We start from the raw sequence: 144,179 nt of genomic DNA on the forward strand, positions 1-144,179 counted from the left end.
ACTTAAAATATACATACACTTTTCATTAATAAAAACTAAACTTATGAATACAAATTTGTTGTAAAAGCCGGTCCACATTCTTTCGTTTTCCATATTCCCTGTTCACCTCTCGTTCGTTACAAAAATAAAAAAATATGAATATAATAAAACCGCATGACAGCGCACAGCCCAAGGAAATGTAATATAATATTAAAAAGAATTAAAGAAGTTTCGAAAATCGATTTTGTTGCAAGCTGATATAATCTCATAATTGGGAATTCTAGCCATAAAAATTGAAAATTTCCCAATTGCTATACAAGTTTCTTAAATTTTGTTGCTTTATTTTATAGTATAGTATGGTGCTCTACTTGGAAGTGGTGCAAGCTTAGGACTAGATATCATTATGTGTGTGTAGATTTATGTGTATATGCATATACTCGTATGTGTTTATGTTGCGCAGATTATCGTATTAAGATTCTTAGTTTCTAGCAATCAGTTATCTTTGTGTCATTTGGGGGGAGAATCGATTTAATATGTGGAGAATCAACTGAATTGAAATTTATATTTTATTTATTTTTATTTACGATAGTTATTTCAGATGAATCAGCACTGTTCGGATGATTACGATCTAGATTTACTATAAATTTGTTGAGATCAATTTGAATATGTTGTTAAGTTACATAGCTCAGCCCAGCAATGAATTATGCATTATGCTAACTATATTTGTTTATTTCAAAGCTTTGCTATTTATAATTGAAAAAAAAATAGAAAAAATAAAATACCATCTTCGCATATAATTTGTAAATTGTTTCCACTGTTCCTTTTGCAGATTCACTTCAATGATATACACAACATATGTATAGATAGAGACATTCGTAGGCTCCAGGATAGCATCTTTAGTATGGTGCAGAGTTTTAATTATCGCTACATCGAAATGGAGAAAAGAGAATTATATATTTTATATAAGTTCGAGTGATAAATGGAGATTATTAATCTCATTGTACTAAAATTGATTCTGGCCTGCCTATTAATTAGTTTGAAATTCAATATGCTATTGGTAATCATTTTAAGCACAAATGCGGGCATAAAACTGCTTTAATGGCAACGACCGTTGGCAATAATCCCAGCGTGCCCATATGGGTGCAATGTCTCAGCCATAAAAAGCATTAAAATCATTGTAATGCCAGTCAAAAGGCACCGAAGACAGTCCTGCGCCTGGCTCTGGGCTTGCTTACCTGCCGCCTGGCCAGCCAGGTAACCAGCTAACCCAAAGGATGAGAGAACTCTTCGCTCGTAAAACCAAATTTTATAGCAACATCGACGACCACGACAGTGGGTGCCAGTTGCGATTCCCTTAGCCGATGGCTGCCCAGCTTGAGAGTGGATGCCTGATTCCTTTTGCCGTTTAGGACGCAGCTGCATTCCCAACTCGACTCGACTTTATTTTTTATTTTATAATGCCAAATGTGATTTTTATGATGCAATTTAAGATAATGCAGCAGCAGCATCTCTCAACTTTGTTATGGCTGCTTTTCAATTGTCTTGCTCGAACTAATTGCAAATGAACTGAAAAACATTGAAAATCACTTTGATACATCTTAGAGAATGTGCTCTAAAAGCATCTCAAGCAGTCCCCAGTAAATAACCCAATAAGTAAGTACCTTTTCATATTGGCAACTATTTCGAACAATGTGTACACAAGATTGTGAAGAAATAATAAATAATCTTAGGCATATCAAATGTCTTCATTATTTCGACAGCTGATAAAGTTTATTTAGATCTAAATATTATTTTATAGGGCATTCTGCATTCGTTGTAGATCAGATTAAGCAACGAACTCTCATTTTGTTTATTTGCTCAACTCAACTTTTTATGATAACCACAAAATTTTCCAGTGAAAAATGAGTAGCTGAAAAAGTGCTACAGGCAGGAGCGCTTCATTCAATTCGTTTCAATTCGACTCGACGAGTTGAGTTTAGGTTCTCTGTATGTTATGCATACTCGAACATACTCATTCGCACAGCACAGCATACAATACATATTGTTTATTTTTTAATAATGCGTGTCCACTAAAAAAACGGCGTAACGTGGCACCATAAAAACCGGAGAGCGCTCAACACGCAAACCGAACGAACAATAATAAACAATCCAGCCGAATTATAGACGGGGTCCAGAGAGAAACCGAAACTCGAGTAGAGCAGGCAAACTAAGGCTGAAGCTGAAACTGAAACTGAAACTCTTAAACTCCGAAACTCGCTCGCCAAAACTATAATATTTTCCCCCCTCCTCATGGTCTTTTTTATTTTTATGGCAAGCGTTGCATTTATTATGGCTCGCCTCGACCTCGAAAACGAGAACGAGAACGAGAATGGAAACGTAAACGAGCACGAGAATGGATGGAGCATATGAGGCTGTCGTCGTTGGGTGATGATGACTGCGAAGAAGCAGAAGAGGACCATTAAATGTGAGGGATTTGCTGTTTGTATTTTTTAATGACGACTCAACGGAAATTAGAAATCAACGGAAATTGTGCGACAACACAAATACATTGAATATATTGTATATTTTTGATTGTTAAGTGTTCAAACACGAACGTGAAGTTTTTGTATGATATGTTTGTTTAGAAATTGCTTAAGTGATCATTCAAGTGGTGTAAAGGGAAGTCGATTAGCTATGGAAGAAGCATAAACAGTTTTCTATTGTTCATCAAAGGTTTCAAATTGTGTCGAAAGTATTACAATGAAAAACTTAACACATCCAAAAGTTAATTATTTCAAAGTCAAAATCAATTTTGTTGTCTTTTATAAATTCATTCGTTTTGGGTCAGTCACAAATTTATGTTAAACATTTTATTCTTGTTTTAATTATAGACTTCTATAATTCGAAATAAAATAATGAAATAAGTCGAAAATTCATTCTAAATTTGATTTAATGAGCTCTGAAACGATATTTGTCACTTTGTTAACATCTGCCAATAGATTTGCAAGAAAACGTTTTCAACAATTTAACATTGAAATTGGCTGGGAAACTTGACAAGCCATTTTGATATTTATACTCATTCAGATAGGAAAACGCTTGTAAAAATGAAAAACGAAAGTCTGAGAGAAATGAAATGAAAAGCATTTTATTTCTGGCGCTTTTTACAGTCAAAAGGTGTGCAAAATTTGATGATATTTGCACGAAAAATGGAAACAAAATATCGTTAAATGGAAACTTATGCATTTATTGCTGTCGACAGTCGACAGTCGCGAGTCGCCAGTTGGCAGTCAAGAAGAAAAGGTCAGGGAATTGAAGTGCCATTGGCAAACTTATATTGTTTTGTGTGAGTGTGTGTGTGTGTGAGTGTGTGTGTTAGCGCGAAATGAAACAAATGAAATGCATTTCGGGAGCTGCTGCTCCTGCCCCAGGAGCCTGAGAGGCTCGTAAAAGTTTCGCATTGTTTGGCACTTTTTATGGGCGCTGCATTTGCAGTTGAATAATTGTTGCTGTTGATTTCTGCTTGCTTTGCTGATAAGTTTGATTTCAACCTTCTTTCGCTCCCCTCCCACAAAAGCTGATGGAGTTAAACGAACTCTGCGATAGTTTTATGTGCCCCCGACCAGACAGCCTGACTGACTGACTGACAGTCACAGGCAAGCAGGCATCATCAGCATCTTCTTTCCTTTCGTTGTCTTTGACTTTGTAGTCACTCTCTGGCAATTTAATTGCACTCTTGCCTAGGCTTAGAGCGCATCCAGAAATATTTATACACTAGTAGACCAAAAAAAAAAAAAAAAAACAAGGAAAAATCAAAATAATTTTTTTTTTTCTTTCTTTTTTTCACGTTCCACTTTTATGATGCACTCGTAAAAACTCACGACGCGCCTTTGATGCGGAATGCCACAGGAGATGAGGAGAGTCAAGTAGAGTTGAGTGGAGTTGAGTTGAGGTTTTAATGTGCCGAAAGGGCGCACAAACAATCGAAGGATAGCGCGGAAAGAGCACAATTCTAGACAAGATTTAGATGGCGTAGTTGTTGCAAAATGCGTATATTTTATTACCTTGCGAGCAGACAAACAGACAGAGACACATTGAAATATGCATTCTAAAGTGTTGTCCGGGCATCTCATAAATTGTGGCAAGCAGGCGAAAGTTTTGATGTGCGTTTCGAGGGCAAAACATTATATGATATTTGCGATATTTGTGGCGAGCCACATAAAAATGCCAATGCAATAGCAAATAGTAAATTGCAAATACTCGTAGGACGAGCCCTTCTCCCCCTCCTCTTCCTTAGACGTATCACAGAAACCTGAGTCTCACGCTGAGATCCATGCTGACGCCACTTGAGTTTTTAATTAAAGCAAACGCAACGCACACACAAAAGGCAACAAAATGTTGAAGCATCAGTTCAGTGAGGAAGGAGCGGAGAATATAAACTAAAATGCCAGCCAGACAGCCAGCATCAGCATGGAAATTTAACACTTGCCTCTAAATTAAGCAACGACGACAACAAATGGCCAAAAGACGAATGCTTCAATTGTCAGCACAAAAGCACAAGCTTTGGCATTGGCAACCCAGAAAAAGGAATTGTTTTTCATCTGTGCGTGTGGCACAAGCGGGTGCAGCAGCCAGCAGAACTGGATGAGAAGCTTTTGTTGCCACGTTGCAGCCATCAAGGCAAATGATGAAAAAGCCATTGCATACTTTCGTGCGCAGCCCGGAAATGCAACACCAACGGCAACAGCAATGGCGAAAGAATGGCAGAAGCCGCCGGAAATGGAAATGAAGGAATGAAAGCTGCAACTGGCAAACGGCAAGTGATGCGGGGGCAAAGTGGCATGAGGCATGTGGCAAGTGGCAAGTGGCGAGCATTGCTACAGCAGCAAAGAGGCAACCAACTTAAATTGTAAACATAAAACTATGCTGCGAAATTGATTTGATTAAACGCAATGCGCCTGGTCCTGCATGCCAAATAAGTTGAAATCTTCAACACAACTGCAATTGTTGCGAGTTGTGCCCGAATACCCTTTAAGTTTTTGTGTTGCAGAGTTAAACAATACAACTAATGCTTGCCACATTTGTTCTTTAGTTTGCTGAAAACTTTAATACATTTAATTGTACAAAGTTTTGTATTTTTCTTGATTCAAGACCGGTTGAAATAAAGTACAATTTAAATGTGACAATTATTAAAGCAACTTTTTCTTAGAACTTACAAAATAAAAAAACGAGCACAAAAAGAAGTATCAAATATTTTGATAGACGCAATATTTTTAGAAAGCTTAATAGCTCATGAGAAAGATCTCAAAAACAACTTGACTTCACTTCATTAAAAATTTTAAGGTTTTATTTAGTACTTTATCAGTATATATATCTGTATACTTTTAGTACTTTTGCGGTATATTGATTTAGTATATTTTATAAATAATAAAACATTTTTTTTTGCTATTATCCAAAATAGGTAGCGCGTATCTCAGAGTTCGGCACACTCGACTATAAATTTCTTATTTGTTTAATGTTTATTTTAAATGGTGCTGATATCTAAGAATTAAAATATATATTATTGCCAAAATAGTGAATCCAAATGCCTTTTGAACAATGTAATTTTACATATTTTAATATAAATGCTTAAAAGTTTATGGTCAATTTTTGGTTAGTTTATTGTGATCCCTAACTTAGACTGTTGCCCCAGTGGGTATTATCAGAGTATTTAAGGGCAGGTATTTAAGTTTGGCAATGCCAATCTATTTTATGTTGTTAGATTAAATGGGCTATTGACTTTGAATAATCAACGCGAGCGTTGCAACTTACACAAAGAGCGCAGCTGCGGCGGCTGCTGCAGCAGCGGCAGCAACATTGCGATACTGCTACGTGGCTGCTGCTGCCGCCGCAACAGCCGCAGCGGATGTCGAGCTGACCAAATGCTGCCCATGATGATGGTGATGATGATGATAGGCGCCATTGCTGCTGCTGTGCGCCGGCGGCGGCGTTGTTGGCGTCGTGGAACGTGATCGCAGCTGCTGATGTTGGTGCTGTTGTTGTTGCTGTGGCTGTTGTTGATGCTGCTGATGTTGCTGATGCTGATGATGATAGAGGCCGGGTGTGGACATCGTTGCCACTGTGGTGGTGGTGGCCAGGGTGGGCGAGGCAGCGGAGTGTGCGGTGCCGTTGCTGCTCGTGGGTCTCGAGTGTTTCTGATGAGAATTGGATGTCGTCAGAGCGGTTGCTGTCGGACTGGTAGGAGAGCGGCTCAAGGCGAGCGGCTCCGGAGTAGGCGGGCGAATATGCGTCAGCGGCAGATGCGTGAAGTGGGTGCCGCACTCGATGCTGGTCAGGTACATGGCATGGGCACCCATGGGCACCCCGGTCAGATGCAGATCGATTGCCATGGCCTTGTAGTAGTTGAGGTTGATTTGTGCTATAATTCGGTTAATTTCTACACGCGCTGTGGAGAACGAAGAGTGGAGAACAATTAGATTAGCTTTGTTTTACCCTTGTTGATGTAATTTTGATGAAGTAGTTCACAAGTTCAACTTGAACTAAACGAACTATTCGTTCCTATAGTTTATTAAGTTTGTTTAGTTTCACGAGTCCCAATCTAGTCCGTCAGGTCTTTTCACTTCTAGTCCGTTCTGTTCTTTTCAAACCTAATTGAAATTAATTAAAAAGCAATACAATTCGTTCTAATGAATGAATGAACTTTTAAATTTTCTTACTTTTAGAACGAAATGTTCTTAAAAGTATAAACGCTAGTTATAAATTTGAAAATGAGAACAAACTTAAATCAATAATTTCGTATTTTAAATTAGGAATACTCGATCTTTAATGCATTCAGCTGAAGTTGCAGTTTTGACACCGCAAATACTTGATTGAAGATTCAAAGTATTTCATTTGTTGCTCAGTGCTTCTATTACTCGTATTAAAGATTCTTAATTTTATGTTCACTTTCAATATTTAAATTCTTTAATTTCAACAACAACCAATTGTTGTAATTTCGGACTAAAAATATATAGAATATACCATTGAACCAGAATGGGACTCAAGTCAACTAAACTATAGGAACGCCAATCAAGGACCAAGTTCGCTTGTTCAGTTAAGTGAATCGTTCGATCGATCTAGTTGAGAACGATACATTTTTATGTGACTATGGCGCCAAAAATGCAAAAACGTATTCAAAGTGTTCATGTAACTGGTTTGAATGCGTTCTACCTTGACATTAAGTGAGCCATAAACGAGCTGGAGATTTATGTCTTTCATATTTATATGGTTAGACAAAGCTTGCTTATGCAAATGAGAATGAAACAGAATAATAATAATAATAATAATATCTGAGCGAGCGAGTGTGTGTGTGGGTTGCGAATATCGCGGAATCTCGTATTTGGTATCTCATTTCTCATTTCTCATTTCTCGTCTCTTGTTGTCCGTTTCAATCGCGCCGCCTTCGCACGTTTCCGAGTTTATTACTTATATCGTTAAATTGCTGCGTTTCACACTTTTTTGCCACATAACTTATAAACTATTGAAGCCATAATATTAACTATGCCCGGCACTAAAAAGTCTATGTCCCCGGCCCAGGACATGCGCCATTGTGAAATCCACACACACACACAAATACACACATGCACACAGATACACACACCCGTGTGGAGTCTCATGTGGGCGCCTTGGCATGCACTTTATGTGCAACCTTCGCCTGAACCTCATGTCAGAGTTTTGAAGCCCAACCTTACTCCCATATCCCATCTGCCTCCCAGGCAGAACCTTTGTCTACTGCTTCTCCTGACTACCGACTCCCGACTCCACCTTACAAAACTCTTTCACTTTGCTGCCCCGCCTTTCGTCTTATCTGCGTGGCAAAAACTTTTCAAAATTTTACTGCTTGGTGCAACATCAAAATGCCAAGTTTTTACGATTACGTTGCCGCTGCTTCTGCTGTTGCTTCTGCTGCTGCTGCTGCTGCTGCTGCTTGTGCAATTTTACTTAATTTTAATGGGATTTTTTTCTTCCGCCAACTGCAGAATGCATTAAACAGAGCCAAGCACACCGGAGAATTACGCATGAGTGTGCCAAAGGCATACGAGAACCTCTTTCTCTAGTAAAGTATATATCCATGTGTGTGCCTAACTAACAACGAAGCGAGTCGAGTCCATTGCTATAGTATTTGGTTAAGGCAAACTTAATGCCAGCCAAACGTGGTCGCAACTAATACTAACGCAGGTCTCCACAAGTCGTAAAGTTTTTGGTCAAACCCAGCATTAATTTCGGGTTCGGGTTCGGCTAGGGATGGGATGGGATCAATTAACTGAGTGCATCTATAAAAAGCAGGTCAAAGTTTATGTGCTCCAACTGAGAGCTGCCTAATTGCACTGCAAAAACTTTTGCCTGATCTCAACGCATTAACATTTGCAGTATTATAATAACATTCAAAATCTGCTAGCCAAATGTAATGGTTAGAAACGGAGCTGCGAAAATGTTCAACAATCATTTTAATTTGGAACATTACAAATTATGTTTAAATAAACTAAAAGTCTATTTAATTTTGTAATCTTGGTTTCTTTCTATACTAACTTTTATAGTTTTATAAGATAATCAGACGGTGTTAAAAAAATACAATATTCGTTTTATAGAACATACCTAAAAATTTGGGATACGATATATGAATTGGTCAATTATGTTTTCGTACAATGGATATCTTTTTTTAAATTGAAAAAATTTGGCTATATAGGAATCACAATAAAAATTACATTTTTTGTTATAGTTGGCTATAAAATATTAAAAAAGTGATTGCTGATTTTATAGGAAATTAATCATCAAATGTATTTCATACTGTTCATTTTTTTGATAAGTATTTTTATGGTATTCATCGTTTTGTTAATCACGTTTTGTTAAACAAAAATGAACAATATCATATCACTATTTAAATATTATTTTCATCACGCTCTTTTTGAGAATTGTACAATTTTGCCAGACAATTGCAAAATAATATTTTATTGAAGATTAAGAAAACTATATGCAATTTAGAGTGTAGTAGAATTATATTAAAATGTTAATTATATAAGCTTTAGAATAATAGATGCATGCATTTTAAAGATCGACTGCAAATTAGTCTTAGGCAATTAAACAATAATTGTTAATCAAATACAGGTCAATAAATTAATGTTAAATTTTATGAAATGCAGGCATTAAATTGAGCTTCTTTTTCCTTCCACTCAGACTTGGAATGCTTTTTTAATCTGCCCGTTTGCAGGCCACAAAACCTTGGACAATAACTTTACACTTGACTGGGTTAGCAGACGATGACGACAACACCAGATGACAGCGACAATCAGCTCGAAAGCTCGCTCAATTTAATGGCAACATCGCCATGACCAGGCCACATTCTGGCCATTTATGACAAACTAGGGCCAACAGGAGTTGGGCAAGAACTCTAATACATCATATTCTGTCTCCTCTATATAGTATAGTCAATATATATTGGCAGTAAGTATATATTTGTATATCTGATGTCTGGCAGAAGTGGCAGCTAGTTCCGGCATGTATGTTACTTCTAGAGCAGTAAAATGTCAGTAGTATTTGTCGTCGCAGTTGACGCTGCACATTTTTTACGACCCGCCCACAATATGAAGTCGTAAAGTTGCAATTTTTTGCTTCCTGCTGTTGTTGCATTTACTTCTGCTTCTGCTTCAGCTTCTTCTTTGGTAACGTTTTTCTATAGCATTTAATAAGCATTGGCAAAATGTTGAGCTACAGGAATTTCTAGTTAGGGTTAAAAGACATTCACATCCTGATGAGCTATGAGCTCGAAGACTATTTATGTATTTGCCGACGAGAAATTACTATGACTCAAATAACCCTCATGGAATGTGCAATAAAAGCTGTTGTAAGTTGACTCATTTGCCTAAATGGGCGTAGAAGCTCATAAAGTGTGATAGCCAGACCATAAACAATAATCAATAGGCTGCTTATTCGATAACATTGACTGACCGCTGATCTGTACGAGCTTTCAATTATTTGACGAGCTTTTCCATGTATACATTTGTACAGTGATGCGTAAGTTAATTAGCAGCATATAATATCCTCAGGCACGTAGAATCTGACAAGCTTTCAATGCGAGAGGATTATGATTATTAATTTACGTTCATTAAAAACAACGAATTGCGGAAGCTTTAACATGCTTAGGTATAAAGCTTTTCACAGGAAATGTGCTTTTGGTCTTTGTGATGTTTATACTACTTTTCAATGAACTTTAAGTTGTTGCTTTAACAGCCTTAATGATAGCAGTTTGCACCTTATAAAAATTACAATAAAAGTGAAACTAAAAACAAACAAACAAGTATTTTTGTAATCTAGTTTAGATTTATGGCGGTTTCGTGAACCTTCTCAAAATGTACTTATTATAATTTGTTCTGAAAACTGATTTCGTGAAGTATTATTATTTATTTAATCTGTTTTAGTAGAAATTTAAATATTTTCATACTAAGTAATCTATTAATTAACAAATAAATTTTAAAATATTTTTGATTTTTTTAAAACTTCAATTATTCCTTACAAATAATAAATTATATTGCGTTAAGCTTATAGGCAAATGTGAATTGCGAGTGCGCTTTTTATCTGAACTACTTTATAGGCTTAGAATGAATGCACTTGAGTATTCTACAACTTATAGCTTTTAAATCGCTTCGCGCAGTTTCCAATCATGTCACCACTCTTTTCTCTCTCACTTATTGTAATGCCTTCGCCTCACTCTCTCTCTGTGCCCTTCGTCTATCGCCTTGAACAATTGATGCATAAACACTTTTAAGCTTTATAGCGCACACATTCACACGTCGCATTGCCTAGGTAAGTATAACCAGGTTTCACACCCACCAAGTATATTCATAGCCCTTGCTGCAGTTCCTCCCCCAATCCCCCTGCATCGCTTGGTTCCTGGACGTGTTTAATGCCGGCGAACGATGCTGGATATTATTGTAGCTACTACCTGGCAGCCTTTCCCTTGGATGAGCTGAAGTCGCAGTCGAAGATAGGTTGAGGAGAAGAGGAGCTGAAGTTGACGGTGTACGGTGTTGGCAATGTCGTAAATTTTTCGCATGCATTTTTCGGTTTAATGATGCATTTACGATGCCAGCACCGGCGACAACAACACAACTCCAGCTCCAACTCCAACTCAACCTTAGCTCCTTCTCGAACTCCAGCTTCAGATTCAGCTTCGATGCTGGGAAGTGAAATACTGGGACGTGTAACGGTTCCAGCGAAATGGCAACAACTTGAGAAAGCAATCGTTACAGTTTTTAATGTCATCTACGAAAACAAACAGCAGCTGATGCCTGGTGTTGAATGCAACTCAGTGAGGCAATTTCCCGTTTTCCCGTTTTTTCGTTGTTCGGTTTTTCGGTTTTATGGACCACCCAGAATTATATGTGATTTCTGCTCCCAGCTTTAAGTAAACCCACAAATCAAGCCAGCGGTGCCTGAGGATCGATTGTCGACCGAACCAATTTGTTTTGAGGAAAATATTTTATTTTTTTACACTTAATTCGTTTTGTTGTTTTTATAGTATTTTCGTGTTTGTTGTAACTTGGCATATGAATTATGAACTTCTTAAATCGATAACAATATTTATACATTCTCATTCTTAAGTAATTTAATATGATGTTATATTTATGTTAAATTTCGCGAGATTGAATAATCTTAAGTATTATAAGTATTCTGCATTTTTACACAGTACACAAGTAGATTGATACAGTTTATTTTTAATTTCAGACCTGCTTAATGGTTGCAGCTATTCACAACAAGAACCTGACTAAAAAACATTTTTGAGAACAACTAGAAAGTGGAAGAGTTTTATTCTTTGTCTAATTTCGATACGGTTTTTTTTATCTTATCTGAAAAGGTTGAGAGTTAGGTTTTAAGAAACGAATGTTTCGCAACAGTGTGAGATTAACTTGTGATTTTGTTTCATTCCTAGTTAAATTTGCGATCTGACCAAATTCTTAATTCCCGAAATCACGCTACGATACCTAAATTAAAAAGTATGAACCATGACCTATTTATAAATAAGTATGAACCATGAATCTGCCATTGTGACCTATTTATAAATAAAACTAAGATGCTATCGAATTAAATAAATTATACGTATTGTATTTATAACTATCCTCTTCAAAGTTCAGCTGCAGTTTTGGATATAAGAAGTAGTAGATTTCCCAACCTCAGTAAATTGCTGATGTATCATCTTAACATAAAGTTTGCTTAGTCAATGATAAGGATTAAGATGTAACTAAAGCTAAACAACCGATTGGTAGACCTCAAGCACGTGAGAGTTGATTGATGATACTCGTAAGGATCCAATAACCGAAATTTTAGATAAGGAGTTTGTAGTAAAGTGTGTTGATTGATGAGTAGAAATCATTGAAAGCAGGACATCGTGTTGATTGTTGATTGAAGATAGTCGAGATTGAGTTGTCATTGATTGATTGAAGATAGTCGAGATTGAGTTGTCGTCTGGGAGGGTTGATTGAAGAAGTGTGTTTAATAGTGGTCGTCATCTTTAGGGTTTGTTGATTGAAGAAGTAGAGGACATCCACATAGATATTTGGTTTGTTGATTGAAGAAGTAGAGGACATCCACATAGATATTTGGTTTGTTGATTGAAGATACGTGTATTTTCAAGTTTGAGGAAGAGTAAGTGTTGCGTGCTTACGATAAATTCGATATATTTACAGAGGCTTTCTCTTATTAGTTTAGTTTAACTCGCGCGCGATTTCGTGAAGCTTTAAGCTAAGTATTAGGTTTTAAGTTTAATTATTTAACTGTAATTTGTAGATCGTAGACGTAAAACAATAAATATATAACTAAGCAAAATTTGTTTCAAATTCTTTTCGGTTTTTTTTTGTGTGCTTTTGTTTTATCTTTTTTTTTAGCGATTCTCTCAATGCGATTAATAGAAAAATTATCATCCACATTGCCGCGTTGTGTTGCGCAGTTCACCCCCGTCATAGATGTTCAAATTGTTTTGACGGGAGTATTCATTCACAACATATTGGCCTGGTGTGATCAGATCGAAAGATTTGTAGTATATATAGAGTATAGATATATAGAGTGTACAAAGTGATCGATTGTTTGCTTACGACTATTAATTTGATTATTTGGCTTACCCTCTTCGATGCGACGCGAAGCCTCATCAATGTCAGTGCCAGCATCTTTTAATATCACATACATAAGCGGCATCAGTTCCCATGGATAACGAAATTTTTCTAACAGCTTTTGACAATAGTCTAGGAAAACATCTTGGCCTGAAAGAGAATACGAAATCAAATTCATGACATTAGACACTTGTCTACATTTGAATAAGTCTTATATCATTAATAAGTTTTCCCTTCGCAATTCAAATACAAAGTTCGTTTCATTGACGCAGCCGATCATCATAAACAGCAGCTGATAAAATTGAATATAAATAAATACGATTCGAATGAAACTTTAAACAATTACCGTCCATTATGTCGTATACGCAATTTCCCACTGATAATGATATTTCCCCTTTCAGCAGCGTACGTGATTTTTACGCTTCGTCAACAGCGGCCATTGAAGAAAAAACAAACGCACACCAAACAATGAGGGGAATGTACAATGAGAAACCACCAATTAAAATGCAATGGATACGCAGCTCGGAGTGATCTAAGTGTAAACATGACGGTAAATACGTCGACAGAATTTGAAATACAATACGACGAAAAAAAATGTCTGGAGCCAAACAAATGGCAGATACAGTTGAGACCAGCAAAGCGGAAAAGGTTGACAGCCCGTGTGAATAATCGAATATAAATCTAGCAGCTAGGGATGTTGAGATATAATAGACGTTTGTTATTATTATATGATGAATTTTTACGTTCTTGATTTGATGCTAATACCCAGTTTGATTGCAAACCACTCTATTAATATTTTTGCTATTATCTTTGTAGTCGCTAAATTAATTTAAATACTAATACAAAGTGAGTTGGCGCTGAAAATTATAAATCGATATGCATAAAGATAAAGTTATATACATACTTTATAGTTAGACATTTCTCGACTTTTCTTTGAAATTTTGCAGTTTTAAGAAAGTATATTGTAATAGAAAATGAATGACATCTACAATTAAATGCCCAGGTTATTTGTGTAACTTTTCATAGATCTCTACAATTGAATTTCACGATAATTTTAGCTATATACAACTTCTATATTCTACATAAAAACATTTCAAAATATTCAATAATATAGTTGTAATTTATAAAATTTATGCTATATTTAAGCGATGTGTTTCCAATTTGATTATTTCTCAGTTACCTCCTTCAGCAAACACATAAAACATAAATCGGGTTTTTTAAAAAGAAATATAACTATATTTTTATATGTACACTATTACAATGCACAAATAAGTGTACTTCCCATAATTATAGTTGATACTTTATGTATGGACTGGTTATATTTCTCTATATTTGATATAAAAACATTTCAAAGTATTCAAAAATATATTTGTGATTTATAAAATACATGCTTCAATCGGTATCCTATGTTATATTTAAGCGATATTTTTTCCTCTTTAAATATTTCTCAGTTTCTTCCTTCAGGAAACACATAAAACATAAATCGGTACTGTAAAAAGAATTGAAGCTATATCTTTTTATGTACTCTATCACATTATACACATGCATGTACTTCCTATAATTATAGATGATACTTTATGTATGGACTGGTTATATTTTGGACATAGCATAAGCTATGTATATAAAGTATAACATATGCAGAATTGTACATATTTTGAATTCATCTCAAAGTATTCAGTTTAATCTTCTGGTCGATTTAGTTGTTATTGTTCTTCTGCTATGTTCGTTATGCCAATTATGCAGTGTTTGGTTCTTCTCTTCATCTGACGTTTTTTTTTCGCTCGTTTCTTTTTACCTATACAACAACAACAATAACAGCAAGAACAACAAGAGACGAGCAGCAGCTGCGTTGCCGTCGCGACGTCGTCATCGTCGTCATCCGTCGGTAGTTTCCGTAGTAGGCGGAGCTTCATAGTCATTGGTCGTTTTATTATGTTTCTCTCTGTTCTTCTCTTCTCCTCACTTCTCCTTTTCGTGTTTGATGTTGCTCTGTTGCTGTTGCATGCAACTGTTGTGCTGTGCTGTGGTAGTGGAAGTGGTTGTAGTTGGCGCTGCGAGGCTTGTGGAGCACGTTTTGCATTGGCGAGCGCTGCGTTCGAGTCTCTCACTCACACACCCGAAACACTGTATGTGTGTGTGTGTGTGTGCATGTGAAACATGTTTTGTGCTTTGCGTGTGTAGCTGTTATGTTTGTTGCTGTTGTTGGCGAGCTTATTGCAGTTGTTACTGTTGCTGTTGTTTAGTTTACATGATCTACGCTGTATACATGTATGTAGTTGTATATGCTTGTATTGGTTGGCTGCATATATGTTATATTATGTCACTGTCATCATGGCTGTTGTTGTGGTTGCTGTTCTTCATGCTTCTTTGCTGCTTTAATTTAGTAATTAAGCCATTTGTAAATGTGTGTGCAGTTTTATTGGCTCTGCGGTTTTTGCATTTTATGCATAAAAATTATTTTATTAACCGCATATAAATTTTATAAATTGATTTATTATTCGCTCAACAACATCAATGCAAGCCAATTAATTGGCCAATTAGAAAGATCGCACGTTTATTGCACACACAATTCAAATGTCGCATGTTCGTTGCTGGTGTTGTTTTGTTGTTGCATAGAACAAGAGTTTATATTAGTTTCGCATTGCGGTTTAGCGGACAGTTTAATTCTCATGATTTCACCTCATACATTATTCGTATTTATCGCTGGTCAATCCAATCAATTTCATTTGCAATTACTTATTAATTATTCTAATAGATTATGCAAATGAGTTAAACTAATATTTCATGACCTAAATAACAAAAATTAAACTTCAATTATCTTGGAACAAACACTTTGAATTCTAAATTTTAATCATCTCTTATGGAGATTTGAATTTTAAATGCAGAGAATACTATCAGTGAATTCATATTATTATTATATGCCAAGAATACTTTCAATGGATTCGTATATGCATCTATAACACAAAAAAATTAAATAAAGCACCAAACTATTTCATTTGGCATTATATGAATATCTTATTAGTGAGAGTTTACTACCACGGCAGATAAAGAATACAAATAAACAAATTATGTTTACGACTGTACAACAATTAATATTGTAAGTATGTATCTGCAAAATTCTTTATTGGCAAAAAGCCAAAGAATAAAGAATTCAAAATGTATCTGTTAAAACGTTAAAACCACAATTTAATAAATGTACTTTAGAAGCCCTTAAGATATGAAGATTCTAAGCTAAATTAAGAAAAAAATTTTGAGCTAAAATGTGCACCAATTTTAGGTATTTTAAATATATAGTCTAAGAACATACTAAATACATCAAAATATATTATATATGATATATTCATCAGGCTATATTCATATGTAATCGTTATTCGATTCAATATTGAATACTATATTGAGTTCTGACCCCATTAAGAACTTGTTTCTTATAAATTGAAATATTCCTTATTAATATTGTTAAAGAATAAATATATATAGATAATTTATATAAGAAATCACTTATATAGATACAAGTTTTTATTAAAATACAAGTTTTCGTACAATATAAGGCTTTCTCTTCTTCACATTATTTATAAGATTGAACACATAATGTGTGTCTTACAATATATCTTTTTGTTAATATTCGAATTATTTGCAAAAGTGACGCTAATATTTGGCGTCATCTTAAGTTTTATGATAATTGGTAGAATGACTATTTGGCAACGCCCACCTCATTGATGGCTAGTGCATTGATGCCACAACGAGTGGCAGTTGCAGTTGCAGTTGCAACAACATCGTGCAGCGAATAGCGCCACTCCCATTTAGAAGCACATTTGCAGTTAGCCAGTAAACGATGCCATTAACGCGCATAAACGGGATCCAACTGCGACTCTCTGCGCACGACAAAGACAGCTCTAGCTCTATGTACAGTAAGTTATATATGTATATGTATATGGATAGTAAGGAATACTCCTATGTATCGGTGTATACATGGTATATGTGGTTATATAGTTGGATTGGTGTTGGTATTATTACTTTTATTACTGTGCAAAGTGCAGCTAGCGCCCATTCGAATCTCTCTCGCTCTCACACTCTCTCTCTCTCTATCTCTCACACACACTCTTTCTGTTCGTTCTCACTGCAGCATCCGAAGTCTTTATATATGTATTTTTTTTTGTAGGTTTTGTGCTCACAGGACTTCGTCCTCGTTTTACGTCCTCGCTTAAGTCGTTAGCAAAGTTTTCCATCGTCGTTTTTTGCGCCTTTTTACGAGTTTGCATGCTACACGAAGTGCCAAGTGCCTCGTGTTGTTGTTGCCTCAACTGGGGCGGTTGTGGCTGCTGCAACTCATTCTCAAGCGCATCACTGGAGAAGCCTTTATATGTCTATATATATGTATGTATATAGACTTGTTTGTATATGCATGAAGAGCACATACAACCTTGTACCAATTGCAGCCATTGCTCAGCCTTTATTTAGAGAGCCGCCTTGCTTCTGACTTTAACAGATGCGATTGCTTCAATGACCGAGCTTATCTAACATACAGCTGTGAACTTTGAAATAGCAGTGCAAGCGACTTTATCGTTTAAACTGCTATTCCAAAGTGCAGCCCAAAAGTGGTACACTTATGTAAAAATATCATTATTTCAGAAAAACTGAAGAGATCTAACTGGGTTTTGGGTTGTTTCCTTTCTCTATGTTCCATTTTACAAAAATAAGTGCCAGTGATCAAGTAACAAAAAGGAAAAAGGCAAAAATTCATTATTTAGCTTTTTTTCTGTCGCACTGCTATTTCAAAGTTCACAGCTGTATGTACATAAGCACTTTTACTTCGTTTCTATTATTCATATTTTTATTTTAGATTCACTAAAATTAAATAAAACCAAACATATATTGAATTGAAGCGAATCAAATTTTTTGTTTAGTTTATAAATACAATTAAATGAAATATGAATAAAAACCTTAAATTTGAGAACTTTTCAATCTTAAAACAAAATGTTTTTATCTCAAAAAAAATGATTATAGTCCGAAATCTTTCCTCAAGTTTATATTTTTAATATCGAAAAGTTATTAAACACAATTTAATTTTTCCACGTCGGTTTTTCATTCTGTGTATCGTTATATAACAAAATATCTTAAAAACATTTATGAGTTTTTTAAATTGACCTTGAGCATGGAAAAATCTAAATTCAACATTTGAACTATTGTATTCTTAAAGCTTACATATTGTTTTCTAAAGGATGGAATACAGCACATTACATTAAATTTAAAAAATAATAAATTAAGTACATGAATATTATTTAATTTTTTAAGCAAAATGGTTTTAAGTTAATTGTGCAGACATTTTTAATTATTTTGAATTTAACATAAATGCAAAGCATATATTTTAATCTTCAACCATTATTCAGAAATTCAGCATTGACGTCGACTAAAACTTGTAAAATTAATTTAAGCAAAAAAAAAATCCATTGGCTAGGAATTTGTGTGATGACTGAAAAACTACAGTCAGTCATAGGATTGTAGGACAGTTGTGAGTATGAGTTTGAGAATGAGAACGAACAAAAAGGGCCGTAAAACAACGGAGTGGCAATATCTTTAGAATATCTGTTGGATTGATGCAGCATCCGGTGGAGAGAATGAGAATTCTGGCAGCCGGAAAAGTCGTAAAACGTAACAACAATAAAAAATAATAAATCGAAATATCCACAAAATGGCTGTTGAAAATGTGCAGCATGCAAAAACGAAGCTCTGACGAACTCGAACTCGAAGACGAAGACGATTGTGTGGAACTAAGAGGAAGGAGTTTTAAGGAGCAAAGTAGCATATGAGGCATGCAGCAGCAAATTGTCTAACGTATTGTGGAACGTTGCAAATAAGACAAATGGAAGATGCAAGCAAATTGTCCAAAAATTGTTAGTAAGAGGGAGAGAACAGAAAAATCTTTCAAATGAGGCAAGACACAGGCGGCATGCAGCAGACCGCAAAGGAATACAACGTTAAATTTGTTGAGAATCTGGGAAATCTTCTTTGATCTTGAATGCCCCGAGTCTTAAATCGGCAAATATGGAGTATCACGACACTAAAATCAATTATTCAGTTGTCGTCGTGGCCCTTTTCCATTTCCAACTCCAAGCCGGTTTGATTACCGCATTCGTATTCGCATTCGTATTCGCATTCACATTCACATTCACATTTGGTATTCATTGGCTTGCACTAAATCTTGCAGCCCACTAACGCTTAGCGTAGCTTAGTTTACCTTTACGTTTATGCCACCTTCTTTTTTTTTTATTCGAGCTTTGTTTTCTTTTAGCTTTAGCTCATTTACAGAAAAGCACTGACTCGATACTCTATCCAGGGAACATTCGTCAAGAAATGCAGTAAACGCTAATAAAAGTGCATGTCGCATGGCAAAAGTTTTATGAGGGAACCTTGGCATGGGAATCGTGATGAAGATGAGGATGGGAATGAGGATGGGAATGCATCCTTGACACAGCCGCGGAAGGCGGAAGTTAGCTGCGCTTATCCCTTAGCTGCTTTTAGCCAAGTTAAGCTTGTTAAGCTTGGCACGAAAGCAGTTTTAATCTCAAAATTAAAACGTTTGTCATTTACCAGCAACTTTACGACTTATATACTCTTATACATGAAGAACAAGTCTCGCTTTTGTTGTTCTCTTCGTCTTCGTCATTGTTAACATCTCAACCACGCTGCTGGCCTTCATCATCGTCATTTTCGTAATCGTCGTCGTTGTCGTTCTCAGTCTCGTTCTTACCGTCGTCGTCATCTCCTTGTAGTCGTAATTCACTTGAACTTGTGTAATGTTTTTGGGTTAAACTCGTGCGACACTCCAACATATCCACATAGCACTTGCACAATTTCCCCAGCCACCAACCCCCAACGCCCAACCCCCTTTAAGCGTAATTTTTGCATGCATTTATACAGTTTTTTATTTTTATTATGGAAAATAACAAGCTTGCGCTGTCGATTTGTTTTTACGATCGCAAATATACATATACTTCTCTCTCTATATATATAATATTATTTAGCTGTACAACTAACATTTCGACTGGAAGTCATTCTTCAAAACTTTATGGTGGGATACAAATGAGCTAAGATTAGATACGGCTTTGTTCATGGAGACAAGTTGCAAGCTCCAGCTGATTAACTTTTGTTAGGGTAGCAAATTTTTAATTTATTTAGTTATTGTTCATTTCTCTGGCCTGGCCCATTGTTCTCTTATCAATTTGTTCCCTTGGCTTTGGGCTTATCATCACAGCACTGTTACGAGTCTGTCTCCCGATGTGTCGGGTCTCAGGTCTCGGGTGTTGGGTTACAGCAAACAAGTGTAATTATTTGCCGACACTCTACGTAAGTACAATTTAGAACAACTTTTCAAACACACAATTTTCAACATTGTACGTCGAACTTGATGCTTATGTAAATGGCAATCAACATGGAATTTGCGCAGATAGTAATTACAATAATAATAAATTTAAATTTATGAAAAAATATGGGAAAGAACCAATTATTCGGAATACATATTTTATTTTATTTCTTAACTTCCCGAATTTCAATGCCATATATCTACGAAGCATATATATTGTTTACAACTAAAAGTTGGTCTCTGCTAATTTTCTTTAGTTATTCGTTAAATTATTTTAAAATTGTTTTTGGCGTGTCTTGTCTTCTGTCTGCCTATAAACGTCACTTTAATATCCCCATATATTTATAGAATTTTTTCTTTAATAGTTTTGCATTCCTTGTGATTATTTAGCTGGCACTTTTTCAATTGATTGCGGCTGCCATATGCAAAGAATTTAAGCAAAAATAATATACTGCAAGTATAAGTAAACGTTTCTGTAATGTTTGTCAAATTATGGCAACATTGTCTGCTGATTTTAAGTGTTATTTGAAATTTTATTAGTTGCTGGTTCTAATAATATATGAATCATTAAAGTTGTTTTTAAAAATAGTTGAAATTGTCTGAAGTTTACTTTATTACTTTGACATTTTTTATCAGAGTTCAAAATGCTTCTATTTAAAATTAAATCGCTTATGTGTAATTGAATATCAAGGTTGAACCTTTGCTGCAATCGAAACTGAACAAACAAAACTCACACGCCCAACTTGCTAACAGGGAAAGGGGGGAGGCAAAACTAAAATAGCTATTACCATCACATACCGCTTTCTATATTATTTTTATCGAGAGTACACTTAAAAAATAAGTAGTGAAAAAAATGTTAAAACTCAGAAAACAAAAAGAATATTTAAACGCGAAAATACTTAGGGTTTTAATATCTTTGAACCCTAAGTATTTTCGCGTTTAAATATTTTCACTACTTATTTTTTAAGTTTAAATTTCCATGTGGAGGAGAACTACAATATTTATGATTTCTGAAAATTTAGAAACATTTTTGTATGTCAAAAAACGTCTACAGTAAACGGGTCTGAGTTGTTTTAGTTGATAATTTGGTATATTTCGTATTCTATGGTATATTTGTAATGTAGAATGTATCGATATTTCAAATTTCGACTTCGGTTTGATTTTTGTTGAAAATCGGGTGCGGGTATCTCACAGTCTAACACACTCGACTGTAGCTTTCTAACTTGTTTTTAAATAGATTTTCTACAAGAAATTTAAATATAGACTTTTCAGTATTGAATAATAATAGACTCCATAGTTCATTCTTTTCAACTCTTGAAAAATGCAAATCGCTTTTGTCAGTGTAATCAACTGGAAAAGGGGCGTCACTTTCCACCCAATCCAGCCCAATTCTGATTCTCATTCCCCTCTCCAGCCACAGCTCAAGCACTGCTGGTGTTATTTTATATTTTTTTTTAGCACGCGTGGATACTAAGTATGTAAACTGTTTATGGATTACACGTGCCAAGCATACCAACTACTTAAGTATCAGGTTTTCATTGAAAACGTTTCATGCATTCACACGTCGCTATGTCGATGTCGCTTGTCGGCGCCTTGTGGAAATTTCAAAGGCTTCCTGTGACTGTTCAATAACTTAATAACAATTAGCCAAATTCCGTAGTGTGACAGTAATTCATAGAAAATACGTTTACAAATAGTTGTATAAATTATTTAAGTTGCAGTATTAATGTATATATTTATTATAGTCGCTTGGCCTTAAACCCTTTTTTTTTAATTTGCTTCGATGTCAACTATGTCAAGTGCTCATTTATTATATATCATTTTACTTTTACTTATTTATAAATTGTGAACAATTTGTAATTCCATATTAAGTAATTAGTACTGGATCAAAAGTTCAATGTTTTAAAACAGTTCAGCTTCAATTCAAGTACAGAATTTATTTCATCTTTAAATAATCTGTTGACGCCTTTACAGTGTTGAGACTAAATGAAGTGTTATTTTTTCTGAAATCTCCCGCCTAAAATTCGCCATAAATAACACCGCAAATTGGAGGAAAACTTTTCCGATGACTATCAGGCCCAGTCGCAATTTTATTTTTAGTCGCGTGTGCATGATTCTCTCCTGGTCTTGCTCTATACTATATTTTCTTTTACAATTTTAGAAAATATAATACTTCTAGACACCTCTACTGCCAAGTTGATGGTATCAGTGTAATTTTAAAGGCGAGCGCAAATGAGTTGTCATTAATAATAAGCTACGATAAAAACATCAACAAAATGCAAGAAATTCTGTCAACAACTTAGCATCTTACATAGTCACTGAAATCATTCCACCCATTTTTAATTTGTCACTAAAATCATTTTGATTATTCTATAGATGTATATACTTTTTATTATGTGTTTGTTTCTCTATGATTGAAAATTCAATTGTGGTAAATTAAAACACTTTTAAAAGAGTTGTTTATATTAAAATTGATCAAAATTTGATATATTCTGCCTTTTATGGTTTATCACTATTTGTATTTTCCGGCATCATTTGACACTTTTTTGCTCACGCGTTTATATTATATATTTCTTCCATGCTTTAAATATAAGAAATACAATGCATGCGATCAAAAAAATAGCGACCGAAAAAATTGGTCTATGAAAAATAAGTGTTTTTTCTTACAAAAAATTCTCTAACATTTCGAATGATGAAATATTCAATGAATTCGTTTGCCCAATAAATTAGTTATATTTGCAGTCAACAGTTTTTGAATTTGATGCCTTGAAGCATTATTTTTAAGTCTGTCAACTGGTTATAGTCACATCAAAGCAAATTTGGTATGGTGTGTAGATTTGAATGCAAATGGTTGTTTCATTTTATTTTTATTTTATCATTTTACTTGCGGCATGGAAGTTTGTTAAATCACTTTTATAAACATATTCTGAGATTATTTTTGAAATTTCTTGAAGTTTAAAATATAATAATAAAAATTCTATTTTAATCATTGTTTTAAGCTAAGCCGAAATATAAATCATAGAAATCCATGTGATTTAAGAACTAAAGAACGGATTATTTTGAAATTTTGTTCAACAAACACTAATAAAACAAGTAAGAAAGCTCGACTGTGAAATATCCGCTACCCATTTTGAATAAAAGCAAAATATTGCGGTATTATTTTTAAAATATACCGAAAATACTACAAAAATACTACAAATATACCAAATGATGTATTTGGTATATCGATATTACCACATTCAAAAAATACCATAGACAGCACAATATACCAGATTGTCGGCCAAAGCAACTCAGAGCCCAAGTAAGTAGGTTTTTTTGCCCATACAAAAGTATTCGTTTAATAACTTCGACCATTTTTATCTGATCGCAACCAAGGAATCATAAATACTATTGTTGTTAATGTATACACCGAAATTCGCAGCTCTAGCTTTAAAATTACGCTATTTATTCGAATTTTTTTGATTTGTGGGGGCGGAAGTGGGCGTAGCAAAAATTTAAAACAAACTTGATCTGCGTGCAAACATAACAAATGCTGTCGAAAAAATTATAGTTCTATCTTTTATAGTCCCTGAGATCTAGGTGTTCAAACGGACAGACGGACGGACGGACAGACGGACATGGCTAGATCGTCTCGGCTGTTGACGCTGATCAAGAATATATATAATATATACTTTATAAGGTCGGTGATGCTTTCTTCTGGCTGTCACATACATTTCCTGCCGGCACAAAGTTATAATACCCTTCTACCCTATGGGTAGCGGGTAAAAAAAGTAAATTTGTGGAATTTAATGAATTGTTTTGAATGCGTAAAATGCAGTGACATTGTCAGTGGCCCTAGTCAAGTATCTACATAGTACTTTGAAGTCTCGTCCCCACTGTGTCGCTATGTTTGTAATACAACGTCGATAACAAGGGCAGCTCACGTTGCTTGGTAAATTTCACTTTCAAATGCACATGTGCGCTTATCACTTATCGGCGGCATTGATAATCAGCTCTGTCACTGCGTTGCACAAGCTGGCAAACAGAATGCCCTTCTCTACTTTGATAAGCCTTCGGTGCTTAGTGGTGGTTGGCTTATCAGTTAAGCGGACCGTTTGTCAGTATTGCAAACGTGACGTGTCGTCGTGAGTGCAACTTGCGAATAAGTCGAACCTGTGACACATGCTTCTCTTCCATATTAGTTCTTTGCCACTGACACTGCCTGACATTAACGTCAATTGGCAATTGGCTTCGGCATTACCTTTAGCTTCACCTTCAGCTTCAGCTTTGGTGTTGGCTTCAGTTTCGGCTTAAGTAGTCAGCAGGCCATTTCAAAGTCTGGCTACTGTTCACTCACTAATTTCATACCCGATTCAGATAGTCGCCTGATGGAGTTGAAGTTGCCAGCTGTTCTTCCTCACTCTATCTCTACCTTTCTCCCCTCTCTGTCTCTCTCCATCTCTATCTCTCTCTCTCTCTGTTTTAGCGGTAATTCGTCTTATAGACAGACGCCAAATGCTTGCTAGACTGTGGCATCGTAAAATGTTCCTTTGCGCTTTTTTACGAGCGCCCCAAATCGTTGACGTTGATGACGACGTTCAACTTGTACAGCAACAGCAACAACAACAACAACAACAAGAAATAGCAACTAGACAACTGGAAGTACAACTCGAACTCCAACAAACATATTTATTTGGCAGAAAGGTTTTCTTTTCTACATTTTGGCATCGCATGAGTTTGACGCTCGTAAAATTAGGAATGAAAAGCACCAAAAATATCGCAGCTAGCGTTGATTTTTTCTCTTTCATTTCATTGCTTTTGGCTTGGCTTCGTTTTGTCTTTGCTTTGTTGTTGTTTGGTTCCGTTTCCCGGTTTTTATTGCCGCCCTTTACATTCGCGTTAATTGCTGTGACTCTGATATAAATCAGTTGATATGACGCCCGTGTCCTTTAAACAACACTCTGCCAATTGATTTCTTTTTTTTTCGGATTTGCTGGTGACCAACCCTTGGCATATGCATCAATTTCTGATTCAATTTTAAATATCATTACCGCAACACTTTGATCTGCTCCGAACATGCATATTTATGCCACATCACACCACATTTTATCGCCGTGGTTAATGTGTTAAGTGTCCAAAACACGGGGAAGTTTCACAGCAAAAAATATATTGTATATGATTTAAGCAAAGTGCAATGGGATTTACCTATACGAATATACGCAAAAAATAACAAGTTAGTCAAGTATTCCTTTTATATAATTAATATTATATTTATTTGTTTAATTATTCATTTAAAGAATGGCTCCCGACAGCTCAACTAACTGAGCTATCAACGAAAATATTCCAATCTAGATGAAAACTTAACAAGTAAGAAAGCTACAGTCGAGTGTGCTCGACTGTAAGATACCCGCTACCCATTTTGAATGAAAGCAAAATATTGCGCTATTATTTTCAAAATATAACAAAATACTAAAAATATACTAAGTGGTATATTTGGTGTATCGATATAGTACCGCATTCAAAATATACCGTAGACGGAACAATATACCAGATTGTCAGCCAAAGCAAGTAAGAGCCCTAGTAAGTAGGCGTTTTTGCCCATACAAAAGTATTTCTTTAATAACTTCGAGAATTTTTATCTGATCGCAACCAAATTTCATAATCATAACTACTGTAGTTATTATTGTATATACCAAAATTCGTAACTCTAGTTTTAAAATAACGCTTCGATTTTTTTGATTTGCGGGGTGGAAGTGGGCGTGTCAAAAATTTGAAACAAACTTGATCTGCGTGCAAACATAACAAATGCTGTCGAAAAAAAATATAGCTCAATCTCTTATAGTCTCTGAGATCTAGGTGTTCATACGGACAGACGGACAGACACACAGACGGACAGACGGACATGGCTAGATCGTCTCGGCTGTTGATGCTGATCAAGAATATAGGAGATGCCTCCTTCTACCTGTTACATACATTTCCTGCCGGCACAAAGTTATAATACCCTTCTACCCTATGGGTAGCGGGTATAAAAAGAATTTCGATGGATTTGACAAATATAGAATTATTGGTATTATTTTGAGAATTTAGTTTTAACAATTTGTGCTGGTTTTATTTTAAGAATATAATTCTTAAAGTGAATGTTCTTGATTTTAGAAATGAATTTCGTTTTCTGAATGTATTTTAAAATATTTTGGTATTAAGGTAACTACAGCAACAAGTTTTCGAAATATAAGTATGTATTTTGTTTTGACATTTTTTTTTTAAATTACATGGATCTTACAAGTTTACCTTGCAGGACGGTATCATGGATCAACTTATGAGATACATAATAAATATCTTTATCTGTCATTTAAATTGCATTTGAGCTTATTTAGCCAAAAACTGGTAATTCCTGCACAACGCGTCAATGAATCAATTAAGCTGAACACACATAAAAAATTATTGAAAACTTTACATTACCGAATATTAAATACTCTTTCGATATTTCTATTTATAGCAGATGTTTGAGACTCTGAGTTATTCAACTACCAGACTATGTAAATCAAATCAACGAAAGTCCAGACAAGTGGGCAGACTTTGACTTTGAAATCAAGTGGCACCCTTTCGAGACGTGAAAAGTCACGTTTTGCTCAATGCGTTACACTTGCTGTGACCGAGTTTCAATACCCTGAAAGGCATATATTTGTAGTAGTAACAGAAAAACCTGATCTGCTTAGATAACTGTGGGCTATAAAGATACAATTTATGATAGGCGACACGTTATGAGAATTAAAATGTGTCTCTAATTGGTCTGAGCTTGCAAGAGCTGAAACTTGATTGCAATGTTGCTAAACGATTCTTATTAAAGAGTATTTAAGCAATGAATGGATTATAGAATTATATAAAAGAATTAAAGCATCAGTTCAGCATACTTAAATCGCAATGACAAGTGGAAGCTGATACAGCCGCAGGTGACACATAAATATTAGCCAAAATGAAGGCAATTAACTCAGAAATTATCTGCATAATGTGTCAATTTAGTGCGCTTCCCAGAAACAGGCCCAAGGCTTATTAACGGCTGGCTACTGCTAATAAATTATTCAAAAGTGTGCCTTGTAGACACCTCACACTATTGGTTAAGGTTCTTTGCGGAAACATGCTTGCACACGCCGCGTATGCTTAATATGAAAATCATTGCCCCTTTCCTTGGCCGAAGCGAGCATAAATTAAATTACGACCAAAGAGCATTTTGTGCGCAGTATTGTTTAGTTTTTTTTTTTTCTATTTTTCTGCTGCGTTACACTTGTTGCCAAGGCAAGGCAGCACAGCAATAGCGAAAAGTCTTAATTGACAGAGAGCATTCAAATGCCTCAGTACATTAGTCAACTGAGAGCGGCAGATACCAAGAGAGAGTGTCAGAGCGAATAGAGCCAACGCAACGTAAGAGAGCGCACTGCAAATATTGCATTTCTTGTCGAGTATAGCAGAAAATTGCTTACACGTGCCATTGCTTGTGGGCAAAGCGCGGACGGGGGAATAATAGAGGGAGGCGATGCATCGCCCATGCCAAGAAGAGAGTGGGAGAGTAAGGGGACTAAGCACACCCCAGACAGCTGTTGTTTGTTGTCAGTATGAGTGTGAGTGTGATTGTGAGTGACTGATAGGGTGTGAGTTTGTGCTATAAACAAATGCCAGCCAACTTTTGTACCCGACTTTAGTGTTTGGTTTAAACACCCTGTTTTATCAAGGGCTTCTGTGCAAACATTTATGTATCCAATTAAATTGTTGATTTCCGATTTGAATACAAAATGTACTCTAACTTACAAACATTTATTAAATTGGCCGAAAGTTTCCACGAAATATACCAGCGTAAATTATTGTGGGTAAAATATAATGTTTGAAATAATGCTAAAGAACTATTTTTGTTATGAATACACCAAAAAAAGGAAGTGTGGTTGAATCAATTATGTTAAACAAGAGGTAGAATACATAAAATGAATGCTTGCATTTAATCTGAAAACCATTTCACATTCTTAAGTTGTTAGTGCCTCTGCAAAATTCAGACAGAAAGCTCTTATACATTATTCGACTCTTAATGCTGATCGAAAATAATTATATTTTTATTTCTAAATTTAGCAATTTTTATACCCGCTACCCATAGGGTAGAAGGGTAATATAACTTTGTGCCGGCAGGAAATGTATGTAACAGGTAGAGGGAGGCAACTCCGACCCTATAAAGTACATATATATTCTTGGTCAGCATCAATAGCCGAGACGATCTAGCCATGTCCGTCTGTCTGTCCGTCTGTCCGTAAGAAACACTGGATCTCAGAGACTATAAGAGATAGAGCTATAATTTTTTTCGACAGCATTTGTTATGTTTGCACGCAGATCAAGTTTGTTTCAAATTTTTGCAACGCCCACTTCCGCCCACGAAAAAATCGAATAACAAGCGTAAAAATAATAAATAAAAATAAAATTTATGTTGTTCTTTTTAATTTTAATGTTAAAGGCAAAACACTGCGGAAAATATACCAAAGTCTATTTTTGGTAGAGTACAAAATATTCCAAATTGTCAGCTAAGGAAGCAGTTGTTGATCTAGAATATTTAGTAAACTAAATGGACCATTAAATCATATTCAAATTTTTAATGTAAAATTATAATAATCAGAATTGCAAACCATGTACTTATTTGTGTAAAAAAAGTAAATGCTCGAACTTTACTAATTAAAAAAAAATAACATAGATTCCCTAATCTATTTTTTGGTATACATATTAAGTAAATGTCTGCTACTAAGTTCCGCATGTATCAAGACCCTTTGCATAAAAAAAATAAAGTACTTCTGCCATGTTGTCAATTTGTGTTTTTATTGAGTGTCGAGTGTGTGAAAATTAATTTTCCATTGGTCAGACATGTTTGAGTATCTGGCGAAAAGCCAGAGGAAGCTTCAAGTCCTTTGCAGCTGGACCAGACCAGCTGGCCGGAACTAAATAGTGAACAGACACCCGGTGCTACGTGCTTTATTGTCTTATAATGTGGCGTGTAATTTGTGTTGTATTGAACGGAGTCGAGAAAGTCTCGGGATACAAATTGACAAGCTGATAAAAAAGCTCATGAAAAAGCAATGAAAATCAATGTGTGTGCGTTGCTTCATGTGTTCGATATTTTTTATTTATTTCTTTTTTTTTGGGTGGGGGAAGGGGAAGGCGACACTCGGAGCGTGGCAAAATTGTGGTGCACTAAACTTTGCAAAAACTTGGCAATGCTCTTGAAATGCCTTCAATCAAAATGGCACCGCCAATTTGTCTGTACAAACTTAAACTGTTGTGTATTGCATATACTTGTATTTTTTGTCTTTTGCCAATTTTTGGCTAGCATCCCACACGAATTGTGGGCGGCATTTTAACACCCATAAAATAGCAGCCAATTGTTTGCAACGCTTACGTCTATTTTGCATAGGGGGCAACTAACTTAAGAATCGAGTCCAATTAATAGTTAATATTAAATAAACATTTAATTTCTATAAAAAATACTTGGTATTAAGTGTAAATCATTCGTATAATGCCCAGACGTTTATCACTAACGAGGAATTATTGCAAATGATTTGTGCATGAAGAATTTAAGTATCTACAATTACTCAGTTGCAAATTTTTCTCTTCATATGCATTTTTCGTTGCGCTTGTGTAGCCTCTGGGGCCACCCTTAGATATATTCATATATATATTCGTATACAAACATGTGTAAATGTAAATTACGACAGACACACACATACAAATGTAAATATAGATATGGAAAAGCAGTGCAATGGAAAGCAGTTCAAGTTCAAGGTGAATAATGCCAATGCTGCACAGTGGAACTTTGCACTAGAAACACAAAAAATTAATGAAAATTGCAATCTCAACGCAACCAAGTGTCGGTCATTAAAATGAAAATGTCAGTTAACGCTACTATTATTTTTAATAGTGCTATATCGATTAGACTTGCGTTATATCCCACTGTGCCGTGCGTTATCGTTGAACAGTCAATGCAAACACTTGCAGCTGAAAGGAAGACATTGACACGATAATGACTACGACGATGATGATGTTGAGCATTTCCATAGTTGTAAATCGAGTCGTGAATGAGAGTGCAAATGTTATGCAATAAGTGGAAGCACATAAGCAACAACATTTGTAAACATATGCGTGCCCTCCTCTTGTCATACATATTTTCACTTAATACTTTCGCTTTCCTCTCTGCTTTTGTTGTTCTCACACTGACCGACTTCTTGTACACTCAACTGACACAATTCGTGACTGAGTCTGAATAGATTTGCAATTCAAAACTCACAGCGTTCATTAAATTGTTAATCGTATTTTAATTGCTCTCACACTTCTCTAATCAATGTTGCTAATTAAGTAAATACTTACTACAATTATTTCAAAATAAAGCCAATTAAAATATTTACCAATTAAAATTAATCTTTACAAGGAGAATCACAAAAACACTGACTGATTACAAGGTCAGTATGATATCTTATGGCAAGCTATTAATCAAGCTACATGCTGCAGGATTATAATTTTTCGATTTATTTAACACTTTAGCATTAAGGCAACAACGAAGTGTGCTTAAATTAAAAATGAATGCGGCAATCTGCAGAAAAGCCACAGGCAGAGATAATTAAATTATTGCTGCCCTACAAGCCGTGCATTGAACCTTGCGAAACGTGTCCCTGGCCAGGGCTTTGGATTTGCAACTCTGCAACTCTTCAACTCTCTCTCTCTTGTCGTCTACGCTTTCAGCTGTGCGCTGTAAAAAATCAACTTAAAAAGACTTCATGTTGTTTTATGTTTTGACGGCACAGCCACAAAACAAGAACCTACAAAAAAAAAATATACACAAACAAAGTTGTAAATTATAATTTTATGTTTGAAATCTCAAACCAAAATGTGGTTTTCGAAAGAGAGCCTAGCTTCTAGTTTCCCAGCTCAAGTCAAGCCAATTGAGTCAGCTCGCCAAATGGATGCATAAAACGGTCGATGATCTTTGACACAGCATAATAAATTCGATAGATAACAAGACATCATGCTAAACATAGAAATATTAGCAAAGCCCAATCGAAGTTTAATAATAACTGCAGTACAGTGAAACCCACACTTATTTTTTAGAATATATTTATATGAAGAAAAAATGCTTAGCCACTTTCCGCACATATTTTTAACTTATTCACTAATTGTAGGATTAAAAAAGAACATAAAGTTTGCCGAGTTTCATTTATTTTAACTGTAATTAAGTATGACTGCATCTTTTGCAGTAAAATTGGCTAAAATATTAAAATGAATAATGTGCATTATACAAAAATACTTAATTCAAGAAACTGTTAAACATATTGTGTATGTATGTTATATGTCTAAAAAAAAACATTCGGTTATTTGCATAATAAAACTTACTAATTGTAGGATTATAAAATACTATAAAATTGTCAGAGTTTCTTGTATGTTCTTTGTAGCCATATATGGCTGCATTGGGTAAAATCAAACAAAAATAAAGTATGAAAGCTAAAGTCGAGTGTGCTCGACTGTGAGATACCTTTTACGCATTTTGAAGAAGGGCAAAACAAAAAGGTTTTATTTTTAAAATATACCAAATTAATACATATATGTATATTTGATATATTGATAACTAAATTGGACAAGGCTATATCATATCGCCTGTTGACGCAGATCAAGAATATGTACATATATATACTTTAGGGGATAGATATGACTCCTTCTGCCTGTTATAACAATCTTTTGCCCTATGGGTAGCGGGTACAAATAGTAAAAAGAAACAAAAACAAAAATCTATATGAAAATACTCAATTCGAGAAAAAAACATAAAAACAGTTGAACTCAGCTCAACTTAACTCAATTCAACTCAGCTCATTAAATGCGTCTGCGCAACGTAATTTGCCTTTGAGGCGCGCACGTTCTCGACTGCAAAACTTCAACATCAACTTCCTTCATGCCCGTGTACTATGGGTATTAAAAAATGGGAAAAAACTGGGCATGTTTCTCGTATCACCGCTTGTCGTTACACACCATATAACCTAACACACACACACACACACTTACATATGTCTATATATTCAAATTTACGACTCAACGCGACATTTACAACTTTGATGCAAAAGCCAAAGCATCAGACGAAGTCAACGAGTCTCGAGACTCTCGCCTAACTGTGGCAGCAAAAAGTGTTTTTGAATTGTAAAAATGTTGAAAATAAATTAAAAATGCGCTTAAAAATTGCGACCAGTGCTCGCTGGTTCGTTGGACAATTTTATGGGAACATTTCAGTAAGCATTTTGGTCCTAGTTGAAACCGCAGATTTTTGTAGCTATCGTGTGGGCAGCACAGACTTTGGAACTTGCCAATAGCAAATCATGGCACTTTTAATGATCGCAACAAAAAACAAATAAATTGTTTAAGTAGTCGCACTGCTTAATGACCAAGCTCATTCCGAACTAATGGCATTAGCATGGATTCCTTTTGCATCATGTATTTCATATATGTTTGTACTAAAAATGCAGTTGTATCAGCCCACAACATGGTTCATCTTACTAAAGTTTCTACAAATGTTGCCATTACTATAGTAATTATATAGTATAAAGTTTGCCAGATTATTTATACGGTAAGATACGGTAAATAAATAAGATATTTTGTAATAGATAGTTTTCTCATGGGTAGAAAATATTTTGATAATTTTAATAGAGTCAATGCAAGTTTTTTGTTCAGGTAACATTTATGTTACATTTAAATTTATGCCAAAATATTAAACCTGGATACTGTGTATATATGTAAATAAAAATAATTAAAGACAAACTCTGGGGACTATAAATTATTGTTATTTATTTAAATATTACAGAAAAGCATAAGAATATGAAAGTACTGCAAATGAGTTATAAAAACCTATTAAGAGCTTCTTGCCTTCGATAAGTGGTGTTGATTTCAAGTGATTTATTATTCATAATGTAAATACTTAATTTTTAATAGTGTAGAAAAGTATGCCAACAGAAAACTTATGTAACAGGCAGAAGAAAACATCCCCGACGTAACGATATCACAATACTACAATTCTGACTATTAATAATCAAACTAATACTATTTTTTGACAACATTTGTTACTGTTGCGTATTTTAGATTTTCGACACACCAGCTGCGAATTGTAATTTTAAAGCTACAGTCTCTATAATTTGACTATTCATTCTAACTAACATTCTTTATGATTTAAAGAAGTTATTCATTAAGTAATTTTACATTGCAAAAACAGCCTGCAGCTGTCAGTTCTTAATTGCTTGATTTGACGAACTGGTATATTTTGTACTATTTGGTAATGTTTGCCATTATACCAAATATAGTTATACCCGCTACCCATACGGTAGCAGGAGAAGGAGACATCTCCGACCCTATAAAGTATATATATTCTTGATCAGCGATGTCCGTCTGTCCGTATGAAACACTGGACCTCAGAGACCATAAGAGATAGAGCTAAAATTTCGAGTCGAGTACACTTGAATGTAGCTTTCTTACTTGGTATATTTTTGTTTTTAAGCCCGATAGCCATAAGGTAGAAGGATAATTTTGTAATTTTGGTATATATAGTCTATAGTCTTTGTTGCGATGAGATAAAAATTGTCGAAGTTATTTAAAAAATACTTTTGTATGGGGACAAGGCTTACTTACTAGGGGTCTTAGTTGCTTTGGATGCCAATCTGGTATATTTGCACTCTATAGTATATATTCAATGCGAGCCCATATCAATATACCAAATGTGGTAATTTTCTAGTATTTTTGTGACATTTTTTTTGAGAGTAATATCGCAATATTTTGCTTTGCAAAATGGGTTGCGGGTATCTCGCAGTCGAGCACACTCGATCGTAACTTTCTTACTTGTTTTCATATTAATTTGGTATATTTTAAAGATAATACAACGAGATATGTCTTAAGTGTCGCGTAATCTTAGTTGCTCGATTGGCGAAATAGTTGCATCAAAGTGACCGAACTGTTGCGAACATAGCTCATGTGTATGCACGAGTGTATAAAATTTTAATTGGAGTAAATCAAAATGTACAATTTCAATTTCGATTTCAATTAAATGATTTTAATTTGTACACGTAGTTGACAATTCCGCAACAATTTGAGCAGATTGCAGTGTGAAAATTGCAACAAGTTTTTAAATGAACGGAACTCTAAATGTGAAGGTGAATGCGGATGTGAATGCGAATACATATTCAAGCAAGTGTAAATGAATATCTGCAAGTGACAGCTGACTGACTCTCGCCTCCTGCTGTTCGTTTTCTGTTTTTTTTTTGCAATGCCTTTTTTATTGCCTTTTTTCGGGGGTGTTGCTCGATGAGATCGCATTTATATGCATTTTATTTTAATGTTGCAGACACGCGGCGAAATATCCAAGGCCGCTGGCCAATAATTTGATCTGGTTGCTCAGCAGCATGAACGGACAGACCTTAACATAAATGAAGTTGTTGATAAGACCCTTGAGCTTAGAGCAATTGTTGGGTATTATGCCAATTACTTGGCATGCATAAAAAAACAATTTACTTCGATGCATTCAAAGTATCTAGTTTCGCATGGAACTCGTTTTAGTTTCTGTGCCAGTTCAAACTCCAGAAAGTAGGAAACTTTTATCTAATTTGCTGTATGAAGAGGCAATTGATGGTTGTCTACCCTCATCTGAAGTCGACAGCAATAATTTGCAATCGCACCTGTGCAAACCTGTCGGAAACTGGCAACGTTAAGACATTTACGTTTGCGATGGGGTATTCTTACTTTCTTACCAGAGTAGTTGCGTGATAAGCTGACTTACTAATTTCAAACTTACATGGACATGTGTCCATGCATATTCATGAAAGTCCAAACTGAAGACTCGTGATCTTGGCATTTTTTACCAAAGCGTCAGCTTAGCGTTTTAGTACAGCTATCTATTTCTTTATACTTCTTGATTAATTTTTGCCGAACTCTATCAACGCTTAAACTAAATTTGACATAAAGAGTGAAGTAAGTAATAAGTTGGCATATATTCAATTATAATATGATTGCGATGGTAATCTTCTTTATTTAATAGAATGCCAATATATACAAGCAAGAACGCTGCAATCAAGAGTGATTGACTGTGTTATACCCGTTACTTATCATTAAATTATGCAAGAAATGTTTACATATCATTCAAATTGGTGATTTCATGGAAATGCACATCTGGAAACGTTAACATTATAGTTATCAGATAAAAATGTTAAAATGACAAATTTTAGCTTTAAAATTTCTACGAGTAAGAAAGATAGAGTGGAGCGTGCTCGACTGTGAGAAACCCGCTATCTATTTACAATAAAACGATATTCTAAAAATATTGCGAAAAAATACTGCAAAAGTATATATTTGGCCTAAACTTGGTATATCGATATCTCCATAGATTGCAGCAGGCGATTAATGCCTTACAAACGTATTAGTTAAATACCTATTAAAATTTGTAACTGATTACAACCAACCATCGTATATACTGCAAATATTATTGTATATACCAAAAATCACTTCAAAACTTAAGTTTCAAAGTATACCAGACAGAACATGAAAATATCGTCTCAGCTGATATACATTTTTTATAAGATCGGAAATGTTTTCTTCTGGCTGTTACCTACATTTCCTACAGGCATAAGCTTATAATACTCTTCTACCCTATAGGTAGCGGGTATAAAAATTGTAAAATATTCGGATTTTTGTCATTAAGTTACTTATATAGACTTTGCTGTTCCGAAATATAACACACATCCTTCATGTGATGGAAGATGACTGCATCTCACTATTACTAATTTATTTTGAAATCCTTCTACTCTCTGGTTAGCAGATAGAATAATGACTTTTAAATCGACAATATGCACGATTTGTTTTTTTTTTTATAATGAAAGTTTGTAAGCCGCGCATTAGACTTATGTTTTACAATCAAATACAAAATTAAATGGGAAATATAATTTGGTAATTTGCATAATTTGATGACGTTTGTTGGATTCTCATTATTGCTGCCCTGGATGGCTATTAAGTTTAACTGGCAATTGCAAATGTGCAAATTTTGTTTTGAATTCGCAGTCATATATCGATTGGTCAATCAATTCGTCAAACACATTTGCAGCCTATATTTAATTTACATCTAATATAATTGGAATGTATGAGTGTCGTATGAATAGCACTCATAGTGTTAGTATGAGTGTGTGAGTTGTAACGCTGAATGCAATGCGACGCAACTTTTCACAACCGGTTGACTTTTATAAGACTTGTCTATGAACAGCTGATTGTTGTAACAATTTAATAGACAACTTAAAATGTGTGAGGTGTGCGTGTAGTTGTGTGTGTGAACCTGCCCCAAACCAAAACTCGTGTCCAAACAGTGTCTAGACTTGAAATGGGTCTGGTTCTTTACTAAAATTATAATCGATGGCTTTCATTTTTCATCTCAGTTTAGACATCTTGTTCACTGATTGCTTGTAATTTAAAACCCAGCACATATTTAGTACAAATTCAAGTTAGTTCGAGTTTTGTTGCGGTTCATTAGGAATAGATAATGTGGCAATGTTCTCAATAAATTAAGGCACTAAAAACTATTACTCCTTATGCATAATTAAAGTAGACTTGTATTAAAATAACTCAAATAATTGCATTTGATAAAATGCGTGTCTTACTTGTTAAACTGTTGCACCACTAATGGCAGAGTTGCATGCCACACGCTGCGCTTTAGCGCTGATGGACCTCCCAAAAGATTTGCGCGTCTACTTTACCACTCACTTTTTGACTCCGCAACTTCGTGGATTGTCTGTTCCCCCTTTTTGTTTTTTAATACACTGTTCCCCAGTTCAACTCTACTCAACAATGTGTTTACACTCGAACAGACACGGAATTTATCGTGCCACGGATAAGGCATTCTCAGCAGCAACTTGCAACTGGAAATCTGCAAATGGCAATTGCATTAGACAACTTGAGCTGCAACAGGCCCCCGGCAGATTTGCACATACCATCGGTCTTACGCCTCAATATTTATGGATGGCATCTGCCAGAGAGTGTTAAGAATCTGGCTTATTAATGTGGCTAGTTGAAACTGGAAATAATTCACTGAGTTTTAGATTAATTTCTTTATCGTCCTATTAACGGTCTATGATGACATAGAATGAGTGTAATTAAATTAAATTTTATCAGTTTAATCAACTGGACTAAGTCATAGAATTCTTTCCGGATTAACTTTGATTGTAGAGAACAATTTCTATACAAAAACAAGTTAGAAAGCTACAGTCGAGTGTGCTGGACTGTGAGATACCCGCTACTCATTTTGAATAAAAGCAAAATATTGCGGTATTATTTTCAAAATATACCGAAAATACTAAAAATACTAAAAATGTGCCAAATGGTATGTTTGGTATATCGATATAGTACACCATTCAAAATATATCATAGACGGCACAATGTACCAGATTGTCGGCCAAAGCAACTAAGAGCCCAAGTAAGTAGGCGTTTTTGCCCATACAAAAATATTTCTTTAAGACCTTCGACAATTTTTATCTGATCGCAACCAAATTCAGCAATAATAAATACTATAATAATTATTATCTATACCAAAATTCGCAACTCTAGCTTTAAAATAACGCTAGTTATTCGACTTTTGTTGATTTGTGGGGGAGGAAGTGGGCGTGGCAAAAATTTAAAACAAACTTGATCTGCGTGCAAACATAACAAATGCTGTCGAAAAAAATTATATCTCTATCTCTTATAGTCTCTGAGATCTAGGTGATCATACGGACAGACAGACAGACAGACAGACGGACAGACAGGCAGACGGACAGACAGGCAGACAGACAGACAGACGGACAGACGGACATGGCTAGATCGTCTCGGCTGTTGTCACTGCCTCCTTCTACCTGTTACATACATTTCCTGCCGGTATAAAGTTATAATACCTTTCTACCCTATGGGTAGCGGGTATAATAAATTAAAGAAAACAATTATACACAGAAAACAAGATTACTGTAACACACTGGATCCATTAACTCATGACACTACAATCTCCCTATCAATTTCGCACATGTTCACACTTCATATTTGACTCTCTTACTACAATTTCGCACTTCCTATGGTCACACTTAATATTTGACTCTCTTTCCTACTTATTTTTATGCAAAATGATATTATTACCATACCTTTAAAAACTCTTTTCTTTGCCATCTTTTATCTCTTTCGCCAAAGCGTTGCTGGACTATAATTTCGAATCATTATAAAGCCATTTCAATTTTTCGTCCATCCCCAAAAGGCAACAATCCGATAATTTTGCTTACCACGCCCCCAAAAAGAAGGGGCGCCAGGTGAGGCGAGAAGCCCGCATCTTTGGCACACGGTTTAATTCAATTAAACAGAGGCAGGAATAGCAATTGGGAAATGCTCAGTTTTGCTGGTTGGGCTTTAGTTTTTGTCTTAGCTTCTGCTCAGCTTCAGCTTCAGCTTCGTATTATTATGAGCTGTTGTTGAGCTGCAATTTGGGTTTTTCAGTTTACAGGATATGAGTTGATGATTATGCCAGCATTTCACATCTTCACAAATGTGAAAGGATCATGAGAAGTTCCCCTTAGGAAACGGATATGTACTTGCAGCTGTTTGTTCAAATGATACTCGTGAATGCATTCGTACTCGAATTCACATGTTCATCATGAATGCGTGCAGACAACAACGTCAGGGCGCCTTGGCCTCGTCTAGACTAATTTTCTGCTCATGAAAGGCAATTTTAATTGCACAAACCATGTTTTATAGTTCAAGTTAAATATGTTCGGTTTTGTTACTTTTTATTTTTTAGTTGGTCAATTTTTTGGTTCGGCTTCTGGCCGACATAATTAAAGAACAATTTTGGCGCATAATCCCAACTTTGAATGGTCGAAGCGAAAAGTATTAAAAAGTAATGCCAACATATTAGCTGGAAATCTCGTAAATTAGCCAACGAAATGACCTGTCAAGTTGGGATCTTTCAGTCCTGATCCCTGGACCGCCCCAGAGAGCGCATTTCCTCAAATGCGGAATAATAATAAAAATGCAAACTACAGCAGCAACAAAATATGGCTGCCATTTGAAATGAAATCGAAAACACAACACGAAAACAAAAACAAAAAATACATTTTACAACTTATTTTTACGAGCGCGCCAAAGTTTTGTGGAGGTTTTTCTGGCGAAATACTTATGCTATAGACCTGAGCCCTGAGAAGTGGGAAGAGCGAAGAAGCTGAGATCTGGGATCTGAGTATGAGCTAAGAAGATTGTACAAAGACAGGCACACAGCACAGAGAGCTGCCTGTCTTAAGAGGGCGAAATTAGCGCAAGCGCATTAAATTAATTAACTGAAACCGAAGTCTATCGATTCATTCCCAGTTCGTCGACAGTTTAAGCAACCTGCCAACTGTGAATTGCCGAGCCACTTGACGTTTTTCGTTTAACGATGCCGAAGACAACAGCGATGACTACCACATGATAACAAAAAAACTTACCAAATCCAATGTCGAACCTACAGCCCAGTCAACTTTTACGACTGTTAAACTACCCAAGCCCAAGCAAAAGATGAAGCCCAAGTTAAACTTCAACTTCAAGCTATAGTCGAAGAAAAGAAGCAGAAAAAAAGGCATTTTCATAATAACAATCGGTTGTCGGCAGTTGCAGCTGCAGTTACGTGACCAGGAATAGAACCCAGACTCTATAGAGAGGGACACCTGAATGTCAAATTGAAATAAGCCTCAAAACGATGTCGTAAAGCCAATGTAGACATAGCAATTCCACTGAATTACATGCATTACAATTGCATAAAATTATTATATATGATTATTATAAGGTTTGTTTAAAGTTTAATTGATATGTAAGAAGAGTTTTTAGCATGGCGAAATTTGCATGAAAAAAAGTTCTTCGTTTTCTTGCTTAGTTATTATCCACCATAATTTTCTACCATTTCATTTCTTAATGAATAAATTAAAATTTTAATGATGAATAACAAATTTCTAAGTATTGAAGACTTGCTAAATTTGTACATTTCATACTTCATAACACATAAGACTTGTCTAAAGTTCAAATACGTCAAATACGTCGTATAACTTCTCCTTTCCGTTTTCGTGATCAACCAAAACCTTATCTTAATATATTTTATGAATATATTAAAATTTATTACTAAATATTGCAAATTTCAGTATTTTAGTTTGTAATCTATACAACATAATTTATTTCCCATCATATCACAAAATATCAGACTCGATCTCGAGTAGATAGAAGAATAAACGATCTGCACTGGGAATCACAATATAATGACCACCAAGTCATATTCCTAATTGATACTCACAGAAGAACACGCACTCGGCATGCAAAATGTAAATGAAAAAGCTCACAACTTGAACAAGTTGCAAGAGTTGCAACAACTTGGCCAAAACGATCGACAATTGCAATGCCGATGTCTGCGCCAATTCAAAGTAGACGGCAATGGTTGTCTTGCCTGTCTTGACTGACATGACTGACCGAACCATTCATCATTACGCCGCTTCAGACAGAAAAGAGGGGAAGGGGCATTACCACAGTACATTTTCATTATATCTACATAAAAGGGTATGGGTGCTATGTTATTAGCGGACGTGCAGACAACTCAGACAATGGTGCCGATATTACCGATCATTTAGTGAAGGTGTAAAGACAATGCAACAGATGACCGACAACTGATACAATGGACTAGATTTCAATATCATTGTATAGAAAAATACCCCTGAAAATAACTTTAAATGTTCAGACAATAAATTTAAATATTAAAATTATAAATGTCGTCTTGGTTATATAGATTATTCTTGATTTTCACAATGATTTTACCCCCTACTAAATATGCAAGTTTTCATAAATTTAGATTTTATACTACAATTTGTAAATTTCTTCACTAATGACAATGACACAATGGACTGGATTTAAATATCATCACAAAGAAAAATTCCAAATAGCCCTTAAAAAGATCTTTTAAAATATGTTCAGAAAATATATTTAAAATTAAAAAAATCGTTTTCTTTGTTAAATCGTATATTGTCTATTTTCAAAATGATTTTTCACCTACTATGATGAATGTGCAAATTTTCATAAAATATATCATTTTAGATTTTATACTATTGTATAATTTGAAATTCACTGAATTTCAATATCTTCATATAACCCTAAAAAGCCCTAAAAATGAAATTTTAAAATATGTTCAGATTATATATTTAAAATAGAAAAATATATGTTGTCTTGGTTAAATCGATTATTCTCAATTTTCACAATGACTTTTTCGCCAACTAAATATGCAAGTTTTCATAAAATATTATATATAATTTGAGATTTTATCCTACAATTTGTATTTACATATGTTCATTATATAGTATATAAATATAACCTTGAAAACTTATTATACCCATTAAAATATGCACTTCAATGTTTTAATTAAAATTATATTTAATCCCAATTTAATTTAAGTTTAATTTGAAAAAGATTATCACAGAACTAGAGAGAATAATTAATCTTTAGATAATTAACTAATCAATCAACTTTTAATCAATTAAGTTTTCCCATTAAGTCCTTGACTAGACTAGTTCACTACACACTCACAAAAAACAAGTACTTTGCCACGTGATCGCACCCATCGTACGTGTTGGCACTTTATCAATCAATCAAGCATTTACCCCAACCCCGTATTCAAGCACGTCTCCTGCTCCGCTCCGGTATTGGAACGGTAGCTGACAGGATGTCTTATGCCCACTGTAAGGCTTCGAACATGTTGTCTATAATCGTGTAATGCCTTTGGTTATCCAACCCGCTTGACTCACAAGCGAGAAGTCGAGAAGGCTTAAGTCAGACTTCGGTTTCTTTCTTCTTTATATTCGCGTTGCTTATTTTCCTTGGCCGGCAAGTTAAATAGTTGCAAAACGCGTTGCTTCGCACTATGTTGCTACAGCTGCCCACTCATTTGGCTGCGTGAAACCAGAAAGATCTGCAGACTTCGATCCAAGATTGCCAGGGAATCAGGGAAGCCAAGAGGGGGAAGAACATACAAAGATACTTTTGGCGCCGAGTCTCAATTTTGCTTCTTCTTTTGCAAATTTGATTTTATTGTACGGCTAATTTTAGACAGAGGCATTTTTTAGACTAGATAGGGGAGAACGTTGGGTGATCTAAAGTATTTACATTACAGCATTCTTATACCCTGGACTTAACATGACTTTGGTTTGCAGGTTGTCACAATTTGTGATACTTGTTTATTCATGATCCGATGGATGTACTTATCAATGATGTTCTTCAGGATTCATTTTATTTAAAATTTAGCAGAATAATTCAACTAGCCGAATAAAAGTATCTACGATATATAAATTTATAAAATCCATTTTACAAATGGAATTTATTTCACACAGTTCAATCATTTGATATGGAATATAGCAATAAATAAAGCAATTAAATACTTTGCCGTATTAAAATATTTTCCAATCCAGTTTAGCGTATTATATGTATTATTATAGATGATACTTTGTACTTAAGTAAAGGGTAAATTGCAGTTGGGTCTGTAATTAATTGTTGCCCGCACGAGTTGCAATTAATTATATACATATGAACAGATAAATATACATATGTGTGTAACTAGAGAACTAATGTAAAGGAAAGGAATTTAATGAATGGTAAAATGTCTCAGCTGCAACGTTGACGAGATAAGTGATTGACTAAGCACAGATAATTTGTATAATTATATAATTATGTGACACAAAATGTGTATAATATATGCAGAATTAATTCTTAAACGTGTCTAATTAGATGTTAAAGTCTGCCTACTTCACTAATTATTGTTCCGTAGTTTCAATTGTAGCATTGTCCATAAAATATCTATAAATATCACAATTAGCCACATGTCTAATGTCAAGACTTACACGACTTTCTAGACATGAGCATAATTTCATTGTCAAATGAAGCACATGTAATTTAAATACATTCTAAATATGCACAATAAGAAAATAGATTTCAAAAGATTCATGTTTTGGCTGCTGTTCGAAATTGCAGACACAATTAAAAAGACAAGCAATTAACATAAACTTACAAACAACTGTCTGTAATACGAGTGAAACCTTAATTAGGTTAAAATTGCTATGCAAATTTATTAAACTGAACATATGTAAATTACACGTGATAAGTTAACGTTTGAATAAACAAATGGAAATGATCTTAAACTGTCGATTTGTAGTTTGAGAGAATGAATTTTATCAACGAAACTTTGTCATATTTATTACCCTAAATAATTACACTTTCTTATATTAAAGAGTGTATTAACAAAGTATAAATTTCGAAGACTTTTTTGAAGTGCAGGAAAGAAGATTATATTATTTTTTACTTCATTATATTAACTTAATCATTAATCAGACTTTAAAGAAATGTCACTATAACTTTATTGTATAAATCCCAAAATAATGTTAAATAAATAACGTTTAATTTTATGAATTGCAGTTTCCATACAGATAGGCTTTTATCCTCTGCCTGGATAAATTTGCCTTAACTAGGCGATGAAAACATTAAGAACACACAAAATACTTGAGTTAACCATAATCTTCTTAAGATCATCTGAGTTATAATAATTTGAAATAAAGTTTATATTTATGAATTGCAGTTTCTATATAGATAGGCTTCTATCTTATAGATAAATTTGCCTTAACTAGGCGTTGAAAACACTAAGAACCCATAAAATACTTGAGTTAACCAAATAATTCATTTACTTGATTAACTAAAGTTAACCTTAATATTCCCAAGATCATCTGAGTTATAATAATTTTAAGTAAAGTTTAAATTTATAACTTGCTTTATGTTTAGATAGGCTTCAATCCTCTGGATAAATTTGCCATTCAGAACACACAGAATAATTCATTTACTTGAGTTAAACATAATCTTCTTAAGATCATCTGAGTTATAATAATTTGAAATAAAGTTTATATTTATGAATTGCAGTTTCTATATAGATAGGCTTCTATCTTATAGATAAATTTGCCTTAACTAGGCGATGAAAACATTAAGAACTCATAAAATACTTCAGTTATCCATAATCTTCTTAAGATCATCTGAGTTATAATAATTTGAAATAAAGTTTATATTTATGAATTGCAGTTTCTATATAGATAGGCTTCAATCCTCTGGATAAATTTGCCTTAACTAGGCGATGAAAACATTAAGAACACACAAAATACCATAATCTTCTTAAGATCATCTGAGTTATAATAATTTGAAATAAAGTTTATCTTCTTAAGATCATCTGAGTTATAATAATTTGAAATAAAGTTTATATTTGAATTGAGTTTCTATATAGATAGGCTTCTATCTTATAGATAAATTTGCATTAACTAGGCGATGAAAACATTAAGAACTCATAAAGTACTTCAGTTATCCATAATCTTATAAAGATCATCTGAGTTATAATAATTTGAAATAAAGTTTATATTTATGAATTGCAGTTTCTTTATAGATAGGCGTTTATCCTCTGGATAAATTTGCCTTAACTAGGCGTTGAAAACACTAAGAACCCACAAAATAATTCATTTACTTGATTAACTAAAGTTAACCTTAATATTTCCAAGATCATCTGAGTTATAATAATTTTAAGTAAAGTTTAAATTTATGACTTGCTTTATGTTTAGATAGGCTTCAATCCTCTGGATAAATTTGCCTTAACTAGGCGATGAAAGCACTAAGAACACACAGAATAATTATTTTACTTGAGTTAACCTTAATCATCCCAAGATCATCCGAGTTAGGTTTAGATAATCACTTACCCAGAGGCGCATTCTTGCGAGTGCTGGACACTGAGATGGGCAACACCGCGTTGCCCGATGTGGATGATGGCGATGGCGAGGATGAATCACAGGAGCCCTCCAGCGACTGAGCGGGCGTTGGCACCGTGGACATGTGATGCTCTGCGCTGGTGATGACACTGATGCCACTTCCTCCGCCACAGCCTCCGCCTCCACTGCTGGCTGGGGCTGAGCTGCTGGTGGCGCTGCCAGCGCTGCTGGTGGCAGCTGCCACATTGCTGGAAGTGGCGCCAGCCGAGCTGCTGCTGCTGCTGGTGGCTGGTCCCACTGTGCCACCACCACCGTGGTCACTGTGCGACGGAGATCTCAAAGTGGAAGCCTGATGCGGCTGTTGTTGCTGCTGCTGCTGTTGCTGTTGTTGGTGGCTGCTGTTGCTGTGATGATGATGTTGCTGCTGTTGATGCTGCTGCACCACCGAAGCGGCTGCTGCTGCCGCCATGTGGGCGTGATGCACATGGGCGTGAGCGTGCGCGTGGGCGTGGCCATGTAAGCTGCCACTCGCCCCATTGTGGCCTCCTCCACCCAGATGGCTCTGTGCCTGTGGCTGTGGAGCTGCCCCAGCAGCAACTGCTGCTGCGGCAGCAGCGGCAGCCGATGCCTGCTGATGCTGGTGCAGCACATGGGCGTGGTGGGCGTGGCCGTGGTGACCATGTGCAGCGTGCGGATGCACGTGGTGATGATGGCTGTGGTGACTAAGCAGCGCATTCGTGGCACTCGTCGGCGGTGGCACCTCGTGCATGTGCAACGAACGCTGTTCATCCTGCGCTTGGGCGCGACGGAGCGCCGTTTGGAGGGCCATGACACGCTGTCGATCGGCGGTGAGGCGGCACTTTTCGCAGGTGCAATAACGGTACTTGCAGTACCGCTTGTGGCCCTTCAATGTGATCTTCAGCCCGTGATTGCGACAACGGGCGCAATTCGGAGGCGTGCGAGGCGAAATCGAGCTGCTGCTCGAGCTGGAGGCGCCTCCGCAGACGTCGTTCTTCGAGTCGATCATGTCCGAATCAGACATTGTGTCGCTGTTCCAGTTCTCCTCGGAAACCATCTTAGCAAAGTGCAAGGTGGCAATTAAATATTTCGTTTAATTTAACAAATTCAAGTGCAGTTGTCGTTGGCGTAATCAATTCAATTGGATTTAATCGAATTCAGAAGCAATTTGCACGCATGTTTAATCGATTCGCGTCGATTTATTAATTATTAGATTGAATTACTTTTGCAAAATGTTTAATATTTTAATCTGATATTTATAATTACTATGATTATATTTTTATTTGCGAATAATTTAATTAGTTGGTTAATTTATATAATTATGTGTTGAATATTTAGTGTATGCCTGCAAAGAAGAAGGCAAACATTCAATTAACTTGATTGCTGAAAATATATATTTGTAAATAATAAAATTATTCACATGCGATAAACAATTCGAATGTGGCATGCCTCATGCCTATGCCAATGTGAGTATGCCACGCTCTCTCGCTTTGCTAGGCGCCAACAGACCTCAGAACTCTTTCGGTTAGCAACAGCAACAGCAACCGAATTCAATTCTACATTTCAAATGCAATTCTACATTCTTCGCAATTCGTAAAACTTTCAGAACATTTGCTTATTCAACTTATTGTGTGTAGACTCTGTTCGCAACGATTCGTTCGAATTGGCAAACAAATTGCACTTGTTCTTAATTTTATTATACTCAAGAATTTTTCAATATTTTTCCAAAACAACATTTTCACGACAGTTATACATATAACACAACATTTCACGTATATAACAATAGAATAGATTTAATTGTTACTGCCTCGCATCGCATGTGAAATTGTAATTAAGTCGAAAACAGTTAAAAATGTTGTTCTAATATTTATAATAATATCATCGAAGTATTCGCTTCAAACACACGCCTCTTTTTTTTACAAAATAAACTCCAAAGTGATGAGATATTTTGTTTTGGATATCGGTTACAATTTAAAGGCGGAGTTAACACTGAGCTAATATTATACATATGATCATTCGTCTAATCTGACTGGTTATATATGTTTAATGGGATTTATTTGATTTTATTTGACCAAATGAATGGTAGAAATATTACAACTTTGTTAGAACCAATTTGGAATTGCTATTGGATGATCAATTTATGGCGAAATATTTTAGGTTATTTAAATAATACAGAAATATATTACCGTACATTTTAATGTAAAAAGAAAGGAATTTACTTTTTAACGATTATTAATATTTCAATGTATGTTAAAGTAAAAAGAATTTAAATGTCTTTTTAAGTAATACTTTTATTTATCACAAATGATCAATTATTATAAATACATGAAAATTAATTGAATGCTAATTTTTTAGAAAAACAATATTTTACCTTTTTAAAGTATGCAGAGAGAAATATACGAACGTTCTTAATATTAATAAGTATATTTTGATAGTTTTTATATATGTATAGATGAATATATATTTATTGATTTTAAAGTTATTAAACTTTAAAATTATTTATTTTATATTTGTTATTATTTCTAATAAAATTGGTTATATATTATTTTTGTTGTGCACATTAATGTTTAATTGTATATTTAAGTTGTTGTATATTTCTTGTAGTATTATTCTATTTTTTTCTTTTAAGTTTTAAACAATGTTGTCAGTAATTATTTGAAATATTTCACAAAATATTTATCCAGTTTTCATTGTCACAGAACAAACAAAAAAATCACTTAGGAACTTTTCGCTTCTCTTCAATCGATCGCCGCCGGCAAGAAGCGCGCACGACAACAACGACGACAAAGACAAAGCGACAACGAACAACGACAACAACGAAAACAGAAAAAAATAAGTGTAACTCAGAGAAGCGAATGCAACTAAGTAAGTTTAGTTAGGCGTTGCCACTAACTAGTTAAGATCGATCTCAGTGCTCAGGGGTTTTGCATTTGCTTTTGCTTTCCCACTGTAGGACAACACGATTCATTCACGTACGACGCGCTTGGCGAGCTGAGCTTTTTACTGCTCCGACGGCTGCTGCTGCGACTGCGACTGCGACAACGACTGGCTGATGTTCGATCTGAAATCTTTGGCGTTCGCAAGGCAACTCACAGTGGGCCTCAAGACGCGGATTCAAAGAACTCAAAATCGACGAGCGCAGCAAGCAGCGAATCTCTCTGTCGCTGTATGTGTGCGAGTATATACGAGTGTACATGTGTATTGCGAATTTGTATGTGATGTTTGCCTGTGTTTGTTTGGGCACCGACTACCGACCAGCGACTGAATGCAACGGGCGACGAAACGGAACCAACGCGAAAACCAAGAGAGCAAATGACGCTGTCGTTGGCGTCAGCGTCAACGTCGCTGCATTTGGAGAAATGCTTTTGGGGGCTGTACAGTGTATACACACACACACACACTCAAACATATATAAGCAGTGCCGGTGCCCCCTCTCGCAAGCTCACACGCAGACATGCAGGCGCGCCCTTGTACATAGGCAGCCTCATACACATTGGCTGTTTGCTGCTGTCGTCGTTGTTTTTGTTTTTTGCTGTAGGTGTTGTTGCTGTTGCTTCTGCTTCTGCTTTCGCCGGTGCTGCACTTTGTAATTGCTTTGCTTTTGTTGTTTTTTGCTGTTTGCTGTTGCAGTTTGATACGTTTCAGATTCTGTTGCTTGCAACATGTTTGAGTTCGCCTCAGTTTTAGTTTGCACTACGCTGTCTCCCTTAGTTTCTGGTTTGCCGGCATTTCTATTTCTCGTTTTCTTGTTGCGCTTCGGTTGTCTGTTTCTGTTTTACAATGCGCCTCATTCTTTTGTCCATTTGTTTTGCTTGTTTATTTGCATCGTACATACATCTACACACGTAAATGCATATGTACATGTGTAGAAATGCGAATGATGTACTTATCAGGGCTTCGCAACGGTTAAGTCTGTATTATCACTTTTTACTCTCACCTACTTCGCACGCTCGCATATAAATAATCTTTATAATGTGGGGTACTTCTTATTTATAAAGCTTACACCTGTTCCCAATTTAAGTTTTGCCTGTGTATTAGACGTTATATTATGATTATATTATATATTACGACAGACTTTACAGATAGACATTAAAGAAATTACTTTTATAATTTTAGTATTATTTTAGAAAATTTTCTTTACTCCCGAGTGTATACAATGTTTACTATAAGTGGGAAAATGGCATAATGTTCAATGTTAGTCCTCCTTTATTTTATAATATTTAAAAACTAAAAATTAATATTTTATCGACCAAGCTTGTTAATAACAAGTAAGAAAGCTACAGTCGAGTTTGCTGGACTGTGAGATACCCGCTACCTATTTTCAATAAAAGCAATATATTTTGCGGTATTATTCTCATAATATACCGAATATACTGCCAAAAATACTAAAATATACCAAGTGGTATATGTGGTATATCGATATAGTACCGCATTCAAAATATACCATAGACAGCACAATATACCAGATTGTCAGCCAAAGCAACTAAGACCCCTAGTAAGTAGGTGTTTGTGCCTATCGAAAAGTATTTCTTTAATAACTTCCAAAATTTTTATCAGATCGCAACCAAATTTTCTGGAATCATAACTACTATAATTGTTATTGTATATACCAAAATTTAGCTTTAAAATTACGCTTGTTATTCGATTTTTTGATTTGCGGGGGCGGAGGTAGGCGTAGCAAAATTTGAAACAAACTTGATCTGCGTGCAAACATAACAAATGCTGTCGAAAAAATTTTAGCTCTATCTCTTATAGTCTCTAAGATCTAGGTGTTCATACGGACAGACGGACAGACACACAGACGGACAGACGGACATGGCTAGATCGTCTCGGCTGTTGACGCTGATCAAGAATATATATAATTTATATGGTCGGAGATGCCTCCTTCTACCTGTTACATACATTTCCTGCCGGCACAAAGTTATAATACCCTTCTACCCTATGGGTAGCGGGTATAAAAAGTACTGCAATGAGCCATATTGATTTATTAAGTCTACGTCAAACTTTAAGCTATTAGAAATATATTTCATTCATACATTAAGTATACGCACAAATGCAAGAAAATAAATTATTGCGATCAAAACGCAAGAATGCAACATAATTGAATCAAATTCCGAATAGCATGTCACGATATGCACAAATGTACGATGATCATAATTCATTGTCGCTTTATTCTACAATAACACCTAGTACACAAATACCGCTAGAGAATTGTTATTTTAATATATGCATAAGCGCTAACAAATGCACTGAACACGAACAGTTGCCAATCGTCTAGATTGTAGAATCTAATCATTAGTGAGAGCGAAGAGAGTGAGAGAGAGAGCGATCTTAGAGAGCGGGATTAGTGTGGAATAAGAGGCTTTAAATCTGATCAAATTATAAATAAATTCAGTTATTAACAAATCAAACAAAAAAAGGAATCAAAACAAATAGAGAATTGACAAGAGAATTTCTACATTGCTCCAAAGAGTTGACAATTTATTTAGTTAAGAGCGCGGTAATTGTGCATGACCGATCAGCGATAACCAACCCGCTCTTGCTCTTCCTCTTTTTTGTGTTGTGTTTGTGCAATTCTTCTGCCCTACCTTCACTTCCCTTCTCCACGCCCACAGGCGCCTCTTGACGACCGACCACGGCAAAATGTTGTTCTGTTCTGTGTTCAAACAGTGCAGCAGTGGCGATTGCTTATCTCGCATGTCGCTACTAATTTGTATTTACTCAGAGAGCAGTCACTGAGTAGAAACCGAGTCGAGTCGAGTCAAGGCAAGAGAGTGCTCGATTAATTTCAATGGGGGCTACGATGTTTAGTTAATTATGTGTCGAACTACCTTTTAAATTGCATATGTGGTGCAAGTCGACGATCATTCAAAGGGTGATCTGCGATCGCGATTGTAATTGTGATTGTGATCATGATCAACCTCAGCGCGCTTTCAGATTATGAACAACATGTTTTTCATGTTTTTCTCCCTTAAATCGCAAAACATTGCAACTGTTATTGAAAATGTGGGTTCTAGCATAAACAGGTAGCTACGGGAATCGGACATGGATGGCCTTGCTTTTACAAGTACCCAATAGAAAACTATATATATATATATATATATATATATATATATATAAATATATATACTCACTCATACTATGAATTCGCTTTAGTTCGACTTAAAATCCAGTCATTAAAAAATTACAGAATAACAATTTCCTTTTTAATTATAATTTATGTAACATGAGTGCGAATAACTAAATTAAATAAGTAAGAAAGTTACAATCGAGTGTGCTCGACTGTGAGATACCCGCTACCCATTTTTAATAAAGGCAAAATATTGCGGTGTTATTTTCAAAATATACCGAAAATACTAAAAAAAAATGTCAAATGGTATGTTTGGTATATCGAGATAGTACACCATTCAAAATATACCATAGACGGCACAATATACCAGATTGTCATCTAAAGCAACTAGTGAGTAGGCCTGTTTGCCCATACAAATCTATTTCTTTAATAACTTCGACAATTTTCATCTGATCGCAATCAAATTTTCAGGAATCATAACTACTATAGTATTTATTATATATACCAACACTAGCTTTAAATGTACGCATGCTATTCGATTTTTTTTGATTTGCGGGGGCGGAAGTGGGCGTGGCAAAAATTTGAAACAAACTTGATCTGCGTGCAAACATAACTAATGCTGTCGAAAATTACAGCTCTATCTCTTATAGTCTCTGAGATCCAGTGTTTCATACGGACGGACGGACAGACACACAGACACACAGACGGACAGACGGACATGGCTATATCGTCTCGGCTGTTGACGCTGATCAAGAATATATATACTTTATAGGGTCGGAGATGCCTCCTTCTACCTGTTTTATACATTTCCTGCCGGCACAAAGTTATAATACCCTTCTACCCTATGGGTAGCGGGTATAAAAATATGTACTAAGTGAACGCCAAGAATCTTTTGGATCTTAGTTAGATAGCCATCAGCAGCATCACCACGATCTACATTTGCCTTATTGAACCACTAGAATCTTCAATGATTTTTCAAAGAACATGTGCACGTTCCTATTATGATCTTCTTCTCATATCTTCTTCTCTGCTATTTTAGTGATATTCATCTGTGCACACTTTGTAAAGTACCTTTCTAACTTTCAACTCCTTTTTTGACTACTGCTTGAATTATGCATTGATATGACTCCCATTATAGCATTTCATTTTGGTAGAACTTTAGACCTGTTTGCCTTTGAGAAAAGTTGATAAAGTCTGTTATTAGCATAAAGAAGAAAGTCGCCTTATTTGCCGGTTGGTCTTTCCATTTCTCAGTTCGTCTGAAGATCTAGATCTCGGCGACTATAAAAGATAGCCGCACCGGGTTATTTTTGTTGGATTTGACTCTATAGATCGTTTTGTTTTATGTTATTTTGTTACAGTTATTATCTTCTTATTAACATTTTTACCCGATTTTATTATAACAACCACTAAAACTCAAAACACTAAAAAGTTATATCCATATTTTGTTATGATAAGTCAATATGGAATTGCTGGGCACGCACATAAGTGCAAGATAGATCGTTTAATATAAAAACAACCATTTGCTGATCATGTCTATGGAACCCGTTTTGCACTTGACTCGTTATTTTATCTAGTTTATGACTTGTCACAAGGAAACTGGCTGGCAACCCAGATTAAATTGCAATTTTATTGGTACTGTAAGTAAATAATCTTAAATAAATACTGACAAATGTGTAAAAGAAATTTTTTAAAATTAAAAAGTCCTAACTTTGTATTTAGACATTATTTCCCGTTGTTTAAGCAAACCAGACTCCTAGTTAAAAGTTATGTTATGTCACGTCAACGTATAGAGTTGGAAACTATGACACACGAAGTAGGAGTAATTCAATATTTACTTACCCAAAGACAATCGAGTAGAAATAGTCCCTGGGTAATGGTCATAAATTCCCAAAGTGTCGAAAATAATTCGAGTCGTTCTCTTCTTGCATAACCCAAAGGGCGCAAAAACAGAGTCACTCGCGTGAGAGGCAATTCGAGAGAGGAGAACGAAAGAGAGGCACTCTCTCTCTCTCTCTCTGAGAGCACGATATGCGTGTTGTATTCGTAGAATTATATTTGTAAAAATCACTTGACTAAATTCATGCACATTAATGTATGAACCGAGATGAGATGCGGTTAGAGAGATCAGGCAGACATTATGTTTTTTTAAAGGGGAAAATATCACATAATTATCACAACATAAGCAAACTAGATTTCCAGTTGCGCAGGAAAACATACATATATTTATATATTTTACGAATACGGGAATTTATGCGATAACGAAAGCGACTGCGACACGTTTGCGAATGCGAGGAACCCGCTAAGAAAGCAGCACGACGAGCTAAGGACGATCGCTGCTAGCAAACTGGTTGTGGAAGCTTTGAGCACAGATACCGCAAACCACGACCACAGCCGACCATCGGACAACGACCATCAACCATCCGACTGGCTGAACATGTGCTCTTGTTTGGAATTCGACTTGGTCTACTGACTGTTAACGGCGGACTGCGGACTGCGAATTGCGAACTGCGAGCTGCGAACAACGAACGAATTGCCAACTGCCCACCGACAACTTGCAACTGGGCGACTATCGTCTGGCGACTGCCGATTTCCGACAAGCCTCAGGCATTGCTTTTCTGTCTGTATTTGCAATTGAGTGCAACGTGGAAGACATTGTTGTATACGCGTTTCAACAGATCGCAGCCTTAATGCTCTTCTTTTGAACTAATTAGTTCATTTTTATTGGTATATATTTCTTATTTTCAATATCGTGTAAGAAAATAAGCAAATATAATTGCATTACTACCTTATTACAATTTTAAACCTGGATTTTTAAATATAAAATATATAATTAAATTGTTTTTTGTATTTTAAAATCAAAATTCTTGAAACAAATTTTTATTTTGAAATTCCAATTTTTAATACTACATTATATTAATATAATCTTAGCCTGGATGAATATCCACATTATTTAACATCGGTAAAAAAAACAATTGCATGCTTTTTCTATAAATAGATTCACTAATTCTAATAAAAGGATTTAAATTAAAACTCCCGTGCATAATCAGTCCCCAAAATCATTGACTCCAATTGATGCATTTATAGCGCAACAAAAGCATAAGAGATGCAAATAGAGCGGCTGGCAAAGGGAGAGAAACAACATGAGATGAAACTTGAGAGAACAAAAGAGAGCAAAAAAAGAAACATTGATATGAACTTTTACCGGCACACACTCTCCCACCTCTCTCAATTCATGTCTGACTCTGTACGCTCTCATTCTCCCAACCATGTTGTACCCTATGCTCACCTGCTCTCTCGCTCTCCCACACTTTTTGCATGGAGCGACGACTCTCTTTGGTGCGCTCCGGCAAGCAGTTAAGTGGATCAACTTTGTTGCCGTACATTGACGTTTAGTTTGCATCTCGCCGCTCTCTGCTTGATCAACGTACCTTAAGTATGAGCACGTAGTGTGCAACCCCATATTTTGCACTAATTTAGGTGGGATCCGATGGCTGACAGCCTTGCCTTGGCTGCCTTGGGGGCAAGTTGATGATGTTTTTTGAGATGTCCTTTCCCACTAATCGCATTTTAAAAGTTTCCGCTTGAAGCAGGTTCGCATTTAAATGATTGTTATGAATGGCAATTTCGCACACATTTTGCTAAAATATTGATGATTAAATAAGTCAACAATTTATTTACTGCTCATTTTTTTAAATGATCAGATTTGAGTCAATAAATTAATTACCGCAACACATTCGACATTTACATCTAATCTGAGTTGTGGATCTGAAAAGTATTTTACGAATACTCTGCGAAACCCGTTTGTTGAACGAGTCACAAAACAAAAAAGACAAACAACTTGAAAATCGCTTGCAGAACGGCCAAAGAAAAAGGAAGAGTGGTAAATATTTATTTACGATGTGCAATGAGTTTACTTCTCATGCTCACGCTCTTTGATTATCTTTCCATTCTCTGCAAGCTCTTTAGCCAATTGCCTGCCCTCACTTTCACCCCATAGCCCTCAACCAAGATGATTGCGTTCTGTTTTATTTTTATCATACCCATTCAGGCAAATACTCGCCGCAAAAACCAAACGGAGGCAATTGTGCACATTTATGTTAAACAAATTGATGTTGTCGCCGTTGTCACTTTGAGACGCAGTGAAACTTAGACGCCGCGTCCGCTATGCTGCATGCTGCAGATGAGGCATGCCCAACACTTAATACTGCATGCTGAATACTGAATACCATATATGAATACTGAATACCATATACAGAGTCTCGAGACTTGAGTGCGGCCCCATCCTCCAACAATGTTCGTAATCGGAGTTACCAACCGCAGACGCCATCAGCGAGTTGACAGCCATGACGTGTCATGACAGCGCCCCGCAGTCCGCTGTCTCTGGCTAAATACCCTATACTAATTACTGAACCAGCAAACACGACTAACCCCATTGCGAACTCAGTTTAACTAATTTCCCACAACAAGAATACTATTCGATAGATTTGTTCCTCTATAAACTTACTTTACGTAATAAAAATATTTTATAAATAGATTTATACAATATTCGCTATCTTAATGTTAATTATAAATTATGATATATAGTGTAAAAATATTCCAAAATAAGCACCTCATCTAAAAATTCCCAAACTTTGCCACATATGTATGTAAAATATTACTTTTATTGGAGTAGTAACGAAAATATTTCATATTCAAAGAACAATTTAAAAATTTGGTTTTGTAAATTTACTATATATAATTTTATTATTTAATTTTATGTATTTTAATTGAAATATATACGATTTTATTTTATTTTTTTGGTTTTATATGTTTATGTAGTTCTCTAAATATGTGTAGCCAAATTTACCTAAAATTATTATTTATATAATATATAATATTTATAAAAAATATATGTTATTTTTAAAAGAATAAGTAAAGTACAGTAAGTAAGTAAATATTACAATTTAAATATACATACAAAATTATTTTATAAAACGACATTTCAATTTTAATCTAAAAATTCCCAAACTTAGTCACGTGCATAGGTAAAATATTTCTTTTATTGGAGTAGAAACGAAAATATTTCATATTGAAACAAAAATTTAAAGTTTAAGTTTACTAAGTTTACTAAATATAATTTTATCATTTAATTTAATGTATTTTTATTTAAATGTATTATATTTTATTTTTATGTTTTTCGTTTTATATATTTATATAGTTTTCGAAAAATGGTTAGCATTTCATATTCACCTAAAATTATTTACTATTTAATATACTTTTAATTAATATTATTAATTTATAATAGAATACGTAAAGTAGTACCTTAAAAACAGTTTATTAATTACTAATTAAGTGAAAGATATATAAATTATTTTATGAATATACATATCAAATTTCAAAAAAGGTTTATTTTATCATGCGAAAATATAAAAATATTTACAGGGTATTTCGACGTACAACAAAGTAAATCAAAGTAACCGCATAAAATTGACATATTTTGTTCATATGTGCTAAGAATGCGCCGTTAGTTCAAGCTAATAATTTGCTGCTGACTTTGACATATCTTATACCGAGCAAGTGCAATTTGATTAGTTGATAGAAGGAATGAGAATAAAATATTAAACCACTATTTATATATGTAGATGGTTAGTAAAACTGGTTAGTCTTCAGTGTTTTTACCAAATTATCGTTCTGTTCATTGTTCAGAATCGGAATCCGAGCGGAAATGATATCTTTCTTTGGATGCGGTGCAGGTACTTATTTAGGATCATTTGCACTTAATGTGTTCTATACCAAAGATGATAAGTTGGGATGCCGTAATAACTAGTTCGATTTAACGAGTACTTGCGAGTAACGAATAAAATGCTCAACGATCATTTCGGCGATCAACGAGTGCGATCTTTTGCCACTTTGTTGATTCTGTTCACCAATTTCAAATACTTATCACGTGTTTATAACAATATTTTTTGTATTTTTGGTGTTTGTACCTTTGGTTGTGTCGTACTTATTGCGATTTGATTATAGTTTTGCAGTTACTGTTGCGAAATTTGAGAAGTTTCTGGCTACGGAAGCCCAAGAAATTGAGCCTAATGACAAATTGAGTGCCAAAAAACAACAAGAAAACATGGTGCAGACATGATGAAGATGCGCAGTTAAGTAATTTAAAACACACGATCCAAAAAACCAAAACCAAAGAAGTAAAATGGAAAGGTGAAACACACATACACACACACAGAGAGAGAGAGAGAGAAAGAGAAAAAGGTGGAAAGGCAATCTGCATATAAAAAGAAGCAAAGGACAAAACCTTTTAACCAGCAAAACAACTTGGCACGGGAATGAGGAGGGCATTGAATTGCCATTGGAAGGAGAAGGAGAAGGAGAAGAAGAAGAAATGGAAGGGGGAGAGAAATTTACGCTTGCCTGCAAATTGAAAAACAGTCGAGAACAGGTCGATGTGAGTCTGGACATGAACCTGCAAGTGGACCTCGAAATTGCAACCGTTGGGTGGTTGAATCCCAATTGGGAATGGGATTGGGATTCGAGCATGGTCAGATTGAGCGCCTGGCTGATGCATTTTAAAACAAATTGGCACAGTTTGTGAAAATGGAAATGACCAACGAGTGCGTGCGTGTGTGTAAGTGTGTGTGTGTGTGTATGCTGTCTATGCTGTCACTCAATTAGGTGCAACTCATTTAGCACGACGCCGACGCCGACGCATTTGGTTGTCATTTGTGCGCACAAAATGTTAATCAAAGCCTGATGGCATTTTTTAGGCCAACTAATAAGAGCTCCGCCCACAATAGACAAAACGACACAAAGGATGTGCTTCGAGCTCTTGACTCAGGGGCGAGGAGAATTGGGGACGAGAGTGAATCGAGTTGTCACGTTGAGAGCTGGCCAACAGTCGCTCCAATTAATATGCAAAATTTATGCATGGGAAAGTTCAAAACAAACAAGCAACACAAGCAACAAAAGCATTCAAACAAAAAAGTACAACAACAGCAACAACAACAGCACAATCATCAAATGCGAATCGCGATAAAAAATCAATACAAATTAGCAAGTGTTGCTCTTGTTGCCGTTGTTGTTGTTGTTGTTGCCGTTGTTGTTGCTGTGTTGATTGTTGGTTTTTTAATTTTTTATAGGTTGGAATAACAAAACAACTTGTTATGCTCTATCCTCATGATTTCTTGAGTTTCTTTCTTGTTCTGCTTACTCCTATAGAGGTCAATATTTTTGAAGTTTCCAACACTACAGTTTTATGAATTTAGTCCACTTGGCTAAGCAAAGTTATTTAATTCAAAATTATGGCTTACGTATCATCCTTAACATAATAAGGATTTACTTGCCTAAGTAGAAAAGTGGTAAAAGAATGATAGACTGTTAAAAAAAATACTAAAATATATTTGCTAAAAAAAAAGTAATATATTTGTGGTTTTAAGGGGCTTTAAAATATTCGACCCGATAAGCTGCCACCGGAATTAAATCCGTTAATCAATTAATTAATATTAATTTTAGCTTTAAATTACAGTCGAGTGGGCTTAACTATGAGATATCCGATATCCCATTGTGAAACAGTGCAGTATTATTCTTAAAATATACCAAATTAATATACCGCAAAAAATACAATAAATATACGGAAGCATATATTTGGTATATTGATAGATACTAGTTCTAGTACTACATACAAAATATACCATTTGCAAAATATACTAGATTGTCAGCTAAATCAGCTGAGACAAAAGTATTTCTTAAATTACTTTCACTATTTTTATCTGATCACAACCACATTTTCACAAAAAATACAGTTATTAAATTACACTTGCTTCCAATTTCACGAACTCAGGAAATCCTTGAACTTATATTTATATTTTATTAATATGTGGGTTGCTTTATTCCAATTTGGATAATGACCGATAACAATTAATGTATTGTAGTTTCAATTTCTTAAAAACATTTTTAATCTCACAACTTTAAAAAAAAAAAACTTTTCAAAACATTAAAGAGCAGAAATGACACAATTTAAACTCGAAGCCAAGTGTAATGCAACTTTAAATTTACAAAATTTAATTGAAAATTATTATATTGATTTAAATTATATATGTTACACGTAAAGGTGGCAGGTCTATACATAATAGTAATAATATAAAATTTTTTTTAGGTTGAGATTAGCTACATAAATTTTGCGTTATTTAATTATTAACTTTAAAGTCTATCCTTATGACAATTGGAAATATGATTAAAATAAAAACGAAAAATTCCATTTAATCCTAACCTAAACCCAATTGCCTTTTATATTTTATTATTATTAGTATTTAATAATTAACTCAGTTGCAATTCAAATAATTATAAATGCAACAATATGAACAAAATGAAAATAGAATCCTTTGGCATATCCAGCTAATATTATTAGAATGTTTGTGATAAACGTGCAAGTGGGATTTGCTTGCGGAGGCATGTGACATGGGGCATGGTCACCGCATGTTGCACGTTGCAATTAAATTAGTGCGGCCTGACAAAAGAAGAAGGGATGCAAAGAGTCTGCGTTTGATGACTTGCTGATGGAAAAGTTGTTGCGACATCGTTGGGTGTGTGTATGTGTGTGTGCGTGGGTGTGTGTTATGTTGTGTATTGTATCTCTCTAACTGTATCTTACAGATACTTTCGCCAGATACAAATGCACAACGGGGCTGACCAAAAGTTTTCCATGATGATGACAATGCTGCTGATAATGATGATGACCTGCGCAACAATAGTTTGCATCTTACAGATACAAATGCTAAACTTCCACTTCTGTCTTGTTGCTGCTGTTATTGTTGTTGTTGTTCCTTTGGCTTGCCGCAATCAACTGCACTTCATGTTGCGGTTGCCTCTAACAACTTGCCAAGCATGTGAGTTGTGTCTGTATGTGTGTGTGTGTTTGTGTGTGCATCTAATCACATTAGCACGTGCGCATATCCTTTTGGCCCTGTGCGATGCTCGCCACGATGCTCCCCAGGATACCATTGGCAAAAACTAAAAACATTTTGGCCGCTTTGTTTTTGCCTCATTTCATTTTGTCGATTTTGATTATTTGTCTGTGGTTTTGCGTTGCGTTGCGTTCTGCTCGCCTTTTGTTTTCCTGCTATGCCAACTATTTGCAACTCGAATGTTCACCCCTCTCTCCTTACTCCTTCTCACAAACAAACTCTCACATGCTCACGTATGCCAACCGCGTTTTCTCATTGCAATTTCTTTCGTGTGGCTCAAAGTTTTCCACAAAGGCAAATCGCATACATCTTTCTGTAGTTTGAGTAACTGCTCAACGGATGGCGCTCAATTCAAATTTTCGCTTATGGTTTGTGTCTGAGCTAAATGGTGACGCTATTCAACACTTAGCATTACGCGCTTATCGAAGTTGCGATAAATGTGGCGGCAGTGCGATAATAGCATAATTTTCGATTATTTGGAAATCAGGAAAATAAATGAAAATAACGTGCTGTATTGCAAATATTCTATAATATGACAACCTGCTAAAAAATCTAAGTTTTCTTCAAAATCTTAAATCTTAGAAGGAATATTTTCTTTAAAAACAAATTAATTTGTATTAGTTCTCGCAACAAATCATTAAAAAGATGATTCACAAAATATTTAGTATAAACCACTTTTATGTAAGTTATTTTAAAGAATAAAAGTTCGTTGAAAGTTTAAATGAAAGTAAAAGTGTTTGCGTCCAGTCAACTGATAAATATGCAGTAATACACAATCATAATTCACTTAACTTTGTAGACGAATTAATCAAATCAAACAGTGATTAGATAATTTCTAAGTTAAAACTGCATTAAGTCTGTTATCATTTTGTTATCAGCAGACTGACTTAATTTGCAGCTAAATGTTTGCAGAGGGTATTTTCACTTTTCTACAAAATTCCTGATGGCCACGCACAATAAGTAATTTATACGTATCCTGTTTAATAACTATGAATAAAAATATCAAAATTGCAAGCATTGAACGATGTATATTTAATATTCTGAAAACAAATGTCGTAACAAAAGGAACCAAGACATTCCTTGGTTACAATTTGTACTTGTGTTTCAATAGTTTTTTTCTCTTATTGTCAACAAACGTTATTTGTTTAAACATTATTCTGTTTAGCGATTGGAATGCGGTTGAATACTGGGTATAACAACAATAAGCTTTATAATGCGTATGTATTTAATGTTCTGATAATTTCATCAATTATTTTGAGTATTTCCGCAAAGTCTTCAATCCTTACTCGCTCTTCACCGGCACATAGGTCAGCACAATGGCTGAGTGGGCTGGAATCTGCAGCTCGTTGATATTCACCTTGGCCGAGTGGGCGACGTGAGTGCCATTGTTGTTCTTATCGTTGTAGTTCTCACTGAAGTACGAAACTGTCATCTTATCAGGCAGTTTGTGATCAGCGGAGAAAGTGCTGTTCTGCAGTAAATCGGTGGGATTGAAGATGACGAAGTAGCCGGGATTGCCAGACTTGATTCTACAAAGGGAGAGGGAAAAAGATATCGTTAGCGAAAAGAAGATAGAAACTGATGTAAACTATGTGAGCACTGAACGTTCATTGATACCTTTGCCTTCAATTGGCAGCATTAGAAAAATAGAAGCAGATTAGAGAGGTTAGAGATTAGTATTAAGTAGCTTAGAGATAAAGGTGACGATTAAATTCTTCTTCAACTTTCAAATCATGGATGAATGATCTTAAGTAGTGGAAGTCGATTTACCTGGAGAATGCAATCAGCTTCTTCGACTCAAAGATCTGCAGCTCGCCATGCATGTAAGAGGCCGAGAGTCGCAGGTCCTTGATCTGGCTGTAAGTTTCCTGGGTGACATTGGTGTAGGCAATGGAGTCCACCGGCACAATCGGAACACCGGGCAGCAAGGACATGAACAGGGCCAGAGCTGAAGGATGTGTTGGGGTGTCCACGTAGATATCGCCAAAGTTCCACTGCAGCCAACTCACATTGCGTGTGGCCACAAACGTCTGCTGCAACTCCTCCACCAGGTTCTTTTTCTGCTGCGATGCGCCTACGGACTTCATGAACTGGCCGTACATTGGCAGATCGATGCCCAGAGCACCGCCAGCCTGGCTCAGCTCATAGGAATCTGGACGCACAATATCCTCGGCAACGGAGAGGAAGGCCTCCGAGGAGGCATTCTTCACGACGCCCAGATAATCGTAAAGCAGATCGCCCAATCCCGGCTGGAAGGTGGTTTGTGTATGCGTATAGAAGGTATAATCCTTCATATTGTTATCCTTGGGTATTGGCGAAATTGTCTCATCCTCCAGATTATCGTTGATGAGGAAGAACTTGGTATTCTTCAAACGGAAGCCCTGCACGCCCAGTCCAATGAGATGCTGTAGAGCGGAACTTAGCTCGTGACGCACAATCTTCGAGCTCATCTTCAGGTCATAGGTGCCAGGCTCGAACTGTGATAGCACAAAGTTGCCCTTCAGATCACCCCAGGCGGTAGTATTGCCGCCCACCTTGATCCACGAGTTTGGCACACTCTGGCCGGGTCCTGTGCCATTCACCCAGATCAATGCCGAACGCTTCTCCGCGCTGTCCAATGCATCCTTCACCAGCTGCGAGTCCTCGCCCACAAAGTTGGGCGTGATATCGAGAATGACCTTCACTTCGCTGCTCTGGTAGAGATCCACCAGATGCTTGACCTGTGCTTCGACATCGGCCTTTTTCACCTCGTAAGTTAGCAAAGCGGGCAGCTCATAAATGGCACCAGTGGCAGAGAGCTTCTTAGCCAAGGAAACATCCTCCGACTTGGCAGTACCGACTAATCCGAACTTGGCGTGAGGTCCACGCTTATACCAGGGCAAGGGTTGAGGGGCAGCGCACTTGGGTGCTCCGATAATAATGAGAATAGCGCCCACAAGCATGGCTACCCAAATGGCCCAGAAGCCCAAAAAGAAAATCCAACGCAAGCGCACCCAGAACGGATCATTTGCGTACTTGAGCAGCTCCTCCTTGCTCATGCCAGTGAATTCCTGCAAGAGGGATGAATGAGTGAACTACTCTAAAAGAAAGAGAGGGACAGAGAGTTCACTTACCGGTTTGGTTCCGTTGAGATTGCCAATGTCAATCTTAGCATCGCCATTCTGATGGTCACCCTTAATGAATTTGACCTCGTCACGACGCTCGGCGAGTTTCTCGTCGCCGCCTCCGGAGCCGAGCATTTCCTCATCGGCGCCGTCGGGCACAAACTTCTCTTCCTTCACCATGTCGGCTGTTGAAGCTGCTGATTAAAGAGAATACAAAGCATATCACAAAAAATTGTTTTTAATCAGCATCAATTGATTTCATCTGTGTGCGTATGTATGTATGTGTATAAACGCGTTAGACTCTCTTTGTATGCGTGTGTGAATGTATGAGAGTTCTAACCTGTGTGTGTATGTGTGTGCGTGAGAGAGCTAACATGAGCGTGACTTTCACTCGAGCTGTGAACACAATTTGAGGTTAAAACAAGCTGGTACTCAATGGATTCATATATGTTACTCTATATCCACATTAATATCACTTTAGTTGAGCCATTTATATGCTTTCTATTAATAGTAATGTGTATTTTCAATCTGTTCTAAATTCATTACAATTTTTTTCTCTCTACCTGCAGTGCTGCAGAGCTGACGTCATAAGTTGCCACGCTTGAATCGTCTGGTGGTTTTTCACTGAAGCTTTGTGAAAATCGATACACAATTTCCTACATATATCTTGGCACATTCTTTGATAAGAAAACCGCGCCCAGCCACAATGAAATGGATACTTAAATTCCTTGCACATATTACATCAGCTCAAAGTATTGATATTTTAAGTAAACTAGCGCAGCTTCTATTTTTTTGGGTATATATGTATGTATATTTTTTTTATACGCACCTTCTCTGTTATTTCTGTTAGCTGGTAATTTATCTTCGCCTATTACTTTGTAGATTTCTGGCGTGTCCTCCTCGTTCTCGTTGTGCGATGGTACTGTTTGAATGAGTAAAATATTTTAGCATTTAAAGGTGTTAGGTAAGTTAGGCCACGGTTGCCACATCGAAAAAAACATGCTGTACCCATTTTATTTCAAAAAAAGTACCATTTGCGGTGTATGTTAAATGTTATCGCTGGTAACACTTTTGAAAATGCATATTTCATTTGGTTGCTTGAGTTAATATAATAATAATAAAAATATAACGGCATATTTGCATTAAATTTACCATAAATGGAAAAATATTAATAACCAAGACAAAAATGTAATGAACTATTAAATTGATTTAAAATTGGTACAAATGTGACTGCCGCTCTGCTGTTAAAACTTACCAGGCACTGTTACGGGCAATGTAACCGAGCTCTGTAAAAATAGGAAATTTGGATTAATGCTATCGTGAGGAGTACTGTTAAACGAGGAGCAGCGCTGACAGCTGTCCGCAATGTTATTTAAACTGTAGACACTTTAACGCGGTTATTTGCATAAATTCAAAAATATACCTACTAATTATTGTGCAAACATGTTTTAGTAAGTGATTTAACAAACCTTATTGCCAGCGCCAAGGCGTTTAAGGCGTGAAAACAGATTCATTGTTAGGCAATTGACTACCAGTCAATAAAAGCAGGTTCGCAACTGAAAAGAAAGTTAAAGTCAAGAACATCAAAACTATCCTGTTTGTAGTCGTTAACTTAATATTCACTTTGTATTAATTTAACAAATTTTTTTCTCACTTGATTTGTCAATTGGGCTTGCCAAATTTCGGTAGAAATTTCACTCACAGTCCGCTGAATTTCGTTGAATATTTCGCGTTACTCTCCGGTCACTGACTGTTCAAATCCGGATCTCAAATCACACTGAACTGAAGTGCAACAAAGTGCCACGATTGCGTTGAGGCCACTCTCAAGTCTCTTTACTCGAATCACCTGCGTTGTCATCGAAGTGGTTCTTTTTGCTGCTGCTGCTGTTGCTGTTGCTGCTGCTGCTGTAGCAGCCACATTTGATTTAATAATCGCTTGGCTGAAGTGAACACACGACGCACGCTTAAATTACAATTTATGTGCCAGCGGCAGCTGCTGCCTACCCGAAACTACCTGCTCCCAAAATGGGGCTGGGCCGAATAAGCTTCAGGCTCAGCTCCAGTTGAAGGCGCTGTCTCAGTTGCAGTCGCATCTTACCTGAAATTGCGAGACTTCACAGCTCGAGTCTCGTCTCGTCTCGTTTGGCGAGAGTTGCGGACAAAAACTGCACTCGTCGGCGCATTCCATGACCAAAAACCAAAACAAAAGCAAGACAAGTGAGGGAATTGAAAGAGTTTTGGCAACGTTCAAGTGCGAATGTGAGTTGAAGTTCTTTTCGACCTTTTAACATGGCCAAATGCTTGCGGTTAATGTGCCAGACACATTTTAACCTCAGACGGGAAATCTCATAACAAATTGATCAATTTGCTTGCACTTTGTGACATGCAAAGCCGATTTAAATGATTTTTAGCCCATTAAAAAGCATTAAGCCCATTAAAACAATGCCTATAAATGTGGCAAGCAACAGCAAATTTGATCGGTTCTCAAATCCACAATGGCATTCCATGTGGGACGTCTGCTAGTGTTCTCTCTGCTAATCCTGTTGCTGCAGCTGAGCCTCAAGTGCGAGGCTAGACCAAAGGTAAACTGGTTAAACAATCACAACACAATGTAATGAATAAACTGCAGGGCGATGGAGACGGAGATGGCGAAGGCGAAGGAGATGACGATGACTCCTCGTCGGAGGAAACCGTTGAGGATTCCGAAGAGCGGCGACGTCGTCGTCGGGATGTCAGCGCCAACAATTCGGTTGGAGGTCGAGCTGGCATCCCTGGATTGCCCGATCCGGCTACGATTATAAAGATAGCACAACTCTTCCAATCGGTGGGTGAACAGATTGTTCCCATTCTTCTGGAGGCTGTGCTGCCTGGCGGCGAGGCAACTGGCGATCGATTCACCAGGGATCTGCAGCTGCTCAAGAATGCAAAGCGCAGCCTCGAGCTCTACTCCGATGAGTTGCAGTCGAAGGCAATGAATTAAAGTGCAAGAAGACCCAAACTTTGACGACGAAGATGATGCGAATATTAGTAAGAATTTCATTCAAATTAATTAAATGATTGACTGTCATTCTTAATATTGACCTTTCAAAGTGATTAAAAAAAGAGAAAGACAGGGTTTAAATTCTTAACATTTTCATTAACACGATTACTTTATTTGATTTGCAATTCCTTAATTTATTTCTTTTTCATTTGCATTTATTGTCAACTTACTCCGATTTGATATAAACACTTTGATAGCCTGTTATCTTGAAGCAATCGCGATCGACGTTGTCGTATAAGTAGGCCAACATAATATCTATTGTATCGGGTAGATTGCCATCGCAGTACAGATTGCCACCAATAATCGTGGGGATCTTGGCCAGCTGTTCCTCTTTGACATTGTTGGACCTCAGTTTATCCATCACACTATTCACGATGGCCGCAATAAAGTGAGTATCGCGCATTTCTTCGCCTACCTTGAAAGAACTATCGCATGTTTCCGAAGTTTCCGAAGTTGTCGGCGATGATTCCGAAGTTTTCGGCGATATTTCCGAAGTTGCTGGCGTTGATTCCGAAGTTGTCGAAGAGGGCGAAGGCGTCGGCGTTGTTTCCGAAGTTTCTGAAGTTGTCGGCGTTGTTGTTGGCGTTTCTTGCGTTGGCTCCTGTCCTTGGACCTGCAGCCACATCAAACTTAGTACAAAGACTTTAGCGACACGCTGCAAATAATTGGGTTTTAATTCACACATACATATATGTAACTGTTTACCGATCACAAGCCACTTCTTACCATCTTGATCAAGAATCGGGACTGTTGTGATACAATATAATATGATATATTCGCCTACTTTCGTTTAGCCACAACTAATGCAATTTGATTGCTCGTAGTGAAGCTAATTCGTATACTCTTCTTAATGACGTATAAATAGTGTTTACAAATTTGTTCATTTAAGAAGTGCACTTAAAACAATATTAGATTTGGACTACAATTCTATATATTTATAACTCCTATTTAAATCTCCTGATATTCTAAAACTATTATTTCGCTAGTGATCTGCAACTCAGCTTTCCGCTGTTTTTTATATTCGAAATTCGAAACCAGTCGAATGCTCTGGGTTGTGGTCCCAACTTTTGAGACATAATGCTGGTCTACAGACAAGTCGCTTTTGTGCTGTATAACACATCTGTGTATTCTTTGGTTAGTGGTAGAACAGTATTTCACATGGTAATTCAGAGTACGCCTAAAAGTATGCAATACGAAAAGTCTTAAACGTTCCCATGAAATTGCTTTGCACAAATGATCAACTTTGAGATAGTATGAGTGCTTTGTTATGCCGATTGCAGTCAAATTTTAAAGCAAGTCAAACGCTGCTGTCGATGTAATTGAAATTCGAAAAGTGTGATAAGAACTGAAATGGGATTGACTGAGCTAATAACTGTTTTTGAATGATTGTCAGCTTTCAATTCTGTGCGATTAGCAGACTCCCATATGCCAGCAGCCCCAAGGCAAGCAAGCGAATGTCGAGTAAAATCGATTGGCGCCACACGAAATAAAAAAGAGCGTGGGATGCTGCCTCATGTCCAATAAGTTTTTCAGTTGCTGCGGCAGCAAACCCAACTGACAACTGGCAACTGGCAAGTGACTGAATTGCAACTGCAGCAGAACTAAAACTGTCGGCAACTGTGTGTCTAAGTGAATTGTTGTGTTGACAATGCAGAGAGTAAAGTAAAGCAAAGCAAAGTAAAGCAAAAGTTAATATGCTCGGATGCTTGGGCTGAGCACTCAAGTATTTAAACATTTGCCCGCTTGTAATTTGAGCTACATGCTTGAGCATTACGAGTGTCTATCCATTTGATGTGCATGCTGGTGTCTCTCTTTGTGTGTGTGTGTGCGTGTGTTTATACGTTAGGAGCATCCTGCCCAGTCGCCGCCGTCGTCGTCGTCGTCGTCGTCGTCGTCCCAAGTGCCAAGTGCAAGGCCCCAAGAGTCAAGGCATGTTCGGCATGCGTGCACCATGCTGAAATCTTGTTTGTATCTTTAAGATACTTTTGCTGTTCGGTGAGCGCGGACGCACAGACGGCTCTTTATTTATTGTATAAACAATTTCGTGACTTTGTTGTTTATTTTCTTTCTTTCACATTTTGTTTGGTTCGTCGTTCGACATACATAATGGATGGCTTGGCTTTGGCTTTGCCTCTGCCCCTTCCTCTGCCCCTCCTTCACACTCCGTCGCTCGCTTGGCTTCTTTTGCACCTAAGTGAACTAACTTATGAATGCAGTTTCTCAGTTTCTCAGTTTTTAGTTTTCAGTCAAAATGGCTAAGCAAATATGCCAGAAACTTCACTTTAGCTCGAACTCAACTCAGTTCAATACTAATTTGTGCTCAGTATCGCATTTTTGAGTCAGCGAACAGCACAGGGCAAAACTTCCTTGGGCTGCATTGCAACCAGCTTAAAATAACATTGGCTCGCCTCATCGACTTTTTGGTAAATACAATGAAATAAGCTAAACCAACTCGAAGAAACTGAACAAGTGAGCAACATGAAAAGAGAAATAATAATATGAGAGAGAGGGAGAGAAAAAAAAGCATACTCGCACATAAGAAGACTTTGCACCGATGCTCGAGTGTTTTCTTTATAAACAGAAAACTTAATGATGTTGATTTAGTAGAACAGCGAACCAGGCAGCTCCCCCCCACTCCTCCTTCTGCTCCCTTTCAGTTCCCTCTCTGCCCCTTTATGGGCCTCAGACACACATTTTCATAATATGTATGGCACAATATGTTCCCCTGTTTATACGCCATGTTCAACACTTTGAAACTCTTTTGCCCTGCCTCTTCCCCTCTTCGCCTCCTTGCGTCTCTCTTTCAGACCTTTTTCCCCCGTTGGATTGTCAGTCAACATGATTTGCAAGTTGTACAAATTCATTCAGCAACTACAACAATGCTAAGAGGAAGGCCAAAGCCAAAGCCAAGAGCGAGACAGAGACATAGATAGAGACAGAGGCTGCGACTGCGAGTGGAACTCTGACTGAGATGGGGACCACGACTTGGCCCAAGTTCTGGCCTGCATGTCTGCTTCATTAACACGTCTTTAGAGTCCGCACTACGACGCTTCTTATACGTCGTCATAATACGCTCTCAATGGAGAGCTGCATTCATATTGTGGCTAAGCATGTGACCTTTATTCCTTAAATTCTTTATTCAAATTCTTATTCCCATAATCAACATATTTGTTTGTGATATAAAGCTTAAGAGTAAGAAATGTTTATGTTTAGGTTTAGTTAATTTTACCATTATATTATTATTTTTAAAAGATTCTTTAATTCCAAACTCTTTCAAAAGTTATTTAGATTTAATAGGGATCCTTTTTTTTTACTTTTTTTTGTATCGATCTTTCAAGCCAAGACACTTTTAGGTCTTTTTTTTAAGTCTAGTATTTTATTACCCTTGAAATTCTCCTAACTATGCTTATTTACAATCCAAAAAGTTTCAAATAATTAACTGAACCTGACAATACAATGTGTGTAAAATAATGATTGGTCGTAATAAAATATAACAGTGATTTAAATGTAATGTAATAATACAATTGAAATATTTAGTATATATGCCATATTATTATAATTAAAGCTGGAGTTACATTGAATATGTAATATGATTGAAATACATATAGGATAAATAATAATATTAGAAGTCATTGTTGTATTATTAAATAATATTCAATTTCAGTAGTAAAACTAAAAATTGATAGTGACTAAATCGTAATTAAGCTTCAGCATATTGTTATAAAATAAATATTAAGAAAATATTTTTCATTTTGATTTGCAGGTATATTCAAAAAGTATTTATTCATACACTTTTATGCTTTAGTATACATATAGTAAATATATTTAATAGTTATCATTGAGGTAATCGACCTTCGAACAGAATGCAACTTTATGCCAGAGCATTTTGCAGTCGTTTGTGGCATATTTGGTTTGAGTTTTACAGAGTCTTGTGAATTTTCCATACTACTCGCAGTTGAGTCGAGTTGAGTCGAGTCGAGGTGTAAATTGCTCTCCCGTTTTTCAGTGCCCGGGTTTGTTTGTCCGTCTGTCAACCTTATGTGCTGGCAACAACCGCGTCCACAATTAGTTGGCTTGCACTAAAATATGATTAGAGTCGTTTGTTGAGTGAGTGCAGAGTACAAAGTGAAGGGAAGTGAAGTGAAGTGAAATGAAATGAAGTGTGTGTGTGACTGAACTCTAAGTATTCAGTCGAAGCAACGTCAAGCAACAAGAAGAACAATCGCAAGAAATTGATGAGCCGCCATTCGAAATTCCTTTGGGGTTCGAGTGGCTTCCGACGATAATTAGATTGCCGACAGTTCTAAAAAGATATCAATAAAAGGCGTTGGCTATGAAAAATGGATGCAATGCGTGAGATAATGCAGAAGGCCCTGTCTAAGAGACGCAGTCCTTTGGCCCTGGGGTTGGACATGCAACACAGCTGTCGCAGCCATTGTAAGAAGGCAAAGTTTAAGAAGAAAAATACGTAGATGGAGCAAGATTTGTAGATGGAATAACAAAGGTTAATGTGCTCTGCTCGACTTTGACTTACCCTATCAATAATATGTGCTAGAATTCTTCTATATTCTAAAATATACTATATATATTGTTAGTCTTAGAGCTAATCATCTTCTTTGGGCATCTTTATTTGCAAAGTATGTAAGTAAAGCATTGCCCTGAGCATTCATATCCCTTCGGATTCGTGGTTCACCCAACGCTGTCAGCACCTTGAAAATAATTTGCGCTTGAATAGAAAGCCACAGCATGCTGCCATTCTCATTCCCATTCCCATTCCTGTTTCTATTTGCTTATGTCCAGGCAACGCCTTAGAGCGCCCTAAAGAAATGCCAACCCCTAAAGAAATGCCATAGCTTGCATTTTGCAGTTTAAAAAGCTTTTTGTGCCAGGAAGTTTGCTACCTTTTGTTGGCAGGCTGTGCAAGGGAAGAGAGAGAGAGAGAGAGGAGAGAGGAGAGAATAGCGAATAGCGAATAGCGAGTGCAACTGACATTAGTCGTGCAATAAGTAGACAGCCCTCGGTGACACATGTTTCCATGTGCCAGCCAAATGCCTCAGCCTTTAGAACCTCACAGAGCAGGCACAAGGAGCAAAAGCACAAGCCCAAGATCCTAGTCTTGTGCTGTCCGTGGCTTGTCTGCATTTGGCTGCTAAACTTTTTGCTTGCCATGCAAGGCACGTTGACAAAAGACGACAACAACAACTCTGACAACGACAACAAGAAGGAGAAGGAGAACAACGACTAAGTCGACAACGTTGCCAGCAACGACATAGACGAATTTATGCTAATCATTTTGGATGCCTGCCCGAGCATTATGCGACATCGAGGGATGTTTCTATAATATTTAAAACGTGCATATTCAATTTGTGAATTTACTGCTGTTTGATTTGTTGCCAGCTGTTACTTCATGTAGATTTACTAAATGGAAAAATCGAATTCTTTATTGAATAAATTTTTTTTGATTATTTCCTAGTATTGTCCTCATATATGATTCTCTTATTATTATTATTATTTTTATTATTATTATTATTATTATTATTATTATTATTATTATTATTATTATTATTATTATTATTATTATTATTATTATTATTATTATTATTATTATTATTATTATTATTATTATTATTATTATTATTATTATTATTATTATTATTATTATTATTATTATTATTATTATTATTATCTTTATTTGGTTTATAATTTCCATTATTTTACGTTTCTTAGTGAAATTTCAATATTCTACTATCTACTAACATATCATCAACATATTTAAAGATGTAACAAATATCTTCTCACTTCTTTTTGTTTTGTTTCTATTCAGCTATTCCTATCGAAACTTTTCTAGATATATAGTATCATGAATGTTTATTTCCCCTTTTTGAATCGCCCCTCGTATGTGAACGGCCGTCCAATTTGATTGTTTAATGTTGCCTCGTCTGCTTGTTGGCAAATTATAATGAGACGAACATGGCCTTGTTTGGGGCTTCCCCCCATTTTAGCAACTGACAAGTTCTTAACAATAACAATACTCTTAGTAAGAAAGTAAGTTAGACAAGAGCGTAGTATAGTATTTTAGGAAAGTATGAGTGTTGGCAGTTGTTGCCTGGCAGCTGGGAGCGTTGAGAAATCCTCTCAGTATGCACACTTCACGCACCAATTAAGTTCAATTTTCGATGGAATTGGGAAATTGTGAAAATGGAGTAGGAAAAATGATCTGAATGTTGTTGTTCGTGTCGTCGCTCTTTATTTTTTTTCATGTACATATTTTTATTTTTTCATTTATCCTCCGGGGATGCCTCGCATCGAAATTGACATCATTTGCCGCTAAAGACTCAGAAATTGCGACGAGGGTTGCACTGACAATTACGTGAACGTGTGTGCGCCGAGTCGAATGCGAATTCGAATTGGATTGAAGATTGGGTTTTCAAATTGGGTTTGTTTGGGTTGTGCAATCGGTGGGGTGCAGAGAGAGAGGGGGTGGAGGGAATTGGGCTCAAGAGCCAGCAGGCGGCATTATAAGCACATTAAATTCTAAAGGCGCAGTCGAAGCATGTCTGAAATGTTGAGCAAGTGCTTTTTATGCGATATTTGGAATGTGCGCGCATGTATTATTATTGAATATTATTACGACTAAGCGTCAGCTTCCCTTACTTTCACCCTCACCCCCATGCCCCCATCCCCCCATTCCTCAAACCTCCTCAGACTCAGTCAAACAACAGCTGCCCATGGAAGTGCGAACGTGAGGGCGACTTAAAACAACTAACTGGGGGTCGCTTTATGAACTGTTTCACTTTTTACTCAAAAAAAAGTGAACACACACACACACAAAAAAAAAAAAAATAAAAAAAATGAAATAAAATAAATAAACCAAACCATGAAACTCCAAAGTCAAAGTCATTAAGCAAAATAAAAATAAATGAATTTGTTACAAGTAGAACTTTAAATACGCTTTAAAAACTCCAGAAAACAAAATCAAGTGTTCGCTTGTTCTATTTATTCCTTTACTATAGAAAAAATTACATTAACAATACAATATTTGTAACAAATTTCAGAAGCTGATTAACAAATTCTTAAAACGATTTGTTTGACTGTATCTGTATAAACACTTTTGTTTTGAGAAAAGAGTTAAAGAACAATCCAACTAAACAATAAATTCATAAATTTGTCGAATTCTTATTTTCTTGATTTCTGTTTTAAATTTGCCCCTTTGAGGAAAGTGTATTAAACAAGTTAACTAAAGCAATCTGAGCACATTATCAGCGCCCCAAAAGCCCAACAATTTGGCTGCGTTTAGTGGTTTAATTTTTATGTTGCAATTTTTATGGGATTTCGCGGAGAGCGACGACGACTTTGAGAGTCTGACGAGAGAAGTGAAGACTTGTTCCCCCATATATATAGTATGGTATGATGATGTTTTGGGAGGTGATGGAGGCTGATGGTTGGTGAATTTTTAAGTGCGCCTCGGCACAATGTGGTTTTTTATGGGCTTCTGGGGCTTCGTTTTATGTTTCATCTTTTGAATGCCCCCGACATCTGCTGCATCGTCGTCGTCATCGTCGTCATCTGACGTCGTCTCACGTTTGTTACTTGTTGTTTGCTTTCAAGGAGTTTTAAGCAGCTTCTTTTAACATTTTTACATTTTTACATTTTCTTTTCATTTGTTTCTGCACTTCTTACAAGCACTTGTATGCCTTTGTCATTTGTGTGCATTTTACATAATTGCTACATTTCGCATTTGCATTTTTAGCAGGAAACAATTTTCGTTTGGCTCATTAAAGGCACAAGAACAAAGTGAGGATTCTATAGAATAGTTACTTATGGAGTATGACTTGAAGATGAGAGAGATTAAACCCGGAGGAACATTGACTAACATAATTTACAAGTTGAACTAATCTTTTTTATTTGACTTTGTTTCCTTTTCTTTCAGTTTCACATAGTCGAAAACCTCTTGTCTTTGGTCTTTCGCCATCACGTAGGAGTGTATGTAGAAGTTTGTGAACATAGCCAACATCACTAATGTCATCACGAATACTAACGACATCATATAGGGCGAGACATCGCAGTTGGGTTGCATGTAGGTCACAATATTGTGTACGAAGATCATCACAAACTGAATCATCTGCATGATCGTCATGTACTCCTTCCACGTCGACTGCTTGATCGAGGGATACACTGATGCCAGGTAATAATAGCTATACATCACGCTATGCACTAGAAGATTAAGGTATCCCACAAACATGGGATGACCCCCGTATCCATTGAATCGAATACAAACATACGAGGCTGCCACCATGTAGACATGATGGACGAGATGTAGGACGGTGATTTGTCTGTAGCTCTTGCGTAATACTATGAAGATAGTGTCCAACAAGTCGATAATTTTGTTGATGAAATACGCATAACTTATTATGCGTTCTGCATTCTTATGGCTGTGATCCAAAGGTAATACTGACAGACACTTGAAATTGTATACCCTCTCCCAAAAGATATAGTAACTTATCTGTAGATAACAAAAATGATTATCACGCAATTCAGATTTTATTTATTCCACACTTACCGCAATAAAAAGCACCGTGTTGTAGATGACCTGAAAGATGTTGTACACTTTGAGCACTGTTCCCAGATTATAGGGCTGTCGATTGGCCATGTGAAGCTTGCCCAGCTTTAGCACAAAGAGTAAATAGCTGATCAGCAGGATGGTCAAGGGCCAATAACCATCGAGCAACGGATATTTGACCGGATCCACATGAGGCTTGTGAAGAATTTCTAACATTTTTAACTTGATTTATGTCTCTGCAGTTTCGCGATCAAGTTTGGGCAGCGTGATGGCTGCAATTCGACTGAACAAGTGCTTAATTTGTATATTCTTTATATAGTTTACATGCCATTTTAGCATATACTCTGATGTTGTATATCCATTAAACTCATCAAGACCTTGGGCGAGCATAGTCCAGGCTTAAAAGCGTTGCTAGTGTAATTTGTGATCACGCTTTGTATACAATTCCACATTTTAATAAGATACATTGTAGTGCGATACAAGTAATATTCACGGAAGCTCAAATGCTTAACTTTAAAATACCCTTAGCTCAGTTCAGGGTTAACCATTCTCAATTATGCACGTTGACATCTATGTTAATTAAAACTCAATTTTCGTCTATTAGAAAACAAACTAATAAGTAGCCAAGTGTGCTCGACTACGCAATATGTGCTCCTTATTTTTAAAAGTGTAAAATTGTTTTTTCTCATAAAATTACGCGAATTTTGAGAAAGACAATTAAACATTTTTCCTATGAACTAGCTTCAATCTGTCTCATTAATTTTGAATTTTTTGTAACTTGCTGATTTGCACTAAATTTTGTATGATTTTTCGGTTTAATTTCAATTGTCACTAATCTTTAATTCCCTTTAACAGTGGCTATAGCAAGTCGATGGATTGAAACTGAGTCGGAAACAACAAAAGTCTAGAATGGTTTTACAATTCGAATTGAATGATTGCCATCTCAGACATGCTTCATTAAATATAACCTTTAACTTTCGGTTCGGAAACTTAAATTAATGCAGCGTATTTATTAGGAAAACTTTAGCGAAAACTATCTCTTCGAAAAGTATTTACTACGGCAGCTGGTCGAATCGGTGAACAATAATTTTGAGATGAAGCTGAAATTACTTTTTCATATCAAAGCAAAAAAATAAAAAATAAAAATAAATAAAAACTCAAAACTAATATGGGTTTTAAAAAAAAATTAAAACAAACAATATATAGCAAATAAATATGTACCGACAAAACAGTGAAATATACCAAAGGCAAGATTTGTTATGTTTAAATTCTACCACAAGCATTATACGTATACCGGCAATTAAGACCCAACAACTGTAGCTCGTTTTTGCTATATACAATTATTTCTTGAATAACTTCATTTAGTATTGTATATAGCAAAAATCGTTACTCTTACAATTTATTTTTTTTCAGCTTCCCAAATTTTAGCTCTCTTATATATGTAGCCTCTGAGATGTAAATGTTCATACGGGCAGATGGACAAATTGATAGACATGAGCAATAATAGCAACCAATACAGGGTGTCATACAGCACAATTAAACTTGCTTTATACGAGTATTTATAAAATTATTCAGTTTTTGTACGAAGTAAGGTATATTTTTAGAATTAAAATAATAGCTTTGCTATTTGTAAATAAAAATTGATATTACACATATTTTGATAATATTTGGCGGACAAGAATTTCCTTTACAATTGAGAGTACACATAATCGTTTTAAATTTTTTTTTGCTTTTCAGTAATTGTATGGTTTTTAGGCGACACATAGGCGTGTATGAAAAAGTTGGTAAACATAATGAACATGATTACTGACATAAAGATCACCATGTAGATGAGAAATCGGGAGACCTCACATTTCGGTTGACTCAATGTCCAAATGCAATGCACAAAGATGATGACAAACTGAACCATCTGAAGGATTGTAATGTACTGCTTCCACCAGAGATTACGCTTGATATTCGGTCGCTGTGATGCAAAGTAATAGTAGCTATACATGATGATGTGGACGAATAGATTGAGGATTCCTGTGACAATAATGTGACCACCGAACCCATTGAATCTTATTATAAAATATCCAGAAATTGGCATATATAGATGATGAAGTAAATGCAGAGCCGTGATCTGTTTGTAATTCTTTCTGAGTACAATGAAAACAGTGTCTAGCAAATCGATAAACTTGTTGATATAATATGCATATGATAGCAGGCGATCGGTGTTTTTCAAGGGGTTATCTGATGCCATTACTGTTAGGCAGCTTAGATTGTGAGGCCTAAATATGATTAGATAATAAACTGCCTGAAAGGAGACAGGGGTTCGATTAGTTTTCAAAGTCCTACTCAATCTCACTCACCCCAAGTAAGAGTATGCTGTTATAGAGGACCTGCATGAAGTTGTAGATTTGAAGCACTCTTTGAAGCTTGAAGGCTTCCCGATTGTCCATAAACTTGCGACCTAGCTTAAGCACAAATAACAGATATGAACATATTATGAATAGCATGGGCCAAGGACTTGAGCTGAGGATAAGCTGAGTGGGATCAGCATGCGGTCTGCGAAAAATATTGACTATATGGTATATGAGTTCCATTCTGAGTCCGTGTTCATTTTAGTTTAGCACCTCCAATGCTTTAAAGCTTTATTAGTTAATGTATTTAAGTAATTTAAATGTCCAATACAGATTACGTTTATTTATATAAGGCGTCTAAATGTTTTAGTATTTAATTTATATAATCTAATTTATTAATTATTTTGTGTATCGATTATTAAACTAAAATTCATAAACTTTTGACGTTGATTTCCAAGAAAACAAGACATATTTGTTGAACAAAGTAAGTTTATATCAATGAAGACTCTCTCCAAAATAATTTGCAACGTAAAAATTGATGAACATGAAGAATTTCATAAATTTCTTCAAGATTTAAAATAGTGTGGTTAATCATGGGATGTATTAGACTGCTTCCACTTTGCATTTTACCTTATAGCCATATTCTCGGAGACAATTTAGTAGTAAGTCAACATTGTAGTATACATAAAGATGTTTACAACTTAATTTGTTCTGTGTTTTACAGTGGATAGCTAGAAAGCAAAAATGGTATTTATGTTCGTCTGTTCATCTATCTGTCTCACAGTGGGCGATTTGGTCCCGCTAGCGGCATTTAATTCAAATTTTCAAATTTAAAAATCCGTTAATATTTTTTCACATATCGATAGCAGATGCTTTGATTAGATTTTTAAAAGCTTTTTGAAAGCTCTACGATCAGCTGATCATCAGCTGTGATCGGTCAAACACACCATATGATTTCGCAAAGAGCTTTACAATTGGAATTTGAATTCCTCGGAAATTTACAATTTTTGGTGAATTTGTTAGAAGTTTGGTTTTTTATTATATTCAAGGTATGTATTTTCAAAAAAATCAATGTTTGTGACCGGTCTATAAATGTGTAGCTCATAAAACGTGGTGGTAATTCAGTGTATTAACAACTAGCCCGGATTAGCGTACACCTGTCTTTCGTGGAGTAGAACTTAATTTATTCAACTAAGTTCAGTCTAACTCCTTTATTAGCCGAAAGTGTGAATCAGTGGAGGGATCTTTTTTTAGTATTGCACTCAGAAGTCATCCCATTTTTTTCCATCATCCCATCATTTTTTAGATAAAGTTTATATATGAAATATGTTAATTGAAGTTCAAATAAAATAAAAGTACAACAAAATTTTAAATTTAAAAAAAAAAAATTTTTTAATTAAAAAAAAAAATTTTAAAAAAAATTAAAAAAAAATTGTTTAACTTAAAAAATTCTATGACTTTTTTCTGATCAGTGAAAAAAAACCGACTGAAGATATCTATTTTAGTTTAGAAGTTATTAATTAAATGCCGCTAGCGGGACCAAATCGCCCACTGTGTGTCTGTCCGTCTGTCCGTATGAACACCTAGATCTCAGAGACTATAAAAGATAGAGGACTTTTTTTTCTCGATAGCACTTTTTATGTTTGCACGCATATCAAGTTTGCTTAAAAATATTGTCAATGCCCACTTTCAATCCCGCAAATTCACAAAAATGGAGTAACGAGCTAGAGTCACGATTTTTGGTACATATAATAATAATAATAGTACTTAATAGAATTTGGAAGTTATTTAAGAAATATTTTTGTATGGGCAAAAACGTCTACTTTACTATGGGTCTTCGTTGCTGTAGCTGACAATCTGGTATATTTGGTAATCTATGGTATTACATATTTTGAATATAGTACTATATAAATATACCAAATGTAGCCGTTGACACATTTTTGTATTTTGATATTGATATATTTATTTGGTATATTTTAAGAATAATACCGCACTGTTTTTATACCCGCTACCCATAGGGTAGAAGGGTATTATAACTTTGTGCCGGCAGGAAATGTATGTAACAGGTAGAAGGAGGCATCTCCGACCCTATAAACTATATATTTTCTTGATCAGCGTCAACAGCCGAGACTATATAGCCATGTCCGTCTGTCCGTCTGTGTGTCTGTGTGTCTGTGTGTCTGTCCGTATGAACACCTAGATCTCAGAGACTATAAGAGATAGAGCTATAATTTTTTTCGATAGCATTTGTTATGTTTGCACGCAGATCAAGTTTGTTTCAAATTTTTGCCACGCCCATTTCCGCCCCCGTAAATCAAAAAATCGAATAACAAGCTCAATTTTAAAGCTAGAGTTGCGAATTTTGTTATATACTATAACTACTATAGTAGTTCTGATTTCTGAAAATTCGGTTGCGATCAGATAAAAAATTGTGGAAGTTATTAAATAAATACTTTTGTATGGGCAAAAACGCCTACTTACTAGGGGTCTTAGTTGCTTTGGCCGACAATCTGGTAAATTGTGCCGTCTGTGGTATATTTTGAATGGTGTCCTGTATCGATATACCAAACATACAATTTGGTATATTTTTAGTATTTTTTAGTATTTTCGGTATATTTTGAAAAAATACCGCAATATTTTGCTTTTATTAAAAAATGGGTAGCGGGTATCTCACAGTCGAGCACACTCGACTGTAATTTTCTTACTTGTTCTTTTATTCAAATTGGTAGCGGGTATCTCGTTGTTTCTTGTTGTTTAATATTTTAATAATAATACCAGAGGGCCAGAGTCAATCACACTCGACAGCATCTTACTTGTTAAAGTGTAGTGGAAATATTTTATTATATATTATATTCAACTGCATGATGTATAAATTGTGAACGTGAAGATTTGGCATAATTTAGGTCCCAGTTTTCAGGAAGAAGAGTAAACACAATACTATTACTATCTGAATACTATTACTATCCATGGCTTAAAAACAATAACCCCAATCCATATTAATAAGCATATAATGCGACGATTTAAAATGGTCTAGTCATTCACATTCACATTATTGACCTGTATGCCCGTTTTTCTGAGTTCAATCCTAAATAATGAAAATAAGAATTTTTTAATAGTTCTAAAAGTTTTTTTTTTTTATTGATTTTTTGAAATTTATTATGGTCATTATTAGGATAATTACTTTCGCTTTACCTAATTCATTTTAATACAAAATGAAAAGTTTTCTTAGGTTTTCAGATGAACTGTGTACAGAACTTAAGTAGTTTTTTTCTTTAAGTAAGCATTTATATAGAAATCGGAGAACATGACAAACATGACTACTGACATAAATAACACTATGAAGATCGGTGGAAAGGGAACCTCACACTCTGGTTGAATAAGTGTCCAAAAACTGTGGCTAAACATCAAGACGAATTGAACCATTTGCAGAATGGTGATGTACTGCTTCCACCATATACTTTGTTTTATATTCGGATTTTGAGATGAAAGATAATAGTAGGCGTACATCGCGATGTGTGTAATGGTATTGAGACCTGCCAATATCAAGAAGTGTCCTCCGTATCCATATAATCTAGTGAAAAAGAAAGAGGCACTTGCCATATAGACATGATGGATAAGGTGTAGTTTGGTAATCTGTTTATAGCTCTTGCGAAGAACAAAGAAGACCGTGTCCAGCAAATCAATGATTTTGTTGATATAGTACAGGTAACCAATAATGCGCTCAGTGTTCTTCATTTCATGATCGAAAGGCAATGTCATAATGCAGCTGAAATCAGGATAGGGTTTTTTCCAGAGCAAGACGTATATGCCCTGTGCAAAGAATAAGTCGAAGTACAATCAGATTAGCATTATATTTTTGTTCTATTACTCACCCACGACACCAGAAGAATATTAAAGATAACTTGGAATAAATTATACACTTTTAGGACCCCGCGCAGCTTAAAGGGTTCCCGATTTGCCATAAGCATTGGTCCGATTTTCAGCACAAAAATTAAATACGCGGTTATAGTTGTGGCAATGGGCCAAAATATGCCAGCGAAGGGCCATGGCACAGGATCAGCTATGGGAAATAATTCAAACATTTCTAATATTTTTTTAAAATGATGAATAAGACCAATGATCCACGTCGCCGCTCGTCGAGACCGCGTCTGAGCTAGACTTTCATTATTTGTAAAGTTTAGTTTCTATTTATTATGTACCAACCCTAAAGACTTGACCCGGTCGTAATTATCGCAGCCAATATGCATGAAAAACAAATTGTCTAGTTTTCAATTTCAAAAATTTCATTACTCGTCCAAGGTAGATGTCAGTTTTATTGTGCACGTGCTAGAAATATCTTTCAAATAAAATATCTTCAAAGAGAAGGGGAATATAGTTTTAGAACTTAAACAAGTGAGAAAGCTACAAAAGACTTTGGCCGAGGTAGCCGCAACCCATGTTACATAAAATGACAGCAGAGCGGTATTATTCTTAAAATATTCCAAAAGAATATACAAAAATCAAAAATACTAAATTATACTATATAATGTACTAATTATATAATACTATAATTTATACTAAAATTATTGTATTTGGTATATCGACATACTATTACATATAAAAAACCAAAGCAACTAAGACCCGATTACAGAATCCGTTTTTTGCCATATAAAATTGTTTCTTAAAAGTCTTGCCAACATTTTATCTGATCGCAACCATGCTTTGAGGAATTACAAAGACTATAATTATTGAATGTACTAAAAATTATTTAAAAGTGGCATTTGCACGATTTATTTTTTTCGATTTTCGGGGGTGGAAGTAGGCGTGGCAAAATCTAAAACATACTTGATCTGCGTGCAACAATAACAAGATGTGTTGATAAAACCAATGGCATTCCCATTTACAGTTTCGCAAATCTAGATGGTTATATGTTCAGACAGACTGACAGACGGCCATAATTTTAAATCTCACACTTCGAAGGTTGCAGACATCACAGTTGATCATTTTCATAGCACCCTCAAATAGCACAAATAAGAGAATGAGGACATAAGGACTAATGTGGCAAGGATCAAAAATCTTGTTCAGAGCTTTTCATAGGATGCCTTAAAAGTAATAGGACATTTTACAGGGTCTGGTGACTTGCCGAAGTAAGCGCTTAACGTAAATCTTATTACAAGCCATGCTTATTATACTTTAGTCACACATTGAAAATACACACATTGAAATTGAGAATATTAAAAGCAAATCAAAGATTGGATAAATATTTTTATTGATTTTCCAATCCTACTGGCTTCATTAGAAGAATTGCTTTGGTTTTACACAATATCAATTTTCTGAAAGCCTTCTTAGTTTGTGAGATTAATTTTGTTATGAACCTAAGTAGTTTTTTTCTTTAAGTAGGATTTTCTATAAAAATTGCTGAACATGACAAACATGAGTCCTGACATAAATAACACTAAAAAGATCAGTAGAAAGGGAACCTTACACTCTGGTTGCATAAGTGTCCAAAAACTATGGCTAAACATCAAGACGAATTGAACCATTTGCAGAATGGTGATGTACTGCTTCCACCATACACTTTGTTTTATATTCGGATTTTGAGATGAAAGATAATAGTAGGCGTACATCGCGATGTGTGTAAAGGTATTGAGACCTGCCAATATGAAGTGGTGTCCTCCGTATCCATATAATCTAGTCAAAAAGTAACCGGCACTTGCCATGTAGACATGATGGATAAGGTGTAGTTTGGTGATCTGTTTATAGCTCTTGCGAAGAACAAAGAAGACCGTGTCCAGCAAATCAATGATTTTGTTGAGATAGTACAGGTAAGAAATCATGCGCTCAGTGTTCTTCATTTCATGATCGAATGGCAATATCATAATGCAGCTCAAATCAGGATAGGGTCTTTTCCAGAATAAAAAGTGAAAGCCCTGTGCAAAGAATAAGTCGAAGTACAATCATATTTGCATTATATTCTTTTTCTACTACTCACCCACGACAGCAGGAGAATGTTGAAGATAACTTGGAATATATTGTATAGTTTTAGGACCCCGCGCAGCTTAAAGGGTTCCCGATTTGCCATAAGCATTGGTCCGAGTTTCAGTACAAAAATTAAATACGCGGTTATAGTTGTGGCAATGGGCCAAAATATGCCAGTGAATGGCCATGGCAAAGGATCAGCTATAGGAAATAATTCAAACATGTCTAATCTTTATTTATTGAACGTTGAATAGTAGGCACGATTCACATAGCACTTCGTCGAAGCAGCGTCTGAGCTAGAGTTTCATTATTTGTTAAGAAAATAATTGTAAGCTGAGAAGACTTTGCACTAGATTATGCATTAACCCCTTTTTATTACTTCATTTAATATGCATGAACAACAAATTGTTTAGTTTGAAATTTTAAAATTTCGTTTCACGTCTGAGGTTGGCATTGATTTTTATTGTACTTGCTTGAAATACCCTCTAAAAAAAACAAACTTCACTGCGGAAAAATTATCTTCTAAACAAGAATACAAGTGGATCATAATACAAGTAAGAAAGCTACAGTCGAGTGTTCTCAACTGTGAGATACCCGCTACCCATTTTGAATAACAAGATTTAGGTGTATAATTTAGGTGTATGGACAGACGGACAGATAGACAGACGGAGATGGCTAGATCGTCTCGGCGGATGACGTTGATTAAGAATATATATTTACTTTATAGTGTCGGAGATGCCTCCTTATACCTGTTACATACATATTCTTCTACCCTATAGGTAGCGGGTATAAAAACACTATAAATATCAGTGGATAGGGCATCTCACACTCTTTTTTGCATAAGCGTCCATACGCTGTGAAAAAACTTCAAGATGAACTGGACTTTTTGCATAATGGTAACGTATTGTTTCCACCATATGGATGAAAGATAACAGTACATATAGATAACGGAGTGCGCAATGGAGTTAGAATTAAATGACCTCCGAATCGATATAATTTAATGATCAAGTAACAGCCTGATGGCTTATATGCATGAGGAATAAGATGCAGTAAGATAATCTGTTTATTGCTTTTCCACAGCACAAAGAAGACCGTGCCCAGCAAATCGGCGATTTTATTAAGAAGGTATAGTTTTGTGCCATTCCGCCAAAATACGATGGCGAAAGGACGTGCCACAGGATCGGCAATAGGAAATAATTCAAACATTTCTAATCTTTATTTGTAGAGTGATGAATAAGATCGAAAATTGACATTGTACTTTGTCAGTATTTCAAATTTAAAATGTATTTTTTTGTCAGACTGAGAAGACTTTTCTATAGTTTATTTCAATTGCTAACTAACCCAACGTATTTGACCCCGTCTAATTATAGAAGTTAATGTGGATGAACAGCAAATTGTTTTGTTTGTTATTTTAAAATTTTATTACTTTTTCGAAGAAGGCATTAATTTTATTTTGTACGTACTTGCAATACCCTTTAAATAATATAACTTGTTAGTCAGGCTCAGCATATACTTGGAAAGGATCGTAGGTAAAACGGCGGTGGATGCTAGCACCTCTAATGTCGCTAATATGGATGCATTAATTGCAAAAGCAAACAGCAACTTAAGATGTAGAGGTGAAACATCGCAGAAAGTTGTTAGTTAGGGCGCTTCCGAGTATCGTAGCCGAAGCCTAGATAGTCCCGGACATTCGCAGAGGACTCGTTACATTTCCATCTTTGTTAGTAATGACCTGCTAGACTGACAGTGGCCCGTTAAAATAAAAAGCATTAGCCTTGAAAGCTGCATAAGAAATGTGGTTAGGTTAGGGTACATATCGATGTAGTTTCCGACCAAGTACACTTCCATTTCTTTGTCGAGTGATTTGAGGGATACAAACAAATATTATGGGAATTTGCAATATTAAGCCCAGTCTCTTCTTTAGCTAAGGTGTCTTAATGGCGTGAAATTCTGACTTTAGCAGCAAAATAATCTTTGAGGACCCCAAGGGGATATGGATATACCACCAGGGAGACAGGGTACATCTCCCAGAGCCATGGGGTTATTGCAAATTTTCTGAATTGTCAGATAAGTTGGGATAAGTGGTGAAAGTAAACGCTCCCTAAGCCCTATTACACCTTCCCCTTGCGCTTATACAACAGATCCTCGGCCACCTTGTTGATCTGAATGATCACGGAGCGATCACTCGTTGGAATGGCCATGCACGACTATAGGGAACAGAACCTTTGCCTTCGGCATAGACGGATGTTGACCCCCTCTCATGAGCCGTCCAGTTTGGGGACGGTCGCTTTCAGCTTTCAGCCAAAGTAACGTTGGGTCGTCCTTGCATGTCGGAATCTTGACACCATTTATCCAGCCCGCACCTTCAAAGATCGTCATTGGGTTGTCTGGGTCGTTCTCCATCCTGACAACCAGTGCATCTATCAACTTACTGTGTGTCAACCGCCACCGCTCTGCAGACATTTTTCCGTTAGTGTCCCCTCTGTCGATGGGAGTAAAGACGAGATTCCGCTTGGCAGTATCAGCCACCGTTGCTCTGTGCCGTTGTCTTTTGCTGTCTGTTCTGTTGTTGTTGGCACATGTGCTCGCTGTCTCTAGCAGGTGACTGCATCTTAGTGCCATTTGGAATGGGATTAAGTCGGTGGCCACGCATTTAACGCCTTGTCTTTGGTAGACAGGTTAGCCAACAACTGAGCCTCACCTTAATGCGGACCGCAGACTTATTTTCTCCAAATTCTCTACAATTTTTGGGCTGACATAGCATTTTCCCGTAGAATTTTCAGTATGATCGCTAGACACCTCTTATCATGGATTCTGCTTCCTGTGTCCAAACCGACATATCCTCGAAAGATAAAAGATAAAGAGCAGAGCCCTCATCTAGGATCGGCAGTACCTGAAATGTCTGCTACCCGGTGAGGGTTCAGTCGAGGGTTTTTGCGAGCGAAATATCCGATATGAATTGGTATACTTTAGTATTTTTTCGGTATATTTATTTGGTACATTTTAACGATAATACCGCTTTTGCACTGGCTTTTATTGAAATTGTCAGTCGAGCGCAACCGACTATAGCTTTCTAACTTATTTAGATTAATTTGTCAATTAACCTATGTACTTTTTTTCTTGAAATAGGATTTTATATAAAAGTTGGTGAACATAACTAACATAAGGCCTGACATAAACAATACTATAAAGATCAGTGGAAAGGGAACCTCACAATCTTTTTGCATAAGCGTCCATACGCTGTGACTAAACATTAAGATGAACTGAACCATTTGCAGAATGGTCACGTATTGTTTCCACCATATACTTTTCTTAATATTCGGATTTTGAGATGAGAGATAATAGTAGATATACATCACTGTGTGTGTAAAGCAGTTTAGAGTTCCCGTTAAAAAGAGGTGTCCTCCGAATCCATATAATCTAATGAAGAAGTGACAGGCAGTAGGCATATAGACATGATGAATTAGATGCAGTAAGGTAATCTGTTTATAGCTCTTCCGTAGCACAAAGAAGACCGTGTCCAGTAAATCAAGGATTTTGTTGAGAAAGTACAAGTAGAGAATCATCCGCTCAGTGTTCTTCAATTCGTGATCAATTGGCAACATCACAATGCAGCTTAAATTTGGATAGGCTTTACTCAAAAAAATAAGGTGCGAAAACTATGCAACGAATAAGTCAAATTAAATTCATGGTTGAAATGTATTCTATTACTTACCCACAACAGCAGAATAGTATTAAATATAATTTGAAATATATTGTACACTTTAAGGACACCGCGCAGCTTAAAGGGTTCCCGATTTGCCATAAGCATTGGTCCGAGTTTCAGAACAAAGACTAAATACACGATTATAGTTGTGGCATTGGGCCAAAAAGGGCCAGTGAATGGCCATGGCACAGGATCGGCTATAGGAAATAATTCAAACATTTCAAATATTAATTTAGAATAAGCTCTTAATAATCCTCGTTACACCTCGTCGAGCTTGTCTTTAAATTTTAAAATGTATTATTTACTAAGAAAAGAATTGTCAGACTGAGAAGGCTTCGAGACTTTTCATTTGTTTATATTAACGATCTGACCTCATCTAATTACTGCAGTTAATGTGCATGAATAGCTAATTATTTAGTTTGCAATTTAAAAATTTAATTACTTTTCTGAGATAGGCATAGATTTTATATTATACTTGCTTGAAATACCCTCTAAAAAAACAAACTTAACACAGAAAAATTACTTTCTAACAACAAGAATTCAAAGAAACGGAAGGATCTAAAAAATATTGAAATGAGATATGAGAGGCCCGACTCGCACTACCCAAATGCAAAACAGTGCGAAATAATCGTTATTTTTCCCTAATTAATATACATAAATAAAAGTAAGAAAGCTACAGTCGAGTGTGCTCGACTGTGATATACCCGCTACCCATTTTGAATAAAAGCAAAATATTGAGGTACTATTCTCAAAGCATACCAACAATACTACAAAAATACTAAAAATATACCGAATTGTATATTTGGTATATCGATATAGTACCGCATTCAAAATATACCACAGACGGCGCAATATACCAGATTGTCGGCCAAAGCAACTAAGACCCCTAGTAAGTGGGCGTTTTTGCCCATACAAAAGTATTTCTTTAATAATTTCGACAATTTTTATCTGATCGTAACCAAATTTTTAGAAATCATAATTACTATAGTTATTATTGTATATACCAAAATTATATACTCTAGCTTTAAAATTACGCTTGTTATTCGATTTTTGTTGATTTGCGGGCCGGAAGTGGGCGTGGCAAAAATAAACAAACAAACATATCAAATGCTGTCGAAAAATTATAGCTCTAACTCTTATATTGTCTGAGATCTAGGTGTTCATACAGACAGACAGACAGACAGACATGGCTAGATCGTCTCGGCTGTTGACGCTGATCAAGAATATATTTATAGAGTCGGAGGTGCCTCCTTCTACCTGTTACATACATTTCCTGCCGGCACAAAGTTATAATACCCTTCTACCCTATGGGTATCGGGTATAATAATTATAAAAATGCATAAAAACGCTGTCAGGTCTTAGTTACTTTGGTTGAAAATCTGATATATTTTGTAGTCTATGATAACATGGTAATATACAGCCGCCTTCAATATATTTTACAGAATTCGATCAATTATTTTAAGACTTATTCCATAATGTCTTGCACTCAATCTTAGCTTTCTTACATCTTTCGACTAGTAGTAGTAGTATTTTTCTTTAAATAGGATTTTATATAAAAGTTGGTGAACATCACTAACATAAGGCCTGCTATAAAAAACACAATAAATATCAGTGGATAGGGCATCTGACACTCTTTTTTGCATAAGCGTCCATAAGCTGTGAATAAACATCAAGATGAACTGAACCATTTGCATAATGGTCACGTATTGCTTCCACCATATGCTTTGCTTAATATTCGGATTCTGAGATGACAGATAATAGTAGATATACATCACTGTATGCGTAATAGAGTTGAAAGTTCCTGTTAAAACTAAGTGACCTCCGAATCCATATAATCGAAGGAAAAAGTAACAGCCTGATGGCATATAGACATGATGAATAAGATGAAGTAAGGTAATCTGTTTATAGCTTTTCCGCAGCACAAAGAAGATCGTGTCCAGCAAATCGACGATTTTGTTCAGAAGATATAAGTAATTAATTATGCGGTCGATGTTCTTCATTTCGTGATCGAGAGGCAATATCATAATGCAGCTTAAGTCGGGATAAGCCTTACTCCAGAGTAAGAGATATAAGCCCTATGCAAAGAATAAGTCGAAATATGATATCGTTTGTAATATGTTATTCGTTATATTACTTACGCATAACACCAGAATAATATTATATATAATTTGAAACAAATTATATACTTTAAGGACACCGCGCAGCTTAAAGGGTTCTCGATTTGCCATAAGCTTTGGTCCGAGCTTCAGCACAAAAATTAAATACGCGGTTATAGTTGTGCCAAGCGGCCAAAATACGCCAGCGAAGGGCCATGGCACAGGATCGGCTATAGGAAATAATTCAATCATTTCTAATCTTTATTTGTAGAGTACTGAATAAGATCGAAAATCCATGTTGCACTTCGTCTGCCGTTCAAATTTAAAATGTATTATTTGTCAGACTGAAAAAGACTTTTCTATAGTTTATCTGACCCCGTCTAATTATCGAAGTTAATGTGCATGAACAGCTTGTTATATAGTTTGCTATTTCAAAATATTATTACTTTTTCAAAGTTTAATTCTATCTTGTACGTACTTACAATACCCTTTAAATAAAAGAACTTGTTACTCAGGCTCAGACTCGGAAAGGATAATAGCTAAAACGGCGGTAGATACTAAAATCTTTGATGTCGCTAATATGGATGCATTAATTGCAGAAGCCAACAGCAACCTGAAATGTAGAGGTGAAATATCTTGAAGTGATGTTACTCACGGCGCTCCTTATTATCGTAGCAGAAGCTCAGATAGTCCCGGACATTCGCAGAGGACTCGTTGCATTTCCAACTTTGTTAGTAATGCACTGCTAGACAGACAGTGGTCCGTCGAAATGAAAAGCATTAGGCTTTAAGAATGCATAAGAAATGTGGCTAGATTAGTGTACATATCGATGTTGTTACCGACCCAGTTCACTTCAATTTCTTTGTCGACTGATTTGAGGAATACAAAAATATTATGAGAATTTGTAATTTATACAAGGATATTTAAGGATATTCTATTACGGGTGACATGGTGAGTACATATGCAAAATCCATGGGGTTATCGCAAAGTTGCAGGATTGTCAGATAAGTTGGGATAAGTTTCTAAGCCAAAATCGGTCTTTACCTCCCTGAGCTCAGGGTATGCGAGACTTTGCCAGTAGGTAAACGCCCCCACTTCACCTTTGTAAATCAGACCTCGACCCTATTGTAGATCTATTTGATGCCTGGCAAAGGGTCATTGGCATTGCCCGGTTCTCTTACTTGAGGAGATGAAGTAGTCATGTTGGATGGCTTCCATCCTGCCTCAGTCTATTTTACCGTTGTCCATTTACTGTTCACTTGCAGTCGTTTCGAGGGAATAAATTTCCAGTTAGTATTTGTTGCAGTAGTATTACAACTGAGGTGTGATTGCTGAAGACCCTGTTTGGCAGCAGGCACATACCGACTTTGGGATAGTATAATAATAAACTGCTAACACTATGGCTTTTGAGAACCTAGGAAGCCGACACGTTCGAGGAGGGTTCAGACAATGATTTTAGCCAACCTTCGTTTATTAGCTATGGGTAAAATGTTATAAAAACTTTGTGCTAACCGAAAATGTATGTAACTAGCAGAAAGATTCATATTCAACCCTAATTTCAAATTTTTGCAACGCCCGGTTCTGCTACCGAAAATTTTAATGATAGATTCACGATTTGGCACATACAATAATAACTATAGTCACGGTTGCCACTTCAAAAATTTTTAATGAGCCAAAAAAAAAAGATTAAAAATGAACCAATTTTAATAAAAAAGAACAAAATTTTTATATATATTTTCCTTGCATAGCATTATGCTGCTAATTGCAAAAAATTTTCGCTCTGCTGCAGCAGAGCTGTGATAATATGTTGTGTACAAACTTAATGAGATCTTTAAACACACTTTTATTTTATCCATTTGTAATCATTGAAATGTTATCCCAAAATAAAACTATATTAGTTTAATGTATCGTTTGATAATTTCAGCATTTTCCACAAATTTATTATTTTGTCAAACTCTGATTCGCAGAGGTATTCAAAATTTTCGTTGAACAGTGGAACAATATTTCACTCCTTAGCGGAAATAACTTTAGCAGGAGTTTGATAAAACCAAATTGATATGTCCTTTTTTTGGGAAATCAAATCGTTGTATTATTTTGTCAATAAATTCCAAATAAAATTGTTCTATTATTACTTTAATGCTGTTAGATTGTTCTTTAAGTAAACCAGAGGCAGAGATGCATTGTTGTGCAAAAATATATTTCTAGATCACAAATATTTAATTCTTCTTTCTTTTTATTATTATTAAATTAATAGCGAAATGATAACAAAGAAAAGTGCACTGTTACCTAACTGGGCAACTTAAACAAACTTAATGCTGCTTTGTAACTTGCACACTAAAATGGCCGTTTGCCGATTCAGACTGAAATTCAACGTTTAAATCATTAATGATTTTTGAAATGTAGCTTAAAGATAATAAGTAAATTTTAATCTTATCCATGGATTGAGCTATCTCTATTGGCTTAATGTTATTAACTTCCAAAACTTGGGACAAAAAAAAAGAGTTGAAGAGCATCCCATTGCTCCAGAATTCGCAAAATAACCTTCTCTAAAAATAACCAACGTGTCATTGATACTCCTAAAATTTTATGGGCTTTATATTATAATCTTCTTAAAATTCTTTTAATTCCGATATTCTATTTGGACTAAAATAAAAATATGAATATATTTTACGGCACAGCATTTTCAATTCGTAAAAATGAATTTGGTAAGAATATTTTTTACTCTATTATACTATATTATATCTATACTACTATTATACTCTATTATATCTATAGAAAATATACCGATTTATATACTTTAGTATTTTTTGATTTGTTTATTGGCTACATTTTAAAGATAATACCGCTTTTGCATTGGTATAATTTTATTGAAATTGAGTAGGGGGTATCTCTCAGTCGAGCATAACAGATTGTAGCTTTTTAATTTGCTTAGATTATTTAGTCAATTAACCTAAGTAGTTTTTTTCTTAAAATAGGATTTTATATAAAAGTTGGTGAACATAACTAACATAAGGCCTGACATAGACAACACTATAAAGATCAATGGATAGGGAACCTCACAGTCTTTTTGCATAAGCGTCCAAATACTGTGACTAAACGTCAAGATGAACTGAACCATTTGCAAAATGGTAACGTATTGCTTCCACCATATGCTTTGCTTAATATTCGGATTCTGAGACGAAAGATAATAGTAGATATACATCACTGTATGCGTAAGGGAGTTGATAGTTCCCGAAAAAAAGAGGTGTCCTCCGAATCCATATAATCTGATGAAGAAGTGACAGCAAGTTGTCATTACAACATGATGAATTAGATGCAGTAAGGTAATCTGTTTATAGCTCTTCCGTAGCACAAAGAAGACCGTGTCCAGCAAATCAAGGTATTTGTTGAGAAAATACAAATACAGAATTATGCGTTCAGTCTTCTTCAGTTCATGATTAATTGGCAACATCACAATGCAGCTTAAATTTGGATAGGCTTTACTCCAAAACATGATGTGTGAAAACTAAGTAAAGAATAAGTCAAATTACATTCACGTTTTTAATACATTTTTTTTTTGCTATTACTTACCAACACGAACAGAATAGTATTAAATATAATTTGAAATATATTGTACACTTTAAGGACACCGCGCAGCTTAAAGGGTTCCCGATTTGCCATAAGCATTGGTCCGAGTTTCAGAACAAAGACTAAATATACGATTATAGTTGTGGTATTGTGCCAAAAAGGGCCAGTGAATGGCCATGGCACAGGATCGGCTATAGGAAATAATTCAAACATTTCAAATATTAATTTAGAATAAGCTCTTAATAATCCTCGTTCCACCTCGTCGAGCTTGTCTTAAAATTTTAAAATGTATTATTTACTAAGAAAATAATTGTCAGACTGAGAAGACTGAGAAACTTCTCACTTGTTTATATTAATTGCTAACTAGCCCCAAGGACCTGACCTCATCCAATTACCGCAGTTAATGTGCATGAACAGCAAATTATTTAGTTTGCAATTTTAAAATTTCATTACTTGTCTGAGATAGGCATAGATTTTATGTTGTACGCGCTTACAATACCTTATAAGTAACAGAATTTGTTACTAAAAATAGTCTTTTATTTTAAAAGAACAACATTTGAGACGTGAAACTTTTTAGATAGATGAATAGACGACGTAGAATGAAATATGATATTGTTAAAGTGGTTGCTGTCAAACTCATTTTCCATGCGGCACCGGGTTTTGCCAGTTTTGTACACGGAATGAATTGCTAATTAGCAGAGGGGGAGGGAGGTACGAAGAGGAAGAAGAAAAGCATAAAAATGCCTAATCATCATTTTTGCATAATAATTTTTTGAAAAAGATTGTTTCATAGCTACGCTTCCTGCGACCACAATAGATGGGCTTTCAACCCTACAAAAAAAACTTTCAATGAATGTGGATTGCCTTTGATAAGACCCCGCCACCGCGACTCCCCCTTGTGTAATGTGAAAGGCAAGAGAAATCCTTTGTGTGTGTCGGGTTGTCCTGACAGTGCTATCAGAGCGACATGGCATAATTATTAATAAGAATCTGAGGCCCAATCCATATTGGAATCGTTGTATAGAAACTGAATTCAGAGTTGAGAATTTAGGAAAATTAATTTATGACACGCCGCGCACATTTTCCATTTGCCACAGTGGAAAAACGTGCTATGATTTTTATCAGCACGAGCATTTTTGCTCTGCTTTCCCTTTACCTTCTCCTCGGCCTCTGACTGTCTCTTATTTCAACGTACGTATTATTTTTAATCCATTAAACAAATGCCATGTTACGGGCCCGCCTGTTGTGCCGCTTTCCCTCCTTCTCCCTGTCTGTCTGCCACTCGCTTTGTGTATATGTTCGTTATCAGTAAATGGTCAAAAGGGTCTTTGATTTGCTGCCAGCATTATGCCGCCTCGGGTCCGTTTAGAGTTCTGGATTGGGGGTAGAAACGCCTCCGTTGTGCAAGTGTGTGTGTGTGTCTGTGTTGCATGCAATCAGACAGTTTTCCCTATTCGAATCTCGAATGCCATGGGCGAGACATTTGTTGTGTTCACGCTGAGTTATCATGCATAAAGAAATTTATCTAAGGAAAATGAAAATAATTTAATGGCATCGACATTGCCAGTTGTAATCATTAATATCTTCGGCACACAACAACTGAGTCGTGAATAATGCCAGACGAAAACGAGATTTCGAGTATCGATCAATTGTGGGATTTGTTTCAATTGTATATTTTTTGGGTGTTTTTTTTTTGTTGTTCCTCCAGGTGCATTCAATTATTGGATGCGACTTGCATGTGTATCGAGTATTGACATTGAGATGACATTCATTGGCCTCACTCGTAACCCTCTTTGCCGCTGTTGGCCGTCATCAAAGTTGGTCAGTTGACCAGTTGGTCCTTAAAGCTCACTCACCGCCATTCACAGCTCAATGAGCAAAGAGCTCTCAAAATAAGCACAAAGCCAGTGCTTGCTCTTCATATTGGTCTAAAGCAAAATCATCAAAGTAGAAAAAGCAAGAGCGAAAGAGTAGAGCGCTCTCAGCGAGAAGTTACCCTGCAAATAAACGAATTCATACAGAACTAAGTTCATGCAATATTTCTATATACCCACTGTTGAATTCTTTGTAGAGTATTTTCAGCGAACAAAGCAATTTACTGAAACTACAAGAGCGTCTCTAATTGTTAAGTAAGCATAATGTGTGTAACATATGGGCGAGAAAGTCGCTTGGACTTTGAGTTGCACAGCGACCCCATCGCGATACGTTAAGCAGAGCAGCGCAGCGCAGCGCAGAGTAGAGTGGACTCGTAGTATACGGAAAATTAAGTACACAGTCTGTGGGGTTTGCTTGGGAATAGCACAAATAAATTGGCAACATGTTGGAACTAAGAAAAATAAAAAAAAGAAAAATAACCATAAAGAAGATATCCCAACCATAAAAAAAGGGCTCACAACAGTTTTTGTTTTTTTGTTTTTATTGTTCATCATCATGTGGCAAGTCAACAAACTGTGTGGCATCGTTTTGGGGATGCTTGTTGACTGTGAATCTCATCTCGTTGTAGGCAAACAAAGAAGCAGCATTCAACATGCAAAATGAGCAGATGAACAGAGTAGCTAATTGTGGCTGGGGACTCGAAACGAATCCGAATCTGAGTCCGGGTATGAAAAATACATACTCGTATTATTCTTGAAATGTTTCAACTTTGTCATCTTGTCGTTCAATGCCTTTTGAAGGCAAAGGAAGTGGAACAAATTGGACAGTAATTAAAAATATAGGCAAAGATACATGTAGCAGATACAGATGCAGATACATATTACTCCCCTGAGTACAGTTAGTAGCTTTTTGTTATATTACTCCCTTGAGAGTTTTCTCTGATTTTGCTCAAATTGGTTGCATTTGTTCTATTGTGAATTTTTATTTAAATTTTCATTCCTACATTTACTAAAACACATTTATTGTTGTTTGCTGCTTTTCTTTGATTTTCTTGTCTTACTTTGTCATCAATTTGTTTTGTAAATTGAGAAATTCCATTATAAAATTATGAACAAGGAGAACGATGCTGTGAACTCTTCAGCCCAGCGACCGTGTTCATCTAAAGAGGCAACTGCTAAACACACCTATCGCCAATATCCCTATGGACGATATGCCATTCCGATCAGTCCTTACGGCTGGTATCGCATCCTCGTCTACAGCCACAAAAGTGGCTACAGTAATGCTGAAGTGTTGAATAAGCTGCGTCGAGCGGTGGCGCCTCGAAGGCTAAGGATTTACTATCTGCAGGAGAGTGGGCAGCTGGAAGAGGAGCAGCAGCAAGACAGATTTGCTACCTTCACATTCTATGTGGATAGCTTCAAGTTAGCAGCAGAGCTACAGCTGCGTGGACATTGTCCGCCTGTGATTGGAGTAAGAGTCGATGATGAGCCGCCAAGAATTGAAGTGAATGACATCTATCGGCAGAAGTTGCGTCAGGTGATCCTCTCACGCTATAATGCTGCGAAACGTAGGTTGAATCTCTCTCGATTCTATGCCGATGATCAGTTAAGGGGCGAGTTTTGTGCTCTGCAGCAATTCGAGTGTCTTGAGGCCATCATTGAGATCATGGCGCAGGAGATGCCGAGATTGCGTCACCTACTGCTGGACAATAATCATCTTTGTATTCTGGATGGTTTTCGTAGCATTGAGAAGCAATTTCCCAGACTGAAAAGCATTTCCCTGCAGCACAATAAGCTGAAGCGACTGCGCGAGTTGCGCGTCTTTGAGAAGCTTAGGAAACTAGAAAAACTTAACGTGAGGCGGAATCCATTGCCGCTTAACTATGAGCAGCATCTGGTCATAATGATGCCGCAACTGCGCAAGCTGAATCGCAGAAGAGCCACCAGATGGAGGAGGGTAATCACGGTCAGAGACACTGACTCAGATAGCGATGTAGAGAGCGTCGTACTGCCAAAGCCCAGCAACTTGCATCGCGACCAGCAGCCTGGAATTCGGAAATTTGTGCGTCGCTATCTCAAGGCATTTGATGGCGATCAGCGAAGAAGCGATATGGAACGCTTTTATCACGACAACGCTTTGCTCTCGCTGACCCTGGTCAAGGATCAAGGATCAGCAGCATGGTGAGTGAAGTGCCACAGTCACTTTCATTTCCACTACTCAACTCTTCTAGCTTTTTTAATCTTTTCTCAGGACCGCTCCCTATGCTACCTTTGATCGCCAGCCTTTGGCAACCCGCCAAGCGATTCACGAGTTGTTCACAGTATGGCCAAAAACACAGCATCGGGCAGCTACAATGACCTTGGACCTGATGCTGGTGCAGCCGAAAATGTTGTCTGTATCGATTACCGGTACTTTTATGGAGAAACAGCAGCAACAACAGCAACAACGACATTATATGCGAACCTTTGTGCTGTCGCGGAGCCACGAGACTGACGATTTTCGCATTGCCAATGAGCTCATCCATCTGGATCGTGGCACGCTGTTCAGTCCCAATCCCAGCCAGCGCCATCTAATGACCAGGCTATCGTCGGCGACGCGATTGAAATCTCGCTGGTGCTGCCAGTTTCTCAAGGATACCAATTGGGACTATCAGCAGGCTTTGTTGGCATTCCAAGCACTCCTTCGTCGTCGCCAGCTGCCCAAGAAGGCGTTGACTGGCAAATGCGCTGTTGCCCAACCCAAGTGGAGGCTGTGACGTCAAACTTGAATTTCTGTATTTCTGTATTCCCAATGTGCCCGCAGGGGAAATTGAAAATTCCACTGATTATGCTGATTACATTTTATTTGAATTTGTCGTGAGTGTATGAAGAGTCTCATGGCTGGGACATGAATTGCATAAATTCATATTATTTATCCCCATTTATTTCATTATTTATTTTAAAAAATAATAGTGATATCATTAAAACTACCAATCAAATTGTATTACCAATAGCATTATATTTAATTTCACTTAATATGACTTACTTTTCTATGATACTTTCCAATTGATAGCTAACGAACTTATTATTGATATTATTGACTTCGATGCTCCATTATAAATTGTTTTATATATTTTCATTAATTTCACAAGTCCCAAAAGCTTTTATGAAATATTATCCATACAGAAGAAATAATAGTGAGATCACAAAAGATACCAATTGTTTAATCTAACTGTTATAATATTTTATTTATATTCCCTAAATTGATTACAGTATTTTATTCCTAATATGTTCGTAGTTAAGATTAAGAGAGAGCTTTTGTAGGGAATAAGTTATATGAGTAATGTTTATTAGTGTCAGGAAAATTGATTAATATAATTTTCAGTTTATCAAATTTTGGATCTTCATAGATAATTTCAGCAGTCAAAGCATGATTGCAATCTAATCTTTAATATATCTCAACTATGGCTATTGTATTATTCCAGACCCCTTTTTAGCGATTTGGCTTAAGATTTGTGATATGAGCAGCTGACTGAGGTGCGAATTAACTGCAGCTGAAAGAGTATTAAATGTTCGGGTTACATTAAGTTTCTCCCCCCGCCCAGGTAGAAGTCAAAACTGAAAAACTCCGTTTCCCGTTCCCCGTTTTTCGTTCCCTGTTTCGTGTTGGGCATTTAACTTGTCGTTAGGGTGAATTTATAAGCAGCTTCAATAACGGGCAAAGGCAACTGCGACGGCTGTTTGGACGGGCGTCAGGCATTCGTCCCAGCCTCGATTGCCGGTCGCTGTCTCCGTCTCCGTCTCTGCCTCGGTCTCTGCCACCGTCTCTGGATTTGGTTCGGCGTCAGTTTTTGGCCTCGGCCTCAGGCACGGCCTCGACAACAGCCTGGCCACGCTTTATTATCATCTGCCCCTTTTTTGTAATTTTTTTTGTTTGCTGTTTGTTACTTGTCGTTGTCGCTGTTGTTGTTGTTGTTGTTTGCTGTTGTTGCTGTTGTTCTGTCGACGTTGACTGCATTTCATTGAGCGTAATTCCGTTGCTAATGATTTTTGGCACACGTAGCGCTACTTTCGAAATTAATGCGCTATAAAACAGAAACAACGGCAGAAACGGCTGCAGCAACGACACTGAGAAATGGGCGCTATGTGGATAGGAAATTGCCTTGCCAGACCGACAAACGGGGCAAGTGACGCGGCGCGGCGCAACGTGACGCGACGTGGCAAGGGGCGATGCGGCATGCGGCGTGCAACGCGCAAACGTGCAACGTTGTGCGAGGGCTGTGCAAATTTAATGAAACTTTCTGTTCGAATTGTTTTTCACAGCTTGACGATATGCGACCTCAAAGCGAGTGACGAAGCTAGCGATACACACTCATACAGTGGGCGAGACAAGGATGGGGATGGAACGAAGACCAGGAAGTTCGCCACGTTTGCCATCGTCTCTGATAACAGAGTCCATCTCATGCGTTTTTGTGTGTATATTTGTGGTTTCGCTTTTCCTACCTCTGCCTCCCTCCCCCCTTCGACCACTCGCTTTTCCCTGCATAAAATTTCCATATTAATTCATACAGCCTATGGCTGATTATCGACGTCGTCACCATCATCGCCATCTCCATCTCTATCACAATTGCCATCACCATAGCCATCGTCATCGTCATCGTCATCGTCGTCATCGTTAGCCAACGTCGTCGGCTGTGGTTTCACAGCAAATTTTCGTTGTTATATTTTTTATGCAGAATAATCTAAATCGGCATTATTTATGCATTCAGCGCACATTTAGCACGCAGATGCCGCATGTCGAGCACTCAAATCCCTCCCAAACGCCGCCCCGCCCGTTTCTCAACCTCCCTGCTCGAATTCGCTTTTCATTTGTATTTTAATAAGACCACAAAATTACAGATACAAATGGAATACGCATATTAATTTTCATATATGAATGCACATAATCTAAATCAGGTCAACTTTAAGCCAAGATCTCTTCAACAATGGCAGCTTAACCTTGACTGGAAATAAATGCTTATAAATGTATTCAGTGAGCATCATTCACACGAAATATTAGTTAGTAATCATGTTTAACGAGAATAAAGGTGCAATTTTGAATTAGTGCTTTAGTGGTTTTCCTTTTTAACATCCAAGTGAATTAAAATAGTTCTTTTAGGATGAAAAAGCTCAAATGAAATGGATTAAATAATCAAAGAATATAAAAATATAGATATGCCAAATTTACAATTTGATATATAATATTTTTGTATTTTTGGGTATATCAATTCGGTATATTTACAATGGATAACAGATATTTCATATATCCAAGTGGATTTAAATTGTTGTTTTGGGATGGAAAATCTTAAATATGAGTGAGTTTTGAAATGGCTTAAATCCTCAGAGACTATAAAAATATCAATATTCCAAATCTACATTTTAGTATATTTTTGTTTTTTTGGGTATATCAATTCGGTATATTTAGATATTGGTAACAGGTATTTCATATATCCAAATGAATTTAAATTGTTCTTTTGGGATGGAAAATCTCAAATGTAAGTGAGGTTTGAAATGCATTAAATCCTCAGAGACTATAAAAATATCGATATACCAAATGTACATTTTGGTATATTTTTGTATTTTTACGGTATATCAATTTAAATATTGGTACCAGATATTTCATAGTGGAAAACGCGTTAGTTGTCGTATTTGTTTTGTTTTGTTTTTTTAATTCATTTAAATAAGTACTAAATTTGGTTTATCTAAATTATACCTAAGTTATGTTTAAAATATTTGATCTTACAATTTATAATTTTTAGCTCGATTATTATTATAATTTAGTTCGTAGTTGCAATAATTCGAAAATATTCTTAAAATGTACAATTCTAGATTGGAAATGATATTGAAGCTTTATCAACCATTTGTATCTCCACACAGTTGCTAACCTTTTGTAATTGTATCAAGTTATGCACTATTTCCACACTGCTTATAGAGAGCATTTTATAGTGTAGTCAACACGCTCGCATAAGTTCTTTATTCTCGAGGTCTGCAATTAAAATACCGCTGCGATGTCTCCATATCGGTTAGTCAAGTGGTATAATACTTGACGACGACATTAAAAAACTAAGCCCCATGCAATGCCGCACTTCAAATCTTGTACAATGGGGCAAACCCAACCCATAAGGTCTCCCACGAGTGTCATAAAACACGCCAGAGATATTTCTAATAGATATGTATGAGAGAATGTGTATGTGTGTGTGTGTGTGTGTTATGCCATAAGAACAGACCGTTAATTAGTAACTTTAATATGAAATGTGATAAAATAGCTGGAGCAATGCGACCCATGTCATCAGACTTCGAGTTGGAGTCAGTGTTATTCTGGTTATGTTTTTCTTTTTTTTGGGAGAGCTGTGCAAACAATTTAATTTTATGCCACATGCGGCAGAAGCAGAGGCAAAGGCAGAGGCACAAGGGCAACATATCTGTTCTGTGTATCATTATTATGGCTGCAACTAAAAAACTTATCACAACTCATTTATCAGCAACAATTAATGGCGAGTATGTATTTAAGTACATGCACATACTACAATATGTAGTTGGCTTTTGTGTTTTTTATTGCCTACAACAAGAAACTAAAATGACATGTCATTAAGCGTCGAGTGAAGTTGAAATTGATGTTGGAACGTTGTGTCGCATTTGGGGCGTGCATTGGGGGCAATTTGTTGTGCGTCATCGAACAAATATTTATGTTAATCACCTGACCAATTAAACAATTGCATTTTGTATTAACAGTTAGTATTTTTTTTATTTTATTATTAAAGTTTACATTTCCAAAAAGTGTATGTCCACCGCATGATGATCAACATCGACATGTGGATGCAGTTGTAGGAATTTCACATAGGCCAAAAATGTGGTCCAGCACATGCTGAAGAAGGAGGTGAAGACAACCTGATTTCTCGCCGGAACAAAGGCAAAGTTCACCGTCTGCACGCAGGGCCAATAAATAACGCCGACCTTATACGCATCCAGAAATTTATCGGCAACCTAAAGACATAAAGACAGAAAGAGAGGGAAGAGAGTGAGCGGAAACATCTGTTGAGGAGACAGAATATGATCCTTAGCATGAAAAATGCCAGTGCGGAAAATTGTAATTAAGTGCCGCACAGACTGAAATCTTTTACAAAAATTTTATTTACGACTTTTGTCAGCAGAGTTTAGTGTGCGTGTGTGTCTGGTTTTATGTCATACTCTAGAGCACAGCAGGGGGCGTGCCACTTTGTTAATGTTGTTAATTAAAAAGCCTTTTGCAAATGGAAAATTTTCACTTTGGCAACATTCGTTGCCGCCGCCGGAAAATTATATTTATGGTGTGAGCGCACAGTCAAGAGTCAACAACAGTGGGCCAGGCCAAATGCCAAATGTTGCTGCTGTGTCTGTTTGTGGGCTGCTAATTAAGCACCAACTAGATATTTGTGTTGTTATTTTTTTTATATGGGAAATTCCAATAACTGCATGCAATTAATTTGATGACTAAGTCAAGTGCTTACTCAACGCTCAAGTTTAGAAAGTCAACATCAATGTCTATAAATTTTGCTGTTGTACTCTCGTATTTATTTATGATTATTAAAAAGTTCCCAGATTAGTTAAGAGTTTGTTAAATTGTGTAAACAGCAAAAATACGTAGGTAATAAAGTTGTATCTGGAGCTGAGTTACAACATCTTCATTAGTTGAGAGACGAAGCGACGGCAAAGTTTGCCAATCACTTGGTTAAGTCGGAACCGAGACAATGTCATAGATCTTGGAAACGCATGCAAGCCAGCCAGCCAGGCAGGCAGGCAGGCAGGCAGTCAAGAGACGACTTGACATAAATATATGGTAAAACATTTACATTTATCAAGATAAATGGTTTCTAATGATATAGAAGAAGTAAGTTGCGAGCTCGCAATGAGCTCTGGAGTTGACTGCGCCAGCCAAAAGCCAACAAATCAATGCTGACAACTCGGTGCAGAGACAAACACAGACATCGCTCGGACAGACGACTGGTGATATTTATGCACGCTTACAGCCGCAGATACAGATACAGATACATTAACAGATACAGATACAGATACGTGGGCAACTGTCGTGAGAAAATGTATTTCGGAATGAACCTCAAAAAAAGCGACTAGAATGTCGATTTTGAAACGCAATTTAAAAAAAGAATAACGCAAGAGCTTGATAACGATAACAAATTGAGCACTGACCAAGAAACACAATTTTGAGATGCGCTTTAAGAAGCATTAACAATAACAAATTCCCCCCAAAAAATAATAACGATAACAAAATGCGAAGACGGATGAAAGAGCTGCAGAGTCAACAACACATCAACATCAGATGGCCGTATAACAAAAAAAGCAGTAATAATAATGCCATGCCACAAATAATGATGATGACGAAGACGATGATAATAATAATGAGTAGGGAAACACACACACACACGCATACACACACCTCCTGCCTCGCCTGGGCATATGAGTTGCCCTCCATGAGAGTCATGAAGAAGAGAAAGGAACTGATGGCCATCGGATCGTAAGCGGTTTGTTCGGTGATCGCCTTGCACAGCGATGACTTAATATCCGTGCGTGGCCACATGACGCCAGCCAGTCTTATCCAAACATATATTGTCGGTCCCATAAAGAAGAAGCCAAACAAACCGAATCTGTTAAGAAAAAAAACGACAACAAACAAAAAATGGGAAGGAGAAAGAGATGCCAATTATCGCTTGCTGCAAGTTTCTTCTTCGTCTGTTTGTGTTGTGTTGTGTTGTGTTGTCTGCCCCACCTCAGACACTTCATCCAGTCGTAGGTGCGGAATGTCCGTTTCTCGATCAGCGTCTGTTCGATGAGGCAGCCGCATGGCCACAATGTTCCATAAGACAGCATGCCCCGCAACACCTTGTATTTGTTTGTCAAATTTACAAGATTACGAAACATTTTCGTTACTCGTTGTTGAAGTTGAAGTGCGAAGAAAATATAAATATAGTCTGCAAAGAGAGAGATTTCTATTGTAGGTTGACTAAACAAATACATTGCTTGCCTCAATGTCAGATGACTCTAAGTAACTTTTTCTCACAATATTTTAAGACTGAAGTATTTCGTAAGTGTTATTAAATAAGTTAATTTAACTAAATATAAAGACTGCTAATTAATTTATAATATTAAATGGTATACTATGTAAAATAAAACAACTATATTAAATATATAAACAGTAGCAAGCGGAAAATCTTTATATTTTACTTTTTAGATCGTATCAATTCAAGTTCATTCAGCATTTTTAAAAATTAAAAAAAAATCGATGTGGTTTCTTATCTTTTCTATGTTCAGTTTTGTGTTGAATTTCTCCAAATTTGCTAAATTTCTTTTATATAACATTTACTTTTGTATTGTGGCATATTATGAAACAAAGAACTTGATCAAGATATCGATCAATGATCCCTATTTTCAGATTTACACTTTGACGCTCACTTGTGGAGAAGTTTAAAATTATTTTGCTGACCAATTTGCCAAAATACAGTAATACTAATACAGTTATGTAAGATAAATAAAATTGCTGTCACTTCAGGACTAAAAACACAAATATTTTCACACTGTTTCGGACTAAATTCATCGTATTCATTTAGATTAATTATGATATTTCAAAGTTTCCAACCCTTTCGATGTAATCAGAAGGATTATAGCATGTCTCTAGGTGAAATCAATTTTTGAACAAGGTCTCTCTTATCTCAGGCCTATAATTATTCTGGCAAAATTAGTTATAGTTGTAGTTACACAAGTGAACCAACCACCTGCCGACAAACCCGCCGCCTTCTCCCACATTGTGCCATGTGCTCAGTTTGTTTATGTAGTAAAGTGCACCGCCAAGTGAGGGGCAACATTGCCAGCTCATTTAAAATTTAAATGTAAATATAATGCAAATTAATGTGAAGGAAACATTTTGTTATGGCCCAGCACGGCATGGCATAGCTCTGATAAACAAGAATGAGAACGCGGCCTGTTTGGACAGTTGCTCAGCAGTTCTGCAGCAGTTCCAGTTTCAGTTCCAGCCACACAAACACATACGCACACTCTGCACACACACACAGCACACAGTGTACACCTTGCTTTTTCACATACGTGCTGTGGTCCTAGGCCAGGACAAGGACGGCAGCGACAACGTGTACATGTTAATTACTTGTGAAAATATGCAACAGACTGCGGACTAACAGCAACATCAGCAGCAACAGCAACAGCAACAACAACAATGCAGCGAGGCAGCCTGCAATTTGCCATGAGGCATACTTTTTCACACCAACTGAAATTAACAGCGCGGCGTGGATTGAGGATAGAGAGTTGTGCTCGTAAAAGGAAGAGGAAGTGACTGAGCAGAAGAAGGAGGAGTAGGAGGAGGAGGAACCCAAAACTCGGTTCGGTAACGGCATATGCCCTATTGTTGTGTGTGCCCTTCAAAGTGAACCTGCCTGGCTGGCTGACTGCCTGACTGGCGTGTGTGCGGGCATACTAATTACAACAGCAACAACAATTGCCACAACTACAGCACTAACAACACCAACAACAACCCCGAACATACGTGCCACGTATGGCACGTAGTCGTAGCTCTTTAATAGCTCGAACAAACTGCTTCTTCAACATTCAACATTCAACATCCAACTTGCAACTCCAACTCCCATCAACTTTAACTCCAATTCCATTCCATTTACATTTACATTTCCCCGGTATCTGCGGCTCATTAAGCGGTCGACAGGGCCAAAAAAAAAGAATGCATGGTATCTAGACGAAGCCAAGAACTTCAAATCACACATCGTTCGGTTGTTTGCTGCTTCTGTTAGGCGTCTTCCCTTTTTTTCATGGTCCTCTTCAATGGTTTTTCCCTCAATACCCTGTACTAATTAAATGTCATGTGAAGTTTTAAATAATAATGAGGTTGTATTAAATAGGATTCGTTATAAATTTGTAGAGATACTTCGACATACAATAATATCAATAAGATGATAAGTTCGTTTGCAAAAATAAGTATGAGAAAATTGAGTCAAGAATTGTTTTCATATGTTTTGAATACTCCCAGAATTCGTGCACTCGTAATATAAGAATTTATAATTATTTATGATTAAAAGTCTTTAATTGAATATTCCTTAAGATTCCTTAAAAAATTAAAGAATAATTTAAATCTAAAAAAGTATTGTTGTCTATGTACACTTTAAACTAAATATTTATTTATTGTTTATCATAAAAAAAGATAATTTGCAGCAATGTTAAACTTGACCCACTTAGTAAAATCTCTTCATTTCATTATTATTATCTAATTTAAATTTAAAAAAGTAATTTATTTTATGTCAACAGCTGATAGTAAATAAATGAATAAACATGAAAGAAAAGATAATTTTGAATCATGTTAAACTTGACCCAGTTCGTAGGGTAGCTGACAGTCCATCACTTTCGCTTGCTTCTCAGTTTTTATTGCATTGTACATTTGATTTCAGGAACTGACTGACTGACTGACTGCCTGACTGCTTGTACTCGTAAGTATCTCTTCGCTCTCGCCTAATTGCTTTTTATGACAGTCGAGTGAATATGATAAATCTTTTCGTGTTCTTCTTGTTTTTTTCGACTGCTCACTCGCATGTTCCCGCTTTAAGGCGTAGCGGAGGAGGGGGAGCAGGAGGGGTAAGGGGTAAGGGGACTAGAAAACATTATTTCGACATTTGTCGGATAGAAACATTCTTTGCAATTAAATTTTGTGTGTCGTCTTTTTGGTATTTCGGCATTCCGGTAGCGTGCACTACACACAACATGATGCCATAATACTCGACATCTGTTACCCGATGGAGCAACGACCCGTTGCGCCCCGTAACACGCCTCCTCCCCCCTCCATCATACAACCACAACACTTGGTTCCGTTTATGCCAAGAGTCTCAAATGTGTCAGCTGTGCAAGTGCCCTGATGTGTGACATTTATTTGCAATTGGCTGCGGATTTCATTAGAGCTTCGCTGAGCTCTTCGAGTGCGTTCGCAAGACCACATGAAAAGGCTTCCAAGGGTTTGTCCAAGTGTCTCTCGTCTCTCATCTCTCGTCGCTGGCAACATTGCCAGCCAGGATGCCCTTCAACAGCATCTGCGGGCACTGCGGCAAATCAAAGTGTGGCAATTGAACTTGACACTTGATGCCATACGCGTACATTTCTCTCCCTTCCTCCTCCTCCTCCTCCCAAAGCAGCAGCAGCAGCAAAGTTGATGACAAAACCATACAAAATTCCCACACTAAGGGATAGTTTCGCTCTTTTTATACGCTGCAAATGGTGAGGAATAAAATTACAGCACGACAGGGCGTATACTTAATTGCTACATGGTGTGACTAACAATGTTTTGCAGTCTTTTCAATTAACATTCCATTCATGGCAAATTTTATATAATACTCTAGAATTTAGATGAAATTATTTAAATTTGTGTCGCTATTGCTTTTGTGATTTGTAATGATGTGAGCCATAAATCGCGTGTTTGCTAATTGAATACCATCGAACGAATATTATCGTATTTCTCTCAAGTTGATTACGAGTGCCACATACAGAACATACATATATGAGATATATACTATATATCAAGCCCTTCTCCTGGCTGTGTAATATATTTTTGGAGCACTTTCATAGCGCAGCAAACTTATTTGACTGCGCGACGATAAATTTTGAGCAGCGAATTCGCCCCCAGCGAATGTGCAACAAAATCATTTTTACGCTCGCCTACAAAAAGAAGCATAATAAAGCAACAACAACAGCAACAACACGGGCGGAGGCAACATAAATTAAAAGTAAAATGTTTATTTACGCTCTGGCCAGAAGGATGAATCAATGAAGGGAGCGCTGAGGAGAGTGCAGCGGAGGGTATCAGCTGCATGGCAGTTTCCTGTACAACATTTGCATTTTGACGCCGTTTTACGCATGATGTGGATAAGAAAGAGTCGCCTTTCGCCCCTCTCGCTACTCGACAACCACACTTAACCTGGTCTTCAACGTCTGCCGCGTGGCTTATCAGCCAAATGAAATCAAACAACCAAGACGGAGACGGAGATGGAGACCAACACAGTTGTTGCTGAATGAAGCAACGGGGAGCGAGAGACGAAAGAGAGCCTGCAGCATCTTGCAACATTTTGTTTTAATTTCGCACTTTTGAAAAGTGGCAGCCGCCACTTGAACGGGCTTTTGATGTTGCCCAGACGCTGGCAGCGACGTCGCCGTCGTCGTCGTCGTCGCCATCGTCGTTGGCAGCTGTTGTTTGGCTTCAGCAGGCAACCATCCAATGCTCCATGCTCCATGTTGCATGTGGCAATGCTTTAAAGCGACACTGAACGCTGTGAATACTCTGCAGCTGCACTAAATTTCAAATATTGATGATACGTTTTATTTTAGGCAATACTTATAAGTAGTACGAATTCTGTTTTTACTTTTTGCAAGCCAAAAAAATATGAGATCTAATTTTCTCTATTTTAAATGTACTACATTATTGATGTATTTTAATTTATCATTCACTACATTTTTTTCATTTGTCATTCATTCATTTTAGGTACTACTTTTAAATAGAACGCATTTAATATTTAATAAAAAAACAGCAAAATTATTTTATTGTTGCACTTTTTGTATCTCCGAAAATAAACAATTTTCTCACTTTTTTATGTTTCGTTAAACATAGTTGTATTCCAACTGTCAAGTGTATTCAGAGTTCGTTGCACATTGTGTGTCAATTTTCTCCTTTTATGTTTTATTATTTTATTGCGCTGCGCCTTGGGGGCCCGCTCACCCCTCCCTCTTCCTCTCCCTCTCCAATCCTCCCCCTCACTCCCCTGCGTGCCACACGCTTTTGCTTTGGCCGCTTTCATGGCGCGTACTTCCTGTTGGTCGTCGGCCGGCACTTGCAACATTTCATTTAATTTAATTCTTTACAGTTTGCTTTGCTTTTTTTTTGTATTTCTGATTAAATTTACTGCCTATTTTCCCGCTGCGGCAACAACAAAAAAACGAGAAAAAAATTGTTGGTTTTATTAAATATGATTATTGACTTTTCTCCGAACATTTGCTTTCAACTTTATTCAATAGATTTTCAATTTGATTTCAGCTTTTGGCGTCGCTGAACTTCACATAGCATTTTCGTTTCACACTTTGTTGCTGTTGCTGTTGTTGTCACAAGTGCCACATCAAAGGCCCAAAAAGACGACGCTAATTGCAGACGTGAGTATCGTAAGTTGAAATGTGTTTTTGTAGCTGTATCTGTATCTGTATCTATAGCTGTAAGTACACGTATCTGAAGGTGTGAATTGTGATTGCAGTCGCAGATCGTTTCGAAAATTCTTTGTACCTTTTGTAAAATATTTTATTTGATTTCAAGTTGTTGTTCAGACCGTTTCTTTCGGCTCTTGTTTATTGAACTTTGGTTGCCCGATAGCAACAGCAGGGGGTGATGTTCGGCGGGGCATTCGAAGGGGGCGTGTCGTGACGTTCAGTTGAGTTGAGTTGAGTTCAGTTCGGTTTGCCGCGCTAGTTTTAAACATATATTGAAACATGTGTATTTGTCAGTTGATGCATGCGGGCTGTTTGTTCTTTCGCTCTCTGCGCCATGATTTGATTTATTTGTACACAACTTTATGATATTTACATGTTTGGGGTCTGCGACTCTGAAACTGAAACTCGAAACTGGAGCTGGGGCCGGGGCTTTTTGGCCATGCAAACTGTAAATATTGAGTTTACTGTGTGTGTGTGTGTTTTATGCCCCCCAAAGTTCTATTTACTGGTTGCTGCAAAACCAACACAGAGGGCATCGCTCTGCTGCATTTCATGTGCCTAAAGCATATGAACTATACTGCTAAATAGAATTACTCACTGCACACACACTTTGAGATTTGCCAGAATCTGTAATCTTGCAATGCAATAATCGTATTTCATTTACAGCGTTTGGCTCTTGAATTATTTCACTGCTCTGCCTCACTGAGTGCACTCAATCAAGTGCAATTATCGTAGCATGGACTTGTGTCTAAGCGGGGTTCCAATGCTTATCTAATCCTGTTCATCTGCACAGCTCTTTGCGTGGGATTCTTGCCCTCCTGCTGCTGCTTCTGCTGCTGCTCGATTATCATTATCAATGCATGTCCCGTCATAATTAATAAGGTTCACCCTCGCCTCGAATATCAACGGGAAATGGAATTGGGGAAAATAAAGCCGAAGGCAACAGCGAACACGCAAGACAGCAATCAGTTGTGCCATTGTGCTCTGTCTGTTTGGACAACCAGACTTATCAGCCGCAACTCAATAAACTCCACAAAACTCGAGAGTAAACAGCTGCTGCTGCTGTTTCCCCTGTTTTTGTGAGGTCCGTTGACCTACTATTTGCCTCAAAAATATATGTGTTTGCTTAAGCGCTCCTGGCCAATTACATTTCTTCCTGTTGTGCGAAATTTTTTTTTAATTTTCTTTTTGTTTAACCCTCACCCGCACCCCGACCTCGTCAGAGCACATGTGATAATATTTTGTCTCTAGCCACCTACTCAGCACAGTTGAGAGCTCTCTCCCCTTTGCCCAAAATGCGAATGAAAACATCACACACGCTCAATTTCAAGTGTCGAAATGCCTGACAGCTGTGATAACAGAAGGGAAATGAAAATGGAAATGGGTGCTACGAGTGTGTTATGCTCTGCCACAACCTCGAACTCGAACTCAAACTGAAACTCGAACTCGAACTCTTCGCCTGCTAACGTCCTTTTTTTTCGTTGGGTTGGTAGACAAAGTTTTAAAATAACATCAGCAAAATATACAGACAGGCAGAGGCAGAGACAGCAGCGGGGCATCGAGGCAGTTGGGCAACAAATAAAACAAAAAAGAAAAAGAAGAAAACATAAAAAGCAAGAGAAATGTATGAAATCATTTTCGCATTAAAAAACCCCCCAGCAAAAGTAGTTGGCAACACATGTTGGGCCGCAGTTGCCAACAAAAATACGAGTATTGCAATTGCAGCCAATTCTGCTTGATTTTTGCTGCTTGCTGCTGCTTTTTATTATAATACTGTGCCTTCTTTCGCCAGTCGGCAGTCGGCAGTCAGAATGAATGTTTTTTGGTCTGTGATGTGATGTGTGCCATGGAGGAGGACGGAAACGCTGAGACGAGTGTGCCCAGAACAAGAGAATCCAATTTCGTTAGAATTTGATTGTCAACCAAAATAACGAGGCAGCAAACATACAACAACAGAGACAGTCATTCAGTCAGTCAGACAGATAGACAGACATTTAGTCAGGGTTGGCCATGGTTATTGGGAATGAAAGAAAGAAATCGAGCAACCAAACGAGGCGACAGATTGTCAGGGACACGAAGCCGACAAAAGCGAAAACATTGAAATTAGAAACAAAGAAATATACGAATTTAGTATGGCATAAATACTCTCGCACTCGCACTCACATTCATATATATATGCGAGTAGAGTACTTGCATTGTGCGAATAACTCGCACTACTCGCATTCAAGAGCCAACAACCGAAAACCGAGAACCCAGAACCAAAAACTGAGATTCTCGGTACGCACAAGTGTCAAAAGCAGAACATGACAGTTTCTGGCGGGTCTCTTAAACCGATTTCGGTTGGACCAAACTCGTACAACTATGCATATTGTATAGTATCAGGGCACGTATACTACCCAGTCACAGTGGCTGTCAGCAGTTAATGTACAAACATGTTCTTAAATAGTGTGAGGTAAAGTAGAGAATTTAACAAATAACTATTTAAGTAATTTGATAATTTACTTTAATTTAATTTACCATTTTAAAATATAACAATTTGGTTTTTAAAATTCAGGTATTACTAATTTGTAGAGGTTGGTAGGTCAAGAACTTATTAACAGATATGAACGAACGGAGTAATTTCACCTTCGTCGTTCGTTTTTTCCTTAGATAGTTTTCACTAGTTTACTTGATCTTTAGTTCATTTTGAAATTTAATTAGAAAAATGAGTGTAAACTATAAAATTCAATTTCTATAAATATAAAATTTGATATGTTACAAGTATTTGTTTCCGAAAAAGATCGATAAACAATCATAATGAACGATATAGACCACAAGATCGAAATAACAAAATGAACGAACTAGTTCACTGAATAGAATACTATTTATACATCTAATTATCTAAATCATAAATTTGTATATTAATACATAAAATAAAAATTAAAAAATAGTTTACAAACACATCTTAGTATCAATTAAAAAGTTTCATCAACTTTTACCATCAAGTTCTACCAGTTCCTCAACTTTTGTGAGTCACTGTTTGCATTTATATACACTTGTACATGCCAGTATGCAGACACTTTAGTTTAGTTAGTTTTGTGATTGAGAGTTGTGGGGGGACACGAACGACAGTTGCGCCAAATTGACGTTTTGTGTGACCCCAGAGTGGAATTTGTTGGTCGATGTTGATGTTGATGTTGATGCTGATGTTGGAGTTGAAGTCTTGTCTGGCATTGACATTAGAATTGAAACGCATTCAGCATTCCGCATTCGTTGATGAGAATGCGTTAAGTGGGCCGCACAACTAACGAGCCAATAGAGAGAAATATTCGTATCTGCTCTATATATAAAGTCCAAATACTTTCTCGTAGTTTAAAGGGAAATTAGCAATCTCGTATTTAATGTTTTATTATTTGCTGTGATAATTTCCATTTCGATGACGTCTCGCGTGATTGACACAACATTTATTTGCCTTGCAGCCCCATTGGCTATCAATCAGAGGTATCTTTATGAACTTCCCCCACTCTGGCAAACAAAATATTGAACTGTTTTCGGATCGCTTAATCAGCTGCAAAGTCGTGTCTCCCGGGTTGACATGTGCATGCGCCTACATTATTAGTTGGAAGCCCCCGCGGGGTTACATTGAACCCAGCAAGCAGCAATGTAAAAAGCTGTGCCCAAATTTAGACCCCGGTTCAGTGCACCGCAGTTGTATGTTTTTGTCTAGAGTGAAAGAAATGAAATGAAACGGGGAAAAATAAAATAAAATGCCAACACAACTGTCAATTATGGCCACACATGCACAGAGGGAGAGGGAGAAAGAGTGAGTGTACTACAATAAACAAATAGCGAGTACTAGAGATACATAGATACAAATGTATCTGCATATGTGTATGAGTAAACAGCAGCAATTGAATTTGTTGATTCGCCGGTTCGTTGCTTCGCCGCTTCGTCGATTGATGGCATTGATGGCGTAGGACGCGGACGTAAAACCGTAAACGTAAACTCAAATTGTGGACTTGGACAAGTTCGCCCATTGACACATGCCACATACGAAATGCAACGTCAAAGTCATTTGTCACGCGCCGACTACAACAACGACGACGACGACGACGAGTAAGCGAACGGTATCAATGAGCGAACAATGAACCAGGCGATGGGCAAATAAACCCACCTCCACCTCTTTGCCTTCTCTTCCCCTTCTGATCGGAGTGACTGTATGCCACATGCAGGGCATTGCTTGCAACCCAAACCCGATACGATACAATTCGTTCGATTCGATTCGAGGCTCACACAAATAAATGTTGAGCACACACTAAATCAACAATTATGCTGAAGATAAGCGAACTACGAACGACGAACAACGAAATGAAACCATTCGAAAAACTGGCAAACTCACAAACTCTTTGCATTTGGGTTGCATTTGAAAATGTCAGAGAAGTGCCTCAAACGAACTTCCGCAATTATTTACAATACTCACACACAGTCGCAGTCGCAGACGTATCCCATTAAATTGAACAACAGCGCCAGAGCCAAAACAAAAAACAATTTCTATGCCTCGACCCCTTTTTTATCAGTCAGTCACTCAGTCGACGTCGCAGTCGCCCTTCCCCCTTCTCTGTTGACTAACTAACGCGGATGGCATCGCCTCGCCTGAAATTAGTTGCCAGTAGCCGCAGACACAAAGGAAAACGTAAACGTAAACGAAAACGAAAAAGGAAAAGGGTGCAGGGTGCTTGCTGGGCCCTCAACTATAACAGACTATGAGTATAAACGAGTCGACTCAAACCCCTTGCCGAAAAACCACCTCGAACCTCGAACTCTGCCAGCTTGTAATTTCATGCACTTAAACTCGCATTATATTCGGGTTTTTTTTTCGTTTTTTTGGGATCTGTATTCTGTTAATTTTGTTGTTTGTCTGATTTAGTTTTTTTTTCGGTACGTCATCGTTTGCTCGTTTTATTCTTTTTTTTCTTTTTGAAAACCTTAGGCTGTCGCTCGTCATTTATTTTTAATTTCTTGTTGTTGTTGTACAGTTTGAGGTGTAGTCATTATCATTGGGCGCTCTTCTGCGTCCGTGCCGTGTCTGTAATTACGTTTACGAACACGGCTTGCAGAGCAACCTGGACAAGCCAGGGTGAGGGCGGGCAGGACAGGGCGGGGTCGAGCAGAACCGTGCGGGGTCTGGCACTGCGTGCCGTGTCTTCAATTATGTGAGTGTGGTCACTCATTGCATTTATGAGCGCAGTTAAGTGAGCTGGCTTTTCTATTGCTACCCTGTCAAAACTCAAAATGAGCACAAAGTATAGAAGTATTCTCCACCCGTATCAATATTATAGAAAATTCTGTTAAATTCTCCAAAATTTCAAATACAGTCGAAGGTTTATTTCCTAGTACTTTCAACTGTCAAAAAGTCTATCTTCTCATATACCATAAGGTATGCATATAATACGAGTATACAAATAACAAAATCAAATTTTCAATGCAAATAATAGTTTTAAAGTTTTTAAATATACCTGACAGTTTTAAAAAGTACCCAATAAGTAAACATTATATACTACGTTATTTTCTATATTCTGCATATGAATAATGTATCTTATAAAACAAAAATAAATACAAATACCAAAATTCCATTTTTAACTTTATCATCATCAAACAAATAATAAGAAACAAGTAAACTTTTAATAATACGTTCATTATACGTAGCCCATCATTGGAATAAGGTATCTTACAGTCAATCATTCACGACAAGAGCATTTTTTCATATTTTGTTGTTGTTTTTAGCTGAGGGTCGTTTATTATTAGCTGCTTATCAATCACGAGCTTTGGGTTTTAAGGGGATGCGCTTTTAATGAACTATTTCTTCTATTGAAGGTAGAGCGCATTTTGCAGGTAAAAGCAAAATCTAATGGGATAACAAAATTATAATCAGCATAATTATATGATATGCATCAAACGAGATATCGTGTAATTAGTAAATAATGATGATGGATACATTAGAGAATGTGACAGAATCGAATGAAGATGAGAACTCATTTAGGTTAAAGAAAATAAGTCACCCTGAAGTGTGCATTAAATGGGTTCGCCTTGAGGGAATTTATATCCTAAATGTAAGAACTTTGAGAGTTCATGGCTGCATAAGAACCTCCCACACTGAAACTGCCTTGTGATCCATTTAAATGTAGAGCGAGTAGTGACTCAAAGTCGTATGCAGTAAGCATGCCTAATGGCATTCTGATATATATATATATATATATATATATATTTTTGGTTGGTTGTTGGTGTTGTTCCATTGAGCATTGTGGCAGGCAGCTTAACCCCATTTCAAAAGCATTTCAAGCAGCGCAAGAATTACATTTTAAAAGTGCCAAGTGCCAAGCCGAAACGCAAACGCAAAATCAAAGAAAAGAAAATTAACATGAAGTGAATTTCGAAAGGCAACTGTGCAGATAAGTACATAGAAACTGTACGACTGACGCCGCGACAGACAGACAGACAGACAGACAGACAGATAGTTTTGGTCAGAGGCGGACAGACAAACAGACGGACAGACGGACAAATGGCGGCAAAGGCAAAACGTAAAATTTGGCAAGCATTCGCAATACGAGTATACAAGAGCACGTGCTTATACCGCAAGAAGACAGAAAAGAAAAAAATGTGGAAACTTTTATTTCCTAAGAGACCCACCAGAGACAGCCAGTCGACATGGACGTGACGGACGGACGGACAGACGGACAGAGAGAAGGACAGACTGAGAAACGGACGTCAACGTAATCATGAGGCAATTTCTTCTTACCCGAATCTGGCAACTGCAATTTGTAGTCAGCGTTTTCTTAGACTGCCTGCCAGGGACTTAAGAAATGGGACAGCTGATTTCGACTGCTGTTTTTTGACCCACTCACACTCACACAGACACACACCACAAACACACAACATTGAAGCACTCAGGGTGTGCTCTTGTCGCAGCTACTTAAGCAGAATTAATCTTTTTTTGGCAAATAAATCATGTGGCATGTTGGTTCCGTTCTGTTTGCTTTCTTGTATACACAATTTAAATAAAAAACCAACTTATTTCATGCCCTCCGCTCAATGCGGTCCACTTTGAATGGATGTTGCGCAGAATAAACCCTGTTTACAAAACTCTCAAAGTGCAAGCCAAAAAAAAAATCATTTTAAATAATAATATTTTGAAAAACTTATCTTAAGACGAAATGTTTAAGAAACTATTTAAAAATTCAAAAAAGGAATTTTAAAAAAGTTTAATTACTTTAAAAAAATATAAATATAAATATATATATGAAAAAATGTGGAAGAGAAGCTTAAAGAAAATATTGAAAAGCTTAAATGCAAACAGTAAAATGTGAAATAAAAATTGACAGGAAAAAATTAAAATATATGTTAATTGTGATATATAGAAGAAAATCTTAGAGGCAATATTGTATTGGACAAATAATTATATCAACAGAGCTAATAATTAATATAAACAAGCAAGAAAGCTGTAATCGAGTAAAAGCAAAACAGTACCAAATTAAACTACCACAAAATACCAAAAATATATCGAATGTTGTATTTGGTCGAAATATACCATAAAGGGCAAAACATACCAGATTGTCAGCCAAACCAACTAAGACCCTGGAAACACACAATTGTAATACCCTTCTACCCTATGGGTAACGGGTATAAACAAAAATAATTAATAAAAAATCTGCTTGAATTACATGATAAAATAAAATATATTATTAAGAACGTATGAATTCAAAGTTTAAAGCGAATATTGTAAAATGTAATTGGAAAATAGCTTACAATAATAATAAATCTAAAAAAATTGTAAATTTCAAAATTACCTGAATTAAGTTAATAAAAAGGTATCTTTATGAAGAAAAATATGAAATGTCTGAGTGGGAAATCTATATGGGCTAAAGGGTGTAATTAACGCTAATTTATTAAAAGTAATACAGGAATTGTGTATAAACAAATAAACTTCAGAAGTGCACAAAATATGTGTAAATAAATCAACCCCCGTTACACCTTTGATAATCGCCTGGCGAGCGAACTGTCCGTTACAATCATTAAATTTATTACTCGGCAATCTCACAAATATATACATATATACTACTCACATAACATACGCATATATAACACATATATACATACGTCTATATAGTCGTTAAGAGTACATACATTTCTTGCCTTGTCGTCTTTCGCATTGTTTTTATTTTTTGAAATAAATAATGCTTTGAGCTGTGCAAGCTGGTCGATTAATATAAATCAACGCCCGTTTGTGTCATCCCACTCATGGATGGGGGAACACTGAGGGGGAAGGGAGGTATGCTGGCCCTGGGCCGAGTCTCGGAATGGGTGTGGGATCTGGTAGCTGGTAGCTGGCAGTTGTTGTCTGGGGTTCAACTTTTCTTTTGTGGCTTTAATGAAAGTAATTTATTAAGTAATTTCTAAGCTTTTAGTCGTGACGCGTTGTTGTTGAGCGTTTAATTAATTGGTTTTCTTATTAAACGCCAGCCAAATGAATTATGCATAAGGTACTGCTCGATAATATTGGAATTGTATAACCCTTGGCAGCCAAGCCACAAACAATGTACGAACAATGAAAAAGTAAAAAAAACCCACATCACTTGGAAAAATGATTGCCGACATGCGCTTCATAATAACAACAATATACTCGAAATGCACTTTAATGCGAGTTGTCGAACTCGTAAAAGCGGAAGCTGTAATTGCTTATGAAATGGATCTAATAGGCTGATAAGAGCTGTGCATTGATCAATTTCAATTACATTAATTATAATATAAACTGGCTGAAGTATTTTCCAAGTATCCTTTCACATTAAAATCGTCGTTGTTTTCCAATAAATTTACATTTGAGCTACATCGCATACATGCAATTTATATTTTATGTATTCAACTTGTTGTTGAAAGGAATCAATAATCAATTTAAATTTGCCAAAGTATTTATTTTCTTATTTAACTAATTACTATATATCAGCAGTCACATCGGCATGTTTTTACATATTACGTATACGCAAGGGATAATCCTGAACTCCTATCAAGCATGTCTTATGCCCAAATTGATACTTCAATAATCAATTTCAATTAGTTTGGTAATTCTGTTAGCTGGCCTAAGTAATTCCATATTGTTATTAAGCCAAGCAAAAGCACTTGGCCTGAACTTCTTCCCATTCTTCCCATTCGCATTCGCATTCGCATTCTAATCTAGTTTGCAGGGTCATAATACTATGACTGCCAAGGCACATTGCACATTGTGAGGACGGAAAGTATCTGGTGCATTTACTTAATGCCCATTAGATACTGCAGTGCTGTCTTGGGGAATGCTTTAATGCATTCGCATTCGCATTCGAATTCACATTCGGTCTTGGATTCACATTCAGATTCACAGACAAACGTGCCATTTTGTCCGGCCTGAAGATACATAACGTACTTTCAAAGTATTTGGACAACGGTTGTCGATGTTGTTGCAGTTGTTGCTGTTGTCGATGCAGTTGTTAGTTGCTTGTGAATGTTGTCGCCGTAGTTGTTACGAGACTCTTGTCTTGTTGTAATGACTAAGCGGCGCTCCGAAAAACAGAGAGAGATAGAGAGAGAGAGAGAGAGACAGAGAGAGAGACCCAGTTACATCTGTAGCGTGTGTAAGCGCTGCCCATAAATGCATGTGACTTGAGATACATTTGTGTGCGTATCTCTGCTACTTTGTTGCAACTATAGCAACTACTATGGCTGCTGCTGTTGCTGCGAACGGATATGCAGAAGAAGCGAAACGTGCTTTCCCAATAACGTCAGACAGACAATGACAAAATAAAGCCAAGAAACGATGCGAACCAACTTAGCTTTTTTGTTGTTGTGACCTGTGCTAAAAAAACTGCAGCCAAAAATAAATAAAAATATTTAAAGAAAACTGTCAAGATTTGCATTTGTTGGCGTCGGTGTCGTTGTCGTTGTCGTTGGCACTGTCGTGAGCGTTAAGAAATGCACATGCGATAAAAGTTTTTTTTTTGTGTTGCCGCTTTGTATCTGGTATCTAGTATCTGGTATCTCACAGATACAAAACCCTACGAATACGAGTGTGAATATGTGTATATGCTTAGCTGGCATTTGCATAATTTGCATATTGGACAAACATTCGCTCACTCGACGCAAATACGAAAGAAAATATTAGGGAACAAACTGCAAGTCTCGACAGAACTAAAACTAAAGTGATGACAAAAAAATGTGCAATAAAATTGGTTATTTGACAATTTGCATCGCACTTGTGTCGACATTAATTGCACATAAATTATTTTGTGCACTTGACAATTTTAATTGACTATCCACAGCAGCAATCAAATATCAAAGTTATTCACATTCACATTCACATTTCAATGTCTCTATTCATTCTACGCATTTTCCGTATTGGGTTTTTGGGCATTGGGTTTCCCGTCGGCTTTCAATGGGATTGAGTTCTGTTTTGGGGTTTCGAGTTCGGGTTTCTCCTAATCGAGCTTATTTGTATTTGTATTTCGCATTTGTTGCGTATTAATTTAATTAGTTAGCATTTTGTGGTTTTTTTATATCCATTTCCATTACCAGTTGCCAGTTGCCAGTTACGATTCCCGCATCACAACAATGCGATTAAATAGAAATGTTGGTTTTGCTCTTTTTTTTTTTGCTCTTCCCTCAAGCAGATAGCAAAAATGTTCAAAATTCAAATGCGGGCTGGTTTATTTTGTTTTTTTGCGCATTTATTTGGTTTGTGTCAGCTTTGTGGAATTTTTGCCATATGCTAAATAAATTAAAATTTTATTTTATTGTCGAGCGAGGTATTGTGTGTGTACTTTGTGTATCACATTGCATATGCAGCATGTGTGTGATAAATTCATTTACATTTATTGCAAATAAAACAACAAATGCAATTTCAATTAAATTGATATTTATGCGTGCAACTAAAAAAAGTTTGACAAGTTCATTGAACTTGCCAATATACAAAAATCAACTGTACACATTTTTATTGTGAGATTTAACCAATTCTTTGACAGCACCCATATACAATGTGTAAAGAGGATTAGCTATCGGTTATTGATTCCACCTTGAATTGAATACTATGGACAATAAGTTGACATGTATCTCAGCGGGCTGAGAATTCATTTTAATCTGCTTTCAAGATTGCTCCAGTTACAGATTTGAGTCATAAAAATTGAAAGTAAATTATAACTCATTGGTTTAAGCTGAGGGGGAGAAACACTGCCATGGGCAACCAAGCCTAAGCTAAGTCTAACTTTTACTCATTCCTTTCTCTCTATAATCCACACACACATACACTCATTTTGCCTTGGCACATAAAATATATATATATCTTTTCATTCGCTTTACAATTCAATTTAAATGCAATTTCCCCTTTTGCGAAATTGCAAATTCCCAATTCCAAATAGAAAATGCTTACGAATGGGGTCAGTGCGATAAACTGATGATAGACTGATGTATAGATATAGATAGATAGAAAGAGCAGCCAACGCTGAAATAGTTCACATCATAATTATGCATTTGGCATGGTTGAAAACTCGCTTAACACATTCGACATAAATTGACGAAATAAATCATGTTGCCAACACGTGATTGGGGCAACAGTTTCCTTCCCTTTCCATTGCAGTAAGCGACGCAAGCGACCGGAAAACTGAGCACGAAAAATTGCAGAAAATTTATGCGCACGCACAAAATAATATTGCAATCTATACTCTAGTTGCAATGGGTATATCTGTGGCATAAATAATAGGAATTAAATGAGTTGCAAAGCTAAGATTTAGTTCAATTTATTTTGTTTTCATAAGTTAAATATAGAGTATAGCTGCGTCGTTTATCTACACTCGAATTTATTTGCTGCGCTTTGTATTTCAATTCGGTTTTTATTGTTTTTGGGATGCACAATGCGGCGTATGCGCAATGTTTTACATTTTTGCTACTTGCGCTTTAAGTATTTCTGCTGTTGCGTAAAGAAAACAATTCTGTTTAATATTTATAATTTCATTATGTCTGTCTACATTGGCATTTTTCTACGTGTGTGTGTGTTTGCAATGTCGGCTTTTTAAGTGCATTGTCAATTATAATTCCATAAAAGGCCGCGACCAGAGGAAGTCGACGGTTGGCTGATTGAATTGTGGCCTCCGACATCGGCGAATTATTTTTGATTTTTATCTCTTTTTCTATGTTTTTTTTTTTGTATGTTGTCTAGCTGCTGATAAATGTGATTTGTTTCGTTTCATTTGCAATTACAAAATTGCATTTTAATTGTAATTCGTAATTCGTTTTTGATGTTTAAACAATTGAAATGGGCGGCGCGATGTGGTGCGTTGCCCCTTTACCCGAAAATTCTTTATAATTGAATTTCGAATGAGCCAAACACAAAGCGTATTAAATGCGCATTAGGCACACGTAGTCTGAGCTCTCTTCCCTCCCTTCACGATTCTCCTTCTCCGTCTCCCTCTCCCATAACCATTTCCGCTGCCATCGGCTTCCTCTGCCCACGGGCCAGTCACTTATCGACCACATTAGCCTAATGATTTCGTCAAGTTTCTCAGCTCGAACACTGTTGCCAAGACCAATGTTGTTGCTGTTGCTGTTGCTGTTGTTATTGTCAGCACTTAAATGCAGGCTTCATTTGGTTAATTGCATGGCAAACGTTGCCATGATTAATGCTAATGTTAATGTCGACGGCCCTTTGGGACCTACGCAAATTCTTTACTACAATCTCGAAGGGAAACCTGTTTCGATTTAAAGTTTTGCTTTATGTTGTTTTGTTGTTATTCTGCCATGCATAAATGTGTACGTAAATAATTTGCGATTTTCAAAGTCAATTTCATTAATTGGAATTGCTCAATGAGCTGTTCACAATTGATAGCTGACTCCGGTAATCAATTTCACATCATTCCATTAACGAACGATTTCAATGTGACGCTCGTCCATCAGCGATTATAAATGTATTTTCTATGTGATTGAGGAAATTACTATTTATTAGAGAGAATCAGGTAATCGAGCAAGCGATATCGAAATCGCATATCTTCTTCGACTTCTCACTTTCAACTTTCGAGCCTAAGCGAGATTAGCGGAAGGCATGTTTTGCCTTTGCCTCTTGCCTCTTGCGATTGCCATTGTCCCGTAAGTGGAGCAAGGCTTCTCTCGTTTCGCAATCTTGGCACGCTTTTCTCATGTCGCTCTTTTTATTTCCTCTCTGTCTCTCTTGCGCTGCACACTTTTCCCTTGGCAATCGGTAACTGCCCATTTGCATGACCCACTTGCTGACTCGCTGAGAATTATAAAGCAAAGGCGTGCTTATGTATGCATAAACCTGAACAGTTTTTGCTGTTAGTCCCATTCGCCCCCTGCTATCTCCCTATCGTGGGTTTGGCTCTATCAGGCCGTTACGTATACGCCACGGCTACCTCACATGCCACATTGATGTTGACGTTGTCGCTGCCGCTGTCGCTGTCGTTGACGTGGCGATTGTCGCCTATTAATAGACCCCCCTTTAATGAGCAAATTACTTCCGACAAACGCACATTTGAACTTTAAACACACAAAAGTTATAATTAATCGTGCGGCAATTAGCAATTTGCAATTCGCAATTGCAATCAACGTCACAAGGCCTGAGTAGAAAATACATATACTATATACTTGTACGATTCTCGTTCCTTTAGATGCTTGACTTTCGACATTCGCACTTTTGCTTGATTATTATATAATCCTTGAATATGTGATTATGCATAGTTGCAACGATTTTGCACATTAATTTTCATTATTATTTACCCCAATTGAATCGGTGAAATATTCACGAACTATTCTAAATAAATTGCGCTAATTTCGCGACGCGTTTGGGACAAACAAAAACGAAAAACTAATTGCAATTGCACATCTCAATGTCAATGACAGCGTCGAAAAGAAACACAGGAAAGCAGAAAGCAGAGCAGATGAGAGACGACAACTATATTGAGGATAATGACTACGATGATGATAATGATGATGATCATTTAACGAAGAGCCCAAAATGCTTTTGAATGCGAATCTGTGAGGCATTGCAAAATGTATCTTTGTATCTCTGAGTAACCAACTGAGTACCTGAGTATCTTTGTGGTTGGCAATCAATAATATGCATTGTGAATTGCTGTTTATTGTGAGCTGTAATTGTGCGACGTTGAATTTTTTCCTCCTTTTTTATTCTCTACGTTTTTTTGTGTAATTTTCTTTGCTGTTTCCATCGTCATGGCAGTTGTTGTCGTTGTTGTTGTTGTTGCGGTTGCTCATTCATTGCATTTGGCAAGCAACTGCCAATAAGTTGGCCATAGGCTATTGGCCATAGCTTTTGCTTGGGCATCTTCGTTTTGTGCCGCTTCTACACAGCATTTAATTGCACGTTTTGGCCAGCAACAACTACAACAACAACAACAACTTTGACAATGGCAACATAAAATAACTAACTAAAGGCAGCTTTTGCGGTTTTGCAGCGGCTTTATGGTTGCCAGTTTGTTCGGTTCTCGTCTTTGTTGTCGTCTCTTTTTCTGGCCATCTTTTTGGCTAGGCCATAGAAAATGTCTATATTATAAAAAGACGAAAAAAGAACTTGATACTTGCTTCCTCCACATTGACTTATAATGAGTGCTGTGGTGGACTTCTAATTATGGGCAAGACTCCAAACCAAATAACAGCTGCAGGATTGACCTGATTTCTGTAAAGCCTAATTGAAATTGACAATTCTGGAAATATTTAGCAACTGATTATTTGACAATTTTAGCAACTTTTATAAATGTATACTAAAGACTTAATAGCAGACAGCGAGCACTCGAATCGAACATGATTATTGTTGGCAGCATAATGCAATTACAAATCGTAAATAGTTGCTGACTATGACAGGAAGTAAACACAGAAAGAGCTGCCGGAAATTACTTTTCTAATTGCCTGAATATTTTTTTTATACATATGCGATTTTATCTTTCTTTGAATGCACTATAAACATTTGGGCAGACGATATTCCAGCTGTCATCAATTTCTTGGATAAATGCCCAAAACGTGAGGAAGTTAAGTGAATTAATTGGAGCTTCCTTTGAACTTGATATGTTACTAGCTCCAGGAGATGTAATATAAAATGTAATAAATATGAAATTGTCTAACTCCAGATAATAAAATATTGAATTGTTCATAATTTCTTATTTTGAAAGTGGAATTCAAATAACAAAGATCAACAATTAAACATCTTTAAAGAAATTGTTGTAGTTCCTTAGTTAAAAAATAAGATTATAGTATATAACTATCATATATGAATTACATTATTAAAATATAAGTTTACTTGTTTGTATCTGCCTAAATAAGCTAGAAAGCTACTCTAGCGATTTTCAATAAGAAGCATAGTATTATAATTAAATATACCAAAATAATACGACAACATGCCGTTTATGTATTTCAGTATTTTTTTGTATATTATTACGTAACATTTTTACAATCTTTGGTAATACGGTGAACTACTACATTTAGTAGTCTGGAGTAGAATAAATATTAAATTATGAACCAAAGCAATTAGGAGCGGATTACCATTAATTTTGCAACTGTTTACTTCATATGTTTGATTTATTATTTAACACATAAACATTAAAAGAGGTTGCTAACAAGTTTGTATAAAAAATATATATTTTTTATATAAAATATATTAAAGAAAGTGTTGTAATTAGCGGTTTTTAATAAAAAAGCTAAGTTATATCATTAAAATATACCAAAAATGTTACTAAAACTAACCATTAATGTATTTCAGTATTTTTGGTATTTTAATTTAGTACATTTTTTTACAATACTTGGTATAACGATGAACTACTACTTTTCCATGGAGTAAAACATACCAAATTATGAACCAAAGCAATTAGAACCGGATATCCATTAATTTTGTAACTGTTTACTTCATATATTTGATTTATTATTTAACACGTAAACATTATTACATAATTTCCTGCCGGCAGAGGTTGTTAACAACTTTTTACAAAAAATATATTCTATATATAGATTTGGGTCCGCTTTAAATTTATTCTAAGGTACTTTGAAATTCTTTCTGGTATTTAATGTTTATTTTTGGCATCATCTGTGTAATATTTCCTTTTTAATTTTCATGCTGATGTTATGTCGATGTCATTGTAGTTGTTTATTGTTGGCATACTTGTATTTTCTTTGCTGACCTTTAGACTTAATTTGGTTTGCCCTTTTTGCGCGACTTGCTTAGGGTTTCATAGTTGTCAGTTGGTTGTTGGGCTATCTTGTTGTCCATGGTTGGTTACATGCTTACAAGTATTTGTGGTATTTTCTCGGTTTTCACTCGACACTCACGCTCAAATTGGTTGCTCCAAAATATGTTATGCCTCTGGCCCAGTTGAAAGGTCTGAGCCCTGAGACTGCGCCGATTGTCGACTATAGCCTGCATGCTAATTAGCTGACTGGATGGCTGCCTGGCAAAAGCTTTTGCGTTTATTTCCCATGCGTCCATTATTATAATTTTTCTCTCTCCTCTCTCTCACTCTTTCTGTCTCTCTCTCTGTCTCTCGGTCTATTTGAGGCTGTGTGTATTTGTGCATGTTTTCGCCAGGTTTAATTAATGATTTGCTAAGCTGACTCGTTCGGTTTGGTCTCACCGTGCTATTTGCCGGGGTTAATTGTGTGTCAGGGGCATTAGAAATTTGGCGAACATTGGCCCATCCCATTCATTCGACACAGTCAGAACATTTGGCAAACCTGACCACCGTTTTAGCCTGCTCCCCTCAGCCACCCTGTCAGCCTGCCTCGCAGCCATGTGTCCAATTGCGGCCATCAAAAGCAGCGCATGCTGCCTGTTGTTGATGTTGATGTGGCCCGCATATGTTGCCAACACGTGGCAGCAGCAGCAGCAACAGCAGCAGCAGAAGCACCAACAACAGCAACAGCAACAGCAACAGCAACAATGTGGTGCTTTGTTGGCTGCCCGCTGTGCGCCAGCTTTGCTACAGATTTAGTGGTAAGAAGGTGGGGCAGAACCCCTCCCCTCCCGGTCGTTGCACATGCAACTGAGTGGCAACCAAAACATAACAGCAAACATTTGCAATATTTATAACATCCACACATTAGTTGTTCAAGTTTTACATAGGCTAGATTTGTTCGAACTACATTTAGTAAGAGCAAAATTCCCAGGGTATGTGCTCGTCTGTCCTTTTGTTTTCTGTGTTTGCAGTTTTCCCCCTTTTTATCCAGCTGGCTTTTCTTTTCACATTCTCTATGCAACGCTTACAATTTCCATGCGCATTTGCATGTGACCGATTGAGGTTTATGAATATAAATTGTTTGTTAATTAAATGCAACATCAGCAACATCAACAATAGCAACAACATGAATAACAACAATATTGAATGATTGTCTACGCTTTAATACCGGAAATTGATTAAAAGCTCATTTCATTTGCCTGCCCCTGCCCCTTCCACAATGTCTGTTTCTAGTTGCTGTTGCTGTGGTGTGATTGTTGTTGTTGCTGCTGCTGTTGCTGCTGCTGTTGCCATTGCTGCTGGCCCCCACTCGCTGTCATAATTTGCCATTTGAAACGATTATGGGCCTAATACCCACACACATTCGCACACACACGCACAACACACACACACACATATGCATTCTGTAATTGCAATTTCAGTTGCATCGTTGATGTTGTAAAGGAAATGTGTACAACATGGATATAGATAGTTATTGCCATTATTACTTGAAATGTTGTTGTTCTGCTGCTGTTGTGTTATGTTGTGTTGTTGCTGGCTTTGTTTGTCGCTTGTCACTGGCGAAGCGTTTAGCTTGTTAATATCCAGTCTTGATATAGTATGACAGCGACACACAGCTGCCTATCAACGAATTATTTATGAATTACATTGCAAACTGTGTTGACGAGTTCACTTCAATTCAATTTGGTCAAGAGACAAGAGAGGAGGAAGAAAGAGAGAGTTGAAGTCTAAATAGGTTGATGTATCTATTGCCCATTTATGTCTAGTGTCGTTGGGTCAAACATCAACTTTCAATCAGCAGTTCAAAGAGGATATTAGAATGCATTAATGAATTCCTTGTCCGGGTTACTTTGAATCGTTGATACTTTTCAATTATTTGACAGTTCAAAGAGGATATTAGAATGCATTAATGAATTCCAAATTACTTTGAATCTTTGGCACTTTTCAATTATTTGACAACAGATTAGTTGGCACTGATTATTTTTTAATTTAATTATTGTCTAACTTGAAGATTATTTTGAATCTTTTTAGTTCTTAGAAAACCGTCAGAATTTTTATGATACATTTTTAATCTTACAAATTGCCATTTTTTATTTCTTTGAAAACAGATAACAGATATTTCTCAAACTTAAAACAATGTTTGTACTATTCTTTTATCTTACATGAGTTGTGACAGATATTTATACGCGCTACTACAGTATAGAAGGGTATTTTATCATTGTGTTGGCTGTCCGTCTGCCTGTCTGTCTGTTGCGACTTTTGGTACTTATAATATTAACTACAGTATTAATGATTCCTGAAAATTTGGTTGCGATAAAAATAAAGTAGTATGAGTTATTCTAAAAGTTCTTTTGTATGGCAAAAAACGCTTACTGGTATATTTTATAATCTATGATATATTTTAAAAGCCGTACTACATCGATATACCAAAAGTAACATTAGATATATTTTGATATTTTTAGAGTATATTTTTAGAATTTGAATTTTTTTTTTTAATTTGGTAGCGGGGATCTCACAGTCGAGCTCAAGCTTTCTTGCTTGTTTTTAATTTCTCTGGCATACTTCTGAATTTTTCTAAGCTTACAATATCATGTACATTTCTTTGTGTTTCATAAATAAACAATTGCTTTATGATGATACAAAGCATATAAATATAATATTTATTTTTTTCCTTAGGACTTTTTAATTCTTTGTTTTAATGTTCTAAAACTTTGCAGAATATTTTGTATCTAGCAAATATGTATTTTTATTCTTTTTATTCTTTTTAGTTGATGTTGTGACAGATATTTTTAATTTTTATAAAATTTTCCACAGAATTTGAAATAATGTAGATATTTTTGCATAAGCAATAGAAGAAGCTAAGAAGTATTAAATTACTTTTAAAGACTTTTATAATGTTGGTTTGAGATAACCGCATATTAACAATGATACATCGACTACATTACAGATGTGATATAGTATGCTATATTTTTAGTTAAAATTTCGATTTCTTCATGTGTCATATGCAAAGTCAGATTTAAAGTTATGCCGAACTCCAATCAATACTTCATATCATGGCTGATGCACTTCCCAATATGCAGTCTTCAGCCATAGTTGCCATTTCTTTGGAAAACTTGAAAGAAAAGGAAAAGAAAAAAAACAACATTTATTTCCAAAACATTTGCCAGAATTTGGCCATGTAATAACTAACTTGAACTTTAACTGGCTGTCAAGTTGCCCAACGTTAGTCGTTAGTCCCCCCCTTTGATCCTCGCGCCTCTCGCCTCTTCGTCCCGTTCGTTCACTTCGACTGCCTTTTGCCATTTGCGTCTGTTACAATTTTTCTCATCTTTCTTTTGCTGTTTGCCATAATTTTACTGCCAATTTTAGTCGGCGAGAAAGTTGGTCGACTTTGGCGTTGGCTCAGACTCCGCCTTCGTCTCCATCTCCCGCTCCCGCTCCCGCTACGTCCTCAGCTCCTTCTCTCATCACGTCCGTGTCTGGGTCTGGCTTTAGCTTTAGCTTTTGTTAGAGCTTTGAGCTCTCCTGCACTTACACGTATTTACGTTGCGATTTTTATTTCCTGTAATTTTTACGATATTACTTATTTTTATGCACCGCACGACGCACCACTCAGTGGGGCTGTGTGTTGGGTGGTTGTGGCATTTTTCTCTTTTCTGTTTCTGTTTGTGTTTTTCGTTTTCATTTTTTTTTTTTTTTTGGGTCGGGCACTTTGGATTGGAACGTGGGTCAAGGGAGCTGCCAAGCTTCGTTTAGCTTTCATTTTGAATTTTATGCCATTTTTATGGTGCGATTTTGCTGTTAGAGTGCCGCATTATTGGTTTTACAAAAATTCGAGTTGCGTCATAAAAGAAATTAAAATAAAAACTCAAAACTCACAACAGACCAGAACAACACAAATATTATCAAATATAATATTCCCCCTTAACTAGCATTAGAAATTGCTCGAAGACGAATGCTATAACCAAAGCGATAATATTGAGAAAAACAACGAGAGTGTGTAGAAATGGAAAAATATATACTCAGTTGGAATTTATCGCATTATTTGTGTTGTTGCCATTACGTATTATTTTTACAGTTGGTTGGGTTATTTATTCTCTAGCATTTGTTATTATTTAATTTCAATATTTATGCAGCTTGTCTGGCGTGACTATGGCACATTATAATTACCCGCAAACACACACCCAACACCCAACACCCAAATACCCAAACTCAAACCGCAACAGACCCACTTCAAATTCAAGCGATCTATCCGTTGTTTCCCCCTCCATCCCCTCTCGTTTTGAATAATGCTAAAAGTCTACTTAATATTTTGTTATGGTTACGAGGTCTGTTGTTGTAATAGCAATGGTAATCATAGTATATGGTTTATGGTCGCTTCGAACACACGAGAGTACGTGCTGCTATGGAGCGACCTCGTTGTCATAAGCTCTGTGTGTGTGTGTGTGTGTGTTGTCATTGATGGACTGACTCGAAGTAGCATAACTGCGATCTATTGTCTATGTAAATTGAGTTCAGATTGTAAACTATTCAATTTGTAGCGGGACCTTTGGGTTGCAAGTATTTTCCATGCCAAGATTTCTCTCTTTCTGTGCGATCTATACGATTGTATAATGTTTTTCTCTCTCTTATTTTCCCTTCACATATTCACATTTTACAATGCAGTCGATAATGAGCTCATCAATTTGCGTAGAAACTGGCAACGGCTCATTTATTATTGTTATTAAACGATATTCCATCTTGGGATCGTAAAATACAATATGCAAAATACAAGTACTCGTAATTTGCTTAACAAATGAGTAACTTCCATTTGTTCAGTCTTTATGTATTTTGCAATTATCATGCGATCAATTCTCATCATCATTTACAGCATTTAGCTGAACTTGTTGTAAATTGTGATTGCCCAACTTAACCTGTTTTGTGGCAAGAGACCAACTTTAACATGAAAATTGATAAGCTAACTGATTTCCAATTACTCGAATATTATTATTATTATTTGCGAATGTCTTTGGCATGATTTGATTTATGTTTTCCATGCACAAGCACTCAACTGTTCTTGTGCTGTTATTCAAAAGCAAACCAGTTGGTCACTCGACCATTTCCAAGCGAACAAACTCAAATGCATTCGCCAGAGCTGAAGGAAACACTTTGTCATTCAATCGTCAGCAGTCGAGACGAGACGAGAGCAGGCGACTTTTAATGTATTTCCAATTTATTTTTTTTTATGCACAACTTGGGCGACAGACCACGCTTGAGGTTTTGCAGTTTTCAATCCAAGTTTTAGTTTTAGGTTTCGAGTTCCGAGTTTTGTCAAGTTTAACTTGCACTTCCATTTCAATTTCAATGTTATGCAATTAAATTAAGTTATTTTCGTTTATTTTCTATTCTAGACTACGAATATCTCAACGTACATTTGCCTTTGTCTGTCTGTCTGTCCGTCTGTCTGTCAGCTTTGTTGTGCTTCAAATTAAATTGGCCTTTGTGTGTGGCGACTATTGGCAGTCTAATGTATGGCAGGCACACATGTTCAATGGGTTCCATTGGTTTCCATTGGTTCACTTGTCCATCCGTCTGTCCATCTGTCCACTTGTCCAATGAACATGCATACAATAAAAGCCAAATACAACGGCAAACGCTCATTGAATAAATAATCAAAATGAAATACTCGCTGCCGATGTCGATGCCGATGTCGATGTCGCTGTCCCTGTTTCTGCCACTGTCTGACTTCGTTTTATTCGCTCTTTTCGTTGCAAAAATATCCAATTTCCAATTTCAAATTCCAATTATATTGCTCTACGCTTTTTATTATTATTATTATTGTTGTTGCTGCTGCTGCTGCCAGCAAAGTGAAAAGCAATGAAAAATCAATATTGACTTGAATGTTGCAGGCGTTACACAATGGAAACATCTGTCCCATTTCACTGCTAAAATGATTTAGCCTTAGCTAATCGAACCCTTTACAACAATTTAAAATAAACATATTGTTATTGTGTATTATCTAATGTTTTTATTTGTCGATAACATTTGAAATTTCTAAATATAACAACTACATATTATATACTTTGTTACAACGATGAACATAGAAATTCTTCAATAATACATCATCAGACGAATGATGGGAATTTAAATTAAATGACATATAAAAATTATATAAAATATTCGTTAATTTAAGCTAAATTTGGCCAATTCAATATTTTATGTTGCATCAACTTATAATATACATATGAAATATTATCGATTGTTATCTTGAAAGCAAATTATGACAATCATCTAATGATTCTTATACCTGATAGATGGGTTGTATATAGTACATAACTAGCACTATATCATTATGCCAAATATAGGCATCGGTATATTCTAGTATTTTTATATACTAGTTGCATATATTTGCTTTTTAGAGCATACTCGACTCTAGATTTCCTTCTCTTTTTAATGTATGTATATATAAAGTATTTTAAATGAAAATAAGTATAATATACATATGAAATACAATGTAGAAAAATTTAAAATCAATTTTCCAGAAAAGAATAATCAAAATACAAAAATAGAAAAAAAAAAGTTATTTTCTCTAATTTTTTAGCAGAATTGATATAAAGAATGCAATTGGAAAATATTAAATTTATTTAAATTTTTAATAATAACATCTTGTTTTATAGTAAGCTAAGCTATCCAACAATTAAACAGACTTAAAATGTTTTGTATAAAAGATTATTTGAAATTTGCAAGTGTATTCACATAATTTATTATGCTGAAAGAGTAAGGAGTTTAAATTTTGGGTAAAGTTTAGTACTTCAGAACAACGATCTTTATTAATTTGTATTGCATTTCTTTTATTTATTTTAAGATATGTGAGTTAAGGGACTTAATTGGGAATGCTTTCAATCAAATTTTGTCAGTTGTATCCACAGTGCGTTGCAAAGTCTTTTGCCAGTCACATTTCAACCAACACGTTGGCGTCGAAGATGAAGCTGGAAAGTCTCAATAAGGACACGAGAGTCATGGCAAATGAAATCATACGAATTGTGCATAAAGACACATACATATGTAATCACACACACATACATAACTTAGTATAAATGCAAGTGTGTGTGTGTGTAGAGTCAGCTAACTGTCGTCTTATGTAGTAGGAAAAGTTTGAAGCATACGTCATGTGAGTGTTGTGGTTGGGGAGGGGAAAGAACTTTGTCGCGAACTTTGTAGAAGAAGACGAAGACGAAGGGCGTCCTGCCACTCAACACTAATTGCTGCTGGATGTTGCATGCTTATACACAGTATGTTGTTGCTTGCTGCAACAAAACAAGACCAAAACGGACACATCCGTTACAAGAACGTAAGTTCTTCAATCAATTGCTTAGCGGAAATGTTGCGTTGCCTTCCAAACAAATTGCTTAATTACAAATATTGTAAAGCCGCCGCCCTGTCGACAGTTTCAGGAAGTTCTAGGAAGCCAAATTCAAATGCGAATACGAATACGAATGCGAATGTGAACGACAACGAATGTGAATGCGAGTCTCTTATTCAAATAAGCAAGAAAAATTGCATGCCAAATGTTGTTGCTGCTGCAGCTAGTCAAATGTCTATAATTTAAGCAAAAACAAGCGACAGATACAAACAGCAACAACAATTGCAGCAACAACAGCAGCAGCAGGCAAATCATTTGAAGTTGCAGTTGCAGTTGCCATTACACGTAGTTGTTGTTAATCTTTTTTTGTTTTTGTTGCGATGTTGCTGCTGTTGCAAAATTTATGCACGCGGCTGCTGCAAAAAATGTTGTTGCTGCTGCTGCTGCTGTTGTTGTAGCTGTTGCTGTTGCAGTTGCTGTCGTTGCTTGGCTAATTTGCTGCAGCAACCAGTGGAAATTGTTGATGTGCAAAAATGTTGTTGTCGTCTTGTAAATGCCATAAATTAGTTGCTGCCAGCAGACGAAAAGTGGAATTTACCAACTTGGCTTTTATTATGTTTCCCTCCTTCTGTATTTTTTGGCTGTGTTGTATTTTTTCTTTGATTATTTATTAATATATATTTTTATAAATTTTCATTCAGTTTTTTTTTTTTATTGCTTCTTTTAATTCAATTTATTATGTTGGCTTCACTTGGCTTCACCATTTACCATGGCTATGTCTGTGGGTTGGTTCCAAATTTGTTGTTTTCGTTGTTGCTGTCGTTTGCATATTTCGGCATTGCCATGCACACTAAATTATTGGACACAACCACACACTCGCACTCACACACACACACACATCTACAAATATATATTTTCCTGCTGGCGAAGGTCGTGTGGGTGTCTCTCTCACTCTCTCTCTCCGTCCCTCTCTGCTGGAGCGTGGCCACGCGTGGGCCGAGGGGAGTGAGGAGCACAGCCACACTACATTTGCCAAAGGCATAAAATATGCATAAAGCCAAAATCAATGCTAGTCTGTCCTCTATCTCTCCCTCTCGCTCTTCCTCTTCTGTCTCTGTCTCTGGGTTCGTGTGTGAACAGTAAAAGATTGGAAATTTTGATAAATGGCATTTGGTAAATGTTTTGTAATGTTCAATGCTAAATAAAAGCAAATTGAATTATTCAATCTGGAAATAGTTATTGTAAATAGTTGCAAACACATTCAAGCTATACAATTTGATTATTTTCTATACAAAGATACACAGAATTACTTTGATGGCCACAGTATTTGCATTTCATTTACTATATTAATAAATGCAGATTGCAAAAATCAGAGAGTGGAGTTCAGTGTTCAGCAACCCATTAAATTCAAATGCATTTCTGCCCGCAGCAAATAAATATATAATATTTTAGGGATTTAGGATATATTGTGTAGACAGACATTAATACATATCGTGTAAGAAACAAAACTATAATTACGTTTCCAAAGTATATATAAATATTAAAAATTAAAAACTAATAATGGCAATTAATTACTAATTATGTAAAATAAAAAGTAAATAAATTTGGGGAAATTCAAATTCTCTAAATTCTTAGACTTAATACTTTTATTATACGAGTATTATATATTGTGTGGGACTATGTAAAATAATATATTAAATTATTATTATATTATAAACAAGTAAAAAAGCTACAGTCGACTGTGAGATACACGATACCCATTTTGAATAAAAGCAAAATATTGCGGTATTTTTTAAATATACCAAAAATACTATATACTAAAAATATACCAAATTGTAAATTTGTTATTCTTAATATATGTATAAATTAAAATGGAATTTGCTTCAAAATCAAAAATAATTTATGGAATGCATTACCAAAGTTTTCATAGATATTCGGTATTTATGTAGAATCAGTTTAGACATTGAAAGATGAAACTTAAAACGAAATTTCGGAAAGTTTTCGAAAGAATAAAACCCCAATTCATTGATTTATTGCATTTTAATGAATATCCGTACATTAATTAAGACATCCCCCGAGACAGTTTAAGTACCAAAAGGGTTGGCAATCGAAATTGTTTCTCTGAAAATAGCCCAGTAAAAAATAATTGGGATCATGGCTACCCACATAAGCCTTACAAATGTTCTATTTTGTTAGTATGTATGTATGTGAGGTAGGTAATTTATCAACATTTCTGTTTCTGCAACATTTCTGTCACCATTATTTTGAAAGACGATGGCAATTACTTGAGAGAAGTTGGCAGGAAAGTGCGAGGCGAGGCTCATAAATAAAAACATAAATTCCTAATTGTAAAAGTTTTTAATTTTATGACAAAATTATAACAATTTATTAGAGCCCACGCTTCGCAACCCCAGCGAAAAGGAAAGCGGCTAAGCAAGACGTCATGGTCAAAGAGCGCGCGTTGGTGGAGCTCGTTAGAGCAACGACAACAACAAAAATGAAAACAAAAACAAATAGCATGAAAAATAACAATAACGTAAGTAGAACTGAAATCAATGGCAGGGCAATTGCTGTTGCCAGAGCAGCATCAAAAATGCTGTGAAGAATTTTTCGAGCAACAATGAGAAAACCATAGAAAAGCAGCAGCAGCAGCAGCAGCTAAAGGAAATCCCACAATTCCCAAACAACAATGGCAAATAAATTAAATTAGTCACAAGCATATTTCAAAAATACACAAACACACACATTTATATATTTGTATTGTATATGCACATAAAAACGTTATGTCGTTGCGTTGGGCCAAGGATACGAGAGAGGCAACAACACAATAAAACAGGCAGCAGTAAAAAACAGACAGACGAGCATTTTATATATATTTGATTTTATGAGCAAAGGACTGTTACATAAAACCCGCTTAAGGCAAGGGTTGGATCACAGATGACGAAGGAGGGAAGAGGGAGGAGGGAGGTGGCGATGGGCAGCGGCCCAGTTTACGACATCGTTCTCTTGGCTGTGGCAAATACTTAGTTGCAAGTATTTGCCGTGGGTGGCCGCTTAACTGCAACTCCCCCTCACCCCTCTCTCTCTCTCTCTATCTCTTGCGTACTCCATCTATGCCTGTTTCTGTCTTTATCCCAGGCTGCCAAATTGCTTCAGTTGCCCCACCCTTTCCTGTGCGAAAGCAACCGAAAAAAAGGAAAGCAAAAAGAAAAAAAAATAGATAAAAAAGTTAGCACATAACTGGGGTAAAAGGGGGCACAGAGAGAGAGCGAGAGGGAGGAGGCGGCTTTAAAAATGTCTCTGATGCCGTCTGCGTCTCGTCGGCACGATACGAATGCTCAGCGAAACCAGACGGGGCCAGACGCTCGAAGGACACGCAGAGGTGGCCACCACACTCATACACACCCAAAAAACCCCACACTCCACCCCACACACACACACGCACAGATACTTATACAGCAAGCAAACGACATAATAAAACCGGCATTTTTATGCATGTCTGAGTAACTTCATGAGCCGAACCAAGAGAACCCCAAACAGACTCTGGGGGGAAACGACAGCAACAGCAACAACAAGAGCAGAGAAGTTGTTGTGTTTTTTATGTTTTCCTTCCAGTGCAGCTTTTGATGTCTGTTTCAGGTTCACTGGAAGCGCATCTAAACAGCTCCCGTGGGTTAAACTGGGAGCAGCGTCTGCGCATTGCTAAACACGCTCTTAATTCAGCGCGAGGCGCAATCCGAACCTGCGCACTCGACGGGCGTGTCACAGGAGCAGAGGCCAAAGACTGAAATGAAAACAACAAAGGAATAATAACAACAACAGCAACAGCGAAAGCAGTAGCAGCATTTTGGGAAGGTCGTTGCGAACAGTTGTAAAACGGCACAGCGCACAGCTGGACCACAACTCACACACACACATGTACTCATGCACACTCTTAGTCAGTCACACACATACACACAGAGGCAGACACAGACACAGACATATTGAGACACATCTATAGAGGGTCACATTTATGCAACGAGGCGTCGACCGGCATGTAATTAACTTAAGCCCGAGCAACTGTCGATATGCCAGCCGATGTCGATGACGAGGATGAGGACGATGACGAGGACGATGGCGAGGACGAGACAAAAGCCGGGACCATGGACTCGGCTTTTGGCTGCGAGACTCGGCCTCAGACCGGACAGCGGACAACGGACAGCGGACAGAGCCACTTTTATGTTGCAGCAGTCATTTGAAAAATGCGCTATATACACACACACACACTCTTTCACTCTGTATGTGTGTGTGTGGGCCGAGGTCGTTTGCCGGCACTTGCTTAAACGTGGCTGGAACACTCTCGTATTACTTGTGTTCTGAAATGTACATATGAGCGAGAAAGAGATAGAGTGGGAGTGAGAGAGAGAGCGAGATGTGCTTGCTACATGGCCTGTGGCATATGTGAGACTTGAGTTAACAAAAGACCCAGCACATTTGCTTATTGCTTTTGTTGTTGTTGTTGCTGGTTGTTGTTGTTGCTGTTATAAGTGTAACATATGCTGCATATGGCATAAATAGATTGCGCAAGTGAGCTGAAAATAAAAATACAAAATACAAGCAGAATAAATGGAGAAATGTGCAGGAAACACTTGCGACAACAATGCTCTTCAAGAGGAAGAGCCACCAGCAGCAGCTTCAGCAGCCACAAAGCGAGCGAGAAAGAGAAGGAGAAGGAGAGGCAGGTAACAAGGCGATTCGCATAACTACAAAATAATGACAAGAAAAGTGAGCTGCGGCTCAAGAATAAAACTCTTGCAAAGCTGTTGAAATAGTTTAGAGCAAGACTAGAAAGCAATGAATGTGGCTTTTATTACACAATTCGAGACAAATAAATTTGAATCACACTCATTTCCGCTTCAAGTAGAATGTTTAACTTTTAATTGCACTGTATCTGAAACCTTGAGTGAGAATAAAAAATCACAATAAAGTAAAACACGAATAGATTTATTGTTACCTACATTTAAATTAGACACTGCATAAGATCAAGTCGAAATAAATACCGATTTAAATTAAATGATGTGACATTTTATCTCATCGAAAAATAAAATTAATAAGAGTTCGTAAGGAAATCTTGTGTATCCATAATCATGAAGTTTTGTTTAACAATAAATTTCATTAAAACTTAAATGTTTTTTAAAACGTCCAATAATTAATTCACTTTCAACCTTTACTACTTTAACTATTATATTATTACGGGAGGATAGAAAAGTTACAATACAATAGAAAGAAAACAAATTTTCATTAACACCTAAAATTAAATTTATTAGCTGCGATTAGAGATTTCTCATTAAATGATAAGTCGTAATTCTTAAGTATATATTATATATACAAATATGTGTATTAAAATTAAACACTGATCAGAATTATATTACACACAGTAGTAATAGAAAATACTTTTAAGCACGTTAATTAATAAGAGTTCGTAGAGAAATCTATCTATTATATATCCATACAAAATACATGAAGCCAACTCAGCATTTAATGACAATTTAATACAAGTGCATAAAATGCATAACAGTTGATTCAATTTTACTTTAATTTTAACAACTTTATCAAATTATAAAATCCATAGTTAGAAAATTCACAATAGAATAGAAAGAAACAATCATATATGAAAACAATATTTATTAACACCTAAAATTATATCTATTAAATTTTCATGACATTTCAATAATGGACAAGCTAAAATGCCAGATTAAATATATTATAATATAATTAAATACAGATCTTAATTAAATTATAATCAACAGCTAGTAGAATTGACTGTAAAAGTATATTCATATTCGTGCGACACTTTGATTTGCGGAAATATGTTTTCAGAGAGTTATTTTTACATATATCAATCACATAATGACAAGAAAGGTGTAATTGAAGACAACTCAATTTGAATAACGCTCTTTCTTATTATCATACATATAAATATGTCTTTTATAAAAGCCTTGCTGCGATATATAAATTTTAAATGTATATGAGGAAAACATATTTATTGACAATCAAGTTGAATTCCATGACTTCTCAATATACTAAGAATAATATTATATACTGAATTAAATATAATAACAGTAGTAAGTATATCTAAACACATTTTAAGGAACCTTCTATATATTCAAATAAAATAAATAAAGCCAAGTCAATCTGCCATTAAAGACAATTAAATTTCAATCAGACTAGTTGAATGATTATCTAAAATGCCTATTAGTTGATTCTATTTTACTTTTACGCAAACAACTTTAACAATACATTTTAAAATTCAAATAGGAAGATAGAAAAATCTCAACAGAATAGAAAAAACAATTCCTATATTCAAAACATTTTTATTAACACCTAAAATGAAATATTTTAGATATATTTTTACGACACCTAATATAATTAAATACAGTTCATAATTAAATTACATACAGTAGCTAATTGAATTAACTCAAAAAGTATATTCACATTCGTGCGACACTTTAATTTGAGGAAATGTACCATTTATAAAAGTTTCCAGAGAGTTATTTTCTATAATAAGTGAAGAAAACTCATTTTGAATAACATTCCTTTTACATTTTTTTATACAGAGAACCATATATTTTATAAAAGTATTCCCTTGGGCGTATAAAAATCTCAGAAGTGTATGAGGAAAATATATAATTATTAATACCAAAATTGAATTGTCTAAGAATAAGAGTGTATACTGAATTTGATATAAATATTAAATTTCTCACATCAGCTAATAGAATATAATTCTAAAAGCATAGTCCAATCACGAATATTCGTGCGATAGTTTTATTTGCAGAAATACTGAATTAAGTAGAGTTTCCAGTGGGTTTCTTTCTATCCATATATGACGAAAATCTACTACAATCGAATGAATAGAACTGTCAACAACGAGCAAATTCACAACGTCTGCAAATTGGAATCAATCAAACGATTGTTCTCAGAGTTCTAATTCAATGCAAAGTCATGTGGGCGGCGGGATACACAGACACAGAGTCAGACACACCTCAGGGAGGTTTGGAGGTGTAAGTCAAGCGAAACGTGGAGCATTTTTAATTGAAAATTGCTGTCATGAAGAAAAGACATAAACAACAATTCTAAGAAATGGCGCAGACAATCAAATGTATTGTATATTGTACTTACACTCGGTACGATCCATACGAGAGTTCGTATCTAAAACTCACATAACAATTGTACAATATGCATAACAATGAAGAGCGCTTCAGTTGCCAGCTCGTTCCAGTTTCAATTCCCCCCTCTTGAAGCGGGTTAAAGTGGAGGTAGAGGAGACACAAGTGTTCCGGCTGCCGAGCTGACAAAAAAAAAAAAAAAAAAACACAAAGTCTTAGGAGAATGGAAAAACTATTGTCTGAGCCATTTTGAAGAGTCGTGCACGAAAACTTATGTATAAATCAAAATTTATGAATTTCGTATTCGAAATGAAGAGCTAAGAGCTGAACGCTCTAAGAGCTCTGGCTTAGGCTCAGCTGGGACTGTGACTGGAGTGGTGGCTGTAGAATTTTGAGTGCCATCCGACTGGCTGGCTGGCACTTGAAACCGCTCTGGGTCGAGACCTCGACGTATTCAACTAAAACAAACAATATAAACTTCAAAAAACGCTTCGTTGCATATCAAATTAATTACACAGAGGCCCCCAAAAGCAGCCAAAGAACTTGCAGAGCAACTGAGACGCCATTCCCTAGCAGCCCCGAATGCGAGGTACACAGTCAGTCAGTCAGTCAGTCTGTCAGTTTGCCAGTCAGACAGTCAGACAGTTGGGCAGACTTGTTGTCAGACAACCCTTGAAGATTGTTTTCTTATGCCGAAGGGCTGCAGCCCAAAAAACTTTTTGCACAAAGAGGCGACTTAAGCTTCGCCAAGGGGAGGCGAAAGAGTGAGACGCAGAGAGTGTGAGAGAGAGAGAGGAGAGGGAGTTAAGGTAAGCGGAGAGGAGGCAAGCTGGGCGACAAACTGACAGCCCGAACACAACTCATGCACAGTGAAAACTGAAGGCATAATTTATACCTTCAAAGTGAATTGTTGTTCAAAGAAAACTTGGAACATTTCTGCTCTGCCCCTCGACGTCTGCTGCACATTGCGCATTGAGAACAATAACACGGGATGAATGGCCCGTCAGGATGAATGCAGAATTCCGAATGCCCTTTAATCAATATGAATAGAATGGTTGGACAATGATAGCGTCTGGATCTGGGAATTTGCAATTCCATGAAAAGGACTCATCTCTACGTGGAAATCCTTAAACTTTGAGAACTAACTTTATGCTACTGCTAATCTCTGTAAGACTTTTTTAAGAGCATTAAATTAATGTTGGAAAGATGCCTAACGACTGCTAAGTGGGTCACTCTACTGTTCTCAAGGATGCCTTCTATTAGCTGGAATTGACTAAGAGTCAGCGACTTGCAACTTTAGTTGCGAAAGCTTCTTGAAAACTCTAAATTAATCTAAAAGGCCTGCAGCATAATACTGTCTGGCAACTATTGTATTTGTCTACTATAAATCAATCATAGTTAATGTCTTAATTCATAATTTGAATAATTATAATTGAATACTATTGTCCTTGTCTACTATAATTTAAAAATATTGATTCCGCTACCTATTTTCAATAAAACCATATTTTAAAAATATACCAAATTAATGTATCTCAAAAGTATTAAAGTATGCAGAAGGTTTTGTTTGGTATAGTACTACATTCAAAATGTACCATAGAATACAAAATGTACCAGATTGTCAGCCAAAGAACCTAAGACCCTTTTAAAATTTTTATCTTATCGCAACTAAATTTGTAGTAATCATAAATACTGTAATTACAGACAGACGGACGGGCGGACGGACTTGGCTATATCGTCTTGACAGTTGATGATGCTTTAGAATGTATATATTTTATGGGGTCAGACTTTTTCATACTTTTCCTACAGGCACAAAATTTGAATACCTTTCTACCTATGGATATTGAGAATAATTACTTTCTATCAACTATTGCGCTTGTCTACTGAGTATAACTCATATTTAAATCCTGTTTCATATTCTCAAATGTTAATTCAATTCTTATAAAGTCAAATCTCTATTATTTAAAGCCAAGTCTGAAATCTCTACTCAACTCTTAAAATCTATTATTGATATTCCAGCTAAATTTGATGTGTCTGTTTGTCAAATTTAATTGCCAAGTCGTTAAAGTTTCTTTGACAGGACATCAGGAAATTCTCAGACACATCCAAGGCTAAAATGTATTCTATTATTTCGATTATTTTGGAATGCAAATCACCTTTGTGTTTGCATATCTGAATGCTAAATGCTGAATTCGGAATTCTAAAACGACTGTCGAATAATCGAGTCGATTTCGACAGCTTGACGCATTTCATGCAGTCTGCGAGCACTTGAAAAATCTGAACAGATTCTCTCTTTCATAATGCCCACACACATACACATGAAATTCTGGGCGGTTTCTTTTTTTATTTAGATTTATCTCTTGGTGCGGTTTTTGTGTATTTCTGTTTGTCTGTTTTTTGGTCATGACAAGGCTGAAACTGAAACTCTGAAACAAAACACAGTCAGGAGACAACACAGACAGCGAGTGGCCGCAAAAATAGAAAGGAAACTTAAACCCAGAACGAGAAACAGAGCTCACATAGTGTCCAAGTGAAATGGCAACATAATTGAAATGCACACGACCAAGAGATTCACTGGAAATGCTCAAAGGAGGGGAAAATGTTGGCCAGCATGAATGGCCAAAACTCACGCAACAGACAGACATATAAATAGAGGAAGGGAGGGCGGAGAGGAAGAAAAGGGAGAAGCACTCAGTCTCCAAAAAAGGTTCTGGCCTTTGCCAAAAACTGTGAGGCGACCCCGAAATGTTATTTTAACTACATTTGGCGTTTTTATGGCCCATCTTCATCTCATTTCATTTCGTTACTTCGCTCTTTGGGTTTATGCCGAAATATGGTACATTTATTAATACATAATCATCTCTGACAGCACAACATGAGAACTGGCCACATGGCTGCCGTCCCCTCGGACAACTTTTAAGCATTGAAAATAAAGCAGTAAAATTGTAATAGATACAGATACAAATACATCCAGCAGATACAGATATGACTACTCTAATGTGAGGCTGGGCTCTAGCTCTGGGTCTCTTCTCTGGCTCTGAGGCTGTGACCATCTTTTGTTGTTGTTGTTCTGTTGTTGTTGAACAACGTGTTTGTGCGACGTGTTTTTCGTTTAGAGGTTCTAGGAAATTCGACCTAGCTGCCTGACTGCCCCGAAAATATTATGTTTTATGTTATGTGTGTTATGTGTGTGTGTGTGTTTTGCTTTTCTTCTCTTTCCTATTCTATAGTATTTTATTCCATTTCAGTTCAGTTTATGTTTCAGTTGCTTACTTGTGCAGAAAGGCAGATAGCTCGAAATTCTGTTGTTGTTATTATTACCAGAAAACTTGTCGTCGTCGTCGTCTTCGTTGTCGTTGCTGTTGTTGTAGTTGTTGTAGTTGTTGTTGATATTTACTGAACTGAGCCAGGTTTCTGCGAAAAGTTAAACACTTGATAAATATTTTCATATGAACGATTACGACAGAACCGAGTTCAGAGCCACTCGAAGACTGGCTGAAACGCAAATGGATTTCATTTAGGATTTTCTGAAGTGTTCAGAATTTCCCAAGAGGCTTTGAGAATCAAGCGAATGCATCGAGTTTATTTGCAAGGCTATTGACTAGTAATTTATCAAATTAACCTTGAGAAACTCATTAATAGATAAAGGTTAGAAGTCTATTAGAATTTCATCTCTACAAATTTCTTAGAAATTATTTCAGTATATTTCATTTGCAAGTTTATTGATTAATAGTTCTATCTAATTTAGTAAAGATATCATGAAAATCAAGATTAAAGACTTATTATAAATATTCCTATATTCCTATTCCTATATATAATATTCCTATATTTTGAATAAATTTTCCATCTAATAGTTTTTTTTGACACAAAAATATACGTTAGAATATTGCCCATCAAAATATTTCAGTAAATTTTCCCCATTATTTTTAATACATTTATGTTTATAAACTTTAGATCCATTCATCTAAACGACGTATTAGAATTATTTTTTTATAAATATTTTAACAAATAATTCATAATATATATATAATATAATGATATTTACATATCAAACTCATATTTCAACAAGTTCTTAACTCTTTAAAAAAGGTTAACTTTATTTCATTTCTATTTAAGTATGTCAGAAAATATTTCTCCTATTTTTGAAAGGAAAGTAAAATACTTATTTCCATTTTAAATAATTAAAATCCACATTTTGAATTAACGACAACATTTATTTTAAGTCCATGTGATATATTGTATTGGAATTCTTTCACATTAAGTTTCAAAGCATTTGCGAGTTTAACGCATACTTCAGCATTCAGTTTCCGCCTCGGAGCTTAATGAATTTAACAAGTTTTTTTATAAACGAAATTATCTACATCAATCCGGAATATGAGAGAGAAAATGCAATTAAGCAGCTGATTAGACTTTTAAATTTACTAACTCTGACGATGCATAATTACCACTTTTAAGTAGCCATTATGCAAAACGGCAAAAGAAGAAAAGACAAAGTGGGAATCTTAATGAACTGAAACTGAACAGGAAAATTGTCGCCAAAAACTGAACATGAATGGAAACTAAAGACAGTAGAGTAGGCACTTTGGAGGCAATTTCAATTGAAACTGGCAACTGGCAACTGGCAACTGAAAGCCGGACAGTTT

The 144,179-nt window shown here is 36.3% G+C and overlaps 12 protein-coding genes and 1 long non-coding RNA gene across 18 annotated transcripts; 2 read left to right on the forward strand and 11 right to left on the reverse strand.

The window, feature by feature from the left end:
- Nucleotides 1-401: 401 nt before the first annotated feature.
- Nucleotides 402-46,538, reverse strand: LOC133835992 (protein doublesex). 4 transcript variants are annotated; one of them, XM_062266202.1, is made up of 4 exons: nucleotides 45,258-46,538; nucleotides 13,107-13,244; nucleotides 5,767-6,400; nucleotides 402-903 (listed from the first exon to the last, which is right to left on the reverse strand). In XM_062266202.1, exons 1-3 carry the CDS (start codon nucleotides 46,339-46,341, stop codon nucleotides 5,823-5,825), a joined length of 1,800 nt encoding a protein of 599 aa, XP_062122186.1. In that variant the 5' UTR covers nucleotides 46,342-46,538; the 3' UTR covers nucleotides 402-903; nucleotides 5,767-5,822. The 4 variants fall into 4 exon arrangements, with proteins under 4 accessions (XP_062122186.1, XP_062122188.1, XP_062122187.1 ...); XM_062266204.1 differs by lacking the exon at nucleotides 402-903 and having other exon boundaries at nucleotides 6,364-6,602; XM_062266203.1 differs by lacking the exons at nucleotides 402-903; nucleotides 5,767-6,400 and adding an exon at nucleotides 11,377-12,996.
- Nucleotides 46,539-61,313: 14,775 nt separating this feature from the next.
- Nucleotides 61,314-65,160, reverse strand: LOC133836488 (uncharacterized). Of its 2 annotated transcripts, none has more exons than XM_062267001.1 (7): nucleotides 65,064-65,160; nucleotides 64,879-64,965; nucleotides 64,665-64,695; nucleotides 64,239-64,331; nucleotides 63,419-63,606; nucleotides 62,076-63,355; nucleotides 61,314-61,834 (listed from the first exon to the last, which is right to left on the reverse strand). In XM_062267001.1, the coding sequence occupies exons 2-7, from the start codon at nucleotides 64,921-64,923 to the stop codon at nucleotides 61,588-61,590; spliced, it is 1,884 nt and encodes a 627-aa protein (XP_062122985.1). In that variant the 5' UTR covers nucleotides 64,924-64,965; nucleotides 65,064-65,160; the 3' UTR covers nucleotides 61,314-61,587. The 2 variants fall into 2 exon arrangements, with proteins under 2 accessions (XP_062122985.1, XP_062122986.1); XM_062267002.1 differs by having other exon boundaries at nucleotides 63,419-63,603; nucleotides 65,064-65,159.
- Nucleotides 65,161-65,782: 622 nt separating this feature from the next.
- LOC133836490 (antennal-specific protein OS-C) lies at nucleotides 65,783-66,526 on the forward strand. The gene is made up of 2 exons (XM_062267005.1): nucleotides 65,783-65,991; nucleotides 66,039-66,526. Exons 1-2 carry the CDS (start codon nucleotides 65,905-65,907, stop codon nucleotides 66,387-66,389), a joined length of 438 nt encoding a protein of 145 aa, XP_062122989.1. The 5' UTR covers nucleotides 65,783-65,904; the 3' UTR covers nucleotides 66,390-66,526.
- On the reverse strand, nucleotides 66,525-67,250 carry LOC133836489 (probable transcription-associated protein 1). The gene is made up of 2 exons (XM_062267003.1): nucleotides 67,176-67,250; nucleotides 66,525-67,104 (listed from the first exon to the last, which is right to left on the reverse strand). Exons 1-2 carry the CDS (start codon nucleotides 67,176-67,178, stop codon nucleotides 66,616-66,618), a joined length of 492 nt encoding a protein of 163 aa, XP_062122987.1. The 5' UTR covers nucleotides 67,179-67,250; the 3' UTR covers nucleotides 66,525-66,615.
- Nucleotides 67,251-74,327: 7,077 nt separating this feature from the next.
- Nucleotides 74,328-75,302, reverse strand: LOC133837457 (elongation of very long chain fatty acids protein F-like). Its single transcript, XM_062268233.1, has 2 exons — nucleotides 75,010-75,302; nucleotides 74,328-74,952 (listed from the first exon to the last, which is right to left on the reverse strand). The coding sequence occupies exons 1-2, from the start codon at nucleotides 75,223-75,225 to the stop codon at nucleotides 74,341-74,343; spliced, it is 828 nt and encodes a 275-aa protein (XP_062124217.1). The 5' UTR covers nucleotides 75,226-75,302; the 3' UTR covers nucleotides 74,328-74,340.
- A 1,327-nt stretch (nucleotides 75,303-76,629) lies between these two features.
- Nucleotides 76,630-77,797, reverse strand: LOC133838524 (elongation of very long chain fatty acids protein F-like). The gene is made up of 2 exons (XM_062269651.1): nucleotides 77,358-77,797; nucleotides 76,630-77,302 (listed from the first exon to the last, which is right to left on the reverse strand). Exons 1-2 carry the CDS (start codon nucleotides 77,589-77,591, stop codon nucleotides 76,724-76,726), a joined length of 813 nt encoding a protein of 270 aa, XP_062125635.1. The 5' UTR covers nucleotides 77,592-77,797; the 3' UTR covers nucleotides 76,630-76,723.
- A 2,675-nt stretch (nucleotides 77,798-80,472) lies between these two features.
- On the reverse strand, nucleotides 80,473-81,509 carry LOC133837498 (elongation of very long chain fatty acids protein F-like). Its single transcript, XM_062268280.1, has 2 exons — nucleotides 81,221-81,509; nucleotides 80,473-81,158 (listed from the first exon to the last, which is right to left on the reverse strand). The coding sequence occupies exons 1-2, from the start codon at nucleotides 81,428-81,430 to the stop codon at nucleotides 80,604-80,606; spliced, it is 765 nt and encodes a 254-aa protein (XP_062124264.1). The 5' UTR covers nucleotides 81,431-81,509; the 3' UTR covers nucleotides 80,473-80,603.
- Nucleotides 81,510-82,560: 1,051 nt separating this feature from the next.
- On the reverse strand, nucleotides 82,561-83,610 carry LOC133837447 (elongation of very long chain fatty acids protein F-like). Its single transcript, XM_062268215.1, has 2 exons — nucleotides 83,320-83,610; nucleotides 82,561-83,257 (listed from the first exon to the last, which is right to left on the reverse strand). Exons 1-2 carry the CDS (start codon nucleotides 83,527-83,529, stop codon nucleotides 82,703-82,705), a joined length of 765 nt encoding a protein of 254 aa, XP_062124199.1. The 5' UTR covers nucleotides 83,530-83,610; the 3' UTR covers nucleotides 82,561-82,702.
- A 2,678-nt stretch (nucleotides 83,611-86,288) lies between these two features.
- LOC133837506 (elongation of very long chain fatty acids protein F-like) lies at nucleotides 86,289-87,327 on the reverse strand. The gene is made up of 2 exons (XM_062268288.1): nucleotides 87,022-87,327; nucleotides 86,289-86,965 (listed from the first exon to the last, which is right to left on the reverse strand). The coding sequence occupies exons 1-2, from the start codon at nucleotides 87,229-87,231 to the stop codon at nucleotides 86,411-86,413; spliced, it is 765 nt and encodes a 254-aa protein (XP_062124272.1). The 5' UTR covers nucleotides 87,232-87,327; the 3' UTR covers nucleotides 86,289-86,410.
- A 1,047-nt stretch (nucleotides 87,328-88,374) lies between these two features.
- LOC133837494 (uncharacterized) lies at nucleotides 88,375-89,470 on the reverse strand. The gene is made up of 2 exons (XR_009893814.1): nucleotides 89,151-89,470; nucleotides 88,375-89,087 (listed from the first exon to the last, which is right to left on the reverse strand). It is a non-coding gene; the product is annotated as an uncharacterized LOC133837494 (long non-coding RNA).
- Nucleotides 89,471-91,897: 2,427 nt separating this feature from the next.
- Nucleotides 91,898-93,003, reverse strand: LOC133837151 (elongation of very long chain fatty acids protein F-like). The gene is made up of 2 exons (XM_062267826.1): nucleotides 92,679-93,003; nucleotides 91,898-92,613 (listed from the first exon to the last, which is right to left on the reverse strand). Exons 1-2 carry the CDS (start codon nucleotides 92,886-92,888, stop codon nucleotides 92,059-92,061), a joined length of 765 nt encoding a protein of 254 aa, XP_062123810.1. The 5' UTR covers nucleotides 92,889-93,003; the 3' UTR covers nucleotides 91,898-92,058.
- A 2,534-nt stretch (nucleotides 93,004-95,537) lies between these two features.
- LOC133838050 (nuclear RNA export factor 1) lies at nucleotides 95,538-97,518 on the forward strand. Its single transcript, XM_062269000.1, has 2 exons — nucleotides 95,538-96,730; nucleotides 96,801-97,518. The coding sequence occupies exons 1-2, from the start codon at nucleotides 95,658-95,660 to the stop codon at nucleotides 97,303-97,305; spliced, it is 1,578 nt and encodes a 525-aa protein (XP_062124984.1). The 5' UTR covers nucleotides 95,538-95,657; the 3' UTR covers nucleotides 97,306-97,518.
- A 3,767-nt stretch (nucleotides 97,519-101,285) lies between these two features.
- Nucleotides 101,286-122,695, reverse strand: LOC133838523 (mpv17-like protein). Of its 2 annotated transcripts, none has more exons than XM_062269649.1 (4): nucleotides 122,594-122,695; nucleotides 103,329-103,530; nucleotides 102,999-103,206; nucleotides 101,286-101,551 (listed from the first exon to the last, which is right to left on the reverse strand). In XM_062269649.1, exons 2-4 carry the CDS (start codon nucleotides 103,478-103,480, stop codon nucleotides 101,330-101,332), a joined length of 582 nt encoding a protein of 193 aa, XP_062125633.1. In that variant the 5' UTR covers nucleotides 103,481-103,530; nucleotides 122,594-122,695; the 3' UTR covers nucleotides 101,286-101,329. The 2 variants fall into 2 exon arrangements, with proteins under 2 accessions (XP_062125633.1, XP_062125634.1); XM_062269650.1 differs by having other exon boundaries at nucleotides 122,462-122,643.
- Nucleotides 122,696-144,179: the final 21,484 nt, after the last annotated feature.

Source organism: Drosophila sulfurigaster, chromosome 2R (assembly GCF_023558435.1).
Source record: "Drosophila sulfurigaster albostrigata strain 15112-1811.04 chromosome 2R, ASM2355843v2, whole genome shotgun sequence".
Lineage (NCBI taxonomy): Eukaryota > Metazoa > Arthropoda > Insecta > Diptera > Drosophilidae > Drosophila > Drosophila sulfurigaster.

Bases quoted from the DNA above. Each gene is read 5' to 3' on its own strand.
- LOC133835992 (XM_062266202.1), bottom strand. From the start codon at position 46,341: ATGGTTTCCGAGGAGAACTGGAACAGCGACACAATGTCTGATTCGGAC. The intron at 13,245-45,257 runs GTAAGTGATTAT...ATTCTCTTTCAG, and splicing joins TCGCAAGAATGCGCCTCTGG to GCCAAGATGTTTTCCTAGAC. The intron at 6,401-13,106 runs GTAAGCCAAATA...CGTTCTCCACAG, and splicing joins TTCGCGTCGCATCGAAGAGG to CGCGTGTAGAAATTAACCGA.
- LOC133836488 (XM_062267001.1), bottom strand. From the start codon at position 64,923: ATGAATCTGTTTTCACGCCTTAAACGCCTTGGCGCTGGCAATAAG. The intron at 64,332-64,664 runs GTAAGTTTTAAC...TCATTCAAACAG, and splicing joins ATTGCCCGTAACAGTGCCTG to TACCATCGCACAACGAGAAC. The intron at 61,835-62,075 runs GTAAATCGACTT...CTCCCTTTGTAG, and splicing joins AAGCTGATTGCATTCTCCAG to AATCAAGTCTGGCAATCCCG.
- LOC133836490 (XM_062267005.1), top strand. From the start codon at position 65,905: ATGGCATTCCATGTGGGACGTCTGCTAGTGTTCTCTCTGCTAATCCTG. The intron at 65,992-66,038 runs GTAAACTGGTTA...AATAAACTGCAG, and splicing joins AGTGCGAGGCTAGACCAAAG to GGCGATGGAGACGGAGATGG.
- LOC133837457 (XM_062268233.1), bottom strand. From the start codon at position 75,225: ATGTTAGAAATTCTTCACAAGCCTCATGTGGATCCGGTCAAATATCCG. The intron at 74,953-75,009 runs GTAAGTGTGGAA...TGTTATCTACAG, and splicing joins ACACGGTGCTTTTTATTGCG to ATAAGTTACTATATCTTTTG.
- LOC133838524 (XM_062269651.1), bottom strand. From the start codon at position 77,591: ATGGAACTCATATACCATATAGTCAATATTTTTCGCAGACCGCATGCT. The intron at 77,303-77,357 runs GTGAGTGAGATT...GTCTCCTTTCAG, and splicing joins ACAGCATACTCTTACTTGGG to GCAGTTTATTATCTAATCAT.
- LOC133837498 (XM_062268280.1), bottom strand. From the start codon at position 81,430: ATGTTTGAATTATTTCCCATAGCTGATCCTGTGCCATGGCCCTTCGCT. The intron at 81,159-81,220 runs GTGAGTAATAGA...TTCTTTGCACAG, and splicing joins ATATTCTTCTGGTGTCGTGG to GGCATATACGTCTTGCTCTG.
- LOC133837447 (XM_062268215.1), bottom strand. From the start codon at position 83,529: ATGTTTGAATTATTTCCTATAGCTGATCCTTTGCCATGGCCATTCACT. The intron at 83,258-83,319 runs GTGAGTAGTAGA...TTCTTTGCACAG, and splicing joins ACATTCTCCTGCTGTCGTGG to GGCTTTCACTTTTTATTCTG.
- LOC133837506 (XM_062268288.1), bottom strand. From the start codon at position 87,231: ATGTTTGAATTATTTCCTATAGCCGATCCTGTGCCATGGCCATTCACT. The intron at 86,966-87,021 runs GTAAGTAATAGA...TTCGTTGCATAG, and splicing joins ATACTATTCTGCTGTTGTGG to TTTTCGCACCTTATTTTTTT.
- LOC133837151 (XM_062267826.1), bottom strand. From the start codon at position 92,888: ATGTTTGAATTATTTCCTATAGCCGATCCTGTGCCATGGCCATTCACT. The intron at 92,614-92,678 runs GTAAGTAATAGC...TTCTTTACTTAG, and splicing joins ATACTATTCTGTTCGTGTTG to TTTTCACACATCATGTTTTG.
- LOC133838050 (XM_062269000.1), top strand. From the start codon at position 95,658: ATGAACAAGGAGAACGATGCTGTGAACTCTTCAGCCCAGCGACCGTGT. The intron at 96,731-96,800 runs GTGAGTGAAGTG...ATCTTTTCTCAG, and splicing joins GATCAAGGATCAGCAGCATG to GACCGCTCCCTATGCTACCT.
- LOC133838523 (XM_062269649.1), bottom strand. From the start codon at position 103,480: ATGTTTCGTAATCTTGTAAATTTGACAAACAAATACAAGGTGTTGCGG. The intron at 103,207-103,328 runs GTGGGGCAGACA...TTTTCTTAACAG, and splicing joins GACTGGATGAAGTGTCTGAG to ATTCGGTTTGTTTGGCTTCT. The intron at 101,552-102,998 runs GTGTGTGTATGC...TTATGTCTTTAG, and splicing joins ATGCCCAGGCGAGGCAGGAG to GTTGCCGATAAATTTCTGGA.